The sequence below is a fragment of the Gymnodraco acuticeps genome, unplaced genomic scaffold (assembly GCF_902827175.1).
Source record: "Gymnodraco acuticeps unplaced genomic scaffold, fGymAcu1.1, whole genome shotgun sequence".
Classification (NCBI taxonomy): Eukaryota; Metazoa; Chordata; class Actinopteri; order Perciformes; family Bathydraconidae; genus Gymnodraco; species Gymnodraco acuticeps.
Genome location: NW_022990238.1, coordinates 6,324,260 through 6,446,155, shown reverse-complemented (window position 1 = coordinate 6,446,155; position 121,896 = coordinate 6,324,260). Strand labels below are relative to the sequence as shown.

At 41.2% G+C, this 121,896-nt stretch overlaps 6 protein-coding genes and 4 non-coding genes across 12 annotated transcripts; 6 read left to right on the top strand and 4 right to left on the bottom strand.

Moving 5' to 3' along the window:
• Positions 1 to 2,865: 2,865 nt before the first annotated feature.
• rpl27 (ribosomal protein L27) lies at positions 2,866 to 6,422 on the bottom strand. The gene is made up of 5 exons (XM_034220304.1): positions 6,345 to 6,422; positions 5,727 to 5,809; positions 4,804 to 4,973; positions 3,837 to 3,947; positions 2,866 to 2,951 (listed from the first exon to the last, which is right to left on the bottom strand). The coding sequence occupies exons 2-5, from the start codon at positions 5,805 to 5,807 to the stop codon at positions 2,903 to 2,905; spliced, it is 411 nt and encodes a 136-aa protein (XP_034076195.1). The 5' UTR covers positions 5,808 to 5,809; positions 6,345 to 6,422; the 3' UTR covers positions 2,866 to 2,902.
• Positions 6,423 to 6,847: 425 nt separating this feature from the next.
• On the bottom strand, positions 6,848 to 13,170 carry rundc1 (RUN domain containing 1). 2 transcript variants are annotated; one of them, XM_034219467.1, is made up of 6 exons: positions 12,641 to 13,170; positions 11,749 to 11,757; positions 11,252 to 11,410; positions 10,464 to 10,662; positions 10,231 to 10,323; positions 6,848 to 9,642 (listed from the first exon to the last, which is right to left on the bottom strand). In XM_034219467.1, exons 1-6 carry the CDS (start codon positions 13,025 to 13,027, stop codon positions 8,780 to 8,782), a joined length of 1,710 nt encoding a protein of 569 aa, XP_034075358.1. In that variant the 5' UTR covers positions 13,028 to 13,170; the 3' UTR covers positions 6,848 to 8,779. The 2 variants fall into 2 exon arrangements, with proteins under 2 accessions (XP_034075358.1, XP_034075359.1); XM_034219468.1 differs by lacking the exon at positions 11,749 to 11,757.
• Positions 13,171 to 13,756: 586 nt separating this feature from the next.
• Positions 13,757 to 23,299, bottom strand: grna (granulin a). Its single transcript, XM_034219698.1, has 14 exons — positions 23,235 to 23,299; positions 22,656 to 22,796; positions 21,391 to 21,528; positions 21,170 to 21,298; positions 20,387 to 20,468; positions 19,673 to 19,779; positions 19,336 to 19,489; positions 18,946 to 19,065; positions 18,277 to 18,368; positions 17,960 to 18,196; positions 16,709 to 17,056; positions 15,866 to 16,102; positions 15,100 to 15,357; positions 13,757 to 14,536 (listed from the first exon to the last, which is right to left on the bottom strand). The coding sequence occupies exons 2-14, from the start codon at positions 22,794 to 22,796 to the stop codon at positions 14,393 to 14,395; spliced, it is 2,187 nt and encodes a 728-aa protein (XP_034075589.1). The 5' UTR covers positions 23,235 to 23,299; the 3' UTR covers positions 13,757 to 14,392.
• Positions 23,300 to 24,428: 1,129 nt separating this feature from the next.
• On the top strand, positions 24,429 to 35,028 carry slc25a39 (solute carrier family 25 member 39). The gene is made up of 12 exons (XM_034219700.1): positions 24,429 to 24,683; positions 26,087 to 26,192; positions 30,294 to 30,353; positions 30,519 to 30,569; positions 31,177 to 31,286; positions 31,364 to 31,431; positions 32,100 to 32,224; positions 32,307 to 32,480; positions 33,827 to 33,936; positions 34,140 to 34,221; positions 34,309 to 34,389; positions 34,610 to 35,028. The coding sequence occupies exons 2-12, from the start codon at positions 26,096 to 26,098 to the stop codon at positions 34,726 to 34,728; spliced, it is 1,077 nt and encodes a 358-aa protein (XP_034075591.1). The 5' UTR covers positions 24,429 to 24,683; positions 26,087 to 26,095; the 3' UTR covers positions 34,729 to 35,028.
• A 4,128-nt stretch (positions 35,029 to 39,156) lies between these two features.
• rpl3 (ribosomal protein L3) lies at positions 39,157 to 43,451 on the top strand. The gene is made up of 8 exons (XM_034219854.1): positions 39,157 to 39,303; positions 40,090 to 40,282; positions 40,641 to 40,809; positions 41,149 to 41,284; positions 41,733 to 42,182; positions 42,592 to 42,687; positions 42,872 to 42,991; positions 43,328 to 43,451. The coding sequence occupies exons 1-8, from the start codon at positions 39,301 to 39,303 to the stop codon at positions 43,370 to 43,372; spliced, it is 1,212 nt and encodes a 403-aa protein (XP_034075745.1). The 5' UTR covers positions 39,157 to 39,300; the 3' UTR covers positions 43,373 to 43,451.
• On the top strand, positions 39,601 to 39,731 carry LOC117548891. The gene has a single exon (XR_004569384.1). It is a non-coding gene; the product is annotated as a small nucleolar RNA SNORA54 (small nucleolar RNA).
• Positions 41,571 to 41,662, top strand: LOC117548894. Its single transcript, XR_004569387.1, has one exon. It is a non-coding gene; the product is annotated as a small nucleolar RNA U83B (small nucleolar RNA).
• LOC117548890 lies at positions 42,283 to 42,412 on the top strand. Its single transcript, XR_004569383.1, has one exon. It is a non-coding gene; the product is annotated as a small nucleolar RNA SNORA54 (small nucleolar RNA).
• LOC117548892 lies at positions 43,118 to 43,248 on the top strand. Its single transcript, XR_004569385.1, has one exon. It is a non-coding gene; the product is annotated as a small nucleolar RNA SNORA54 (small nucleolar RNA).
• Positions 43,452 to 58,290: 14,839 nt separating the features above from the next.
• On the bottom strand, positions 58,291 to 116,712 carry cacng2a (calcium channel, voltage-dependent, gamma subunit 2a). 2 transcript variants are annotated; one of them, XM_034220252.1, is made up of 5 exons: positions 114,708 to 114,815; positions 103,323 to 103,383; positions 78,018 to 78,101; positions 61,465 to 61,605; positions 58,291 to 60,283 (listed from the first exon to the last, which is right to left on the bottom strand). In XM_034220252.1, exons 2-5 carry the CDS (start codon positions 103,354 to 103,356, stop codon positions 59,748 to 59,750), a joined length of 795 nt encoding a protein of 264 aa, XP_034076143.1. In that variant the 5' UTR covers positions 103,357 to 103,383; positions 114,708 to 114,815; the 3' UTR covers positions 58,291 to 59,747. The 2 variants fall into 2 exon arrangements, with proteins under 2 accessions (XP_034076143.1, XP_034076142.1); XM_034220251.1 differs by lacking the exon at positions 103,323 to 103,383 and having other exon boundaries at positions 114,708 to 116,712.
• Positions 116,713 to 121,896: the final 5,184 nt, after the last annotated feature.

The window sequence follows — 121,896 nt, the reverse complement described above, 5'->3', positions numbered from 1 at the left end:
TTTTAAAATAGTAACCCATGTCCATATGTTTATTTTTGGGTAGTAGATTTAGAGGGCTATCACTATGGGCAGCAACGCTGTAAAAATTGACAAATAAATCCAGCAAAATGGCACAAAAAACTGGTAGTGGCCTGGCTGGGTGTATAATTCCCGGCCTGAGTTATTGTCCCAGTCCGGCCCTGCGTGTAGACCACATATTTTTTATCTTGATTAGCTTTTGTCATCTTTTATTGAAAATTCTGCATTTTTGTACTGCAAAGAAAATGTTCTTGACTAAATGCCATGTCATGTGATCAAGTGCCCCAAATCAATACAGCATTCATTGTACAGGCATTTGTCATTTTCCAATCATTCATAAATACTTCATTGAAAATGTAGCATTTTCCCTGATGAAATGTCGGTTTTTATTAAATAACTTCCAACTCATTTGAACAAGCTACCGCAAATCAATGCAGTTATGTGAAAAACATTAACCGTTTACAGTAAACGGAGGGAAATTAGACACTGTACTTCACATTGAGGAAGTAGCCTAGTATTCAAGCATTTTACCTATTTACTACAGTGCATAGTATTGTGAGGGAAACTTCTGAAGCAATTGAAAACAGGGAGAGACACGAGGAGAGCTGGAACTTTGATGGCAAACACTGACAGTTTATTTGGAGCTTCGGCCGGAGAATTCACAAGACATGCCATGATAATACTGGAAAAAATCTACTATACAAGACTAAATGACTTCATCACTAAACATAACATACTCTATGAACAACAATATGGTTTCAGAGCAAACAGAACCACATCATTTGCAGTTATAGAATTTATGGAACACATTACTAAGGCAATAGAAAAGAAAGAATATGCAATAGGGATATTTCTGGACCTTAAAAAAGCATTTGACACAGTTGACCATGAATTATTAATAAAAAAACTAGAGATATGGCATTAGAGGTGTTGCACTATCTGGCTATCCAGCTACCTACATAACAGGGAACAGTACGTTGAACTACAAAGCCTGGAAGCCATAAATCACAACTACTGCAGGTTACATGTGGGGTGCCTCAGGGCTCAGTCTTGGGGCCATTACTATTTATTCTGTATATTAACAATATATGTGAAGTATCAAAAACTATTAAAACCATTCTTTTTGCAGACGACACAAGTCTACTCTGCTGTGGGGACAATTTAGAACAGCTATTGGTCACAATGGAAAAGGAACTGAGCAGGATGAAGATCTGGTTTGACCAAAATAAATTATCATTGAACGCAAGCAAAACCAAACTCATAATATTTGGGAATCGATCGACCAATACAGAGAAGAAACTCACTATAAATGGCGTCCAATTAGAAAGAGTCGGAAATAAAATTCCATGGAGTAATCATAGACAATAAATTAAGTTGGAAACCACATAAGCTATATCAAAGCCAAAATATCCAAATCAATAGCAATTCTGAATAAAACCAAATACCTAATTAATCGAGCTTCCTTGTTTATGCTGTACTGCTCCTTCATACTTCCATACTTGATGTATTGTGTGGAAGTTTGGGGGAAGACATAAAACAAATACACATCCTATCTTCATCCTGCAAAAAAGAGCCATACAAGTTATACATAAAACTACATACAGAGAACCAACAAATAAATTATTTATCGAACTAAAAACACTAAAACTACAAGACCTGGTTAACTATAAAACTATTCAAATTATGTTCAAAGCCGCAAATCAACAATTAGCTCATAATATCCAGGGACTTTTCACACGGAGAGAAAGCATGCACATGTTGAGAGGAAACTGCATTTTTCAAAAAACCACCCGTGCCAAACTTCATTGCATCTCATCAAAAGGTGTTAGTCTGTGGAATAACTGTACTGATGCACTGAAATATTGTACAAGTCTATCTAAACTGAAAATATTATTTAGGAGCCAAATCATTAATGGTTATGGACAGGACCTGTAAAATCCCATTTGTTATTTCTTGCAATTGTAAAAGTAATTTCTTTGATTGTTTTGTAAAAACAAACATGTCGCTGATGATGACCTAATGTTTTATTTATAAGGAAAATGTATGCTAGAGGGGATAGGACCAGAAACGTTTTTTGTAAGCTTCTTCTTGCCCCTGTTGAACATGACAAGAGATTTTTTTTTTGTACTTTGTTGTGAGTGAGAAAAAATAAATAAAATATATATTATTGTTGTATGTTTTGTTTCTGACATGTTCAATACATTGACACAGGATGAGATGCCAAATCAATTCTGAAGCACTGTTCTGTAGTTCGAGGTTTTAACTAGTTCGGAGTGTAATAAACATTCATCAGCGAGACTAAACAAATATGGACCCTGAATCCAACTAGAGCCGCCGTCCATAGAAAAGAATGTTCCAGATAAAAGAAGGGCTCCTAGATGTCCCTGAACAATAAAGTCAGCTTGTGCTCGGTCATAAGCTGACAACAATGCGCCCAAGCTGCCCCCCCTTGGGAGAGATACCAGCAACACCCAAGGCCGTAGACCGATGCCATGGGCAAAGAGACAGTGAAAGGAGAAAATGATGAACTATGTCAAAGGTTGAATACCTAAGCAAATTATTTCTAAAAGAAAAGTACACCTGTAAGCTTCAAAAAGTTAAAGTACTTGTGTAGACTTATTGGGTATAGCCATTGAAGAATGTATCCCTTTAATGATGAAGCTGGTCATGCTGGTGCAAATCATATACCATGTATGGTAGCATATTATATAATATACAATTATTTATTCCAACCCATTTAGCATTAATATGAATCTACAAAGAAACTTATGTTGAATTAATGTAGTGCAGTACAAAATAAAAACTTCTTCCAACATGTATGTTACAGAAATAAAGAGACAGTCAAAATCAATTTTTAAACATTTATTTGTGAAAGCGAGTGAAGTTAGAATCGGAGCTTCTGGAAGAACCACTTGTTCTTGCCGGTCTTGTACCTGAAAAACAGAACAGAAACACGTTGGCACATTTTCTCTGGTAACACTTCACAGATCTGAGGGGTGAAACTGTTGATACATTTGCAAACTACACTTCAAGTTCAGGCAACAAATGTCTGTTTCTAAGAAACCACAGTGCAGCAACTGGATGGCTTTTTGGTTCAATTACTAATGAATGTATATCAGGATTTATTGCACTTCAATTATTAAGTCACAAAAGACATGTCTGTTTGAGTGATGGGATTTCTATCCCCACAGGATATAAGGTGTGGCATATCACTGACAGCATGTTTTTTGCTAAAAAAAAAAAAAAAAAAAAAAAAAAAAAAAAAAATCAGATTTCCTAATCTGACCATGTCCAAATCTTTGATATTTAAAGGTGGGGTATGTAATTTTGGAGAAACCAGCGCTAGAATTTGAAACTACGCCGAAAAAAATCTGCCTCTTCCTTACAGAGCCCCTCCTCCAACACACACGAACGCGCACATGACCAATGAGGGCACGAGATAAGTTTGTGCACAGATGGAAGGCTGACAGGCAGGTAGGCCATCCAGTTATTTTAGCCGGGCCGGCTCAGATGATAGGTTGTGCTTTTTTACAGTACTACGGCTTCCACATATTAAAACATTTTAATGTATTTATTGTAAAAGCATTTAATATATTCATTGCTATCGGGATGTTAAGAGCATTCCATGGAATAGAACAAAAAGTGTTTCTGAAATAATTTACATACCCCACCTTTAACAGATTACATTTGTCCAAGAAAAGGGATGGATTGATATTCAAAGAGGTTTGCTTAGAAAAGCCGGAGATCATTTTAACTAAACCAAATGTATACTGCAGACACAACTGAACATGTGGAATAGATGCATTTTGCAAACTCACCTCTCCTCAAACTTGACCTTGGCCTCCCGTCTGGCTTTGCGCTTGAGAGCAGGGTCCCTGAAGACATCCTTGTTAACAACAGTTTTGTCCAGAGGAATATCCACGGAGTATCTGAAGGAAACGGAAAACAATTGTTAGTTTTTTCAGATCCTCCACTTATCCAGGATTGTTTATCGAGCAGTTTATTTATGTGAAGCTTGTTGGTACTGAGCAGTGACACATGGTACTTCGTCACTGCTCAGATTGATAACACATGCAATGACTTAAGCCGACCCATATCTCTGAGCCTTTCAGTTTAAATCTAGTAAATAAAGAGAAATGAACGTTATGCAGCTTTCTATACAGTGTGAATTTAGACACATCTAACTTTTGTTAACATCAGATTGAGCTCTGAAATATCTTTAGCCATGTAAAGGATTGCTGCTGAATGACATGTATCCAAATTGTATTTATATACACAAGCACAATTCAAATGACTTCAAGTTCATGTTTTGCTTTTAATCTAACCTTCACAACATATGATCTTTCAAATATGACACAGCTCAACTGACCCCGAGCCATACCAGTGACTCAGTTTCTGAAAGTGTTTTTACTTCTACAGGAAGAACATTAAATGATAATGTAATCATGGTTCAACAGCTTAAGGTTTGTCTAGAACAGAACTGTATAAGCTATGGTCTAAAGTATCAAAGAGGCAAGCTATGTTTAATGAAATTAAGCGTGGAAGTTGTAGTTAGTACCTTTGATTTAATTATCAAAGGACAAAACAATATTACACATCTGCTATTCTTTTACTAGGGTGTAATGGCTGTAATAAGCTTTGAAGCGTATCAATTCATTCTGTAGAACATATTGCATCATCACCAACACTCCCACACTGGAGAATAAGCACTTCATCTATGCACATGCATGCAAGTAAATAAGTTAACAGAATATCCCATCACAGAAAATAAGCAAAGTCTCTTACCTGGTTGGCATGAGGTGGTTGTAGTTGAACACCTTAACGAAGGCCTTGATCTTGGACCTCTTGGCGATCTTCTTCTTGCCCATGGTGGTTGTCACCTTACGGGGATAGCGGTCGATGCCTGCGACCAGAGCGTGGCTGTAAGGACGGTCTGTTGTGCCATCATCAATGTTCTGCAGAGACAGTATAAAAAAGGGGCTGATGTTAGACAGAAAATGAATATAAAATATAAATTGACGTAACATGTTACTCAAATGTGAGGGTTCTGATACACGGCTTGTTACTAGTCAGTGACATTAAGTCCCTACATGCAAAGCCAGCCACCAACAACTCATTAATACTTTGTTCATTTATCAAACAGAACTCGCTTTTGGTCAACTACAACTTTAAAATGAGTTATTTGGTTGCAGAAAGAAACACCATGTGTATAGAAATAAGTTAGAAAATAATAGTCTTTCCTGACAAGCACTAAGCTTCTGGTGAACACTCCTGTACGTTTTCTATTGCCAAAAAAACATTGGGAGGATTTCAACTAAAATTGTGCAGCCCTAGCACATACAATGAATGCATTACTTTTGTTGTGGCCTGTACATACATGAATACAGCTAAAAATAAGAAGCTGCAGTGTAAACAAACATCCAACTACAATGTACAGAACATTTAAGAAAAGTTTAGAGCCCAATTATTAACAAAAACTCGTTTTAACAGTAAAATAATAGTTCATGAGTCGGGATGTGTTATAAGACTATTGCTCCTTTATATACACAAAAGAAAGCAAGCTGAAAAGGGGGTTCAAAGTATTGGAGATGGCCATAGGAAGCAGGTCAGAGATGAACTACTAAAGGCCTGCGTGTACATAACATTAAGAGAAAGCTGTTTTTGCACATAAAAAGCTGCAGACACCATCCAGCAGAGCCAGGTCTTACCTTGACGATGACAGCTTTGCGTCCGGCGTAGCGTCCAGCTAGGACCATCACCACCTTCCCAGGCTTCATGAACTTGCCCATTCCTACCACAAAAAGAATACATTGTCAAACCCATGAACCACAGCAGTTATTCAATAACAAAGAAAAACGTGTGTAAACATTGCCAACTCAAATGTTAAAGCTGGAGAGATTTCCAGTTTCCGGCTCGCTGTTCGCCTGATTAGCTGGCTAGGTTAGCATTAGCATCTAGCCATGTTTAACAACAATTAACAGTGATTCCAGAAACTTAAAAAAGGAACTTTTACAGACGGTAGTGGTACGATAACCGCTGCTTAAATCATGTCGATACAGCCCGATATACTACACAGTTTAATGATTCGAATAACGTGCTCCTTGAACAGGCTGCTCAGGTAAACTGCCATGTTGAAATGGATGCTACGGAGACGAAGCGTTGCACTAAAGAGGGATTTTTCTGCATTAGTCCATAAAAAATACACCGAAATAACAGACTCATGTTGGCTAAAGGAGTTATAGTCTTAAGTGTAGTACGATAAAAAACTATGCAATTGCCCAGATTTGAGCGATGTCTGTAGATTGTTTAAGGGACATTTCACTCACTGATGCTGTTCTACGGCCACCGCTAACAGGAAAGGAAGCGGAAAAGGAATTTCTGACCTTTGACGGTTTGGATCGACATACGTCACTTCCGGGAGTATTTTTGTTTTATTTATTTCTCTAAAAGGCAAATGCATGACTCTTGCTTATATTGCCGAATTTTCTTTTTTGGATTTTATACATACAATGTTTAAAATATTTTTTAAATATTCAGTAAAATATGTGTACTGTTATAGATCTAAAATACAAGGAGGAAGGATACAATATTTTAAATGCTTTAAAACCAATGGTGGGATGTCACTTAGTACATTTACTCAAGTACTTTTCTCGTGTTTAAATTACTTTTAATTTAGTCATTTACTTAAATTATTTAATACATCATTTTTATGTTTTACAAATCAATAGTATTCCCGAAGGCCTTCGTACTTCGCTACCTATGCTTTTTTATTCGATTTCTATCAAACTGGAAAGATAAAGACTCAAAAGAAGCACAATGTTTCATTTACTAAGTTTAATTTGTTTACAGCGGTAGGTATGCATATAAACATGATAAATGAACACCTTTCATATATCCTTATATATTTCGTGATTAAATAAAAACAACATAAATAAATGATTCAATGTGTCTAGTACGACATGATCTGATATGTTGTCTACTTCAGAGCTGTGTGTTAAAACATGCTATGCAATAAATAAATGTCTCTTCACATTAATCACAACGTAACACCTGAACGAAACACAACAAAAAATAAGGAAAATAGAAAGATAAATATAGCATTACATTCACTCCACATAGCTCAAACTGAACACAAAGTTTAAATTGACAAAGTAACATCAAATAAATTCTAAAAATGTGTCTTCAGGGGAACTCAAGTTACAAAGTGTACAGGTTTGTTTCTTGGGAAAGACAAAATAAAGTTATATTTTATCAACACGCATACTCAGACGTTTGACACTTACATGTTGTTCCCAGGATCACTTACGTTTCAATCCCATACACAGCAGGGCAACATACACACAAATGTAACTAAACGTCAGTTTAGTAGCATCTATGGTTTGTACATTCAGTAATTAAGGATATGATTTGTGCAACTCAGCTGTCTCAGGAAGAACAAATACATTTCTCTGCAAAATAGGAAACAAGACAAACCAATTACTTTCATTCAATTGTGTTATGTTGGGGACATAAGCCATTGCATCCTTCTTATCATACAATATCACTGTCATTCAATTTAAAATATATCTACACCTGGAATAAGAGAAAAGCAGCAGTTCATACAGGGTCTAACTCACCTGCAACACAAGTGCAATAAGTGACAACAGCTTCAGAGGTTTAAAATGTAGTCATTGATAGCTGCATGTTCCTTGACAATGTTACACAACACATTAACTTCAAGTTCCATGGAGATATCTTTTTCATTTGAGTTGACCTGAGTGCTTTAGGATCAACCCTCTGCTACACATGATTTACCAACAAAATAATAAATGCCCTCACAGAAGTCACTGTACTTTTCATTTACTTATGCTTTATTTTATAAAGTCACTTGTTTATGGAGCCTTAAATTACCTTTCTCCTCCTTGGATCAGATGTTTTTTCTTGTTATGTTAGCCACAGATTACTAACGTTGTCCAATGCTTTTCTTTAAAATGTTACGAATGTGTGCAATAAAAATGTACTGGAATTTGAAATATTTTAATAACCTTATTTTTAAGAATGAAATATTTCCTGGTGTTGACTTTGGCATTTTGTTTTCATGTTCTTTAAAAAAAGTATCTATTGATTGTTTTTGTCTGTTGATATAATCTTGCTCTTTGAAGCATTATTGGCTATTTGTTAGAAAGCTGCTATATCGATAAAGTTGAGTTGAGTTCACTTTGAACACAAGGACCACTTTACACCTAACAATCTCATGTTACTGTGTAGAAGCCACAGTATCGAGTTTTTGCTCATTCATTTTCTTCATCCTTACACATTAAAGTATTGATTCATTTATATACGTGTATATGTACGTATGCATGCATGTATGTATATATCCAACCTCTGTAGTTGCTGCAAAGTGAGGACAGTATCATGTACACACAGGGGAATGATGACAGTAACATGAGCACAGGTCGCAAAGGTCAGGAAGGCTTTTCTCTACACACGAGGAAATCTCAATCTCCGTTCTAAGGCATGTTTAGAGTACAAGTAGCTTTGCCATCATGACATGTTGGCATCTTTAACATGGTGGGAAATACTGATTATGTTTGGCTAAAGCAAACAGTCATCCATGCATGTACAGTACAGACACCACACACTTGCACTTTATTTAAGATGGGGAACTTCTTAACTAACCTTTAAAAAGGTTAAATGATTTTGGTACTGAAGTAAGAGAAGTGTAGTTTGGTTGATAAAATACTTGATATCTCAGACTACTATTTACGGATGCCTTTCCTACTCAGAAAGCATCCTTAATATTCTTCAGCTGCCGCACAGCCAGGTCCACTGGGAGGTTGAATTTGAGGTGGCTGATGCGGCCCAGGATGCGCAGGGCGCCTTCGAAGCCAGTCTGGGCCATGTAGCTCCAGGCCTGGTAGTGCGGGTGTATCAGAGTGCCAGACTTGCACAGCAGGTTGAGCCACGACACCAGGCGCTGCTCGTTCAGAGCCATGCACACCAGCGCTTTGAATTCTGTGTCTGGGCCCCGTTTGTAGCGCCCGTGCTCCTTCAGCACAGTGTGGACGGCCCACAGCAGAGATTGTTTAGGGGTGACGGTCACCGGGCCGCCCGCTACAGGCAGGCTGAAGGATTGTGAAAGCTGGCGGGCCGGCGTCTCCACAAAGGCCTTCCCATTTTTGGAGTGGTAGTATTTAACAAAGAGCTCCCATGGGTGCATGTTCTGTGTGGCTGTAGAGTAAGGCAGCAGGCAGGAGATGGGAGCCAGCACCAGGCTCATTGTCTGGGAGGGGGAGAAGAGGCCGTGAGCCAACAAGTCTTTCAGAGCGAACGCCAGCTCCTTCCTCACCGACGACGTCAGCTCGTCTCGGGGTCCCAGTGCCGAGTTGCTGGTGTAGTTAACAACATGTTCAATTGAGGGCTGTCTGCAGGAGCCCAGCACCCGCACCTTGTCCACAGCTGTCTCCAGACGCTGCAGGAGGGGCCCGTAGTCCTGCTGCGCCGACTCCTGAGGCCAAATGTTCTGAGGGACGTGGCCGGGCGCGCAGCCAAACTGGCTCGCAGCGAAGATCTGCAGAACGGCGAGGGCCTTCTGGATCAGCTGCAGGCCGGTCTCTCGCATCTTCTGGGCCTGCTCTGGATCCACTGCAGGGGGGGGGGGGCGAAATGCTGTATTAATACTGGACAGAAACACTGGTGCTTTCTGAACACCATCTTCAGTTAACTCAGTGGTGGAAAGTAGTCAGGTTCATTTACTCAAGTATTCTACTTGAGGACAATTTAAAAGAGGCTTTTCATTTCCTGACTTTTCTATACTCTTTTTACAGTTTGGAAATCAATACTGTACTTTTTACTACTTCACTACGCTTATTTGGTAACTGCGGTTACTAGTTAGAGATACAGATTGATAATACAAAATATAACTATAAATATGTATTATTCTAGGTTAAGACACACAGCAGTGTTTAATAAAGCTATGATTTACAATATGGCTACAATTGGCACCATATTTTCTGCAACATTAATATGATGAACACAATAAAGCATTCATATTTATAATTGATTTATAACACATATGTTATTTAGTGATGGGCATTTTGCATAATAATTACTTTTAAATTCAGTTCTTCAAGTATGTTTTGATGTGAGTACTCACATATCAGTCTGCTACTCGTTTTGTTACTACAATCATTAATGGCACCTGCCGTTAGACTTCGATATGAACTGACTAACCTCTCTTCATTCCTGGAGTTTTGTTGTTGGTGCCTGCTGCTCGTGGCTGCTGGCTGTGTGCACCATCTGGTAACAGAGGGTTCCCCACCTCGTCTTTTGGAAGGAAAAGCAAGGTCATTAAACCAATAATGAGAAAAAGTAAGACATGAAGACAAATGAGCAGGCCATGCAATGAAACAAGAAACCATTTTCCACTTGAATGACAGTTTGAGACTGCGTATGAGACTGCGTACCCTGGATGAAGTTGATGAACATCTCCAGGTCTCTGATCTGGGTTTTGAGCTGATCCACCAGCTGCTCTTTGACCCTGGCTGGGTTCACTATCTGAGCGATGGCCGAGTCCACTCTCTGTCTCAGCTCCTCAGGCGACAAGTTCCCGATGTCCTCGTTCAGGTTCACATCCAGCTTTTTGATCAACTCGTCAATGATGACCTGAAAAGACAGATTAAGTGAATTTATTGTCGGGTATTACCCAAGCTTAAAGTGGTAGATTTATAGTGTGTTGTTTTGTCTCCAGAAGTTGAATTGCAGACTTTTCATCACTCTCAGGTTAAAGTAATAAACTTGTTTAAAAGACAACGCTAGAAAAACTACCATCGTTCTCATCAGCCTAAGCTGTAGGCTACTTCGTACCTGGTGCCAATTATCAAACGTTAACAAGCTAACAATGTCAACTCTGATGTTGAACATGTTAAATATCAAACCAGCTGACAATCAGCATGTCGGAAAGTTAATCTGAAAGCAGGTTTTGAATGGCCCGAATGTATTTGGACAGGCTTGTCAAATATCACATGTAAGAAAAAATACAAAACCCTGAAGCATTTTAAACCTGATCCAAAACAGGTAGACACCATGTCATTATGTGTGATCATTTGGATGGTAGATTATATCTATGTTGTATCATTTTAAGTATGAGGATTAAAGGTTAGACAACTTCCAGCTGTTATGACACCTCAACACGTGATAGGATGAACCCAGTTTTAGCGTTGAATTGAGCATTGGTACATTTTCACAATCCCACCTTCTGTCTCTCCATGACGACGGACTGCGGCAGCGAGTCGTAGCTGCCCTCCTGATAGGCAAAGCGCTCCAGATCATCTAGCTGTGTCTTCAGTTGGAAAATGAGATCCTTCTGTTTTTCCCTCTGAGCCTCCAGGCGCTCCCTCTTCTCCCTCTCATTCTGACAGGTGAAACATACACAATGATTTTGATTTGTACACACAAAGAGAGGAGAGTGACCACTGTAACATAATGTACTAGATCTGGACCAATGTAGGATTTCTACTACTGATAACAAAATCAATATTTTGAGAAAGTTAAAGCTGTTTATGTTCCTTTTGTGTGTATTTTCTCCTTATTCTAAAGCCCTTTATGCTCCATTCTTGTATGAAAGGTGCCTTAAATATACATTCTATTATTATTAGCAGTTTAATATATACACAGCTGCGACTTTCAGTTCTTGCGTCACAACATTTACACAAAACAAACTCTCACAGAGACATCAGGTGTTATACTCACCAGATCCCCCTGCAGGTAAAGTAAGCAATAGGGGAGAAATTAAATAAAAAGACCTTTAGGGTGTGGATTGTGATGGAAAATAATTTCAAACCATTGTTAACTGAGACGTTACTTCAGTTGAGAGTGAGTGTAAAGAGGCATGGAGTATTACACAATAGCAGGCAAAAAGCAGTTTCTATTAAGATGGCTATGTAAACAGGAGCCTTTATTAAACAGATAGTGATCTGCTTGAGGCATTTTCATTTCGCCTGTGAGTCAACACAAAAGCGACATTTTCCACCCGAGATAAGGCATCAATGGGAACACAGCAGAGGTGGGAGCAGCAGCCTCTATTGTGACGCAACAAGCCCACTAATCAGTTTTACTCACAAACCTCACAACCACTGAGGTGAATCACTATATGTAATGAGACCAGGTTTAACACCACAGACTCACTGGGCATTTGCCTGAATATACATATAGCCTACCTGGGCATTTGCAAACTGGATGTTTTGTCTAACTCACAGTCTTTGACCATATCAAATGCACAAAATGTAACATAAGACAAAGAAAAGCACTACATTCTCACAGGAAAGAGGCTGGACGGAGGGACAATTATGCACTTAGCCTAAAAAAAAACACAGCAACTCATCAATTAGCTGTTTTTGTTGTACAATAGTTGTAACTATTGTTTCACAGTTAACAAATGGATTATTTGAACTATTCCAGTTCCTGTCAGAGACTCAGACACCTGTAGCATGGATGGTTCTAATATATTATTTATTTATTTGACATACATGTTTCTGACACGTCCTTTTCTGGCATGCATTCAAGAGTGTTTATAACGAATGTGTATCATCACGACAGTGTTTATATTATGTTGTGTGGTATCAAGTCATGAGCATTAACTCACCGAGTTCTCCAGCTGCTGGGCATCCGGCCCCCTGCAGCCCACCACATGAGGACAGCCCCTGAAGGCGAACTCCTCCAGCTCCACCAGCATCTTCTCCTTCTCGTCGCTCTGGGCGTGAACGATCTGCTTCAATCGGAACTGAACCTGGGCAAAGTGTGAGGTGAGGGCGAGGAGAGAGGAGTTCAGCAAGTCCTGCTCCCCTTCCAGCTTCTCCAGCCTGCCGGCCATTTCTCCCTCAGTGGCCGTGGACGAGCCTCTGTGCTTCGGCTGCCCAGCGCTCCACCTCTCATCCTCCGGGCTGGCCACCGCTCCGACCGGTGCCCAGCGCTCCCCTGCTCCGGCTAACACAGCCTCACTGTCCGAGGCTGACAGCTCCTCTGTCGACATGTTAGCTAAAGGACTTCAATACAGTTGTTTGTCAGCGTCTTTAGTTTTGTAACAGTCTGTTCCTGATGCTTTGTTTTCTTACGTTGCGCAGACAACAACAAGGATCACCACAGGAGAAACAGGTGTATCGCCATCTTGGGAAGGATGATTCATACGTCAAAACGGAGATACGCTGCGTCAAACTAACTAGGAAAACCGGAAGTCAAGCATTTCGGCTTCACAATAAAAGCATTGATGCTACTTAAAAGTCATCAAACTCTAATTTAAAACTTACTTACTTACTTAGATCCTGAATTTAATTATGTAGCGATAGCACAATTACAAAATTCATATTGGATGTTAATTTTATAATGTCCCGATGTGTGTGTACACACACACGCACACGTTCTTATTTAATTCATCACATTTTCTAATAACTTCATTCAAATAGTACTTTTCATTTTTTCACCTCAACACTTGTAACAGTTGAATTTCCCCTGTGATTATCAACAAAGTTTGTGTGGTATGGATATTTCTTATATAGTCTATATTTAATTGCTATAAATTCAAAACATGTTTAATCAGAGCCTACATGGTTTTACACTGCTCATAAAGGAAGGACCCATAATCCCAAATAATAAACCCACAATCACAGATAGCTGGATAATAAAAAAACTGTTGTTTAATTATTTGTCTTCTTCTTTTCCTCACCCTGTTTCCTTTGATATAAACATATATTTCACACACAGGAATGGTTTGATTCCTTTTTATTGTTGTAACATAACATGTTGTTTATTAGTTTTATGGTTTTATGCAGATCGAGCAGAACAGTGCATGTAACTTCTTAATTTTTTTGAAAGAAAGATCAACATAATGTAAACTCTTGAAGATAATATCTTATTACAGATTATGCCACACATATCTCTATAAAGTACTGACCAGATAACAGTACTGCATCAGATTAATTTATATATTTAGGTGGAATCACATTATAATCATACAATTATGTCAAATTATACCCAGAATGTTGGCTGATTACTGATAAAAGAAGTTGAGAGGCAGCTGAAACATAACATACAGAAACAGATGATTCACGGTGAATACAATCTCATAACCTGAGTGTTTTAATGGACAACGTGGAGTTTCAAGCAGCTTGGATTAACAAGGATCCATTTGACCTTTAAATTAGTTATTAAGATGCCAATGCCCTGATCTTCTTGCATGTAGTAGTTGTTGCAGCCTCAAGTGCAATTCAATTTCAATGTGTCACCTTCACCCTTTAACTACTTTCCTCTCAGAACAAAACAATTGTCATACAATCCCTTTACATTATTTCCCATGAGCGAATTGCAGGCAGAAACAAATGACAGTGCAGGAAGGATTTTTTCACACAATAAGAGCTCTCTTTTTGTTGGCGAGGAACACGTTCCAGTACTGCCAGTGGACCCTGGCATTCTGGATGCAGTCTCCAATGTCAGTGCAGGTGTAGCCCTGGGGACAGCAGTGCATCATGTCGCTGCAGCACACCGCCTGTGAAGAGGACAGAGGGAGGAAGGTAACACTGTTAAGTAAGAACATACTCTATTACAAGTAAATAACAGCTTCTCAAGCACGACTTAAGAAAAAGCACAGATGTACAAGCTCTCATTAAAATTGTACTATTTTCTTTGAATACATAGCATTTTAATGTTGTAGCTGGGGCTAATTTTGACTTCATAGTGTTGGCTAATGTCATCAATTGCAATCGATGATGTTATACATCAAGCCTACATATTTAATATTTTTGAGCATGAGAGTGTTGTCAGGCTTCTCATCTAACTCTCTGCAAGAAAGCAAATATTGCTGAAGTTATAAATATAGGTCTAAATGTGTATCTAGACATTGGTATTGTTATAGCTACTAAGAGTGAATTCACATGTCTGCATTTTTTGTTTCAGTGAGATTATTGTCACACTTTACTGACCAGTCCTTACACATAGAGTGTTTTGTTTGTTACTTATATGTAATAATATTGCTCATTGTATTTCTACATCTCTTCAGTTCAAGTAAAAAAAACAATTTGATCAATACAAAGTTATGACAGTGTATCATACATTAGGAGATGGACAGCAGCCCCATTCAGTTGGAGATGTCTTGCAGCAGGTCTCTCCGTCTGGACAGCTGGTAGTTTCATCACACTTGATGTCTCTTATGTTAGAGGGAAGGAGCAGGGGTTGATGCTTGAGCAGATGCACCGGTGTTAGAGGGACGATCTCCAGCTGCAGCATGATAAGCTTCTGACAGGAGTTAGAGCCAATGTTGCAGGTGTAACCCTGTGGGCAGCAGTGCTCCTTATCTGTGCAGCACACAGCCTGCGGACACATATGCACACGGTTCAAGAAAGTCACTTGCACTGCTTTACATAAGCAAACCCTGACAAAGATAATGCACTGGTAGGCCAGGTTGTTTTCCCTTTCTCATAAAAGAGAGGTTGAGACCTAATAGGAAGAGGTATGTAGGATATGTATGTATGTTTATCCATTTTCCCGATCCTCAAATACTGCCATATGTGAGGAGAAAATAAATGTGCCGAGTTGGCTGCAAAATAGATGTACTGTTAACATATACTTAGAGAAACAAGATATGTGTTAAATGTGTCTGAGTTATTACCCCTCAAGAAATTATACAGCTGTCCATATTCTTTATTGTTGTCAAATGACTACATTTGACTTGATGAATGAATATTACGCTGCTGCTAATCATTCGTCAATGGTACTTTTCTCTACTGCTTTCGGCAATATAGGTGTTCTGATATGTCATGCAAATAAAAGTTATTTGATTAGTGTCTCTTATACAGTTATCTCCACACCCAGCGCTCACATTTTGTAGCGGGCAGCAGCCCCACTCGCCCGTCTGCAGTCGGCAGCAGGTGGTGCGTTCAGGACACTGAGCCTGCCCCTCGCACTCCACAGAGCTGGGATGTGCCTCGATGCTGGTGGTGGCAGGAAGCTTGGTGTACCAGGGGATCTCCACTTCCCCTTTGAAGCATGTGGTCTTGCCCTCGTTACACTTGTAGTTTTCGGGACAGCAGTGGTTCCCATCAGAGCAGCACACAGCCTGTTGGGAGAAATGAGAGTGGTAGTGCTACTTTCACGTAACCATTCTGTTCTGAATGTATTTGCAATCTTTAAACAAAATAAGAAATTGTAGGTTACAGCCAGAGCTTGGGTCACTCTTATTTCATGGACTGAAAATCTATTTAAATTCATTAATAACATAATCAAGGTAACCCTTCATCTGTAACCCCCCTTGTTAAAACTACTTCTCTCATTGCAGTTATGAGATGATAAGATATGTTTATGAAGGTATTTTTTATTTTGTGGGCACACATTGTTGGACTCTCATGATAATGTATGAAAATATAGTAAAGCTAATCATTTCAAATGTGTCTGCTGTTGACTGCACACACTGATTATCAATAATGTTGTCATTATATCTGTTCACAACTGCATTGGTGTTATGTGTTAACATTTGTTTTACTCAAATGTTTATACCTTCTCCATGAATGCTAAACAGAGGGGAGGAGGAGGACTAAAGTAAAGTAGTTAATATTGAAAATAGTTATGAGTAGTAGTAGTCAGATTTATGATGGTATGTTTATGCTATAAGGTGTTAAATTCCTTGTTGTTGTCAGGCTGGGTGTTACTGGAGGTCCGTACCCACCTCTTTCAGCGGGCAGCAGCCCCACTTTCGATACTGGTCCATGAAGCAGCATGTGGTGGACCGAGGGCAGCTGGTGTGGGCGTCACACATAATGTCCTCTTCCTCGTCATGTTTCTCCATCTGTGCGGTAGTCACTTCCTCTTCGTCAGGCTCGGTTGTTTGCTCAGTGTCGGTTGCCTCACTTTCGGTTGTAGCCGTAGTGGCCACTGTAGTTGGTGCCTCTGTTCCAAACGCAGGTAACTTCCGCTTCATGGGCGTCGAGCCCAAGCTGCCGTCACATGTTTGACTCACCAGGTTACAGGTGGTGTCAGCAGGGCAGCAGTGCTCGTGGTCATCACAACAGACCGCCTTTTTAACAAAGTGACATTGTTGAATATAGGAATTAACACGAGGAAAAAATCACAAGTCGAAGTAAACACAAGTTCAAGTGCAGATAAAATCAGTGCGAAAAAACCCGAGCTTGGAGTGGTAGTTTAATAATTTAAGAAATATGTTTATTTTGCTGAGAATAAAGGGAGAATATGGATACCAATTAAATATCCGACTCTGTACCTATGTGTCCTCACACCTTAACAAATTGTTTGATATGACCAAAGCAGAGCCCCATCGAGACGTTTGTGGTCAATTGAAAATAATTAAAACAAAATAAATACTTCGTTGTTTGGTTTAGGAAAAAATATCATAGTTGGGGTTAAATAAGTATGTTTATTACATAACTTAAGTCACAAAGCCTATTCCCCTCGTACATTTAAAACGTTATGTTAATGGAAGTAAGCCAACATGGACTTTTGGTTTCACACAGAATATGAACAGCACAGCAGTGTCCTGCGTTTGTTTGACCCATCAATCCATCCCAAAAAGCTCCTTGGGTGGACCTTGTTGCTCTTTATCCTACATCGTCAGACTTTGTCCTTTGCACCCGTCATAATTACTATGTCCAATAGAGAGCAAACTCAAATGGGTTTGTAATTAGCTGCCCGCTGGTAGTAGCGTCAGATTTACAGAGATGTAAGTATGTAATTTCATATTTCCAAAAATGTTGAACTGTTGCTTTAACAAAAATAATGTGTGAAACTTTTCTTTGACTAATTTGAATCTTACGAAATTGTATTATTTAATTATTTAACATGAAAGTGAAAAACACTTTGCACATTCTGCCATATTTTCTGCCTGTCCTTAATACAGATGGTGGGTTGGTTAAAAATGTTTCTAAAAAATCATCAGTGTGTGCATGTTGCTCTGTGTGTTTACTTTAGGTAAAGGACAGCAGGCCCAGTCTCCTGTTTTGATCTTGCAGCAGGTGGTCTCATCAGGACAGCTCTTGAAGCTGTCACATGGAACATCCTGCACCTGTGCCCCCTGTCTGGGGATTGAGGGTATCTTCTCGAACCAGGGTTTGGAGAATGTGTCGTCGTCACAGGTCTGAGCAGCCAGGTTACATGTCTTACCTTTAGGGCAGCAGTGAGCGAAATCTTCACAACAAACAGCCTGACATGATCAGAAAGATGAAGAGTCATTCATGCATGTCATAGCCTTATTTCATTAAACTTAGGACTTAGAAAATGTACCTCTGGTAGAGGACAGCAAGACCATTGGCCCTCCTTGTTTTTACAGCAGGTGGTGTTATCCGGACATGCCGATGTAGAATCACAGTCATTTCCTGAAGAAAAAAATATTCTGCCATTAAACTGAGAACAAATACAGCATAATTGAACATTTTGACAAACAAAAAAAACTGGACAGCACAGTACATTATAGTGCCCTATCTTTACAGCCCACTTTTATAACCCCAATATTGCACCAAAAAAGGTACATTTGTATATTTACGGATTGGTGTTGTGACCTTTATCCAAACATATTATAGATAACTCATACCAATGTAAAACAGTCATTAGTAATGGGAAATATACTACATGCAGGATGAATGGTGCTGTACTTTCTTTCAGTTTTGATAAACCGTCTCACAGCAAAAATGTGTCCTGTTATAAGAAGAACTGGTAAAACAAGAATCAGTGCCAAGTCATGGGACTCACTGAAACGCCTACATTAAAGGGAAGGTAGCCAATAATAATAGTATTTAATCATAACATCTGCTGTAAGAAAGGTCAATTCTTAACTTTAACTACCAGAAACCATTTTGTGATGGATCAAAATCGATGCATCTGCTCTAATCATATGTATCTTCATTGTTTTTCTTTGCATGTTATTCATACTTTGATGCATTATAAACATCTTACCTGCAGCTGTCTGAGTGACAGGTGATACTTCCGTCTCTGTAGGAGAAACTGTATATACGGTGGTGAGTTCAGGGTCTTCTGATCCACCTTTAACAACTGTCTTTGCAGTGACTTCTTCACCTTTTGAAAGTGAAAACATACACATAAATTAAGCTGAATGAACACATAAACCTACTACTGATAACACGCCAATGACATGAATAGTACCACTGTAGCTTAAGGTTATCAAATACTTTCATTTAACTATGTGAGGGACAAAGAGACAAAACATTCTGCTTTGGTACTTTATCTTTACAGGGTGTAATCTTGTTAGGTCAATTGTGCAACCATTAAAAAAAATGATCAGAATGAGGAAGTAAATTTAACAGCAAGACAAAAAACTAATCTGACCTTTGTGGTTCTCCCAGTCTGCTCTGATCCTGGCAGGGAGTTTGGCCCACATAGGCGTCTCTTTTTTGGTAGATGAGGAAATACATTTGCCTTCCTCAACATCACATGTGTGCCCTTCAGGACAGCAGTGTATCTTATCGTCGCAGCACACAGCCTAATTACACAAAAAATGAAGTGTCACCTTAAAACCACACATGATAAGACATAATAAAGTCATGATTACCTGACATTCAATTCCATTATCTCCATTATATTATAGAGTAACATAAGCATTTCAAAGCTGTCCCCCTCTGCATGATTATGATGAAAAGTTCAGTTGGTTTGTACTGGTTTGTACCGTTGGCATTGGGCAGCACCCATACGTTCCATCTGTCTTTAGACAGCAGGTGGTTTCATCTGGACACTCTGACACGCCGTCACTGCACAACACTGTAGTCACTACCTCTGCAACAAAATAATGGGAGCATTTACAAATATTCAGTTTATTTCAAAGTAAACCCCTTATAAGATTATGGAATGTTTATTTGTACAGGATCTTTAAAGCACAAGCCAATTCAAATTTACATTTTGAAATAATTTACACAAGACATACATTGAAAATGAGAGAAACAACAGGTGCAACATGTGAAAAATAATTTTAAATGTAATTTCATAAAAGGCAGACCCAGAAAAGTTGTTGGCCATGATTTAAAAGAGATCCATAACTCGTTCACGAGTCCATAACTACCAAGACTCTAAACTTAGTTTGCTGTCTTAAATGGTAACGACTGTGGCTGAGCACTGACTTTTTATCGTTCTTCTTTGGCTACAAAAAACAAGTATTTTTGTTTACCTTGTCTAACAGTAAGACCTTTTGTCATATCCAATCAATTATTTGTTAAATGCACTTGTGGGGGTCCATATAACTATGGTAAGGTATTTTGCTGTTTTCAATAATCTCAACTAGTGATAGCAACTAAATTAAAAGAATAGGTCAAGGACAGGTGTAATTTTTGACATTCAGACTGTCTAATAATATGATGCGGAAGAGAATTTAGTGTACTGTAATGACCTTTCTTGATGCAGGAACGACAGTCAGCGCTGCACTGGTGGCCCTCAGGACAGCAGTGTTTCCCATCAGAGCAGGGGACTCCCTGTTAAATCACAATATTATTCACTTAATACATATCTATCATTCATAAATACTCACATGTTTTTTAAATGTAGGACAAGTATAATACAGTATCTTAATTATAATACTGCGAATAGGTGAAGTAGTTTGACATCTCAAAGTGCATTCACTGTTCTCTGCACTGCATTGCACACTGTTGCTTTACTGCGATCGAGTGAAACCTAACGATATATCGGAGGAAACTGCTGCCTGATCAGAACTTCCTGTTATCTTTAGTGTACAAGTTTTGTAAGTTCCTCTTGGTAAAAGTGAAGTAACTAAGATTATGGAAAACACAGTTTACATTACATATTAATTAAAAAAATATTACCGTAAGAGTTCTTTATCACTTTATCATAGTTTTGTTCTTAATTGTCCTGTTCTTCTTTTACAGGGTTTTATTTTTGTATTCACTACTTTGTGACCTAAATGACCTGTTAGCATTTCTTGTGAAAGAAAACTACAAATAACTACAAACATTATAATATTGTAATATAATATCAAAGGTTTGATGTAGGTTTTAAAAGGTTGATTCTTTTGTCAACAGAATTTTGAAAAAATGACTGGCCAAGATTTCATGAACTAGGTCAAGGGCTGTAGCCAAGGGACAAGGAATAACTCATTAACAGTTGGAGCGGGTCCAAATCATGGGGCAGATTCAGCTGTTGGACTAGGATAGATTACCTGAGCTAGGGGACAGCAGCCAAACCTGGTCAGAGCCCTCTGGCAGGAAAACTCAGGTGGGCATCGAGACTGATCAGGACAGATGTTGTCTTCCTCCTCCCCCATGAACGCCTTGATCATCCTGAAGGACTGCAGGGACAGGGAAGGAAAGAGGGCACTCAACTTTATGTAAAACTGTCACACAGTATTTCATCATAAAGCCACATATATGTGATTCTTACTTTGGAGATTCCGGGCTGATCAGCAGAAGCTCTTTCCACCCAGGGGATGGAGCCAGTAGTGTTCAAACAGCTGAACGTTTCCGCATGACAGAGAGTCCCCGAAGGACAGCAATGCATGTGGTCCGCACAGCACTCAGCCTACGAGGACAGTAGTAGTAGATACATTTTGACTACCAAAGTATCAGAACTGCTATCACGTAAGCTAAATGAGGGATGAGCTTTTATCTGGCCCATAAAGCGGTAACACGACACTTAGAATGAATAGTACCACTGTAGCTTTCATTATTCTTACTTAAGAGTACTAGACTATGGTTATAAAATATTCTAATTAACTATGTGTGGACAAAGGGCCATACATTCAGCTGAAGTACTTTATCTTTACAGAGGGTTATCTTGTTAAGTCAATTGTGCAGCCTTACAACAGGGAGCAATAACTTTAGCTGATTCAAATGGGTTTAAAGTTTTAGCTTGACAGGGTGCAAATCCTTCATGCTCTTTTTGGTATTATTTTTCTCTTAACTGCACATGTAAGCTATTTATTTCAAAGCCTGTTTTAAAAAATGTAGTGGGGGTAAATAAGGACACCTATACTCAAGTAATGTACTTACAGTATGTATAATTATGACTATACATGGGTATTTAAATATCCTGCTAATACATTACCATTCCGAGGCATAGAAAATACAAAATATAATGAACAACTAATTGCTGTGTATTGTTATAGGTTTGGATGTGCTTTATTAATCCCTTGTTTAAATGATCAAGCTATGGTTAAAAAAATGCGTCAATAACTTTATTTAACAATATATTTCTACACTATGATATTACTATTTTACAAAACACACAACACACTTAAACTTTATAATGCACACCTGCAGGTCTATTTTCACAAAAACATATTGTGCATCCAAACACTGTTTGAAAAACTATTAACATTTTAATTAAATTAAATGTATGCAAAATTATGTATTATTTTCACAATATATCATTATTATGCGTATTTTCTTCTGAATATCTTAGTGTAAGAATCAGTAAAGTGTCGGGTCAGACAGGTGCACAATATACCTACTTATTAAGTGTTTATGTTGTAACTTTGAAGGTTATTAGGAGATAATGAGGTTGTTAAATGGCCATCTAAAACCTTAACTCAGCAGTAGGATTACTACAAAAGCAAGTCAGTTACAGGTGGATTCATTTTGTTTAGATTTTTTGTATGATGAGGTTAATTTATGAAGAGAACATGAAGGTAGTTCAACCACGTCTACCTGATCAAACGGGCAGCATTCATAGCCGTTGACCGGGTCGTTGCAGCAGGTTTGACCGTCTTTACATCTGGCTCCATCTGGACACTCCTCAGCACCAACCAGAGCCAGCAGAGCGCAGCAGATCACACCCCAGCTCTGCATCTGCACGAAGGGACAGGCAAAAAGGAAAGTCAAGTATGTGCATGTCCAGAAATAACATGTTTACTTTCACTTCTGCCAAAGCTGCTGGTAGGCAAATAAAAAAACGCATAGATAAACATATTGACTTTTTTTGTAGTTAATTTCCATCTGCAGTCCTTAACTTGGCTGCCTGTCAAATCGTATTGTCTTTGCAAACATTTAAAGTAAGTAAAACATCGAAAACAAAAATGCAATTTAATCTGAGAGTTAGCTCTGTCTTCATTTACTTCCTGAAAGTGTTTAGTCCAGTCATTATTTTGCAATGATCATTTGCAACCAAAACATTCTAAAACTTTGAGTAGCCTTTAGTGCTGTGTGTGTGAATCGTTGTCATAGGTTTACAATTCACTCACATTTATCACGACAGTCGCTAAAAGGGGAAGTCTGTTTTGTTCTTACCTTGTAAAAGGTGTCTGTGACTGTCTGTGGTGAGAGGTCAGGTGTTTTACAAGAGTCCTCGCGACCTAATAACACAAATGCAAGGGTGTTTCGTCTTTTACACTCCCCGAGAGAGAGAGAGAGAGAGAGAGAGAGAGAGAGAGAGAGAGAGAGAGAGAGAGAGAGAGAGAGAGAGAGAGAGAGAGAGAGAGAGAGAGAGAGAGAGGTATGTGTGTTTGTGGATGGCAGAGCGACAATGAGGGAACGTGTGTGTATGAGAGATTACTTTCCCAGAATTCCTTGCAGCGGCTCGGGTGTAATCAGTTTTTTAAAAATACGATTACGGTTGATACGCTTTCTCTAAATGACATACAAATCCAGTGAAATTCATATTATATATTTAATATTTTAAAGATTTGTTGTGCAATATAAAGGCATCATTTTTTGATTGCATGTTACAAATAAACGACTGAGAGAATAGGTTCTGGCTCATAATTGCAAAAACGACCTTTGTTTTTTAAATGTGACAATTAAGACCAATTGTGTAAATGACAAAAGTGTACTTCTGTTGGTACTGAACTACTTTTAGAGACACACTTGGGTAATGACCATGCATCACTTATATGATGTGGTCTTATTTCCAAGGACCTTGGTCATAAATACTGTACTGTACCCTGTATAATCTTACCCGGTAGATAGAAATAAGAAGACAAATAATGATTCTATACAGATTATTGGTCAGTAGGTCATGCGTAGTCCAGCCTGGTATTACAGAGAAAGGTGCACTGCCTAATTTAAAAGTAACATAATTATACATGATCTCTACTGTAAGTCTCAGACGTGAATGTAGTTGCTCTGTACTGTAGGACATACATAACGTATAGTAATAAAAAAAAGTATAGTATTTACATAAAACAGTTCATCTATGGTCATTATGTCCAAAACTGTTATGCCCTGAATCCAATACTTCGCATCTTGTGCCCAAGTACTTACATGTAGTAGCCTATGGTACACACTGTAGGCCTACTGGTACACAGTCAATACAAGAACAAATCGTGAACTCCAGCCCCGAGTATTTATGCAGTATGTTGCACTTATGGTTGCACTCGGTATTAAGCGTTACCCAAACTTGTTTACATGCGGCAGCTGACTGTAGTGTGGTGACATGTCCAACAGGCGGCGGCAGAGCTACAGCACGGGAGGGGGCGGGGCGCGACGACCCGGACATGTTACCGCAGATCTCCACAACACGCGGATGGGTCTCTCTTCAGCACTACCGCGGAGTGAAGTTTTGTACAGATTATTGAAGAGTACATTTTGTACAGTGTCCCCGCAGCGACCTAAACCCGACTCCAAAACATGTTATCTGCAGTGGAGAACCCGAATAAGTTGCAGCACGACAGAGTAGCTTAAACGTTACCCTGAAATGGACGAAGAGCCCTCTATTTCACGCTGGGAGCTAAAGTAGAGGTGAGTAGCTTAATCTTACAACCCAACAACGTTGACTGGAAAGCTAGCTAGCCACTGTTAGCTAAATGTCTCTGACATTTCGACAGTTGGCTTATGGCGGATAAAAAAAGTACACATTAAAGGATTTCTCACAAACACGGTACACACAGCTAACACCCGGTCATTTAATTGATTGAGTTTCAGATTTCAATGAAAACCTAGTCATCAAATGTTGTTTCATTAACACGAGTGTCGTTAGCTAACATTATGACGAAGCAACGCTGTGAAGGTGAAACACTCCATGCCCCAAACACATTCAGTGTCTGCTGGTCGTAAAATGCACTTTATGGTTTCCGCTGCATATCAGCATAAACGTCTTTCTAAAAAAGCTCAGTAGTGTTGGATTTTAATTTAAAGCTGGTTTCTATTTAGTTAAGAAACTATAATTCCAATGTTGTCTAATATTGATTGACATCATATTATACCCAAAAATGTCCTTGATGGCAGTATTTTAGTTCATTTTTTTAACAATCAAATATATTTAGTGACATGTTCTTACTATGTTTTAAATGTAGTAGTACCTATTTTAAATGTTACCATTTCAGGTTTTGATTGTAAAAATAGTTTTCACTTTATGACACTTTTAGAGACATTTTTTGTTTAGTTCTCAGTGCCAAGTGACTGTCATATTTAAATGTAAATACATCAAGAACTACTACAGGTAAAGGAGGACACATGGCAACAACACACGCAGGAAACACTAAAGAAAGTGTCACTGTTTTCTGTAAAATATTATCTTAAACATTGTGGCTGCTTGTTATGGATTTGTTAACCCTGTTTATGATTTGAACAAAAAACACTTATTCAAATTAAGACATGACTTCCATTAAGACATTTACAAGTTGACTTTAACTTGTTTTGTTCCATTTCAGTATTAAATGTTAAATGTGTATCTATATGCTACAACCCACTCCCTCAAAAAGCGAGGTGAGGCTCTCACTGTCTGCTTGGTGCATGCATGGTGTAGATAAGCTATCATAATGTGTCAATGACCTCAATATAACAACTACGCCTAGTTATCTCACATTAACATATGTCTGACTCTATTACAGTGTAATATTATGCAATTTCTTTGAAGGAGGACATTTTGGTTAACTTTTTTGTTGAATAACCTTTTTTAATGTGACATGTGTTGCCAATACACTGACTTGTAGCATTTTAGGAGCCTTCCACATTGGTTAGGTTAGGTTTCTGAAGCTGCAGGACACAAACACTATTTATTTCGTTTTTGTACATAACAATGAGAAATAGACCCCTGGCTACAAGAGTTCCACATGGTTTAGAATAACAGCTCTGTGAAGGTTAGTTAGAGAACAAAGTGTTCCTACTGTGAGGGTTTATTTTGGTTCTCCTTGGTCTGACAGGTGGGCAGGATGGGGGAGCGGGCGGTCAGCGGCTCTGTGGCTGCCATCTCTCCGGTGCAGCAGATGCTGGCTTCTGGCACTGGAGCCCTCCTCACATCTATTTTTGGTGAGATAATGGAAACAAAAGCTAGGAAAAGCAGCTTATGTCTGTATGTTCATAAATGTAGTCTTTTACAATGCCTTTATTTTCGTCAGAGTCTTACACAAAGTTAAAGCTACAGTCAAATAGAAAAGTCCTTTAAAAGGGCTTAACAGTTGGCATAGTTGCTGATCAGTCAAAAAGAAGGAAAACAAATATTCTCATAATTGTTCAAACCTATTTTTTCATGCAATAATGGCAGAAGATGCTGTTTTCAGCTTTTCTAATGTAGGGATTTCATGTTTTATATCGTTCTAAACCTAATATCTTTGTGTTTTGGTCTGAACAATTGAATGTAATGACTTCATCTTCTGACATACCATTAATCTAGAAAACTCAAGAGTAATCAGTATGACAATTTAAAGGGGACCGATCATGCAAAATGCACTTTTATACATGAATATGTGTCCCCTGTGTTCCAGGGAACTCACCAAGTGTCAGAAAACACAACCCTCTCTATTTTCCTCCATACCCAAATCTCTAAAAAAGGGGCTGCAACGGATCTGATACAGACTGATCCAGATTTGAACACTGTCCTGACGTCAGGAAGGTGGCGCTACGGCTATTGGTCAATTCTCCACCTATCAGGGGAATGAGAGGTTGGGCCACGGCCGGCCATTGCCGCTCGAAAGCGCTGGAGACGCTGTAGTACATATGCCAGGCCTGTAAGTGGCGATGTAGTCTGCCACAAAAGCAGCGAAGAAGACTTCCCGCGCATGGTTGCCATGGTTGCCCTTCTGTTTATTCTCCGCTGTGGCTCTTTTTCTCCCTTCCCGAGGCAAGCGTTTGCTCCCGCTGCTGTAATTCAATGCAATCCCTCCCCGTCAAGGCAAGCACTGTAATTCTCTCCGGTTAGTCCACCAGCAGATGACAAACACCCACCTCTCTGCCTCTTCCAAGGAACGAGGGGACCGTGCGGCAGAGTTTCAGTTAGGTTTTCTTTCGCCGGTGAAGATGTCCGTTAAAGTGCCGGTCAAAGTTATTCTTTGTTATTTATTGAGCTTTAAAACTAATGAATAACGACTCTATATAATATAACACGGAGGACGGAGATCCCTCTTCTGACTTGATCAGAGCACGCTCCCCTCTCCTGCAGGGGGGCGTGCTCAGCTGCAGCTTACAGAATCAGCCCCCTGCAAAAACAGGGCTGGAGAACAGCAAATAGAGCGAAATGAGGCATGGCTAAAATGCATGGTCTGTTTGGTATTTTGAAAACAGAAATGTATAAATATACCTTATATAGGTATGGCCCTACAATATATCATTTAAATATAGCATGATAGGTATCCTTTAAGTAAATTGCAGCCATGTATTTTAAAGGTCCCATGTCATGCTTTTCTGGTTATTACCCGTCCCCTCGTGTGTTATGAAGGTTTTTCTGCATGTAAACGGTCTGCAGAGTCACAAACCCTCAAAGTACACCCTGTAGTGAGTAAAACTCTAACACAGAAAATACCTGTTTGTGCTGCTCCAGAACGCCTCGTTGGAGCTCCATTTTTTTCTTCCGGGAACCAAGTGATGTAACGACGATCCAAATGGACCAATCCGAGGAGCTCCTCACACACACAGCCAGCCAGCCTTATTTTTCTCAGCTGCAGCTTCGCGGATTTCTCAGCCTGGGACACGGCGAGGCCCGCCCCGGGCCCGGTCCGAGCACACAGACAGACCCACAGCCAGGCTGCGGGTGTGTGTGTGTGGGGGCGGGGGGAGCTCCAACAAGCCATTTAGGACTGAGAGTGAATACACACATACTATACAGAGATGTTGTATGAGAAACCAATGTGAGTTTGGAAAGTTGCACAATACAAATCTATTCTAGTAGACCTCAACAATGGAATTATGATCAGTAGAAATGGCCATGACATGGGACCTTTTAATTAGGGCCGGGACTCGATTAAAAATTAATTAATTAATCTAATTAATTAGAGGCTTTGTAATTAATTAATCGAAATTAATCGCATTTTTAATCACATATAAATATTTGACCTAAGAACAGTGAGAAGCAATTTTTTTCGCATGGATTTTAGTATACCATTAGGCGCATTCACACCGCAGTACTTTTCCCACAAAGGTTCATGAGAATTTAGTTCATGAGAACTCGTTGAACCTGGGGGTGGATTAGGCAAATGAAGCCGCTGACGTCACTTATTCTTCTTCTGCATCAGTAGAAGCTGCTGGGAGTCCCTGCAGCCTTCCGAGTAAATCGCCAGAACGCCGACACCTCCTCATCTCCACCGCTCCCATGTTTTATTTTGTGTTGCCATAAATTAGTCTCTCTGCGTTTCTGCGCTGGGCTAATGCTAATAATGCTAATGCGAGGATAATAAAATTCACAAAACTTTTTGGGAGTTTTACGGGGCGTGGTTTGCAATCCGCCCAGCCAATCAGAAATATAGCTCTTTTCTCACAAGAGAGCCGCACGAAAGTCCCTGCTCTCTAGCAGCTCTCTGCTCTCTAGCAGGGACTTTCGTGGGGGTAAAAAGGTTCTCATGAACTAATTTTAGTACCGGCTCTTTTTGGTGTGAACGCGATAAAAGAGGCTAACGTCCAGGCTAGCTTCCACGCTAGCTGCTATATGTTTTGCATTGAGGTGATACTTGAGGCTTGATGTGCTGCGGTGATATGCGAATTCCTTTTTGCATAATTTGCACACAACCGTGCTCTTATCGACGCTTCCATCCGTCCGTTTTTTAAAACAACATTTCCCACTGTTGTTCACTGTGGTTTGTTGTTGTCTGAAGTCATGAACGTTAGTTGGTGCTCCAGTATAATCGGTACGCCTGAAACTCATCCAGTGAGAAACGTCCCGCCGTGCAAAAATAAGTGCGATTAAAATGCGTTAATTTTTGTGTAATTAATTAATCTTAATTAACGCGTTAAAGTCCCGGCCCTACTTTTAATATTCACTCCCTTCATGAAGTTTATAATATTCAATTTTAGTTTAAACTGTATGAGTGAGGTGTTCATTTAACTGTGTGGCCATTTTGAAGGCTGGATAATAGGGGTGTAACGGTTCACAGAAGTCACGGTTCGGTTCGTACCTCGGTTTGGGGGTCACGGTTCGGTACAACAAGAAAAAGCAAAAAAAAAGTCCCAAATGCATAATTCCAGGTTTGTTGTTATTTATGTTTGAACAGTAGTGCAAGTTTCAGTTTAAAAAAAAAAAAGAACTATTTTTTGAATAATTAACTGTATTAAACAGTTAAAAACCAACCTTACACAGTACACTCAGATGGCCATATTATCTATAATGGCTGATGTCAAACTAAAAGGTTTCATCAAGCTGTAAAGCTAAAAAGAATGTCTTGAAAATATGACATCATAAATAATAAGAAAGTGTTTCAAGAGCGCAAAGTCGTTGAAAAACATATGCCAAAAGCTTCCGTTATTTATTTGGTCTCACAGCGGGGATCAGCTGTTGAACTGCTGTTGTCTTTTGCCGGGCTCCGGTGATTGGCAAATCTGGGTGATGCCTTCTGATATGATTTAGCATGTTTGGCGTGTGTTACCATTAGCATACCGCACCGCTGTCGAACAACGCCGACACACCGTCCTCGTCCGATCCACCACTCGCACACTTAATCGTTATTGTAGTCCACAGGGAACCCGAAACGTTCCCACACAGCTGATTTAAAAGAAGCAGGTGGGTTCTAGCTCCTGTGTGTTAGCTGAAATCGCCATACTAACTTTTCTTCTTCTTGTATTTTGTTCGTTTTGTTGTTTTGTTTCTTCTTGTTCTTCATTTGTTGTTTAAGGGCGGCTGGCAAACAGCTTTTAGGCGCAATACCGCCCCCTGGATTATATATAGTGTAGTGGATACTGCCCTGAATGACACTTTTTTCCCACTCGTAAAAAAAAATGCGTATTCGTCGTGTGACTGCGTGTGCCGAACCGTGACGTCCGAACCGTGATGGTACGGGACGAATACGGATACCGTTACACCCCTACTGGATAACCTCATGGAGGGAGAATTCACTGCAGGACTTCGACTGCATTGGTTTTAGCTCAGTGAAAACTGAGTGCGTCGCTGTGTATAATAATTCAATCTGTCAATGTATTTGCTTATAGTCACACCGCTGGACGTTGTGAAGATCAGGCTGCAGGCTCAGCAAACACCATTCCACCAAGGTAGGACAAGGCACTTGTCTTCTTCTGTGGTTTTAGATCATAAACTAAGTTAATGAAAAACTGACTCTGCTGTTACCAGCTGTGTCTGAGTGCCCTGTGTATCTCAATGCTTTACTGACACCTGTCCTTTTTGTCTTCTGTCCTGCTTTTTGCTTTGATTCGTAGCTTTAGCCCGTCAATCTTCTTCATGGGGGGGCATCATTCGCACATCCAAGTGTAAGTAGCTGACCCGCCATCGCTGCATGCTATATCTTAAAAAATACTAAGAAAACCCCTTAGGCCCAGTCCAGCTTTCTGTGTTGGCACATGCTCAGCTAACAAGCGACTCTTGCCAATGAAAACAAAGCTGTTTTGCAAAGAGATTCACATGTTAGTCAGCTTTGGTTCACTTCTCTACATTATGGTAGCGTTTAGAATCATGAAACAACACTGAAAAGCTTCCAACAACAATTTACAAGAAATTCAACCTGACCTGTGAAGTAGATTTCTTTAACTCCTGCTAACTAATGATCCTGCCGTAGTAAATATTAATTGGGTTTCCTAATTTTCAGAGTTTCTCAAATGTTACGTCAATATTTAGGCAATGACAATAATAGTATATTCTGAGCAACTCTGTGCTCATTGGCATTTCATGTGTTTTTGTATCACTCTTCGCTTTAATTCACCACATCTAATCACACTTCATATGCATAAAGTTCTAATGGTTTTTAATTAAAGCAGTTCTCTGATGATTGCTGTGAAAGCTGTTGCCAAGCAGTTATTGTAGGCTTTGCTTATATTTCTTTTGAACTCCTTTGCCCCCTGTGGGTTTTCTGTCTCTCAGGGAAATGCTTCATGTATTGTAACGGGCTGATGGATCACGTCTATGTGTGTCAGACTGGAACCAGTTGCACCAGCTGGTACAAAACACCAACACATTTCAGTGGGACGCTTGTGAGTATTAGTGCATCAGCAGGTTTTGCCACTATATTGTTGCAAAAAACAAATCCACATGTTTGTTTATTCCATAGGATGCCTTTGTGAAAATAACTCGGCACGAAGGTTTCAGATCTTTGTGGAGTGGACTGCCACCAACACTGTGAGTTTCTAATCTTTAATTTAATTAAAAAAACACCATTAGTTAAGAATAAATGTGTTGAAAAGTACATTCTTGTTTCGGGGTAAATGATACTGATATAAGTGGCCAATAGCATTTGTTCCTTCCTATTGAGTTTTTTGTGTTTTTTTTCTATGGGTGCCATATTTACAAGGACAAAATGTTTACTATATACATTTTGTATTTTCCAAATGGAAAAGCATTTAAACATATTAAAATGCTTAGAATATGAAGTCTTGAACACAGGATTATCATCACGAGTATGCACTGGCAAGTACAGCCAAATAAAAAAACACATAATGGCCTTAATCGAGCATAGTCCATCCATGTGAATGAATCTCCAATGAAGTACATTTGACTGTAGACAAACAGTAGTGCAAGAAGTATGAATAACTTCTAATTAAAGACTAAAACAATAATAAAAAATACTGTAAAAGTCCCATATTTACATGTATTTTGCATTTTACTGTTGGGTAGTTCAATCTACAGCAACGCATCTTATTCTATAAGGTCATCATGTGCTTGTAGCGCTACTGTCCTACGAAAACACTGTATCAATGGACTGTTCAGGAGCTCTTTTTAATATTTTCTATTGTTATGGCATTTAATGTACAGTGCAGTCCTTCATTCATGTTCATGTTTCTGTGCAGGGTGATGGCTGTCCCTGCCACGGTCATCTACTTCACCTGCTACGACCAGCTGCGGGACTTCCTGAGATACAGCCTGGGTTTCCAGGGCAGCCACATCCCTCTTGTTGCTGGGGGTCTGGCCAGATGTATGTCCACTAAATCACACAGATATCCTGACTGTAGTATGTTATGTGTATCTTTGACTCCCAGTGTGTGTGTGTGTTGCAGTGGGGGCTGTGACGGTGATCAGCCCTCTGGAGCTGGTCAGGACCAAGATGCAGTCCCGCCAGCTGTCCTACAGCGAGCTGCGGGTGTGTATCCGCTCGGCTGTGGCTCAGGGCGGGCTGCTGTCCCTGTGGAAGGGCTGGGGACCCACCGTGCTCAGAGACGTACCCTTCTCTGGTGAGAGCAGCAACACACAACGCAATATACTTTAATAATACTCTCGACAATCTTTTATATTCCTACCTGTTGACTTCAAACATGGTTGTTACAATATTGCTTCATGAAAAGTATTTTCATCAATAGAAACTCAAACCTCTCCTGCAGCATATTTCACTCCTCTGCTGTTATTTGATATCTTGAGTATTTTTCAGTCGACCTTTAATCAAATCGTGTTTAAACACTCTGTTATTCTATTTAACTATTTGTATTCTTGAAAATCAGCTGGAGTTTGAACCAAAAACTACAGTTTAAAACACCAGCAGAGGCAGAGAAAGTGAAGCATTAACTTGAGCTGCTGGAGTGCTTTGAGAAGTTTGTGAGTGTTCTTCTGCCATTAAAACTACACACTTTATCTACCACCTTCTAGACTTACAGGGACTGAGTGTTTTATACTCAATATTTTTCTTCTGAACATACAGTATGGGATGGGAAAAGACACATCTTCGCCACTCTTTATACTTCTTCTCCCTACCACCTATGCTTAAAGTTCCGACATCCTGCGTTCATTTATTATGTCTGTCAGATCATTTTTAACACTAGAACCGCCAGGGGTCGCTGTATACCTAAAACCGCCAATGGGTCAAATGTACCTGCTATTAGAATGCATTGATTTTCAAGGTATAATGTTATTTTATTCATCATACTAGAACACAGGGTTAACAGTGAGTTTTGATCGCACAGTGATGAAACTTATACCAATAGAATCTGTGGATTCTCAGCTTTCATATGATATCTAGTGTGCAGATAGCATGAAGTATCTCTATCTCTCTCTCTATCTATCGATCTATAACTAACTAATTATCTATAACTATCTATCTCTCTATCTATAAGGAACCGCAGTAAACAACAGGCGTTGCTATAGCAACACGTCATGTTTATGTTTTTGCGCGAAATCAATAGCGCGAAAATCACTGCATTTTCTAAAAGGTAAATATTACCCGCTGGCGCTAATGGGTATTAATGGCCATTTTTTTCAATCTGACTTCATATTGACAATTTTTAACAACAGAGGGTGCTACATAACACACTTGCCTTGCCTTGCAGCTGTTCTAGTGTTAAAGACATATTCATGTTCAGTTTAAATTTCACACACAAATTAGCCTCACGGTAGTTTACAATCACTTTAGCACAAAACACCTTTGACCCTCAAATCAGATTAGAAATAATCCCAAAACAAATCTTTTCTTTTTTATGTGCACAAAATGGAAAAAACAACATCCTAGTTATTTTTGAGGTGGTGAGATGTCTGTGGGTTAAAGCAAGAAATCAGCGTACAAACCGCCCCCGTTTGTGTGTATTTACAGCTTTGTACTGGTTTAACTATGAGCTGATGAAGGCTCGGCTGTGTGAACAGTCCCGGATGAATCAGGCCAACTTCTCCATCAGCTTCACTGCAGGAGCCGTCTCTGGAGCTGTGAGTACTCGCCTTTATTAGTAAGACACACCTGACCTCTGTTGCAACAAGTAAACTGAAGATGTGAGAGAAGAAGTTTCAGGTCCAGCTGTGAGCAGCGAATGCATCAGGTCCAGCTGTGAGCAGCGAATGCATCCTCAGGGATATATAAAGAGAATCAGGCCATTGTTTTCCTGTCCATTATATGACTGTTTCCTGTCTAGATCGCTGCGATCCTGACGCTGCCTTTTGACGTGGTGAAGACACGGAGACAGATCCAGCTGGGAGAAATAGACGCTCTGGGAGGTCTGTACTTTTATCTTCAATGATTTCAAATCAAATTGATTTATTTGTGTGTGTAGCATGTTCTAAACAGGACTTTTCCATTCTTAGTTGCCTCAAAGAGAACAACGTCCACATGGCACATAATGAAGTCAATATGGGCTGAGATGGGCTACAGGGGCCTTTTTGCAGGTACACACTTATGCTTTATAGGACTGTAATATAACTAAGAACATGTATTCAAGTACTTTACCTAAATACAATTTCAAGGTACTTGTACTTTGTTTTTTTCTTTATGTTTCTTCTGATTTTTCCTTTGACTTTACTATTGGTACTTTTAATCAAGTGAAATGTCAAAGCACTTCTTTCACCCCTGTATGACGTGTTGAGTAAGACTTGATCTTTTCTCCAGGTTTCATGCCCAGGGTGATCAAGGTGGCCCCGGCCTGTGCCGTCATGATAAGCTCCTATGAGTTTGGGAAGACTTTCTTCCAAAAAATGAACCTGGATCGAGAGCGACTGGGATCCTGAAGGCTCCGTGTGCTGCTGGGTGATTGTTCACAGCTCGACGTGGAGACGGTTCCATAAAGACAGTCGGGACAAAGTCTCTGACGGACCTGGATTTGGTTTTGTTCGAACATAAATGAAGAGGATTCACCCACAAATCAAGGATGTCTCTCTCTCTCTGGAAATGTGAAAAGACTTTACTAAAACTTGACACACACTTCACATCCATGAACACAATAATAATCTTGAACAACAAGCCTAAAGACTCTTGTATCACGACCTTTATGCATGTAGATTACTTGAGTAAACTTTTTTTTAAAAGTGTTTCTTTAAATAAGAGAATGGTTGATTTTCTCTTTCTCTGTGCACACTAGGGCTGCACGATTTTGGGAAAAAATCTAATATATTGCGATTCGAATTGCGATATTTATTTTTTAGCGACCCAACGGAAGTTTATTGTAAAATGCGGCCATAACTCTGGCTAGGAAGGTCGTATCAACGTACTCCCGTCTCTAGCACCCCCGCAGCCCGAGCTACGAGTGAAAGAACTAAACTTACATGAAACTTCCGTTGGGTTGCTTTAAAGTCAAGCTTCAGTTTAAGATTCACCCTGTAATAGAAACATGTGATGGAGCATTACTAACTAAAAAAAAACGCAGGCTTTGCCATTTGATAATCGCATCATTTCAAATCGCGATTTCGATTTAAAATCGATTAATCGTTCAGCCCTAGTGCACACAATTATTCTGCAGGGAATTGGGGTTAGATGTGAATGCTTTGTGGGACAATACAAACCCTCTTAAGCAGGGGTCCCCAAACTTTTTCCTGTGAGGGCCACATAACTTTTCCCTTCTCTGATGGGGGCCGGGTCAGTTTGTAACAGAAACAGTGTGACGATCGCATGGGTGTCTAAACGTAAACATTTATTGTTTTCTAGAAAGCCACACATAACCAAATATTAATAACCCTTTCTGGGATCTTCACAGAAAAAAAGTCAGGAAATAAATAATAACACTATTAATGAAATAAATAACACTATTTATGAAATAAATAATAACCAAATAACCCTCTCTGGGTCAGTGGCGTTTTCTCCCAGAGGCCAAGGGAAGCCAGGCTTCTCCTGTTTTTTCGGATTGTAGTTATAATTTAAATAAATAAATAAAAACACTTTGTTTTGTTTCGATAATTCTCCTTTGCTGTGTGTTGCTGCCGGCCGTCTCTCCCCCATTCTCATTGAGTACTTTAAAAAGAGTGAAACAGCGCCCCTCTAGATGTTATGGTGAAACAGTAGATTGCACTCTGTTGCGAGAGGAGGCCAGCCGAATCTGGCTTCCTTTGGTGAAAAAAAATGGAGGGATTGACCAATCAGATGAGGCCCACGTGATGCCCCTGCCAACCTGTGATTGGTCAGGGCCATGCCAAGGGAAGCCAGCCGCCTCTTGCTTCCCTTCAGTGGCGGCTGGCGATTTGATTGGACACTGCTATCCAATCAAATCACATCAACATCAGTTTTAATACTGTAACTGTCATCACCGCCGTTAGAAATTATCAAGCAAATGAAGCATTATGGAGGGTGGAGATTTGGCGTACTTAATCAAACATAACTTTACTAAACTTCCGCTACAGCAGCAACTACAAATTAAATCAGATGACAGGCCAATGCCCGCACTCGAGCTGTGTGTACACAGAGGAAAAAGGGAGAGAATCGGACGTTCAATGAGGACAATTATGTCCGCACGGAGTGGCTAACTGGAAGCGCTAAACTTCAGCGTCTATTTTGCTGGCCATGTCTTCTTTTTGACAAGGATTCGTGCTCCCTGAACAATCCTTGGGCAACTTCAGGATTCATCGACCTTGCCAACCTGCCACGGGCAATTGAGAGGCACGGTAAATCCAAAAATCACATAGATTGTGTGATTGTCTGCATACATTAATAAGTACAATGCTTAAATTAATAAGGAGAGAGTTTCAGCTGGAGAGTGCGTGCGGACCTGTCGGTTAGATAACAGGCGTGTGCAAGTCCTGCATCTGTGTGATACAAATGTGTGTCAAATGATACCGGGCGCTGTAATCACTCATCTGGTTACGTTATTACGTTTATTTTTATTTTAAACAAACAAAGTCTTGGCTTTCAGAATATGAAACTTTTATTTCCAATTTATTTATTTCTCACTCGCAATCTGCTCTTCCGCAAAAAATGTATGCCTTAACCTGAAATGTGTCTCCTCTGGGTTTTTTAATGAATTAAATGGAAATAAATGTTGAGACGGCTTGCATTTTATGCATTCTGTGATTTTCTCCTGTTGGAGAAATACTGTTGTCTCCCCTTTATGTGTTGTTTTTAATGCACTGCTATCATGTGTGAGTCTGGACTGTGTACGACCTTGCAGCTGCCTCTTTATGATAGGAGGAGGCAGGGCATTTCAGGTTGTTGATCTTTATGAGGAGACAGGCACATACTTGTTGTCTCCTACATATCTACATCTGAAGGAAGTCCAGAAGTTGCAGATGACCCGACTTTCCGACACCCGCGGCTGATATTAGTGCCACCTCGATTTACGACTTTGTTGTTATCTATCCGTGTTTTGGACTATATAAGCCTGATGTTTTTTGCTCCTCCGGTGAGCAACATACTCCATGTGTGTGAGTTAACCCATATCCTTTGTATGTGATTTAACTACTCCTTCTTGCAAGAATAAATTAGAATCTGATTATTGATTCTCAACCTGGTGTTGAGTGATATTTTCCTAACATCTCCCCAATAAGTTTGTGAATGACCATGACTATTAAGAACAATATATGTACATTAGTAATGATTATGAAACCGATAAAGGTTATAAACTCTAACATATACAGAATAATATAACAATGCATAAAATCAAACACAATATTGTGCAGTTTCTCAATCACTTTTCATACACAAAAAGTATAAAAACAAATACAGACCCCTCCTCCCAAGCCCTACAGACAGCGACCCATTTTTCACAACTTTGTAATTAATAAAGCCCTTAAGTTACAACAGAACTCAAAACACTTAATAACAAAATAAAAATAATGATTTTATTTTTAAACAAAAGACATTTCTCCTTTTGTAGGCTACATCTCTCAATAAATTGTTAATATTTAATATTTGTTTGACCATGTCAGTGAGATGATTTGTGAGGTCAAACAATGACATCTAGTGGCTGTTGAGTTTAAGACATCTTATATTTATATATATATTTAAATCTTCTCAAACTGTTTTTTTTTAAAGATGTATGGCTTTACTAATCTGTGGCGGTTAGAACTGTGAGGCTGTTATCCAGTCCGGATTGGATTGACTGTAATCACAATGCCGATTCATTTCTGTTACTATTTTGAGATGTTAGAATTGTTTATTTCTAATCTTTTAATTTCTAATTATGTCAATGCCTTGTTTTTTTATGCTGCTGCAATGAAAACATTCCCCAATTTGGGATCATAAAGTACATCTTATCTCTTATCTTAATTTAATGTTTTTAAGGTACGGTCTTTTTATGCATTCATATAAAATGAAATAATGTATTTAATTTGATGTGTATCCCCTAATTTGCTCTGTTATCTATTTATCAGTTTGATTCAAAGATGCTTTATAACCATAGTTTGTAACTATTTGGGTCTACAGGAAACATCCGACAGGGTTCTGTAATTATTTTTAATTTGTATCTTTTAACTTTTTAATTTGTTAATGCTATTTTATTTCTATTTCTGAAATATATTGGACTATTTATTTCTGTGTCTTAGTTTCTCTTATGTACATTGCCTTGTGTTTTATTATGCTACTGCAACGCAAACATTTCCCAAATTGGGATCATTAAAGTACCTACAGTCTATCTATCTATGCAATAAGAATGAAACAGTTGAACACGTCTTTTTGGCACGCAGGAAAAATACGCAACAAAGAAAGGAAATGATGAGAAGGCTAAGGATAATGGGAAGAGTTGAAGACAACATAGGACAGGGGTGTCAAACTCAATTTCATCCCGGGCCACATCAGCATTATGGTTGCACTCAAAGGGCCGGTTGTAATTTTAATTATATAAATATACATATGTAAATATATAATATATATGAAATAATGTATTCTATTACATTGTTGGCCCTGCATTGGATTATTATCAGTTCTGGTAATATCTTCCTAGATAACTACGTCTGAAAGCAGAAATCTAGGGCAAATAATTGAAAGTAAATATTCAACAATTACACCAATTGTATTGTATATTATGTTCTTTGCAAGCTCTTGCGGGCCACATAAAATTAGGTCGCGGGCCAGATTTGGCACCCGGGCCTTGAGTTTGACACCCCTGACATAGGATATTTGGAATGTGGAGAAAGCATCAAGGGGAAGGAAATCATATTTGCTTTCCTAAGTACGTCCGGTCTGATAGAAAGAATCTAGGAACAGTAGAATCCAGAAGGAGGCAGTAATGTAACAGGGTGCACTGCAAACTGCCGTAAAAGACCAAGGAAGAAGACTTGGGGTCAGACGGTAATCTCGCCGATTCCCGCGATATTGTTTCTGTATAAATAGAAGCGTCATCCCTTACGTAGATCTCTTTCAATCGGACTGGACACAAGATGGTGAGTTTACCTTCCTGCGCTCTGTTTAGGAATCTGTTACACATCTTAAGCATCCGTTGTTTTAATTAAGTTTAGGAACATTGGATGACTTGTATGGAACATGTATACCAATAGAAAGGATATATTTGTTTTCATTGTTTTAGTATTCAGTATTTACACTTGGCTACACCGGCTGCTTTCAAAATGGCAGTCAATGAAGGCCGCTACTTTATTTATACTTGAGTAATTCCCTTTTTAAACGACATATTCTACAATAATCCTAACGGATGTCAAATCTGGTTTCAATGGATCTTTTCTCCGCACTGTTCGTAATCTGGCTCTTCTTCAGTATGAGTATGTGGTTCCATTCCAGTGCTATAGTGACCCCATTGAGGCAGGGGCGCAGTGGCTGTCTGTGCTTGCTCCCTGTTCACTCTCTGGAGACATCTGGCTCTGAGCCCACACGTTGTATTTATTAAGTTTAAGAACATTGGTTTTCTTTTACGAAAAATACCAATAGCATGTATATATTGGTGTTAACTCTTTCCGCGTCTTCCTTTTGGTGTCCGACAAGCGTGCACATGTTAAGCTAGCCATGCTAACAGCATGGTTAACTTTAATTACATTGACCTGTATTCTAACGCAGATTTGAAACTTGTCCACTATTATATTAGAACGCATATCTACTTACTTACGTTATTCCAAATACGACCATGCTGTATTTCAGACCCTCTATGTTTAATGTTGAGCTAGGCCGCACTTAGCTCTGCGGATGAACCAGCTAACTTTACTCTATCCTCCCTCAAGTCTCACCGTAAATTTTCGGCTCCCCGCCACGGGTCCCTGGGCTTCTTGCCCCGCAAGAGGAGTCGTCGTCATCGTGGTAAGGCGAAGAGCTTCCCCAAGGATGACCCCACCAAGCCCGTGCACCTGACGGCCTTCCTGGGCTACAAGGCCGGCATGACCCACATCGTCCGCGAGGTCGACCGACCTGGCTCAAGTGAGTGGACTCTGAGTTTAATTTTAAATGAATTTGCAACTAACTATTATAGATCAATTGTTTGGTTCTGAAAAACTATTGAGATGTCTGTCAGTCCAAAGACTCAGCTGTGATGTAGAAATGGATATTTCCTAATGGAATTGGAGAAAAGCTTTTCTGCCCATTGCATAAAATACTCAATACTCTTCTGTGATCTCAATACTGCCTGTGATGATCCCCTCGACGGGCGGACATAATGGGTTTTATACCCCTTGATGAATGTCGAGCACTGAGCGCAGTCTATACCATATCATAAATACTACAGCTGTCATAAGTCTAGGAAAGTTCTTCATATCTAAACTATTGTTTTCTATTGCAGAGGTGAACAAGAAGGAAGTGGTTGAGGCTGTGACCATTCTTGAGACCCCTCCCATGATTGTGGTTGGAGTTGTTGGTTACGTCAGCACACCCCGTGGCCTGCGTTCCTTCAAGACTATCTTCGCTGAGCACGTCAGTGAAGAGTGCAAGCGCCGATTCTACAGGAACTGGTGAGTTGCTACAATACATTTAAATGACTCATTGAAGCAGTTAGTTGCCCAGTGAAAAATGATAGACTCACTCAGTGAAAACACAGGTCTAACATTACGGTGCCTCCTGTGGCAGCTCCGCTCAGGTGCCATGTGCCCTGATGAGCTCCGGGCTCCTCTGGCCAGTGGAAAGTGCTTCTTAGAAACTGTGCCATGAGCTGAAATCCTTATTAGCTGAGAATGCACCCCTTTCCACATGGATTGGGATGGCAAGCAGCTATGCACTGTGTTCTTCCGCTGGCCCTCTTGGGTTATGAAGAACCTGTGCCAACCTCTCTGTCTCCTCCTGTGGGGTCTCAGGTACAAGTCCAAGAAGAAGGCCTTCACCAAATACTGCAAGAAATGGCAGGATGATGATGGCAAGAAGCAGCTGGAGAAGGACTTTGGTTCCATGAAGAAGTACTGCCAGGTTATCCGCATCATTGCGCACACACAGGTTAGTAAAGCTCATGATTACAATGAGGTGTTCATTTTCCTGCTTGTTGGCCTGTCACCATAAATGCATTTTTTTGGACAATGTATTGTCCCAGAAATGACTGGATTACACGTCATTATCATTTTAAGACCTATTTTTTGCCACTAATTCAATGGCATAATAAAACAATTTTAAAGACTTTACTTTCTCAAGAATTCTGGTATAATGTAAATCCCCCAATATTGGGCTAAACGAAAGGTCGATATTGCACGATAAATCCAAGTAATTGTGACAGGCCTACCTGCTTGTCTGTCAGTGATGAGACCACGGATGATTGCACCAGGCATGGTGCCCGATAAACATGAGGATACCTTCCAGCTGCCTTCCTTCTGAGACTACAAAGCTGTTTCACTTGACATGGAATTATGATTTCCACAGTTCTGAAATGCATTTTATTTCTTCTGTTTAGATGCGCCTGCTGCCCATTGCGCAGAAGAAGTCTCATCTGATGGAGGTGCAGCTGAACGGAGGCAGCATCTCTGACAAGGTGGACTGGGCCCGTGAGAAGCTGGAACAGGCCGTGCCTGTTAACAACGTCTTCACCCAGGACGAGATGATCGATGTTATTGGCATCACCAAGGGTCACGGATACAAGGGTGTCACCAGCCGTTGGGGCACAAAGAAGCTTCCTCGCAAGACCCATCGTGGTCTGCGTAAGGTTGCCTGTATTGGTGCCTGGCATCCTTCCCGTGTTGCCTTCTCTGTGGCCCGTGCTGGTCAGAAGGGTTACCACCACCGAACAGAGATCAACAAGAAGATCTACAAGATTGGCCAGGGCTTCCACACCAAGGATGGCAAGCTGGTGAAGAACAATGCTTCCACAGAGTACGATCTGTCAAACAAGAGCATCAACCCTCTGGTAAGTGACAGTCATGGAAATGAAGTCATTCCCTTTTTAAAAAGACCTATTCTACAATAATCCTAACGGATGTCAAATCTGGTTTCAATGGATCTTTTCTCCGCACTGTTCGTAATCTGGCTCTTCTTCAGTATGAGCTGTGGTTCCATTCCAGTGCTATAGTGACCCCATTGAGGCAGGGGAGCATTGGCTGTCTGTGCTTGCTCCCTGTTCACTCTCTGGAGACATCTGGCTCAAAAAAAAAAAATGTATACCAATAGCATGTATATATTTGTGTTAAAGGTTTCCGCGTCTTCCTTTTGGTGTCCGACAAGCGTGCACATGTTAAGCTAGCCATGCTAACAGCGCGGTTAACTTTAATTACATTGACCAGTTAGAAGATGTGACTCACTTTACTTCTTTTTTTTAGGGTGGATTTGTCCACTATGGAGATGTGACCAATGACTTCATCATGGTTAAAGGCTGTGTTGTGGGAGTCAAGAAGAGGGTGCTGACTCTGCGCAAGGTAAGGACAACTTGCAATGCTTCATATGAAACATGTTTGACTGTTCCAGACTAATGTTGGGTGCCCCTGGTATAATTTAACTTGCTGAGGTGGGAGTCAATTATTCTAAAGAATATCTTAAAATAAAATCACTGACTTAGTTCCCAACACAAATGTTAAACTCGGTTTCTTTTTGTATTCCCAGTCTCTGCTTGTGCAGACCAACCGTCGTGCCATGGAGAAGATCGACCTGAAGTTCATCGACACCACTTCCAAGTTTGGCCACGGCCGCTTCCAGACCATGGAGGAGAAGAAGGCGTTCATGGTAAGAGTTTGTACTGAAAGCTGTACAAAAGCATACCTCTGCATCACATTTATTTTCTTAGTCTCTAAGATCTGTATACTTATTTGTATGCACATTTTGCCAGAATACCATGCAAGTTTATTTTCTCCGCACTGTTCGTAATCTGGCTCTTCTTCAGTATGAGTATGTGGTTCCATTCCAGTGCTATAGTGACCCCATTGAGGCAGGGGAGCAGTGGCTGTCTGTGCTTGCTCCCTGTTCACTCTCTGGAGACATCTGGCTGCTCTGAGCCCACACATGTGCATCATTCTAAAGTATAGCCAAACAATTGATAGTCTCTTTCTTGTTATCTCACAGGGACCACTCAAGAAGGACCGTATCACCAAGGAAGAGACTGCTTGAAGTCCTCTACCGTCTGTGCTGCTTTGACTGTCGCAATCATTCCTGTACTGCAGCTATTTAATAAAAAAACAAACTCAAAGATTGTTTCATATCCTTCTTGTAAAACATTATACTGACAAAGTTGTGGACATAACTTATTGCAAAAACATATTGAAAATGTGTACGTATAACTGCATTAGGAGTTGTGCAGAGGTGAGGAAATCTGGTCAGCGTGTGATGCTCTAGCTTGCTCTTCAGTTGGAAGTGGCAAGGGATTTTGTCAAGGTAGTGAAGTATATGAACCTGGCAAGAAGAAAATATGATGCTCTTAACCCTTGTTATGTTCACATTTCGCACCCTTTGGTAATGTTCGGGTCAAATTGACCCGGGACATATTTCAGGGTTTTAAAAAAAATACAGAACTAAATTCAACATGCACAATTCCATATATATATAGTCTTGAACTCATTCCCCAACAATATGAATGAAATATATGATTAGTTTTTGAAAATACTCTTTGCTAGATCAACTTTAACAATGGAAGTGTCCATCGTTTTTTGTGATAAAAATTTAATTTATGTTAAAAATATACTGTAATAAAAACTAGGTTTACATTTTGCTCATGCTTTTCTAGGACAAATGTAAATGAAAATTGTTTTCATTAATGTTTATTTTTAATCTGTCATATAATCAAAGCCCTGAAGGAATTAAAGCAATTGGAACACAAGAACCACACATCCAAGTATTTGGCTGTGAAATAGAGAGAATGAAACATCCATATAAATGACATAGAACAGATATAAACACTAAGCAAATGAAAACAATTAACAGTCACTATTCATAAAATACAGTATATCCGAAAAACATTGAAGTGACGCTGCAGAACATGTGAGTCAATGGGCAAGTCCGTTGACTCACACATGATGTGCAGAACTTCTTCGTGTGTGTGTATAGCACAGATGTACTTGTTGCAGTTGCTGAATGTAGTCTGTGTCTTTGAGGGTCCACAGACCGCACAGCTGGCTGTGGGGGTCTTCCAGATGCTGACTGTGGGGGTCTTCTTGCGGCTGACTGTGGGGGTCTTCCAGCAGCTGGTTCTGAGTCAAGTTCATCTTCCAATTTGCTGTCAAATTCTGAGTTTACCTCCACATTATCCTCATCTTCAGAAATGTCTTCCTGTCCCACTTCACCGTGTTCCTCTAATGCATTCCACTCACTCTCATCCATTATTAGCTCCAAGGCTCTGAGCAGAATATGTTTTGGCCATTTTGCTGGTAGATAATTGTAGTTCTGCACTACACTGTTACTACACTGAGGTTATGTCTCTGTTTAGTCCCTCCTCCAGCGTGCAGGTGCGAGGGGGGACAGTGCGAGAAAATGTAAAATGTGTATACATTTCTGGAAGATCTAAAATGTTTATAATGTAGGATAGTTTTGTGTACACACTACAAAGGGAAAAGAGGAACAAACAGCTTCTCTATGCATACGATTGTGTGTGTGTGTCTTTAGTTTGTGTGTTTCTGTGTGTGTGTGTGTGTGTGTGTGTCTTTAGTTTGTGTGTTTCTGTGTGTTTTTCTCTGTCTGTCCTGGTATTGTATCCGGGTCAGATTGACCCGAACCTCTTATGAAGGACATAAATGCGGGTGGGCATTTTTTCATAAGTGGAAAAAAACCAAAACAATTCCACATGTCCTTCACAATAAATAAGCCCCGGCCATTGAGTTTCAGGTTGAACGAAAATATCCTTGTATTTTTTTGTATTCATTGAAAATGGAAATCGGGTCAATTTGACCCGAACACCACACAAGGGTTAAAGAAAATGGCTCCTCAATTTAGATTTGGATCAGTAATGCTTTTATTAGTTGTAGCCTATTTTCCTGCAGATACTTTATAAAACGAATCAAATGGTTTTGCTTAACATTTTTTTAGAACCGTTAAATTCATATTGGCCAAAATAATACCCCACCATCACGAGGGCCTCTCCTCATTTAGGGGTTTATTCTAAATCCGTGACTATTTAAGGTCATGTTTTGTTTGTAACCTCTGATTTTGAAAGACATTGAAACTGTAAAATTACAATATTTCTGGACTGGTTGAACTTCAGTGAAAATATGACCTCAAATGTGTACTCTACTACGACAGCAAGACACTGGGTGTTTCTCAATGACGAGGACGCTTCCTTTGTAGCACATGTACCTCCGAGTCGGATGCTTCAGAAGCGAGGCAAGAATCCTTCCTAGCCTCGGAAAACGAAGAATGGTGGAACAGGCTAACGGGTGTGCATCATATGCGAGGCCCCGCTTTAAATGGAGCGCGATTTCCGGCAAAGATTTTAAGACCGGAGTCTACACATGTGCAGCCTCGAAATTTCCCGCTACAAAGTACGCCGGCCTCGGTAGAATTCCAAGTATACTGGACATTGGAACAGTCTTTGGCGGCACTCGATGACGTATGCTTGAAATAGTGGCTCTTGAGCAGCCTTCCTCGACATTGAGAAACACCCACTGTTTAGCTAACCGTGTATGTTTTAACTGGCTATATGTCCTTGAGCTTGCATTTGGCTGACATCAGAACTCTAGCAGTCACAGTACGGCAATTAAGCCCCAACATCATCCATTCTGACTCATCACTGCCAAAACTAAAAGCTCCACTTCAGCAGGTAATGAGGAAGACCCTGAGAGGTCTCCACAGGCCATTTAGACATCCTGCAAAGCGCCTCTCTGAGACGTCTCTGCATAATATTCAGCACTCTTTGCAGAAATGTGGATTTCCTAGGGATTTTCAAGGTCCCTCCTACTTTCCATTAACCTGCAGTCAAGGGAGTTGAAGGACAATTGTTCTCAGTTGAGCAACATTTCAAGAGATAATTCCTCTACCAAAGCAGAAAGTATCCTTTACTTGTGACAAACGAAGTCCTGAATAGAGATATGCACATGTAGCAGCAGCAGCAGCAGCAGCAGCAGGGTGAAGCCTGTGTCCCTGTGGCCAGAGGACAGCCATGGAGAGAGCCCTGCTTACATCACTGGCTCCAGAGCTGTGACCTCTGCCCCGCTGCAGAGCTGCAGTTCAAAGCTCCCACACAGCCCTGCTTTACATAATGCCCCCTCTGCTAAATGTGACCGTTAAAAGTGCAGAATTATGTCATTAATTGCTCCCGCCGCCCCATTCAGGTGGCTTTTGGTGTCCCAGCAGGCGCTCTCTTTATGGCCCTGTACATCTGCTCAAACAGCATCTCTGTGCACTTTTCATAAACGCCTGTCTGCACCATTCCCCGCTATTAGTTCAGTCCTCCATCATCTCAAATGAGCTCTCCTCAGAGCCAGGGCCCAATGAAGCAGGGGGTACAGGGGCACAGACTTTAAGAAGTGGGGGGGACATTTTACTCCACAAAAAGACACTGTTATTTATTATTTCGAACTGTTATAACAAATGCTAAACAATGAGCTTTTTATATGGAATAATACCAACCAATATCTGCTATTTGTGTCCTTTGAGTTCAAGACACAACGACTGAAACACAAATTGCTTTAGTGACACAGCTGCTTTCTTATTGTCGTCATTTTGTGTCCTTTGGGGTATTGCAAAATGTTTTGGTTGTGATTTTAAATCTCAAAACCGCTACAGTATCTGTCAGGCAGAAACTTGGGACAAGTAATTTGACTGAAACCTTAAAACTGAACTAACTGACTGCTCGGGTTAACTTTGATTTAAACATTTGTAGAATACTAAGAGCTTTATTGAGTAGGTGTAACTGTATTAAGGGTTAAACTCATAACTTTATAACTTAGGGTTTAATGTAATTGTAAAACCATTGGGCCACTGAAAAGACACAATATCAACTCAGGAGGGAGCCAGTCTTTCCTTTTGAGGGCCACCAGCTGCAGAGAGTTAACTAATTAAAGGGGCGTGTATGGAGTCAGATTTGGGTCAATATTCTAGCGCGTAAAACAAGCTACTCACGAGCGGGAAATGTGCTTTTACACGCGCATAAAATGACCCTCGCACGCAGATTAAAAGAGAGACAGCCCTCTTGCTTGCTCGCGGGAGTATCAGCCTCGCGGAGTCTATCTACGCGCGCGTGAAAAGTTTCTGGCACTTTGGGGCGGAGCCACTGGACTTTGATTGACAGCTGCCAGGAAACCCGGAGTTGCCAGGTTTGATAAATGCCTGAACTACCAAGAGCCGAGGAGTGACGGCAGCAAAATCAGTTGGACGAGATTGAATGGTAAAGTTGTCCATACAAAACTATTATATTCGTAAAGTGTACAGCTAATATATATATATATATATATATATATATATATATATATATATATATATATATTTATATAAATACATTTTATATAAAACAATATATTTTTGAGTGGGCTGTATCTGTCGAAAATTGCTAGCTACTGTCTGCTGTATACTCTTAGAAGGGATGTGTCAAAAATGACACAACATGTGTTGAATTTCAACACACCTACAGAGTGTGCTCAGGGACAACACGTGTTGTGTTTATTTATGTGGAAATCATTTTTACACACAAAATGTGTTACATGCCCCTAACACACAATGTGCACATTTTACACATTGTGTGTCATAAATGTGTAACCAAGATGAACACACTCATTTGTTATTTCTGCACATTTTGTGTTATATTTCTTTAACCAGAATTAACATTTGATTGTGTTATATCTGCACATTGTGTGTCAATGACGATTACTGGAAGTACCAGGTGGTGGATATGGTTTTTATTAAAAAAATCGAATGCAAGAATACATTCATTGGACATTTATTTACAAGGATTTCATTAGCACAATATGTCATTAAGAAAATAATTGTTAACATTTAAAAATATTAATATTTGTCTAATTCATCAAATGTTGACAGAATAGATCATTCATAAAATCACACCTAAAAAAACCTTATACCTTGGTTAAAACAAACTTAATCTTCAGCAAAATATTGTTGTAAATGACTTTCAGCTGAGGGAATATAGTGATGAGATTCTTCGCAAGGACCACCTTTTCAGTGTTGGATGGATAATTAAGGATAAAAATGAATGACAAGTGAGCTATTTATTTTTTATTTTTCAAAAAGAATACAACAGTTCTAGCATACAAATATTACAAATATAAAGCAATTGGTTATAAAGAATGTCCTTTTGTATCAAGCAAATAAAAAAACAATTTTTAAAACCAATTATATTTATATATATATATATGCAATTTTCGACAGATACAGCCCAAAAATATATTGTTTGATATAAAATTCATTTATATATATATATATATATATATATATATGCAATTTTCGACAGATACAGCCCACTCAAAAATATATTGTTTTATATAAAATTAATTTATATATATATATATGCAATTTTCGGCAGATACAGCCCACTCAAAAACATATTGTTTTATATAACATTTATTAATTAATATATATATATTAGCTGTACACTTTACGAATATAATAGTTTTTTATGAACAACTTTACCATTCAATCTCGTCCAACTGATTTTGCTGCCGTCACTCCTCGGCTCTTGGTAGTTCAGGCATTTATCAAACCTGGCAACTTCGGGTTTCCTGGCAGCTGTCAATCAAAGTCCAGTGGCTCCGCCCCAAAGTGCCAGAAACCTTTCACGCGCGCGTAGATAGCCTCCGCGAGGCTGATACTCCCGCGAGCAAGCAAGAGGGCTGTCTCGCGAGCGAGCGAGCGCAGAGCCGCTCGCGGGGGTTTAATCTGCGCGCGAGGGTCATTTTATGCGCGTGTAAAAGCACATTTCCCGCTCGTGAGTAGCTTGTTTTACGCGCTAGAATATTGACCCAAATCTGACTCCATAGGCGTGGCCCCACAGCTGTGAGAACTCAGCAATCAGGTGTCCATTTTTAGGTAGCACTTTTCCTGGAGCGTCAGACAGACGAAGACTGACAAAGACAATTGAGTCCTGCTGGAGTCAAAGACTGACAAAGACAATAGAGTCCTGCTGGAGTCACGAGGGTGGCAAAGAGGAGGCAAATCCTACTTTGATTGAACTAAGTATCGCTGGTGTTTTATAATATTTGGTTGTTTAGCCCCTCATGCTATAATCATGTGTATTTTCTCCATTCCTGTTCATGTGTCTTCTCGCAATTATCACTGGCCCCGTGTATCTCGTAATCGATATAACCGGCCTGCTCTCGTCTATCCCACATGCTCCACTGACATCCAACATCTAGTTTCAGGCGGCCTGTGGAACTGCCAGTCAGCTGTTCCTAAGGCTGACTTCATTTCTGTCTACGCTTCCCTGCAGTCTCTGGATTTCCTTGCTCTCACTGAGACGTGGATTACTCCATCCAACACATCCACCCCAGCAGCTCTCTCCACAGCATATTCCTTCTCCCATACACCCAGACCCACAGGCAGAGGAGGTGGCACTGGTCTCCTGCTCTCTCCCAAATGGAGCTTTTCCCTCTTCAAGCTACCTAACTTCACTCCTTCCACCTTTGAATTCCATGCCGTCACAGTAACCCATCCTATACAATTAACCATTGTTGTTCTCTACCGTCCACCAGGCGCCTTGGGGGACTTCTTAGAGGAATTAGATAATCTCCTCTCACACATCCCTGAAACTGGCCCTCCCGCTGTACTTCTCTGAGACTTCAACCTCCAGACAGGGAAGATAGACAAACTAACATCTCTGTTAACCGCCTTTGCTTTCTCACTGTCTCCATCCCCACCAACTCATAAAGCTGGCAATGTCCTTCATCTCATATTCTCAAGGAACTGCACTACTTCTAACCTCTCTGTAAACCCACTCCACACATCCGATCACTTCTTCATTTCATTCTTTCTACCCCTTTCCAAACATAACGAACTAATCTCTTCTCATCCTGCACCTGTCCGCCGTAACCTTTGTTCCCTCTCCCCCTCTACCTTTGCCTCATCGGTGCTCTCAGCCCTCCCTTCCTGTGACTCGTTCCAACTCCTACCTCCAAACTCTGCTGCAGAAACTCTCCTCTCTACTCTCTCATCCTCTCTGGACTCTCTCTGTCCTCTCACATCTCGGCAGGCTCGTCAGTCCCCTCCTGCTCCCTGGCTAAATGACGCACTGCGTGCTAATAGAACCGTCCTTCGGGCAGCAGAGCGGAAACGGTGGAAATCCAAACACCAAGACGACCTCCTAACCTATCAGGCTCTCCTCTCCTCTTTCTCTGCTTCGATCTCTCAGGCAAAAAGCACTTTCTTTCAAGATAAGATCCAATCTTCCTATTCCAATCCCAAAAAACTATTTTCCATCTTCTCCTCCCTCCTGGACCCCCCCCCCAAAGCCCCTTCCCCCTCCTCCCTTCTGTCAAGCGACTTTGTTAACCACTTTGAAAAAAAGGTTGATGATATTCGCTCTTCTTTTTCTGACTCACCTTTACTCACCACTGGGTCACCAGACCCTCCTTTCACCCACACACTGACCTCCTTTTCCCCTCTCTCTCCAAGTGAGGTTCTTACCCTCATTACCTCTGCCCGCCCTACCACCTGTCCTCTGGACCCTATCCCTTCAAACCTCCTTCAGACTATCGCTCCTGATATTCTACCGTTTCTCTCCCATTTCATCAACACTTCTCTAAATTCTGGTCACTTTCCAAACAGTCTCAAGGAGGCAAGAGTAAACCCTCTCCTAAAGAAACCCACTCTCAACCTGTCTGATGTTATAAACTACAGGCCTGTCTCTCTCCTCCCGTTCCTGTCTAAAACACTTGAACGCGCTGTCTTTAAACAACTCTCCTGTTATCTCCATCAGAACAACCTTCTGGATCCGCACCAGTCTGGTTTCAAGGCAGGTCACTCCACAGAAACTGCCCTCCTTGCTGTCACTGAGGAACTGCACACTGCTAAAGCAGCCTCCCTCTCCTCTGTCATCATCCTTTTGGACCTGTCTGCTGCATTCAAAACGGTAAATCATCAGATCCTCCTTCGCACTCTCCAAGAACTTGGAGTTTCAGGCTCTGCACTTTCCCTCATCACCTCATACCTCAAAGACCGCACCTACAGGGTTGCTTGGAGAGGGTCGGAGTCCAACCCTTGTCAATTAACTACAGGGGTCCCTCAGGGCTCTGTTCTTGGTCCCCTCCTCTTCTCCATGTACACAAACTCGCTCGGATCAGTCATTAACCCGCATGGTTTTTCATACCTCTATTGTTTCCCCGACTCAGACTGCAAGGAATCTGGGTGTGATCCTAGATAAGAACCTGTCCTTTACTGCAAACATTGCTGCTACAACCCGCTGCTACAGATACACGCTTTACAACATCAGGAAGATACGTCCCCAGCTGACCCAGAAAGCGACGCAGGTTCTGGTCCAGGCTCTCGTCATCTCACGCCTAGACTACTGCAACTCCCTCCTGGCTGGTCTACCTGCATGTGCCATCCGACCTCTGCAGCTCATCCAGAATGCAGCGGCTCGTCTGGTCTTCAACCTTCCTAAATTCTCCCACACCACGCCGATCCTCCGCTCCCTCCACTGGCTTCCGGTAACTGCTAGAATCCACTTCAAGACAATGGTACTTGCGTACCATGCTGCGAATGGATCTGGCCCTTCCTACATCCAGGACATGGTTAAACCGTACACCCCAGCACGTGCACTCCGCTCTGCATCAACCAAACGGCTCGCTGCACCCTCGCTGCGAAGGGGACCCAAGTTCCCATCAGCAAAAACACGTGGGTTTGCTGTCCTGGCTCCAAAATGGTGGAATGAGCTCCCCATTGAAATCAGGACAGCAGAACGCTTACACACCTTCCGGCGCAGACTGAAAACTCATCTCTTTCGACTCCACTTCGAGCGATAGAACTATTAACAAAGCACTTATATACTAATAAAGGACTGGCTTACCTAAAGCACTTGAAATGTTTTAGCTCTATGAAACCTGATGTACTTATATGATTCTGTTTTCTTCAAGTTTGTATTTTGTTGGTCGAACGCACTTATTGTAAGTCGCTTTGGATAAAAGCGTCAGCTAAATGCAATGTAATGTAATCTTACCGTGGTAGAATTGTATCTCTTCGTCTTCATTTTCTGTAAATTTGAAGTCTTTGGGGTCATATTGCACCATTTGTGGTCATTGCGCTTCACTTTGTTGTCATTTTGCATCTTCTTTTTGTTTTGCTACATTTTGTAGTTAACTTGCAGCATTTTGTGCTAGTTTTGTGTCTCTTTTGACTTTTCAACATGAAATGGTTAGTCACTTCCTATAGAGGTTTGGTTCAAGTAGGACATTCAGTAATTCATTCATGAGACTACAAAGCCAACTATCACCAGGGACCATTGAAGCCAGTATATTATGTCTCTTTATTTTATTTATTTGTGTGTGTGTGTGTGTGTGTGTGTGAGTGTGTGTGTGTGTGTGTGTGTGTGTGTGTGTGAATATGCAGTGGAACCTGAGGTCCAGTCCTGGGGTAGCAGCTGTTGCTAGTGGGACAGCAGCCAGGAAACCAGGGTGCATGCTGGGACAGCAGAGGAGGGCCAAGCACTTGATTTATGTGAGTGTGTGAGAGCATGTGCAGTTGCTTGTACGTGTAAATAGGTGTGTGTGTTAGTGTGTGTCCTGGCATGGTTGTCAGCCGGCTGGCACAGAGTCAGCGGTGGGCCGTCCTGCAGAGTGAGGGAATGGGCTGGGTGGTGCTGCAGCGTGGCGTCTGACAGGAGGACAGACTGTCGGAGGGGACGACCACACACACAGCGTCATTATTACACACGATGGAGGCCACAGCCTTCGCTACTGCTGGTCTAATGGGTGAATATCTCACTGCTGGTGTACTGTTAGGATCAGCTATTCTGCCTGGACTAAGTGGAATACAGCTGTAGTGGTGGATTATGGAATACAACATATTTAATATGCTATCATTTTAGCACACACAGACACATGTAAGAGCATTTTAATGTAGTTCTTCAATATGGAGCCAATTTGAGATGTTCTTTACTACTGGGTAGATAAGTAATATAGCACTGCATCATTTCATATACATATCACCGCATATCAAATGAACAGACATTCATAAAATAAAACACTATTTTAGGTGAAATCAAATGCACCACACGCTGCTGCAGGTGGAGGAGCTGGAGATGCTCCAAAAATAAATATATTTATGTTACGTGGATAAATGGCTTTAACATAACTACCCAAGTAGACGTTCAAAAGCATATTCGACATTCCCTGCTTTGTACACTAGCACTGAGAAGGAGTCTAGTCACAAGTCATGATTTAAACATGTAAAATCCCAAAACAAAGTCAATCACTTACATTTGTTCTCCTGCCAAGCATCATTTAAACTATTTCTGAATCAAATAATTCCATCCATTAAGAATGTAACATAGGATCATGCTTTATGCAGTAGTCCTCTGTGCCTGCGTAAAGGACAGAGGATCGGAGCGTTCCTCTGGGCCTGGCAGACTGCAGCTCCTGCACCCCTGCACTGTGGCATCAGTATTCCAGGCCCGTCCGTGGACACAGCGTTCCCTGAGCTGACGGAGGCCGCCCTGCACTCTGTCTTCCATCACTCCACCAGAGGGCAGAGCACGACGCTCCATTTGCTTCACGCATCCCAGAGCACTTTGTGTGCTGTAGCCTACTTCGGTTCCTCCTCTTTATCTTCCCTTCTCTCTTTTTTGTTGAAATGCCCTCTATTCAGAGCTGGATTTAAAAGCTTCAGATGATTTGTAAAATAGCAGTGACATAGCTCAGACTCTTTGGTCCATATATTTTTTATTCAGGAAATGGTTAAGCTTCGTACTGCTTGTATCAGCAGAGGGGGGTGATGTGAATGTGTCATGTCAGACTATGTTTGCTCCAATGATTTTTTCTTTTTCAGTTGGTTGACCGTGCTTATAGCTCTCTGTTGCCATTCAACTCTGCATGACCCAAAAATAACCCGGGGTTAGCGCAGTCAGCAACTGTTCTCTGGTCAGCACAAACAACAGACAAACACACACAGACACAAACACACACACACTCTTATACATTCCAGATTCAGTGTTTGCACGCACAGAAAAAAGATAAACATTCCTCTGACCAAAGATCCACACACACAAACACATATTTCAGGTTGCATTTTGTTTCCATTTCAGCTTTGACAGTGCATCTCTTCAGCCTTCTTCTCAGTTAACTTAAAGTTTGCTGTAGCTTTCGGAGGGCCCACACTCTGACTCTGTCGCAGAACGTTGTCCAGAGAGAGGTAATTTGCTGATTCGATATGAGGTTATTTAAACTTGCAGCCTGACAGAAACGTAAAGCCAAGCACAGGAACAAAGTTCACAGCCAAAAGAGGAGACAGGGTGTTCCTCATGCCTCGACTTCTCCCTCAGATACCTTCCCTGGAGTGACCCCACCCCAACATCTACCGCTGGGCTCAGAGGAGTGAGTTAAGGTAAGCAGGAGAACAGGCGGTCCTGGGGCTGAAAGTTAGTTTCTTCTGAATTACTGACATTGTTAATCCTATTGACAAAGTTAAAGTTTGAAGAGATTCAAGGACGCTTATTAGGCACTACATTTACAGTGATTCAAGTCAAGTATACATATACTCACCCACTGAGGTGTTAATAAAAGTTAATGATGCTTGCCAAAAAGTGGCCGTTCAACTTTTTTTCAAAACACTTCAAATGCTAAGGGTTATCATGGCCCAGTAGCTTAGGAAGGACACTAACATGTCAACAAAAACACACAATATAATGCCATATGAGAGGTTTTCCGCTATCCTCTCTCTTTCCTCTCGTCCTATATTCAATACATGTCACTGTGTGCCCTTGAGCAAAAAGGGCATGGGTATCTGGCATTACGGGCCCCTCCCCGACTGGGGGGGGGGAAGCTGTCATTAGTTCCGAGAATATCATTAGTATTAGCGCTGGAGTGCCGCCTGACCCTCTCTGACATCACTACAGTGTCCAACTCTGTCAGACTGCCAAGAAATAAATATATAAAACGGCTTTGACTCTTCAAGGGCATGTCTCACTTCCTCTGGACTCTAGCTCCCCTCTGTGATGGGCCAGAGGAAGAAGAGGAGGAGGAGGAGGAGGAGGAGGAGGAGGAGGAGGAGGAGGAGGGATAGTTTCTTCATCCCACACCTGCACAGTGAATCAACCAGTCAGGTGCTGCTGGATAGACCATAAACCACATTAATGACACTTGCACCTTTCAGTCCAGTGTTGTTTCATATTTTAAGATATATTGTGTTGTTAGTTTTGCTTTTAACCATTTCACCAGCTGAAACTACATCTTATTGAAATTAGGAAAATTAGCACTCCAACTTCATGACGCATCATGTTTATGCATTTTAAACTTTTGTGTGTGTGTGTGTCATTGATCTGGCCATTGTCTTTCGCAGCATTCACAAACTGAAGCACCACTTACACATGGTGAACAATAAACTACTCAGTTAGGTTTGGTAAGTTTAGAAATGTAGATGTTATATGCTGTTTGGTGATACCAGGCCTGTGGGTTTACAACTGTATCCCAGAATTTTTTTTGTTTTACACGAACCAATGCCCGAGACCACTTGAATCTTGAATATGGAACGAGGGCAGAACTTGTCTCCCAATCTGTGGGAGAATTTATGTTTTTTTACACAGCCGTTTACCTGCTGTTTCGCAGATCCAACCTACAGCTAAATATGTGCAAAACATTACAAGAGAGAAGACAGAGAGACAAGTGGGGAGGATATGCCTAAGAGGAGGCGAGGCAAGGTAGAAAAAGCCATGAATTATTCATTGCTGAAACATATTAAAAATGAGATTCAGACACCTGCACAGAGGCAGGTGCTTCTTTATGAGAAAGCCAGTATCTCTAAGCCTCCTCCCCGACACACACACACTTTCTCTTTAGTGTAATCCGGGCTTGTAGAATGACTTCTGCTTATGAATTCTGAATAAAAATGACTATACATAAAAAAGCCCTATTCATTTAAACTGCTTCGTTGACATATTTTCCCTCTCAAATGTATGGAGAGCGGCTTGTGTCAGTGAACTCAGATAATGGCAAATCAGGATCTCAGCACTTTTTCTAGAAACTTTTTCTTATTTGACAAATCTGCTGGCCTAACATGGAACATCATATATATATTATCAAACAGATCTGTATACATGCTTTGAATCCCTTTATTTTGCTAAGAAGGACCTCTTTTTGCACTCAACACATTTATAAAACACACCACAGTCCTCAAGTAGAGAAGAAACCCCTTTTGTCGCACTAATACATTGGCTTTGTATATCTGCATATGTGAGCACTGTGTCACACATCACACACTCAGCGCAGTATGTTACCCTGAAAGCCTGGCTTTTAGGGCAACAGTGTGGAAAGGTGTTGGATGTTCTCTCTACAGGGAAATTGCCGGTAGAATAAACCTGGTGTTGTTATTGCAAACCTGTGTTTCTTTCTCACGATTGTCCTAGAAAGACTTCACGACTGTCTGTGTTTTACACAATGTCTTCTCCGAGGCTTCTTACCACGAAGAGAGAACACAAACAAGCTCACTGGTGTTTACAAGAGCTTTGCAGCCAGCATCAAGTAAGACTCCACTAGAACATTATATTCAATTTGAGCCTTTACATACGACTTATGTATTAGCATTACATGGAAAAGGTACATGTCTTATTAAACATACTTAAAGGCAATGTTGTAGGCATAATTCTTTTTTGGGGTATTTCTAGCCTCCAAGGAAAGAACTTTTTGAAAAATGGCAGAATATATTAAACTCAGCCGTATAACTGGCAGGAAGTTGAGGTTAAAATGTTTTCTGACTCTATTATCCCACTTGCAGGCACAAACTCATCTCCACTTTAGGAGTTTCATCGGGTAAGTAGTGATATTTTCGGTGTGTGACCCCCAGTGGTCGATTACAGCGTGTTATCACCATTTTACAACAACAGGCAGAGGCTGTGGTTTTATGTCTGACAGCTCAGCTTTTATTTGTATGGCTGTATAAAGGCTGATGCCAATATATTTTAGAAAGAAGTTGTCAAGTGCCAATATTATGTGTCGATATTCAGTGTGTGGAAATATTGGCCATTTTCGAGCCCAAAACTGTTTCTTTACGCGTTTCTTCGTTTCTGTCTTTTTAGGATTGGTTATCAAATAGAAGCACAAGAGCACACACACAGACACACAAGATGGCTGTGAGGACTCTACTCATATGATGCTTACCCATGGAGGGAAGTCACCAAGTACATTTACTCAAGTACTGTACTATTTCGAGGTACTTAGTTGAGTATTTCTATTTCTGCTACTCCATAACATTTTGTAAGCAAATACTGTAATTTTTGCTCAACATTTACTTGATAACTTTAGTTTCTAGGTACTATGTGTATTACAATTCTAACTAAAGTGATAAACACATCAGTGCATCATTAATTATACAGTCATATTGTGATATTCTAAGAGGGGGCATACATTTTTACCTTACTGGGGTTGACATTGTTGCTATGTATGAAGCATTCTTTCTAAAAAGATTTGTTTGGTTGACTAATACATAAAAAAATGGATGCACTCCAATTGACAATAGGCATATAATGGGAAAGTAAATGAATAGCACCTTATCCTCATTATCACCAAACTTTTAACTTTTAACAGTCCTATATGCAAAGTATGCAACAATCTTTTTTTTTAAGACTCTAGGATTTGCTTGTTTCATGTAAGACACTGGGTTTGCTCATTTTTTTTAATGGACTCTAAAAATCCTTGAAATCAAACAATCTGGAACTGAAAAGTGTTTGTCAATCACATCCACACTGAGGTCACAACTTATGATGTAAGTCACAAGCATAATTCATTTGAAGGGGCTCATTTTGAGGACTACTGGTTTACTCATACTGCCGTTCTGTAAAAAGGAAACAAAATTGTAGATCTGATGATGGGACAGACATAAATGTTAGTACTTAAAAACAAGAACGTAATATATGTTAAAGTGGGTTAGAGACACGCAGTGAAACATGGTGATTTGTTCCCCCTAGGGTTCGTATTTTATTCATCAGAACTTGATGCATCCAAGTATAGGATCATTCGGTTTTGGCACCTTTAAAGAATCATTTTAAATTGAACAACACATTAAAAATCAAAATAAACAAAGAAATGACTAAGGCTGTGTGAGTTTTAAAAATAAAATACATACATACATATATTTATATATTTATAAATCAATCAACCAAACCATTTAAAAAAGCAGTTTTGTTCAATGTAGATTGTTTGTTTTGTCTCACAAAAGCAATAAGATAAAATGAACTAAATGAATAAAAAATAAGAAAAACACACATGAAAACATTAATACTTTAAATTTTAGCGTCTTTGCTTTTTTTCCCCTTATAATAATTCACTTTTAAAACTTAAGTTTCTCAAGAGCAGATTTGCTGTAATTTTATAGCATGCATTTAATTTCTGAAAATTGTCACTTAGCTTTTCTTGTACTATTTTATATTTAACTTGTTTTTATTTTTGTGTTTGGCGTCCTCTTCTTTTCCTTCCCTCTGCTCCTTCCTTTTTTTTGTTGAAGTCGTGTTTGGAGTCTTTGTGAACTTTGACCCCTTTGGTTGGCTCTTTCTGTTAAGGGGTTCAAGTCTCCCATTACGACCCCCCAAAAAAAGAAAGTGAACAGGGACTGAGAAAAAGACGAGAAGGTTCTATTAAAAGAATAGATATTATTCTACTGTTGACTGTCTGTACCTGCCTCTGGTGGCATCAGTCGCCGTGTACTGCTGCTACCTGAAGCCCCTCCTCTTGTTCTCAACCTTCAAATGAACAGATACTAAAAGAGTCATTTCTCATCTTACCAACAGCACTTGGTTAAGTTAACTTGTTTTTTTTTTGTTTTTTGCTTCTGTAAAGAAGCAGAACTCTTGAAGAACTCTTGATTATTAACGTAATAATTTATTTATAAAAGTAATACATATATATATAGTACCTTTGTTAGAGATTACAGATTGGGCTAATTCTTACTGAATCCCAAACTGTAACAATTCACAGTTTTAATGCAAAAAATGAACAAATGAGTCAATAAATAAAGGAGGTGTATATCTGAGCGGTTGGCTTGCTGAGGGGGAGCTTGACATGTTGACAACATGTGGGGCAAAAGTGTCAAACCAAACGGCAATGAAATCATGAAATCTTTATCTCATAAATGCCCTCCCGCCCTCCCTTTCAGTGCCCAAAAACCTCATAAACAAACCCTGTGCAAAAAATGACAGATCTCACACTCTGACCCATTCTCACTGTTCTGCCATTCAATCCAGGGACACAGCAGATTGTTGAAGCTCTCTCAACAATGGTAATGGAAAAGTCATGCAGCTGAACAAAAAGAACAAATGTCTATAAACATGGAAATCCATCTTCTCCTGGGGCGGACTGCACCCACAGGGGTTCCCGTGTCTCCCGCTCTCCGCTGGCCTGTGTCGACTCCCTCATACCGGTGTGGTGCGGCGGTTCGCTGTGTTGGTCTGGCTCGAGTCTTTCAGGTCCTTCTGGATGGAGTTGTGGACTTGCAGGAAGGTGTGGTCCCTCTCAGAGTTGTAGGTGGCGGTGGGCGTGCCGGAGGACTTGAGGGTGTCCCGGGGAAGCGTGTACATGGAGATCTCTGTGGATGGCAGCGCGCTGAAGCCCTTGAGGCCCACAGGCGAGGTGTCACGGGAGTGTGAGGGGTCTGTGGAGCGGGAGGAGGAGCGCGAGCGACGCCTGTAGCGGTAGCGGTAGCTTGGGATTCGCGTTATGGCCGAGCCTTGGAGGTAGTCGGCTGCACGCGCCCCTATTCGGAGCTGTCGATGCCGGTCGATGAACATGTGCACGGCCAAAACGCCCACCATCTCAGCCATGATGAAGGAGAGGGCACCGAAGTAGAAGGACCAGCCGTAAGAGTAGCTGTTCTTCTTCGAGTCGCTTTTTGAAGGGTCCCCCGCGTTGGCTGATATGTACACAATGATCCCGATGATGTTGCTCAGGCCTGTAGGGTTGGGAGGTAGAAGAAGAAATAAGGAGAAAACACAATGAAAACATGACACAAAGTATCAGTCAGAATGAGCTCATAGTTATTATTAGTGCATGCTTAACTTATTACGCAGTATCATACCAAATATGTTCTGATTCATGCACTGTACACAGTGTACTAATCCTGTCCAACTCCCCATCCAACATGACAGATCTGAGTCTCCTAATCTTTGCCCTTACAGCGAGAAACAAGGCGACTTCAATTTTTGATGCAGACCATTGGAGACAGACATAATCCACCACATCATGCATCCACATATATATTTACTCTGACTTGTTAGTTAAGTCACACATGGAGAAATGTATGACATGGTAATTCTGGGGGGATGAAATGTAGGGAAAGTGTGTCAGGGACACAATATTTTTAGAAATGAGTCCCAATGGATGGCTTTTAGCCCAGCAACAGGATCAAGAGAAAAGAAAGGAGGACAAGAGAAGGAAGAATAGAAGAAGTTACTTGTAGCTGCATTTCAAGAGGCAACGAACGTGGCCTTTTGGATTGATGTGATGGTATATTGTTGTTTCTGGAGAAGTAAGTAACGACACCTTCTCATTGCTTAGGTTTTGCACAAAGTCTGTGAACAGCTCACCTGGCTCTTAAGGTAACAAAAACTCCCTAACAACACCTCAAAACGTGTTTGTGTTTAACAAAGAATGTATAATGTGTTGTGTGCTTAGGAGGTGTTCGGCAGATTTTGTTACCTTTGGACAGTGCTTGCTTTTCCCCCTGTTTCCAGTCTGCGGTCTTAGCTAAGTTAAACGATAGCTGGCTGTAAAATTAGGCTACCATTTTTTTAATAAAAAGACTGTTTTAGATATTTTGTGTTGATTTTGAAAGCTGCTTTTCGTTGAATAATGAAAGTATGTTATTGTGAAGCCGCTGCAGATAAAGGTAAGTAAAAGTAGAAATATAACAGTGTAGAAATTCTCTGTTAGCTGTCAGATGAAAATACCGTAAAACACATTATTTCTCTCTGAATTGTAGTGGATTAGAATATATAAAGTAGCATAAAATGCCAACCATGATGTAAAGTAACTCTTAAATATTGTATCTATCACCAGGTCGTATTAAAAGACACAATTTGCTTGCAGACCAAATGATTCTCTTCTGTTTTCACTTGTGTGCACTTCACTCACCTGCAGACACAAAGAAGATTCCTGCGCTCAGGATGATGTTATGGCGCGCCTTGTAGAACTCACTGGCAGCTATACACAGGCCTCCCATGAAGAGCAGGATGACACTGAGGATGGGGAAGATGCTGGAGGCTCGCACCGCACCTGTATAAATCAGCGGAGGATGGTAAAATAAAAAGGGGGGAAGGAGAGCGAGAAGGGAGAATGGGATGTGATTTTGGTGTTGAGGAGAACAGCCAAGGGTAGAACAAAGGAAGAGGGGAAAATGGCAGCGGAGGGTGCAGGGATAAAAGAGAAGATGAGTGAAAAGAAACCAAGAGAGGAAAAGCACATTAGAACCCATTTCAGCATCTGCTCCTCATGTGTGAGCACATCCTAATCAACACCCCATCAGGCCTGTGAAAGACTCCATCAACACTGTCTAGTGAATGTGTATCCCCACAGTGAGCCTGTTACCCAACCTTATGTAATAACACCGCTTCCCTCTCCCTCTCTCTCTCTGTCTCTGCACACTTGTCCGCAGCCCACAGAGCTAACTGGCTGCTTTATGTAGCATCATGTGAATGGCAACAAAAGTGCTCTGGGGCTCTGGCATGTATATGAGCCAGGCCGCAGTGCAGAGGGATAAAGCCTGCGTCCTTGAAGTTAAACAGCGTCCTTGCAGCTAATTATCAAGAAGCAAATACTTCTAGGGATATGATGTTGCTTTTCGAGGTCAAACCAGGGTCGAAAATGAGCTGTGCCCTCATGTGTCAGGTACAATGAGAGTCATAGTGGAGTTTGAGAAAGCAGCCGGTTGTTGGGGGGAAAAATGAGGAAGCCTTTCATACTCCACCCCCCTCCTCCCCCTTGCCTGTTTAAAATGCACATTTAAACTTTCATCAGGCTGGTTAAATTTTCACCACTTCACCTCATCTCCCCACATGAATGCCGCCTCAGCACTATAGCTTCTTCCCAAAGTGCTGACTCCGGGCTGGGTGGCTCTGCACTGAACTCGGCCGCCTGCATCTCCACAGGGACCCGCCGGCTCTCCTGGCGGCCCATCTGCCCGCCTGTACCTGCTGCCACTCAATCCCCCCCCCCACCCTTATTTCTAACAGAGATCCACTTATCCTCTACCCCCACCCAACACCCCAAGGCTTTGTTCCTCGGCCCGACTCAGAATGATATCCACCCTTATCCTACAGGTGGGCGATCAACAGATCAATCACCGCTCACCCTCCATTGGGCTCTCAACAGTCACCAACAACCAACAGTAACAGCTTTTGTAAGGTTCACTAATGAAACAATAGGATAACTGAACCACTGCACTGATTGGCATAATATAAAACTCTCCTGCTTGAGTGTGAAGTACATTCTTGGCTTCTTACATGAAACTAAAAACGGTTTCAGAGGAATCTATGGGATACATTTAGCTTGGAAGTTGCATAGTATGCTTTGTGAACTGTATATTCAGGTGCATGTATGAATATTGCACCCATTCCAAGTGCATACTATAAACAGGTTTTTTGTGCATGTTGCTAAATGGTCTTAAAGGTCCCCTATTATGCAAAATGCACTTTTTGATGTCTTTTATAGATAAATATATCACCCCGGTGTGTCAAGAGAATCACAAAGTGTCTGAAAATATAACCCTCTCTCTGTTCCTCCTTACCCACATCTCTAAAAACGAATCAGCCCTTTAGTAACATGGCTATGAGGCATGGCTACAATGGGTGATCTGTTTAATATTTTGAGCAAAACACTTCAGAGACATGTTTTGTATAGATATGGCCCTATAATATATTGTTCAAATATAGCATAATAGGTGAGCTTTAAGTACGCTGACATCATCTGTTTGTCTGGAGTAGATAATTCAACAAGTACTGACCAGACTGCCATGTAATTTCATACGGTTACTTGTGTTTCCCCCAAGGCAGAATACTAATGATTATAGTGACCCTGTGACCTTTCTGCTTGTAACATCACCAGGGCAAAACCTTTCACTTGTGTACACAAAAATCTATATCTCGTGGGGACATTGGTTTCAATTCCAGCAGGCCCATTTGTAATTCCTAAAACCTTAGATACAGAATATTTAATTCAACATGCAGCATGGGATAACATTTAGTGTACACTTGTGGTTGAGGAACTAATGGTTCTCCATACTTGTGTGATTTATTTGAGTAATACAATTAAAATGACATGTAATATGGCTAAAGGAAAAACTCAAGAAATATTGTAGTAATTAATATACAAACAACCTGTTCTATCTTCATATATGTGTGTTTTTATGTATGAAACCTTTAAACTTGACTCATAAGAGCAGCGTTTTTGACCTTACACCTTAATGCCTCTGCTGCCTGTCACACCTTCGTTTATCATGTCATCATTCAACATCATGATGTGCTTATCGCTATCTTCAACCTTAATTGAAACAGCCCCTCATCTGAGCTCATATCTTTGTGATGAAGAATACTTTTTAATGCGGTTACTTACCATCCTTCATATTTCTAACATCTATCTTGCCGTGTTTTGTCACTGAGCATGTCTCAGTTATTATTTTTCTCTTACTTTTAATCTCTCACTTAATTCGCACTCATTAAAAGCACAAGATGATTTAAAGAGAAAGTGTCGTCTTGCCCTCCCACCGTTTGTTTCTCCCTACACCCTCCCTCTTGCGACCAGAGGGGATTGTGGGGTTTAGGGTTCCCGGTGAGGTGAGATGATTAAATATTAAGTTGTCCTGAGAGTTGACCCTGCTCCTGTGTCCCGCTCTTAATGCATCACTCTTCCTAAATTCCCCCTCCATCCTGGTAACCCTGAAGATATTGACACGGCCGTTCCCAGCCCATTACCTGCGGAGAGGGCACCGGCGCTCTTTTTTCATCCATCAGCTTCATTTGTAGAGACAAAGACAAAAGAGGGATGGAGGGCCAGACCAAATGTATCGATTGTTGACAGAGGGGGTGTTAAACAGTGCCAGATCTCAAGGTGACACTAAAGTTTAAGAAACCCCAGAGGCTCCGTTGTGGGCAAATTTAGAGAGAAAATGGTTAAAACTGTTAACTTTATAACTTAAGCGCATCATCTACATCCTGTATCATTTCACCTCTATTTAGACCGGATTACAGTGAGGTCAGTTTTCCTTTTTTATTTTGACAAAGCAGCGGACAGTCAATTATTATATTCAATGTTGTATTCAAAGCTGTCTGTTTTAATTCCCACTTCTCTGGTACTATACATTTTTCGTATGAACATTCATGTTTTAGCAGAACATTGAAAAAGTGCAGTGACCTTCACCGTGACCTCTGAACATTCACTGCGCCTATGCCCTGGATCGGGCAGCCGTGTGTCCAAGCAGCTTGTTGCTGGGCTGCCGGGAATTGTTGGAGGAAGACGGGACAATAACTATGCCCCGAGGCAGTGAGGCTGCTTCTATCCAAGAGGCCACCTATTTCAAATCAACACATTCAGGATGTTTCACATCTTTACTGAGCCCCTGTCAGAGATTTGGATCCTGCCTGGAGGGATATTTAGGCACAGCAGGAGCCCGGAGGGAGGCAGGCAGAGAGACTGACGGTCTGACAGATAGACAGGGACGTGTCTCTGGACAGGTGAGTGCAGGAACAAGTCCATTACGTCACATGCACAATGTTGATATATCAAGCTGGTGTGTGCCTTTTATTATGTTCTAAAACTGAATAACATCAACTGTGATAAAAAGGTCATATCTGGACCACATTTCTTTGTCAGACAATGGCTTTTATTCAGCAGTAAACAAGTACTCTTTACCAAAAAAGTACGACTTTACCGACTTATTGTGCAAAGATAGCCATTCGCGATATATTGAAGGGGCAACTTTAGTGATATTTGTTACACATTGACAGTGGATATATCCTACAGGAGGGCTGCTGAGTGGCGATGATGTCAGTCAGGGTGACATTATAAAGTACGTTAGGGCTGCAGGGAGGGCTTTTGTTCTGGGAAAGAGCAGTGGTGATGCTCCTGTGTGGTAAAAAGCTGTCAATCTCCAGCTGCTGGAAAACAACGAACCCATCCAAATGAAAGCTTTGACCTCGGTGCTAATAGCTAATGACAGCAGCGACCTCCGTAGCGTCTTGTGTTTCTCAAGCCCTCGCCTCGGCCCACATGAAAGGATGCTCGAGGGAGCTCTGTGATTAGCTGCGAGGTCACCGTTTTGATTTGGGCCGAGGTCACAATAACAGAGTGGCGCATCTTCTGTTTCTCCCCCCCCATGACACCCACATTCATGTGACACCCACTTTGGCTGAACACCAGGTCTACACTCTGACGGTTACTTAAACTCTCAATTTTATCGTGTTTTCTGGTAATTATTTGGCCATTATGACAACTCAGCTTCCCTTGTTTCCAGTTCCTTTTTATGTATCCATGGCAGTAACGTCGGGTTACGTATGGTAACCCTTGTTATATTAGCACAGGCGGAGCCCTCTACTGGACTCTATGGGTACTACCTTACCCTGCGAGCATTCTCCCACTGAGACTTCTATAGACGTAGCCGGCCTTGGACGGGCCTACCTGAATGCGCGCGCATCACACCGTATAAAAGGAGGCCTCACCTCCTGACTATCATCCTACACCTCTCTTCAGCGAGCGGAATAGGACAGACAGTGCCCTGGGTAGAGGGCTCCGCCTGTGCTAATATAACAAGGGTTACCATACGTAACCCAACGTTATATCTCTCACAGGCTCCGCCCTCTACTGGACTCTATGGGTACAGTGGGTGGAGCCGCAATGTATACGCGCACTGTCGTCCAACAACAATATTCCACCCTACTGCCCCTGACCGGCTTTTATGGTCAGCAGCTGCTGCCCCACATTCTCCTTTAACCCGGTTGTAATCGAGGAGAAATCTGGGCTGTGGCTGACAGAGCACACCCTGCTGCGCTTACCTCGCAGAAAGTGTGCTCAAAAAACAGTGCCGGGGGACCCCCCCCCCCGCCCATAGACGGATGGGGAGAGCCCCCTCGGCCCCGAATGGGCTTACTACACGCCTGCCTCCCTGAATCCCTAAGGATAACAGGGAGAGCGTCAGAGCCCACGTCCCACACTCAAACACTGACCCCGCGCAGAGTGTGTGGACTAAAGTGTGGAGGGCTACCCCCCTCCTGCCTCTCGACAGGAGGAGAGTAGTCCTCCAGCCCTGTAAGGGCCCGGTGCGCCCCCCCCCGCCCCTCCCGGGACCCTCAGAAGGCCCGAGAACAGCTAAGGCGCATTACGTCCGGGGAGGGGGTCAGATGCCAACTGACCCACAACCCCCCTCCCCCCTACCAGTCCTGTGTTGCCCCCGCAAGCACAGACGAGGAGAAAGAGCCCGACATGTCCAAGAGATAAAACCTTATGAAGGGGCCTGGTGTCGACCAAGACGCCGCTGTGCATATATCCTCCACACTCACACCGTTGAATAAGGCTGTTGACGCAGCCACAGCCCGTGTGGAGTGTGCACGAACCCCCGTGGGGCAGGCTCTCCCTGCCTGTCCGTAGGCATGTGCAATGCACTCGCAGAGCCAGCCTGCCAGGCGTTTCTTGGACAGAGCTTTCCCGATCACCCCGCCCCCGAAGCACACGAATAGCTGTTCGGTGCGTCTAAGGGCAGCCGTGCACTCCACATAACATGCTAGCGCACGCACCGGGCAGAGGAGGTGCAGTTTAGCCTCCCTGGTCCCACCATGGGGGGGAAGACTAAAACCCCCTAACTGAATAGCCCTTGACCTGAACACACTCCTTACCCCCTAATCCCACCAGGAGCGTCTGCGCTGCGTTGCGCTGCGGCTGCGGCGTTTTTAGCGATCGCGACCACTCTAGTCAATGGGTGCTATTCCACCAGACACGCTGCGCCGCGCTGCGCCGCGGCTCGAAGCGTCCCAGAAGCTCCTCGCCGCTAAAATATAGGATGAATCCTATTTTTGACGCGGCGCAGCGCGGCGCAGGCAGGAAGTGGAATGTTCATCCAACAACTGCGAGGCTGCACACACGACGCTCCGCTTCCGCAACGTTTTGAAGCGCGCCTGGTGGGTTAGGACGCAGGAGGAGGTCGCAGCGCGGCGCAGCCGCAGCGCAGACGCTTCCAGTGGGATCAGGGGGTTAGGCTCTTGGGCACAAAGGAGGGGTTCGGTCTGAGTGTCGCGCCGCTCTGGTCACCCCGAATCTGTAAACAGCTCGGGTGCACCGACAGAGCAGTTAACTCGGACACTCTTTTGGCTGACGTTAAGGCAAGAAGCAAAGCTGTTTTCCACGACAATGCTTTCAGAGAGGAGAGCTCCAGAGGCTCAAACGGCCCCGAGGCCAGAGCCTCGAGCACTAGGGGCAGGTCCCACTGTGGGGTGGAGGTGTGCACTACTGGGCGCAGCCTCCTGACCCCCTGTAAAAACCGCAACACCAGTGGTTGACTAAAGGCTGACCTGCCGCCAAATCCCTCATGGCAGGACGAGATGGCTGCTGCATACACTTTCACTGTTGAATGCGCAAGCCCTCTGTCCACCAGTAACTGTAAGAAGGATAAAATAGAGCCTAACTCACAAGATAGGGGCTCTATTCTCCGTTCCTCACACCATCGCTGGAATCCTAGCCACTTTGGCCTGTAACAGGCTGTGGTGGATCCAGCTCTAGCTGCCTGGATAGACTGAACTCCGTGAAAACACTTCCGCCGCTGAAGAGAAAAGGATGATAGTCAGGAGGTGAGGCCTCCTTTTATACGGTGTGATGCGCGCGCATTCAGGTAGGCCCGCCCAAGGCCGGCTACGTCTATAGAAGTCTCAGTGGGAGAATGCTCGCAGGGTAAGGTAGTACCCATAGAGTCCAGTAGAGGGCGGAGCCTGTGAGAGATATAACCACTTCTTCCCCTTGACCTTCACAGCCCACCAGCTCACCTGTTCCCACTTTCCTCATCAGCTCAAGTCCACTTACTTGCCAGATTGTCAAAGTTACTTAGTTGCCGCTTGACTTTGCTCTCGAGCTGGTTTTAAATCTTGATCTTCCTGGAGTTTGAATTTAGGGTTAATCTTGACCTTTGTAATACTGGAAAATGATATGTTGAGTTTAACCATTATCAATATAGTTGCTAGTTTACTTTACTTTCCAGCACTGCTGGATTGGAAAGCTTGACAGGCAGTCACTTAATGAGTTTTGCAAATACAGAGATTATTCTGACTTTACACAGATTTTTTACATTTATATTTATAGTACAAATGATAGGAAATTGCACCAAAGCTTTACACAAATAAGACAAACACAGATAAGTTAAAGAAAAAACAAAGCTTTACTTAAACTCAGTTCTGATGTATTTATGCGGTTTCCTTCATTATGATTGACACTTTTCTATTTACCAGTACTATCAATGGTTTTCCTTTCAGTAACTGAAAGGAGAACTGGCACACAAGTTTACTTTCTCCCAGATGGAGGAAATCTCATCTTCTTTTATTGAACAATGATTATTGTCAGTATTTGGTTTCCCTTATCCTTATACACATGAGGCGAGGAGTTACGAAGAAAGTAAGAGAGGAAGGGAGGATGAAAGTCAAAATCTAAATAATTTTTTTTTTAAGTCTCTAATAATAGAATCAAAAATCTTTATATTTTCAGGGACAAAACATTTGCATGTTACAAATCATGTGACATCTTAAACCTATGTTAGAGATTCGTTTTCACTTAATATTTTACGTTTGTTTCTCTGCTGATCACAAAAATAAGAATTATGATCTTAACCTACAATTCAAAACGTTAACCATTTGTTTAAAAAAGGTGTGGTTTACCGCATCTGACACAGTATAATATAAGTTATAACACCTGGCAATGTCCATTTATTGGCCTGATAATATAAGAACTGATAATACGCTCATTCCCTTTCTTGTGAATGAGCGTATTATCTGAACATTGAGCGACACATGCTGCATTTTGCCTTCACCCCATGTCTGCCCAGATGGTGCTCCTCCCAGCCTGTCGGGGTCTGCACCAGGACCGCAGCAGCTATAGTAATGTGTTGTGGAGGCCCCGCCAGGCAGCATGCGTGCCAGCCTGCTCCCAGAGACCCAGGGTGTGAGCGGATACTGTGTGTGCTGTATTGATTGGCACGGCTGCAGCTCAGGCTGGTGTCCGAGCGCTGGCACTCTTCAGCGCTGGCTGACAAACTACTTAATGAAACTCAACACCCATAGAGGCCCCATGGCTGGGTTTTTACACCAGCTAGTCCTCCTCACTGTCACGAATGCAACCTGAGTAATAAATAGTCAATATTTAAAATATTACGTGTTATGCACTGCAACTGAGACACCAAGAAAAAAATCACACAAGAGGCGAAAGAGTCAATCCATCAAAGGTGAAATAATTACTCGAGTAAAGGTAGCAATACTACAGTTTCAACTAAAAGTCATGCTTTCAAAACATTACTTCAGTACAAGTACCAAAAGGTAAGTACCGTATTATATTTTTTATCGTATATTTCTGGGTAGCTTAATCCATACAAATACATTGGATGTATGTGATAATTTTTGCTAAATCGAGAAAACAAATAGTTTTTTGGTGCACGACTTCTCTCAAGTTCTGTATACCTTTGCGCTCTGTTATAATTATGGAAAACACAAGGTCACATTTAAACCTATTTGTGATGAACTGCATCTTTTGCCTCAACTTTGCAAACGTTAACAAAGTGACACCACCACACACGTCTACTGTACATGTGAATAAACATGCACAAAGGCATCTCTCTCCACCCTCCTTCCTTCTTTCTTTATCTCTTTTTTCTTTCTTTCTCCCTCTCTTTCTTTCTCTCTGTCGTCCTCACTTTCTCTCCCTCTTCCTTTCATTGACAGGGTTGAGAGGAAATTAGCATTCGCTCTTAATCAGCCTCCCCCAGTCCAGAATGTGCTGATGTGCAGGACAGGGTCATGCTAATCAGGTGCCTCAGCTCCCAGGCACATTGATTTAATACTACAAACGCTTATTAATCCCCTCCACACCTCCGCTTTCTCTTCCTCAATACTGAGCCCTTGCATCGTCCTGACCAAGAGGCTTGTAGCCCCTCAACCCCAACCCCCCCCCCCCCCCCCCCCCCCCTCCGTCAAAACTTTCCTCCAATCAACCTTGGCATCAAACATCCAGGAAAAGTCTCTGGGTGAGGCTGCGGAGTGCATTAAAATGTGTGAAACAACGTGCATAAACAGAGGAAATTAGCTTTGGTGGCTAAAATTCAGAATTTGCAAGAATGCTTACGAAGTGTTCAGCCTGCATCTAAAAGCTTATGTGTCCTGACAACACAGCTCGCAGGCAGAATGCAGTTTGGCTTTGAATTGATTAGAGAATGTATGCACGTCTTACTGGCTGGCACTTATTAACAGTAACAAGAGTGAGAGCTGAGATGTTCATATTTGATGTTTTTAAGACCCTCTGGGAATTCATTAATGAGTTTATTTGTGTCCCATTGTTTGTATTCACAATCTTTTATGTTGCCTTAATTGTTTCATTAAGGCAGTTTCTATGCTGTTCATGCAGTTCCCATAACTTCCAATTGATGTCCACTATTTGTTTTTGAATATTCATTAAAACATCCTACAAGTTACAGAGAACAGGAGCCCCAAATATTAACAAAGATTTATAACGTGAAAATTGATGCCGTATTGTGATAATATTGGCATTGTTGCACTTAAAAATAAGCCCAAAGCATCACAGAATGTAAAGGCCTTAAAATAGTGTAGAGTCAGAGCAGAGAAATACTAACAAAGAGAAGGAATTTCATATTAAATGCTCTAAACCAAAGAGCATACCCACTTGATTTGTCTCACTTGTTTTTTTTATATATTCATGCTGCAAGAAGCCTTCAAACAAACACAAATCAAAGACTAAAGAGAAACAACATTCAAACCTGCCCATCACAAATGATAAATCTCTCGGTTTTGCTTTCTGTATTGATCATGGGAGACCGGTAAAGATGTAAAATCAACACACACTTCAGTTAAAACAACAGACTGAAAATGTTGAGATTTACAAATACTGGAATGTTACTACTGTAACTCAGTACGTAATTACAATGTTTCCCAAATACTTCAACTAGACTACATCCAAGAGGGGAATATTGTACTTTACACTCCATTTCATTTGTCTGACAGCTTTATATATTTTCAATACATTATTCCTACCCTTGCTATTTTGAATATAAATGGTTTTGATAGATTAAGGAATTGTTGGTCCTTTATGTGTTGAGATATTATATTCTTAAACTGTATTGACTATTTCACATCAGGTTGAAACCAGAATGTCACAATGTTTTTTGCACGTTGATACTTTAAGTTCCTCTTGCTATTAATACTTGAATACCTTTACTAAAGTACGTTTTTGAACTCAGGAACCTGACTTGTAGTTGAGTATTTCACTGTGTGATATTAGTACTTTTACTAAAAGGATCTGAATATGTTCTCCACCCCTGGATGTTGAGGATCCCTGCACACGGCTACACCGTTGGATTCCAGTCATCCTCCCGCTGAGCAGTGCTCTGTCATATCAACATAACATCACACACAGACGGGTCAGTGGAACACAGTTAAAGAGCTCCCTCACACTGAAATCACATAACATGACAGGCCTGCTCAGACAATAACATTTCCCTCCACAGAACACATTTCAATTACTGTAATTACCCTCCACTCCACTGTTGATGTCCCCACAGATCACGCCTGATTGTCTGTGTGACAGCAAGAGCTTAGCATGACCGATATCAACGCCACAATAAGCGGTCTGAGCACAGGTTTGATCATTAGAACCACCAATATCAGCGGCCGCGTCACGTTTACGATTAAGTAATCAATCACTTTTACAATCAAATGTTCATTTATATTGCCCAATATCACAAACAAAAAATATGCCTCCAGGGGGCTTTACAATCTGTACAGCATAAGACCCTCTCTATCCTTAGTCCCATGCAGATAATAAGAAAAAAGATCTAAAGTTATTGGAGAAACAAATTAAGGAACCCTAGAGAAACCATTATTCACAATTATTCTGACCATATGTGTATCCTTGAGGTATAACAAACATGTTGATGCTTTTCCTTCACCAAAACACTTTTTTTTTTGTAATATTTAATTAATTTCCGTGTCTGCAATAGCAAACCGTCTTCTTCTTTACTGGCTCTGTTAGCTTAATATATTACATTGGTCGCCCTGGTACGGCAAGCAGCTAAACATCAGAAAAATAGCTTGTAAAGGATGCAGCATACTTGTTCAATAAAAAAACAAAAAATGGGAACCGTCTCATAAGAACATTGCTCTAGTGCTGCCATCGCGCAAAAACTCTACAGGGAACGTTGAGGTATGATCCTCATAAAGCAGCACAATCACCCACAAAGGCATACCAACAACTTGAGCTTGAATAGCAATAAAAGTATTAAAATCAGCTTCTACATTTCACACAAATTCAAGAGTAATCCAGGTCAGTCATCTAGAAATATGCTCAAAGTACAATTACAAAATATTTTGTGGTATAGAGCGGTTGTTTATTTCTTTACATTAAAGCAACTTGAGGTACTCATGCTTTTGATTGAATGTGGATGGGCTTTTTTTTTACCGGCTTTCAACATTACCACTGTTCTTACAAAATATATATTAAAATGTTTTACAATAATTGTGTGAATATTTTAAACAGGACAAAAGCATTACATGTTTCTCTTTCTCTCACAGCTTTGGGAATTTGCAGGCTGTTAGAACTGCTGAATAAATGTGTGCATGTAAAGCGGATCTGAGAGGGTGCAGCCGTCTTTTGATGATGCCCCAGTGACAGCCCAACATTGTATATTCTGATCTCGCTTTAATATGAGGACACACTCTCTCACCTCTGCCTTTTACAAGCTGTGGCGTCTCTATATTCCGCGTTAATAAGATATAAAGTTAGAGTGCTAGCACTCACTCGGTCAACCAGGACAAAAATGATTGGCTTTTAATTTATTGGCCCGTGTCTGTGTGACGTGTGTTTTATGTATCAGTCGATGGATTCCTTATTTGTTGCCTTGGATACCGCTCGAGGAACTGGATGTTCAATGACACTGCGACCGACTGGGACACCTGCCGTTGGGAACACAGGGGCACGAGCTGGATGTTAACTTCCTCGCCTGATATTATTACATTATCCATCTGACAAGCCCATCTCAGGTCATGTGATCACATTAAAGGGATGGTTCAAATTAGTTTGTAGTGAGGTTGTATGAGATACTCATCCATACACTGTGTTTAACCTTCTGTAGAAGATGGCCAGCACATCACCAGTAAGAAGAAAGAGAAAGGAATGTCAGCACCAAATCAAAGCTAAGTACTGCTATGGACGGGGGCAGTAGCCACATGTATTCTTGCCACCGAAAACATGTAATTTCAGTTTATTTGTCTGGTATATTTGGAATATTTCATCTCTTTATTTTACTGCCAGACATCCCCCTTTGAAGTCGTTATCTGGCTTTTTATCTGCTATCACCAAAATCGCTACTAGCAGATCTATCAGAGTCTTCCTTGGAATTAATTGTTTTAATTTACCCAGCAGAATACGGTAGTTGCATCCTGCAACAGAGAACTGTTTGCTAGTTTGTGTTATTGTTTAAAATCACACAATAGTGCATGACAAACTAAAAAAGGAACCGATTGAGGCAGCAGTAGAACAGCAACACCCATGTTCTGTGTTCTGTATTTGTCAATGGTGGCTGGTGGCTTTGAAGAGAGCATAGATAATTGCTTTGGCTATAATACACTTTCCTTCTGCCCCTGTTCACAGCAGTACAATGCTAAGTGCCGTAACTCCTGTCTGCTTCTCCAAACTGTGGACGTGACAACTGCTATCAACTGTATGTATGGTTATACACTGACTATGGGTAAGAAACTCAAACAACCCCACTTCCAAAAAATGATACTTTTAAAGCCCTCTGGTAAGCCACACATACTCAAGTATACAAACTGGTACTAGAGACCATGCAGTGGTGTCACTGCCACCCCCTGCGCTGCCCTACAATACAATAGCCCTGCGTGTCCTGCGCTAGACCCATTGATTTTATTGGGCGACATCAAAGCCAGTTCAGTCCAGCGTCCAGTCTGCCGCGAGGCCTCGGGGTGACACAGGCTGTGACAGGCCTGCCCTTTTGTCAGCAATGTCAGCCAGTACTCTCTGATGAACGCATGCAAACACCAGAGGCAGAGATGAATGCAGGCTCAGGGGCAAAAACACCCAGTAAGGTTTATAACATAGCTAATTCAGGGGGTAAAAATGGCCCCGATACTGCATCGTTATAACGTGCATATTTAAGGATATTAGTATTGACATTGGACACGCTGAAGGGTCAGGGGATTATTTTCAAAGGCCTGGGTCAACAACAACAAAACTGTGGTTTGTGATGTGACACCAGGCAAATACGCAGCCTGAAGCAGCAGAACATTTTGCGGACAGATGCAAGAAACCCCATACCAGCCTAAATAAATACAGGTTGCATCGAATAACTCAGCAGTGAAACTATGGAAGAAAGCTGCACACAATTTTTTTGTTTACACAATTTACTGATAAATGATTGTCATGTATATGGACACTTGATTAATCACATCAGTCATATTTCAGTACATTTGTGAAAAAATGCCAAATATCATCTGTTTCCTGCTTATTTTTATTTAGATGTATTATTTTCTCAAGTTATTGTTTGGTCTATGAAATCTACAAAAAAGGCCACCGCATTTACATACAAACATTTTTGGAAGATAATAAACTAGCAAAACTGTTGACTCCAATGCCTCCATGGTAGATCAGACACATCAAACTCGTCTTACTCCCCTCACATGATTTCCTTCTCTGTATTACAGTGAATTGATGTCTTTCCGTTCAGCATTAGTAGCTTGCATAACAGGGCGTTTTCTTTCCTTCTTTCTTCTCTCTCAGCTGCTTAGCACCCAGTAGAGCAGTGGATGATGGGAGCTCCGACACGGCATGATCTAAAAACCCACTGGCGCTTTAGTGTGCCTCAGCTGGCTTATATAACCCCATGTGGATGTGCAAACTGCCTTGCTATTGGGAGAGCTCATGGAACACACACACACACACACACACACACACACACACACACACACACACACACACACACACACACACACACACACACACACACACACACACACACACACACACACACACACACACACACACACACACACACACACACACACACACACACACACACACACACACACACACACACACACACACACACACACACACACACACACACACACACAGAAGCTACTGATATGTGGTGGATGCGTGTGTGTGTTAGCATAAGGACAGCAGATCAGAGTGTGTGTTTGATGAAGCAAGGGGGGCATGTTTAACAGAATATTTGTGTGATTTCCACTCGGCACCAAATATGTCCCTCCCCCTCTCTACACTGTATTATGACATCACCAGTGTGTCCCCTCGATTTTTTTGACCGGCGAGTTCCCCATTGACGTCACTTCCGCTGGGCCCTTCACCTGAAATGACATAATTTCTGTTGCATAACTATCCCCCTGCTCTCCCAATTCTGCATGTGAAAGCAGAGGCAGCTTTTTTCTGTCCTTGGCCACCCAGAGGCGCCGTGAAACTTCTCATTATGGAAATACCAGGTGTGTGTCCACAAAAGGGAAATTGGCAGATATAAAAATACATCCAGAACCAACCAAGATGTCCTGTGTGACATCTTTATGCACCCTTTTTGAAAATGCTCTGAATCGCCAAGTCTCTCTTTCAATCCAGAGAGAGGACAACAGGAACTAAATGACTCCTGTCATGTAATATTCCGGGTGTGAGGGTGAAGAGAGGCAGAGTGTGAGAGACAGCGATCGAGAGAGGCCTGACCTATATAAGAAGGAGGCTGAAATATTTATGGATGTGAGTGTCCTAATTGGCAAGCCACTGGGAGCACTGCGGCCTTCTCCTCCAATCACAGCCTGTGAAGAGGTTAACACTCACACACACACACGCATGCAAACGAGCGTCTGTGGTCCCAGGCCCGAGTGAGGCCTCTGCCCCACGACCTTGTCATCCCCAGCTGAGAGACACCTCTTTATAAAGACAGATCTGCCTTAGCCAGTGCTCTGGCATTGTTAGAATCATTACCAGAGCTGTTATCATAACCGTCCTCTCTGGCACATATGGATGGGAACAACCGCTCAGAGCGCTAAGTCAAACACAGCCTAATTGGCTGGGCTTAATCTCCAGCACTGTCACGCACTGCTCTGCTCTCTGAGAGGCCTCAATTACTGTCCCTGCTGATGGAGACGAGGAGACGGACACTTTTTGACTTCTAGTTTAAAACCACTGCAGGCTAGAGCAGGGTGGGGGAGGAACAGAGAAGGAGGATGAGGAGGAAGGGGTGTCCCACATCAGGGGTCAGCAAGGAGTTGGCAACTAATGTGGCAAATAATCACATTTAATAAAGAAATCCATTTACTTCACCAATTGTATACATCAAGTTGAGATTTTAGGTGTTGGCAAGTTCTAAAAAAAAGTATAAAGCCTTTAGTGACGGCATACTTGCTCTTCCCTAGGGTAATCTTTGCAAAATGACAGGGGGCAAAGAGCCAGTTAATAAACAAACATACATAATTTTTACTCAATTAATGTTAACCCATTAAACAACTTATTATACTGGGACTTTGAGTGATGACTGGAATACGCTATTTAGAAGAAATATTACAATCTTAAATGTGTCCATGAAAACGTAGAAATATTGATATGATCCACCAACAAATGTGGACTAATGCTCTCCAAAAAGTTTCGCTATCAAAGCTGATTGCCAAAACATATGTCCTCACAACAAAGAGGACAGCAAAACTGAAGAATTTCAGTAATTATCCAAAAAAAAGTTGAGTTGCTCAAGTAAAAGTAGATTTATTTCAAATACATAAATCTCAATTTTAAGTATTTGTACCTGATTATTATCTGTATTACTGAAAGTTACACATTGCTGGAACAGAGCTATAACCATAGAAACGTGTCGTTCCTACACTGTGTCTAAATGTCTCGATCACATTAACTGGCCAATCAGAAGAGAGTAATGAGCAAACGATAGTGAACAGTACATCACAAGCTCAGAGTCATTGTCGTGATTTTTAGGATTAGCAGGCAAATGAGCTCGACAAGCATCTCTGTCTTGCTTGCACAAAGGGAAAGAGAGCAGAAATCAATGGGCTGTGTTTACAGGGTACACAGCCGACTGTAACACTGCACGTTATGTTACACACAGCCAAGCAGTAAAAACAGACGAACTGCTTGGCAGGACTCAGCCTGGCCGGCTCGTGCTAAGAGAAAGCAGAGACAGCCATGACACACGGGCCAAAGGCAGTTCTACTAGCACTGTGCTGCAGTCTGAGACAGAGCAAAAGAAAGTGGGGCAGATTTAAAAAAATATTCAAAATATCTTGCATTGGGGTGAAAAGCCTAGAGTGATTTATTGTAATGTTTAAACACTTGAACAGAAAAATACTGTCAATCTAATTTGTGAACAGGGTTTCTGCGTGTGAAAATAGGGAATACTCAAAAATACTCACGTAAGAAGTACTCAGATGTGTCCGCTTGGTAATCTGTTTCCTCAGGAAAGTGGTCTATCTGTTTACACATCCCTTTTAAGTTTCCTGTGGAGAGAAACAGAAACACAGTTCAGTTGAGTTCATACAAGAAGACATGAACTAGACAAACAGCCAAGATGCAAAACCTTTTAGTATCTCACAAAACATTTTTCCAAAGCACAATTCCTCCGATGTGATGAACATTTGAAAAACTCGAAATATTGATCTAGTATCTCAAAATACATCATTTCTCAAAATAATGACATCATCATGCTATTTTGAGATACTATGTTGTGTGTTTAAGATGCTAAGTCATTATTTTGAGAAAGTTTATTATAATAATGACTTATAGGATGTGTTTTAGTCTTATTTTTGTCTCTACTGGGCTTCCATACTTTTGTTTTTCTTTAATTGTCATCAAAGATAGTGTCAAAACTGTTTTCATAGAGGACTCTTTTTGTCTGGTCATGGCTCTCATAGTGACTCTTCAGAAAGCAGACCTGAGCTCCCGGCAGCAGGTGGCGGCTTGTAAACAAGGGCAGCGCAGCTGGTGAGACCTGGAGCCGCTCCAACTGCTGTGCACGGAAACCTCGTCTCTTAATGCTTGTTCATTTGGCTGACACCTCGCCGTCCGGCTACTTTGTCCATCCAGGAAGCTGCATGCCGACTTTCCTTTCTCTCCCAATTCCCCCTGTCTGCCCTCTACTATTTTCAGCCTCTCAGTATAGTTTTGGCATTGATGAGGTCAATCAAGGTGGCATGGCGGGGGAGGCGCCCATAAGGCGTCCATTACGGCGACCTGCTGCTGCTTTGAGAAGGCAGATGCCTGGGCGTTTGATTGGGCCAGATTAGCGTTTCATTAACTTCTTCATCTCCTCTCCCTCCAGTGTCCCTCTAATTAGGTGAACAGGTGTTGGTTACCATGGTGCCAGGTGTTGACGAGGAGGTTTTGGCAGTGAGGCATGATGGGCACAGCAGGGTGCGGTTATTACTTTGTGAACGGCCCACAAACAGCGGAAAGAGGGGGGACCCCCTGGTGTTGACCACTCAGACATTAGAGAGAGTGTCACCTGGAAAAAAGGGCCATCAAAGCGGCCTCGATCTGCTCTCACACCTGCGTACAGTTTTTGTGTCGCAGCTACCTGCGGTTATGCAGCCGCCGCCATCTGTTCAGAGACTCGTACGTGGACAGATGTTTGTTTTGATTGTCTCAATGTCATTTTGACAGTTTCCATCCAAATAGGGCAAACATATTTAATGGAAAAGTGCATTTTAGTTGCATGTATGAATTTCACAGAGTTACAATCTCCTTATCTGGTGAACACTCGAGGATATTCAAATAGGGGTTAAAAGGATTTGGAACAGATTTCAAAGGGTGGGAAACCAGTCAACGATTTTTCTATATCTTGATCGTAAGAACGCAAACATCAGAAGATTCAGTCAAGTTGCAGGAAATTTTTTTAGGGACTTGGGATCTCATAAAAACTCATAAAAAGACTTATTGACGTATTGCACAAGACATTAAACAAGCACTCCTGATGTTGCCATAATTCCACAAGCGTATCCAGTTGTTCTACTTTCATCATGGCTTGGGAATAAGTACGCTTCCCAACCATTTGATGTTGCCGGTTTCTTGTCAAATTTCCATCGCTGTAACTTTGTTTCTTAACCCCTCAGACTGCATGACCATTTGGGTCACACTTGTCGATCAGAGGGCTAATTTGACCTTAAAATATGACTAAATGTCTTCTCATATCAGGCCAGCATTACCACTCCATAAAGATCTACTGTAGAAGTTGTAGAAGTCGAGGTCAAAGCCAAATTCAAAAACGGCAGGTTGTGCCTGTGCTGGTAGGAAGGAGGTAGGATACATAGAGGTAGGGCAGGGAACAGAAAGCTTTTGAAGGACAGAGAGGGTATGGTGTGGAAGGGGGAATACATCAAGTTTGAGTGTCACAGTTCAGGCCTCAGTAATTGCTGAGCCATGAAAAAGCCCTCCAGAGTTTAACGGACCTGCATAGTTTTGAACTCAGATATATGATGTAAAGCTCCTCTTTCAGCAGCGGACTGGAGATTAGAGAATTGGGCCCGTTCCAATCAGCTGGAAGGTTGATCTCTGTTAACTAACGCGGTAGCATAAAGCTCAAAGTAATCCTCAGAAGCTTTAGTGGAGATGCTCGGCAGCTAGCTGTAGCACGCCGGCTTTCAGATTTGAGCTGTTGCATACTGTAGGTGTAACCCCGCCACCTCCTGCAACTACTCCCCCAGGCTGCTGCTGGAAATAACAATATGTTCAACATGCCCGCTTAAATAAGCTCTGAATAAGTTGTATTTCCAGGAGGGGAGAACTCTTGTGTGCCGCCTTTCAGAGCATATTTCACTGAAAGATGACTTGTGTTTACATACGACTACGTTGCACTCTGCCAGTGGAGCTGTCTGAGCAAACTAGCAGCAGCAGTAGCAACCCACAGAGCACCATGTGTGTGTCTTAACAACGTTATCAAGTGGGTGTAAGATTTGGTTTGCAGCTGGCCGTCCCATCCGCAGATTTGTAATAGCAGCTGTGGAGAGTGGCCTATTGGGGGAACCACTTCAATTAGCGTGCTGAAAGATTGATGTGACACTTAACCGCTCCAAACGGTCCTTTTCTTGTAAGACATGTAAACTCAGCAGGCTGGTAAATGTTTTATAATGGCATTTTCATTTCAGAGACCTCCCCACGTGAGCGCGAGCGCAGGGCCGAGGCGTGGAGAGAGCTGTCTGGCCATTACGAGCTTCGGCAGGGGGACGGCTGCTGAATGGAAAGGTGTTGCCGGAGGCTCAGGTGTGTAGTGGGTCAAAACACTTATCACATAAAGAGAAACACCTGTATTCACTGAGCAACACTTTCAGCACTGGATTACTAAGAAGGCATCAGGTGTCTAAAATCCCAAGCAAACTGTGACTTGCTTTTTTTCAGTTTCAAATGTACCTGAATTAAACTGGATAAAAGGGCAAGGTAGCAACATTCAAAAGTGATTTAAAGATCCCAAATGATTTATAAGGGTCTCTCAATATGTCCAAGGATTAGGGCTGCTCAATTAATCGTATTTTAATCGCGATTACGATTATGGCTTGCAACGATTACAAAAACAACGTAATCGAAATAAAACTATTATTTTTTTATTATTATTATTTTTTCAGTTGAATTATACTTAAAGTTCAGGGTAATCAACTGTTAAAAACATACTGTTCACATTTTTTTTCTCCAATAAATGGATGTTTTCAAAGTCAATGAATAATCGCATTTAATAATCGCAATTACAATTATTGACCCAAATAATCGAGATTACAGTATGATTTTTGCCATAATCGAGCAGCCCTACCAAGGATGTTAAGACATTTCCCTAAAAAGCGCAAACATCATGCCTCATGGCAGTGCCAGAGAAAAAGTCACACTTCCCCAAAAGTCAGTAGGATTCATCCTCTAAGGATCATCTGTACAAAAAGTTAATAACAATTTGTCAGATAGTAGTTTAGAAATACCAAATATTTCACATTTCACAAGGGGTGGAGAGAACAACCAACCATTGTATGACGCTTCATTTGAAAAGGTGATGAAAGCATACTGTTCATACATTTTGGAATAAAAACTGGCCTTTTATCTTGGCCTGAGAGGAAAAAGTAAATTGCAGCTAAGTAGGAAGGTAATACTGTGAGTTTTGAATATTAATATGCAAGAAGGCAAAGCTTTTTGTGAATTTTTCAGCATTTAATAATGAACTAACAAGGTGGAAACACGTTTTCCCTGACTTTGAGGGCGGTGAGTCAAGCCTATTTGTGTAGCCTTTAATCACTGTTAGAGTCTCGAAGGGCTTCAGATAATTAAGCCAAACACAACAAATGAAAAATGAAACCCCTCCAAACTCGACACCCTCGTTGAGATCAAGGTTTAAGGATTTTGCTGAAACCCAGATGGTAAGTGTTGCATGCTCAGCCTGACTGATGTGGTAATCATTTATAGAGCCGCCATTAAAGGTGGAGGTTGTCTGAGATCTCCTGCTGAGATCACCAAGCCCCCTTGGACCCTCGTGTTGGATCAGACCATGTGTATGAGCCTGTGTTCAAGAGGAGGGTGTGTGCCTTTCAAGATTTACTCAATCAGCCCCGTCATCGCTGGCCACTGTGCCCCCCACATGAGCTATGTGCTAACCCCGTGCCCCCTGCGTCCCCTCACGTCCTCTGCAGCCATAAAGCACTTCATTACCATCAAGCCTGGAGAGACAGAGAAGCACTCAAGAGTGGAGTGCAGTATATAGAAGGGGGTTGTTGTGGAGAAAAGAAGAAGGGGAGGGTGGTGGGTGGATATAGATTTATAGAGGCTTCGGATCCACTTCTGAGGGACCCGGGGTTTATCCGGTCAGCTTCAAGCCCATTTTCACAAACACACAAGGTACCACGAGGTAAGGTTTCTCCTGGCTCCATGACGTGGCTGCTGTTTTGCTCTTATTCATGCTTTAAAAAAAAGAACCTTTCCTTTCTCTGGGCTGAGGGTCATGAATAGGTGCAGGGCTTTGGAGCCGCTCCAGCTGAGGCAGAGCCCGGCACAACATGGAAGCATTCCAGTATTTAGGTATTGGCTGGTTTGTTATGCAGGTGAGAAGGTTTTTCTTATGGTAGTGATACTAAAGCACAGTCTTTGGCTCCTGGTTATCAGACAGGAAGAAGGAACATAAACCCTCTTGTTCTCTTTTCCAAGATGGAAATATCTGGCCTGGGTAAGGGTATGATCAATGTTTTTGTGATTTTGTTACCTAAACCTTTCTGCGACATGATACTAGCTGACGTTCGTGTTATAAGGTGCAAACCTTCTAGTCAAGATACACCAAAGGCCACTTAACCTGCAATATATGTTGAGAATGAGATCCCAATAATGTGAGAATGCTTTTTAATCAGCAGAATTATAGTAACAGATGGTTGCTGTCCCTGGTCCTGACACTCAAAGGTATATCGCCTCATTAAGCAGACCCGTCCAATGTGTTTACCTGTATTAAATGATGTGCAAATGACACCAGGGTGGTACAAGATAACCACACTCACCTAAACACACATTTGGAAACTTCTGTAACTCTCTAAAACTGCCAATCATGTCCACCTAACACAGCTGTTGGAGTGTGTTGGTAAGTGCAGTGTTTTTTGTGTGTACAACCAATTCTAACAGAACACCTTTAAGAAAAGATTGCTGAAAATGTGTGGTGTTATCTCCATGTTAAAACAATTATCATGTCTCCCCCCTCTCTCTATGACAGTCAGGTTGTGTGTTTAGAATGATGATCCCCTGTCAGTAAGACACTAGTTCTAGTTTCAGCTCGCCTTGATTATCACTCTCCATTAGGCTACAGTAAATAAATAAATGCAAATGCAGCATAAAGTCTCCTATTCAATATTGAGACAAGGCAAAGCTTTCCGAATTACAAAGTTAATTTAAAGAATGTAAACATTGTTACTGGAAATAAAGTTATGTCAATTTTAAATGTGCATGGCCATCCATCACCCAAACCTTTAACCCAAAGGAAACTGAACTACGACCTTGGATGAAAATACTTTAAATAACAAAAAAAGAAGGCTGGACCAGAATTCAAAAGGAGTAGCCATGGATTTAAATATACAACACATAATAACCAAATCAAATACAAGCATGGATTACTGACAGATTTTTAGAAATAATCTAAATCTGGCGTAAACCTTTCCACATATGCTGCTATTGCACTTGTGCGGACACTGTCACAGTCCCTTGTCTCCACATTATATTCACATTGGCTCTCATCACACTGCCCATAATCTTCAGGTAGGAGAAGTATCGGAGCCGGACGGATCCTTCCTGGACGCCCGAGGAGAGAGACCTCCCGGTCGGCCTGCCCACGCACAAATCCCTCAAAACAGCGAATCAAACATGATCACAGCTGCCACAGCGATGCAGACAGAGACAAAGGTTTGATGAGACACAAACACGGAGGAGGTGCATGATGGGAGGGGGAGGGTGCAGGGGGGTCAGGTGGACTCTTGACTGAGTAGGAGGTGCCGTTTAAAAAGAGTTAGAGAGAGAGAGATGTAAGCCCACTTCTGATTTGTCAGTGGGCGGCATTCTCAAAAACTTTCCAGGCAGCCACCGAGTGCGTCAGCATCCAGAAATCCCCCCTCCCCCCTGCTCCCCTCCCCCACATCCTCCTCCTCCATCCTCAGTCCCTACGGCAGCCGTTGCCATGTGGACATCAGAACCGTTCTCTTTGGTTGCCATGGATATAGCTATCTGGGATAGGAGAGGATCTCATGAGGTGTCTCTAACCCCTGGACACACAGCGGCTTCAGTGACACAGCAGGCAGCGTTAGTCAGCTGCTGTTACAGTACCAGACAGCACTGCTGGTATGTAACTACACTCACTCAAGGACTGTACATGGACCTTGGTAAAACAATTGTTTTTATTATTTATCTCCTGCTACTATATATTTTTACGTCACCACATTTCAGCGGTGAATATTATACAATTCCCTTATTTAATTGAATTTGTTACTTTTCGATAGTTTAATTGTTACAAAGATAATTGATAATGCTCCCATGAATAAATATCGAAATAATAACCACCAGTGACGTTTTAAGTATCAAGCTCAAGTACGTTCTCTACTTTTTTTCATCTTTTTACATGTTCTTAAAGGTGGGGTAGGTAAGTTTCAGAAACCGTCTCGAGTGCACTAAAATTTGAAAGTACACAGCCGAAAAGAATCCGCCCCTTCCTTCAGACTTCCTTACAGAGCACCTCCTCCAACACACATGAACGCGCACATGACGTCAGCAGACTGGTGGAAGTGGCCGCCTGTTGCTGGCGAGTCATTGAAGTACTGCTGCAATGCACGCCCAATGACGGCACGCCCAATGAGGGCACGAGATACATTTGTGCGTGCACGAGATGGAAGGCTGACGACCCGTCCGTAATAACAGACAGGGCGGCAATCCAATTGGTTGTACTTTTTACAGTACTACGGCTTCCACAGATGACATTTTATGGATTTTTTAATGGATTTTTTGTCAAAGCACTTAAGATATTCATTGCTATCGGGATGTTAAGAGCATTCCATGGAATATAACAAAAAGTGTATCTCGAGCCGGTTTCTGAAACTTACCTACCCCACCTTTAAGTCCAGCACCTTGTTTTTATCGTTTAGCGTGTGTGTGTGCATTTGTAAATACAAAATCAGAGTTTCACTATGAAACTGTCCTGTAGCCTATATATAGTATAGCCCAGTGGTTCTCAAATGGGGGTACGCAGACCCCTAGGGGTACGTTGGAGTACTGCAGGGGGTACGTGAGATTTATTTAATGTTAATGAAAAAAACAAACATAATTAATGTATTTGAACAAACTACTAATAGTAGATTAACTACTTTATTCAAAGGTTTACAGTCATTCTGGATAATAAAATGGGAAAAATAAACAGGGTGCTCTCTTTTCCTCTCCCTCTCCTGAAAGCCCGTCAGTCTCGTGCAGCTCGCTGAACCTGTAATAAGTGACCCAACAGTAAAGAATAAATATATTTATAACTAGTTTAGCTTGTTCCAGAGTAGATAAACTAGCTAAGTGTGTTAGGTCTAACTCTTAGTGATATGATCTCTGATCTCTCTCTCGCGTCCGGTTAGACTTCACTCGCGTTTATGTCCAAATCTATCAGATCTAGCTAGTTTTAGTTAATTATATGACTGCCTGCTTATCGATGGACCTAAACAATAAGCGTTGCTTGGCAACGGCGTGTGGCCGCAAAGTATAGCGCAGCATTATGCATAGGCTTATGTTTATATGAGGGGTCAAAATCCCATGCTCATAAAATACTCATATACTTTTTTCTCTTCATTCCCCACGGTCCAAAATAAATAAACAAATAAATATACCAATTTTAGGAAAAGTAACAAAGTTTAAGCAGTGTGGGTTTTATATTAACAGAGTTACACATATTTCAAAACGCGAAGTGTAATAACTGCAGTTTGCCTCCCTGTCACCGAGAATGACAAAGATCCTCAGCACAAGCCCATGTTTCTCACTAAATTGTAAGTACAACTTATTAAAAAGATCAGTTCAATGCAAGTAATGTCGTCTTAGTGTTTACATGATGTTAAAATTGGTTTGTAAACATTTGAAATGTAGCATTTAAGTGTTTCTCAGTTACAAGGTTGTTGTGTTAATAAATCAGACACTGATGGTGCAAATTGTTTTTGCGCTGATCAGGGGGTACTTGGCTGAATTTTTTTTTTCAAAGGGGGTACATTATTGAAAAAAGTTTGAGAACCACTGGTATAGCCTATACAAAATATCAACTAATAAATTACAATGTTTTATGATGTAAGTAGTCCTTTAACTGCACTTGTACAGGCTGCAACATGGGGATCCTTACACATTAATACATCATTAAATATAATTAAATCATTAATGTTAATATGTATTATTGTGAGAAATGCCATTCTGCATAATGAGTACTTTTTTGTGGTTCACATGTATCTTTATGCTAATACTTTTACCTAGCTACTTTTTCGAAGGCAGGGGTTTCATTTGTATCAGAATATTCAATAACGACATTATTACTGTCACTTAAGTCAAAGATCTGCGTACATCTTCCACCCCTGCATCTAGCGATAGCTCCACACAGCAACCTGTCAGGTGTGCCCTCGTCCTTTCAGGTCAAACACATAAACGGGATTACAGCACGGAGCAGCCAATGGAAAGAGATATATTGCATGCACGGGTCATTTAACTGCACACATGAACACAAATGGCCTCCTCCGGTCTGCTGTTGCAGCACTCCCATGTGCATGCATGTATAGGTATGTGTGTATGAATCCCCAGTGGATGAAAAGGTAATGGGTTCACGCGTGTTACTCGCTGACATCTTCTCCCCCCTAATGAACAGCCGCCCCAGCAGCAGTGACAAGAGCCCTAATCGCCTTATTCATCTTCATAATCACACCTTATTCATTCTTATAATCACTATATTCATCTTGGTAATGACCCCGCTAAGGCAGGGGAGGCCTACGCCCCCACACACACACACACACACACACACACACACACCACACACACACACACACACACACACACACACACACACACACACACACACACACACACACACACACACACACACACACACACACACACACACACACACACACACACACACACACACACACACACACACACACACACACACACACACACACACACACACACACACACACACACACACACACACACACACACACACACACACACACACACACAGCATCTCTGAACTCTGGCTCTGAAAACATGTCAGTGCTGCATGATAAAAGTTGTGTGAAGACTTAAAGACACGGTCAAATGACAGTTAGAACATATTTAGCGTGACATATCTAAAAGTGTAACATAATGCAGACAGGGTATCATTTCAGAGAAGCATCCAATCAAATTGCTCAGCGATTTGAAAATAGACTACACTCCACAGCCCTCTATGAAGGCCTGTTTGCTTCCACCTGCTAGAACAGGAAGTAGAGGAGGCACAAATTAGGACATTTTAGTCAGTTAGACTGCAATAATTCCCTTTTAAAAAGTAAATGCGGCAAACTGACATTTCTTTCACTAGAACTATTAACTTCCTGTATATTTTAAAAGAGGGAATGCATCTGGTTAAGTGGATTGACATCTGCTGCTTGTGATGACCATTTGCCTGCTTTTTACAAATTATCTGACCAGTTTTAAAACACAACGTTCAATATGAAGAACAAAGGGAGCTCGAATACCATTGGAGACTTTCTTTTATACTTTCTTAAATATAATCTTCTCATACAGCTAAACTGCAATTATGATTAGGGAATTCCGGTTAGTCGTCCGTTATGGTCATTTTTAGCTTATTACATGTCAGAAACCAAAAAATGCTCACTTTTTTAAATGTATGGCAAGTACAATAACTTGCCTTGAAATCTTTGAAAAGTACTTTTCTATAACATTAAATATTTATAACTAAATAAACAACCATGAAAACACCTTTATGTATTATTTATAAAGAGTTTAACATTGAAACTCTTATTTCATTGTGTCTTTATCGCTGCAAAGGAAAATACAATATTAGCAGCTTTGCAAATAAAGAAGCCTCTTGCGGCTGTGAAGAAGTTGGCAGGTATAAGCGAGCAGCTGCAGCTGTAGGTTATGTGGGAGGCAGACTAATGGAGGCAGCGAGGTGCCGTCAGGTTTCGGCTCGTTGGAGGATGACTGACAGATGTTAGACAGTCATTTGACCTCCCGCGGCTCGGCTCTGAGCACTTTCCAAACAAAGCCGTTTCTTTTTGCCCTGAACGCTGGGATGTCCGCACCACATGTCTGTGGGTCTGTTTACTCCTGAGATGATGTGCTGATGGAGAATACATAGAAAAGGAGGAGGAGATAACCTGTTATCGGCCACCAAAGGAGCAGCGAACCTGTTGGGAGTCCAGAAAGCTCTCCTTCATACTCGTTTCACCCCACTGCTTTCTCGACTCCTCTCTCCGAATCATTCCTTATTTATAGCCTCTTGCTTTTATACTGTTTCAGGGATTTTCCACTAAAGGAACTTCAGTGTTTCAGTGAAATACAGTGTTTCCACTGTATTTCCCTCCACTTTCAGAGCGAGCTACTGAACCTTAACTGCTCAGGAGGTGGAACTAAATTATGTACCAGTATCAGGTACTCAACCACAGTCCATTTGAAACATAGCATTTAATAACGCAGGAAATGTTTGGATTAGCATTACAATGACATTGCTTTTAATAAACGATATCTTTATTCCTAGTATCCAGCCTGCATGTTATGCTGCATTGATATTTATTTAAAAGACTCTCCTCCCGGAAGGATGAAGACAGCATCAGCCAAAACAAAACATTTGTTTAATGTGTTACATTTTTAAATGATTAAGCTTTTGAGACGGGAGCAGAGGATGAAATCAGGAAGTGTTTAAAAAAGAGCCACAAGCTCTGCACAGGAAGGGTGGATATGTCCATAAACCCTAGACTTAAAAGAATACCTGTCCAGTATTGAACCCTATCTTTTTTGCTTCTGTTCTTTACAGGCCTTCTCTCTGCTATGATATACCGACACAAGATGTGCAGCATCACCCTCAGCTGCTGTCAGAGGGAGTGGGAGGGATCTCGCCTGCTTGTGGTCCGTCTGAGTGTCTTAGTTGAGAGGTGTGGACACACTCGGACATGAGAGGTCACGGTGCGGGGTAGGAACAGTGATGATGGGGCAGGATGAGGTTTCACAGATCCAGGAACAGGGAACCAGTGAGTCACTGGTGTCACAGCAGCGTGCGTCACAGCCTTCTGGTCGTCTGGGGTGAGAGCTGTCCGCTTCTCAGAAGAGTCCCTGAGAAGCAGCACCCACGGAGAGAGGCATTCCCAGAACGGAGGCCAAGTAAACACCTCATGCTTATTACAGCTACTGCAAAAGCAACACCTCACCTACGCCCATCACAATCATGTAATCAGCAGCGCAGGAGGAAACTGGTTTGCTTCTAGTTGTGATCCAGCACTAGAAACATGAACAACCTTATTTAAAACAGCTGTGTGGCATCCACTAGCCAAACCTGGAGTATGGCTTTGTCCAAAATCAACTGAGAAACCATATTTGGAAGCAGCACGAACACATGCACGGTCAATTTAAGTGGCGCAAGATGGGTGCAGTTCTGAAAGCAAAGTAAAGTGAGTTATAAAGGAATTGACTCATATGATAGACAACTCGAGGAAAAAGTTTAACTTCTCCATGATAAAATGTTTGTTAACACTAACACTGACCAATAACATTCAAGGTTGCTTCCCAGAATACAAAGTTATGATGCAAAAGCAGAGTTTGAACTAGTTCACACTGACTCATCCACGGGGTGGTGTCAACCAAAATAATAAATGATAATGTGACCACAGAGAGATGTCAATTAAACAACTCATCATTTGTACTGCTTTGTCTGCTTTTCAAGTCTATTCTACATCAGTCAGTCGAACCCATCTCTGCTAAAAAAGAGAATTGTGTGAAAGCCTTGTGACATCTTTACGTGTCAACAAACATGGAGGTGCTTTTGTGTCTCCTGTTTTGCTGCTGTTTCTTCTAAACCAAAGTGGAATCCTAATCCTGTCGGTGGACATGTCCTTTGGAAGATTTGACCACATTTCTTTTACCACTTTCCGCCCATATTCTCAAAGTGTAAAGGGGCCTTTAGGGTCCAGAGAAAGACAGAGTGCAGTCAGTAACAATGTGGGCTCTGTTGGCCAAGGTGAGGAAAAACACAAGTAATGCTTTGTAAAGTCTCTGGCTGTGCCGGAGAAAGGGCTGTAAGACAGAGCTGAACCGACCATCAGGTGGACTCGCTGTGCGCTGTAGGATCTAAAGCGTACTCTCAGCAGGACTGAGCTGAGTCCTGCCTGCAGCACAGCACCACACTCCACCTAATCCCTCAGACCTTAATTATTGGACCGGCATGAACTTAAAGCTTCATCCAGTGAAATCCACAGTAACCTGCTGCCATTCTGGGATATACCATTTACAAATGGTAGATCATGATTCTTACATTTTTCAATTGTTTCAATGTTTGACAAATGATGTTCAGTGTAGTTAAATGTGAAAATGCTAAATTCTACTTTGCTAATTAGTTCATTTTATTTTATACACACAAAACATTAATTGAGGTGAATGCCATGAAAATAGGCCTGCACGATTTGAATTAATTTGGCAGTTTTCTACGTCCAACCATTTTCCTAAATGTCCATTTAAACCTCCCAAAGCCCAATCTTTGAACGTTAAATTATCTCCAATTTAGGATAATTACAGATCTACGCTAATTCAGCTCAAACTAAACACCTCAACTTTCACCTTCAAACTACACTTACACATTTTCGGTGTACTCTAATAACGTGACATATTCTGTATTTCTGAGTTGTGTATTCTACTCTCAAACTCAGATTTCAAATTCAGCCTTAGCCAAAAACAAATGATATCTGGAGATGAGGTTGTTACTGTGAGGTGGAACAGCAAGAGAACATGAGGACAATGACTACAGAAGATGTTATAAATAAATAAATGTTTACATGCATCCTTGGTTCAGGATGTAGCATGCGAGTAAAAGTCTCTCAGAAGGTTGTCAGTATATTCCAGGTTCAGGTCTACATCAGCTCTCTGGACACACCCTCTATCCTCCTCACCAACAACACATCAATCTAGGTCTGTTTTCTAACTTCTTCATTTGTATCACTTAAGGACAGTTGAAGCTAATAACATAGCTGTTATCAAATGTTGTGTTGCATATCGAAGGTTATATACTGTATGTGTTTTTCATCCGAGCAGGAGAACAGAGCATCCTTCAAACTCTCTCACCTCCGGTTTATTTCCACAACCTGGAAAACATCAGACTCATTTCTGCTCAGTTTAATAAACTGGCAGCAGCACTGAGCTGGATTGTTCGCCTCTCTGCGCTGGTGATGATGAAGTTGTAGCTGAACCTCATTCGCAGTGATGAAATCCTAAATGATTTGACCCCCACTCGCGGCCTTTCCTAAGATTTACAACACACAGCCTGGATGTGAGCTCATGATATCAGCGCAAAATCTGCACAGTGAGCAGGGCGAGACGGTTCCCTGGTGTCATAAATTCCCTCTTAAAACAGCTTCACATTGATCTTATGAACGTGCAGCGCTCTTATTTAAATCAACTAGATTCCCAAACGCCGTTAATAACAGTGGGAACACTTGAGGACAGATCTAAAGGAGGAAGGGGGGGTGGACTTTTACAGGCGACTATAAAAGATCACAAATCAAAGGCTGTCGATGCAGCTGTTTCACTAGATTATAACGATAACAGTGAGGAGAGATGATGGAGAGAGTTGCAAGAATACAACAGCATGAAGAGGAAGATGAACTATTTACTGTGAGTTATCGATATGTGATCATTTTCCTGTAGCTAAGTGTTTCGTCTGTGTTATGTATCTGAAACAGTGCTAGATTCCACAGATATAATGACTTGTTGCAAGCTCATTTGGATTAAGTTGTCGTTTTTTTTAAACGTATTTAAACTAAATTGCATTCCATTATATCCCGATGATTACCAAAGGCCCGCGTCTTGAAGTTCAGGCCCCCTGTCAAAGTGTCCTTGAGCTCGACACTGAACCATCAACCCGTTTACTCTGTGTAAATCACTAAATAAAGTGCAAATTAAAATGTAATGGAAATGGAAATGAAGAGAGGAAAATATACTAGAAGTCAAAGAGGGCAAACTATCAAAGACAATAGGGCACGATTAGTACTACGGTCAAATAGTATGTCTTCGTAGCTGATGGCATCTTAAACACAACACATAAGAGAGTTATTTTTACATGAAATGACCAAACAAATGTATACTCAAAGAAGGAGGAGTAGCTCGATGTTGTAATAACATCACAGTACTTAACAAATTCACTTCACATTCCAACACTGCATACAGATGATTGAAAATGGGATTGCTTCTAATTTGGATGTGTTTAACTTTTCTAACCTTGAGAAGGAGGCAAGATGGAGTCTTTATTCAACATTTACTCTAGATTTATCCAGCATAATATGTATATATTATCCCCTATTATACTATTTTTCAAAAATATATCATGTCTCAGATATATACAAAACATGTCTTTGAAGTGTTTGGCTCGAAATACCAAACAGATCATTGTAGCATCCCATAATCCCCTCTGTTTCAGCCCTGTTTCAGAAGTGCTGATTCTATGTCTTTCACTTTAAATGCAAATAAACTGCTAGGTTGGTTTTCTTATGTTTAAACATTTCTAAAGTTAATTTAGTTCCATAACATGATATACAATGCTTATCGATTCTTCCTACAAAAAGTTTCAAATGGTTAAGATCATGGTGAAAGCAATAACTTGAAAAAGTATAGGCTTATTTTCCCTTAATGCTTACTTTCGAAATGGGTAAAATAGATTAGTAATCCGGTTATATTATCAGTTACTGTAAAGAGCTGTTTTAAATGTGAATGCCTTATTAGCATGTTCTGTAATCTCTAACTAAATAATGATCAGGCCTGTAGTGCGGGCTGACTCACTCTTGTACCTGATCACCCTTCCAGCCAGTTAAATGCACTATAGTGCAACACACACACACACACACACACACACACACACACACACACACACACACACACACACACACACACACACACACACACACACACACACACACACACACACACACACACACACACACACACACACACACACACACACACACACACACACACACACACACACACACACACACACACACACACACACCACACACACACACACACACACACACACACACACACACACACACACACACACACACACTTACCTATTCCACCTCACACTGGCATGAAAAGAACCCCATGCAAACACTCTTTATCCGTACACTATTTATAAAGACAATCCCTCTCTTTTCCTGTATTCAATGTGATGTGCTAAATCATAAAGTAACATTTTCAATACAGGACTTTTACTTGTGGTGAAGTAGTTTTCCAGTGTGGTATTAATACTTTTACTCAAACTACCCAATACCCTCTTCACTACTGGTTACAAACCCATAGAATTTTTTTACTAGTTTATTACTTTAGAAGCAGAGTAGTAGTTGGACTTCGAAAGTGCATGAAGGGTAGAAGAGGTCTATAGAGGTCATACGTTCTTCACAGTTACTTACTTTAACACGATGGACAGGAGATAAATAGTTGAGGCGTCAAGCAAGGTGTCAGAGAATCTGCCTCAGTTCTTGTAATGGTGCCCCTTCATTGCTATTCTCTACCTGTCCAGCAGATGTCCTCAGACTTTCCCTCCAATTCCAGTCACATGACTCCCAAATCCAGCCACTCCTTCATACCCAGCAGTACCCCACCTGACTTGACCCTGCCTCCTTTGCTAATATGCTCTTCATTTCCCTCTTTAGCCTGTAGCAAGCAACTTTTCCCAAGTTTGTTACCAGAATGGCAATGTTGCTTTTTGCCCCTTTTACCAAGGCTACTGTACCTACTCTTCTGACCACACCACTCTGACTGACCTCTTTGGATAAGTTTGTCTCTTTAGACTGCCTGCCTGGCTTTGACACTTGCTTGCTTGCTCTGGATTTAAGTAAGTTCATTTGTATCTATACCTGTTTGCCTGTCTGTCGTGCTTTTGCTGTTACTTCTCTTTTGTTAGAGAACATTGCTTGTTGGACTTGATCTACTGTGTGTTCTTGTATAAGACTTTAAGTTAAGACGGTCAGCCATTTTCCAAAAGGGCGTGTCTATTCCTTAAATCCGATTGGCTACCCCATTCACTGTGAACTATGATTGGCTATCTGAGCAGTGAGAGGAGGGACCTTAAGCTTATTTGAATTGTGTTGGTAATACTGTGATGGTAGTTTTGAATGTAGCCTTTATTTGATGGTGTCACTTGTGTTGTGATTGGAAGTTGTATTTATTGTATGTATATATTATAAATCACATTTTAAACACATGCATGAAACTGTGAGATACTAGTAGTAAGCAATATACGTAGCTATGAGTAGGAGAGTATGTTTTTTATTAAGTTATGTTTAAAGTTATGGTAACCTTGCAGAAACTGCAGCTGATCACCCCTTGCGTGTGAAATGCAGTTTAACTGTGCAGTTTGATGTGACATGTTCACATCCCCAAGCTTTAATTTATTTCCACCTGGTTTTTCCTGGTGGAAATAACTGTAATCATACTGTACACAACAGTGATAAAGTAGAATATTGTTGTACTCCGGAACATAATGCTCTGTCAACAGAGGAGTATCACTTTATATCTACAGACATCCAGAGCCAAGTCATTTCACCTGATATTTCATTGCTGTTGATATTCTCCCTATACACAGCGTTGGAGTTGGATAACAAGGTCTAGCTGCTTTTAAAATAATTAAAATGAACATACAGCAGCAGAAAGTTCCTCTTGTGTTTAAAAGAGATGACAAAGGCAAGATATTTATCAATCCATCCATCCAGTCTGCACATTAGAGCCATAATCATATTCCCTGAGAGGGGGAGTGAGTGATACTTTTTACTGTGTTGGCTACATTTACAGTGATTATGATTCACTCTTATGTTCATATGTCAGTCTTCTTTGCAGTGAAAACAGGATGTTTTGTGTTCCATTTCTCGCTAACAACACATGGAATGATAAGTCATCATCATAATCCGCAAAAAGGCTCAGTTACATCACATCGTAGAGGAAATACAAACTCCTTGAGAGATGCAGAGATAAATCCTAACAGTGTGATCAACGGTCTTATGCAAGATTTTCTTAAGTTCAAGAATGAGCTCTCTGTCCTTTTATGGGCTCAGGGGTGGAGGAAGAACACAAATCTGTTAGTCACAACAAGTTCAGACACAGTAGGAAGGATTTCAGTGCCAGTGTTCAACACAGTGAGTGCTTCCTTGTTCATATCATTATTTACTGCAGTGTTAAAGCTTCGTGCGACTGCGGCTCCTGGTGAACAAGCATCACTTCACTGACTGATCTGAAGTTGGTTCCTCTTGCACTGTGAAAACACAACTTTACTTAAGTAAGTAGTAATACCACAAGGAAATGTCCTGCGGGACTACATATTAAAAAACAAAACTCATTATTTAGGAATGACACCTGGAGAGCACCTCCACCATGGCCAATGGTGCATTCAGGTGCTACTCAGACAATTTTTGTTTGTGGTGATGGCAATTTGAATATTTCCAGTTGGGAACCTATCATCCAATCATACAAGACATTTTTTTATTTACGTGTCAATTTTTTTATGTATGAGTGAACTAAATGCTTGCTTCTATTTTTACTTAAAGGGGACCTATCATGCAAAATGCACTTTTTGATGTCTTTTATACATAAATATGTGTCCCCGGTGTGTCAGGGAACTCACGCAGCGTCAGAAAATAAAACCATCTCTCTTTTCCTTCGTACCCAAATCTTTTAAAAACGGGTGTACAACGAGCGGATACAGATTTGCTGCCGATCTGATGTCAAATCGGCGGCGGACCCACAGAAAGTTGCTATCAGAAACAATGCCTGACGTGTTTTGGACGTAATCTTGTCTTGTTTACATTAGCAAGCCTCGCTAACACTCAGAGCTAACCTGTACTGGAGAGCACATGTGTTTAAAAAGCAGGAAATAAAAAAAAGAACTCACCTTGTGGTAAATCCGCAAAAGAGAAAAAGCATTTGAGCGCCATACTGTTTCAGAAATAATTCTTGATGTGGTTTAGAACAGGATGGCGTTTTATCACAGCAGAATTTAACTTTATCTCTGGTAGAATTCTGATCAGGCATTAGCTCCGCCTCCTCTTTTTTTTTTTCAAGCTAAGGACCCAAAATCCACGTTTGTCTAACAGGGCTGCAAAAGAGGGGTATGAGCAGTATGAGGCATGGCTACAATGGGTGAACTGTTTGGTATTTTAAGGAAAAAACTTCACAGACATGTTTTGTATAGGTATGGCCCTACAATATATTTTTCCAATATAGCATGATAGGTCCACTTTAAGTAAAGCATTTGATAACTTCTTTCACCACTATATAAATGCTCCAAATTCCAGAGATGAAGGTCAGCTAGTGGTTATGACAAAAAGTAAACAATAATTTAGTCATCTTCCAAATACTTTGTTCCTGCGTTGCCTCTAGTATGAAGCCCAACACTAAATTATGACGTGACTCTTCTCCTCAGATTAATTTTCTTACCTGGAGCTCATAAGAAAGCCCGCTAGGTTTTCCTTGTGTCTGTGTTCTCTTTGCTTTAGCCTGGTCCCTGATATCCCTCTCCTCCTCCCAGCATATGATATTAATCTTAACACCCTCACTCTCCTCTCTTTTGTACAATGCCCTCATTTCCTCCTTTAGTTTTTTCTCTTCTGAAAAGCGGATGATAAAATATTACTCCCACCATCACTGTACCTATGTGAGAGAGGAAGAGGAGGCCTTTCCTCAGGCAAAGTAATTGTTGTTTGAGTGGGGAGAGAACTGGCAGATAGGGACCATACTCCCTTTTTTAATGTAAGATAACATCTAGTTAGGGTATATTTCAGCCCACTTTTTGTATACTTTAAACTTGATGGCGCTTTTTTTGTAACATTTTAAACCACTGCCAAATTACCAATCCTTTCCTCATGAAACTGCTAGCACGGGTAAAACCAAAATACCCTCAAATAACAACCTCTGAATATAATACAAGTAAACCAGCAGGTTCTCAGTCTGATTTCTCCCCCCCCCCCCCCCACACAGCCCACTCGTCATGTTCCTAAATTGTTCATTTAAATAACTTTTAACCTGTATGTTTATTAAGATGATCAATTATATAAAGGTGGATTTGTTTTTTATAGAACTGAACTTGCCATTGCTAAATAATTATACTGTTCATCCACTATAGTTGACTGTATTAACAATGTATCTAGTGAATTTCATCATTCATTATGCGACCCGGACAGGATAAGAAAATGAAGTCCACACGAGAAGGCAGGATGGTAATCCTAAAAACAATAGTTCAGTATGGTCTATGAAGTTCTTCTATGAATGTAAACGGGTAATTCCGAAGGGACGGGAGTTATTGTTCTGCGGTTGGAATGACACAGGAGGGTTAGTCCTCTCCTGTCTCACCAGCTATTACACATTATTTTTAGATAACTACTGCGACTGCCTATCAATTACTTTTTTAGGCACTTTGACTGGTTTAATGGTTTATTGTTATTTGAACTACTCTATGACCCTTTCTGAATGCTCTGGCAATTTGCAAAATCATGGTCAACAAAGCATACATTTTTTAACAAAGCAATCGGTATGACCTGATATAAAACGCCTAACTTGTATGTGAGACTCCAGTGTTTCCCACAGAATTTGATTCTATTTGTGGGGGCACCGCACCGCACCCCCCCCGGCAAGAAAAGCCAAAGGCCCCTTAACCAATTCGGGTTATCAAATAAGATAATACATGCGAGTTCATGGCTACTGTAGACAACGTTCTTGTTGCTCTGTGTTGCGTTGTTAATGAGTGAAACACACCGGAGTTGAGGATCTGTGGGGTTTGTTCTCCCAAAAATATAATTTACAATTTAGGCATTTAGCAGACGCCTTATTCCACAGCGATTTACAATGACCAATTACAGGGACATTCTCCCTGGAGTAACCAAGGGCTAAGTGCCTTACTCAAGGGCACACTAGTAGTGGTGTTCCAGGCAGGATTTGAACTCGCAACCTTCCGATCATCAGCCCACCTCACTATCCATAGACCACCAAAAAACGAATTTAAAAAAAAAAGAATAATAATTATTTTTATTTTTTTTATGAGATCCATTTGTGGCGGACGATATTTAATTGTGGCGGCCCGCCACAAATAAATCAATGTATGGGAAACACTGGAGACATGTATCTGCTCAACACTTCATACGTTTCCATTAAATAATGATTTTAAACACCGGTTTCACTCAGTTTTAAATAATTCCATCAGCGTCCTCTTGTTTCTGAAAACTGCAAACCTCAGCAACACTTGGGCAGTTTAGTAGATAAGGTTATTGAGGAGAGATAACAAAGTCTTAGCACAAAGACAAATGCACCGATAGGCAAAAATGCCAAAACTCCAATGCAATTTCCAATAAAGGTGAAGTGAGGTAAATGCAGTTAGTGATGAATATGACGGCAGGAGTTCGGGGCTCCTGGGGGTAAAAAAAGCCTGTGAGAGTGACTAATGCTGGTTTACTGTAAACACAATATCTCATGCCCACATTACAAATCTTGTGCCGTCTCAGATACTATTGGATGTCTCTCAAGTGGAAACATTACTCGGTTTACAAACTCACATGATTCCTAGGGCTTTGGGCAGGCTGATCAATACTTGTGATTGTGAACCGCTCTCTCTCCGAGCCAAAGAGTCTGATGTCATCAAAACGTGCCACCTGGGGCTGCTACATCAACGGCAAGAGGCACACTGACTTTATCCGAAAGATATTTGAGCTTTTCCCCCAAAGCCAAGCACCATTTTAAAAGCAGAGTTAGGAATCAGAAAATGCAGGCTCACACAGTCAAAGTCACCTTTCCCAACTCTGCCAATTACTGTAGGTTCTGTGAGGTGCACTACAGTAAGTCAGCTGGTATCACACATCAGCAGGAGGGACAGATTCCTGCACAGTGAACCAGCTGCTTTATGCCCAGGATTACAAATTGAGTTGTGTAAGGCAGTATAATAAATCTGAACACTAAAATACAGAGTTATTCACTTTTCGTTTATGCAGTCTGAACCCTCATTTTAAAATATACCAAATGCTGTGTCGTAGAAAAGGAAAACCTCAAAGAATAGTGACTGCTGAGCATCCACAACACTCCGCACATTGTCATTGAAAAGACAGGCTCACAAAAATCATTTCTGATGTCTTTTCAAATTGGTTGCTTAGGCAGACCACTGGACAAATGCTCTCTACCAGGACCAATCCATTGTGAGTCATCAAAATCCTCCATGTGTCCTTGCTTAACCTACACATTGTCACCATATTGTTTTAAACCTGCAGGATAAATTGCTGTGAACATACTGATAAGTCAGTAAATAGTCTTAGTGAAGTCATACCGGATAGTTTAGGAGGAGTTTTTGGCACTACAATCAAATACATATGACTGACGGCAGGTCATGATGTACTTTTGACTACGTTTATGTTGTCTAAAGATCTCATGAAGAAATAATTATGAGAATAATTAGTCATGATGGTTAATTGTCCATTTCCTACTGGCCAACATGTTGCTACCCTCAAATTAGCTTCCCTATAATGTACTGTATTACTTGGTCAACACACTACATATAGTAAAGCTCTATTTGCATGGTAGTAGTATAAGGAGACCCTCTAGTTGTGTAATACTTGAAGAAATCTGAATCTAACCCTAGCCCTAACCCTTAACCCTGTGCAAATCTGCCATATCTGTAATTCGTACAAATAACCAATCATTCTTCTCCAAACACAGAGGTTGCAATATTAACCTCATGCTATAGAATAATACAATATAATTACAAATTAAAAACATATTTTGGTGCTTTTCAGGTTGCCTTTCCCGTTACACAGTATGAAGACTCATTCACACAGTCACTTACTGAGAGGCCATTGTGAGTGCAAATTCAAATAGGCCTATATCATATTTATAATATTAAATATACAAATTATATAGTACAGTGTTTTTTTTATATACCATAAACGGATGTTAAGCAGAGCCTTGACATAACATCCGGCAATAATGTCAGTAAATTCAAGAAACGTTTATTTATGTTACATTAAGTAAAGTTAAATAAACTTTCACAATGGAAATTCGTCTGCAGGTAAATGCCCCCATAACTCCAGTTCACAGCTTTAGTTGTAACATTAGTTTCATAGCTATGGCAGCATTTCTCTCACTTTTTATAATAGGGGTTGGTGTGCACACTGTCCCAAAATCCCCAAATGTTTAATGTCCTGAGAAATCCCTCTTAATACCTTTCTGTTGCTCTCTAAACAACGTGCTCTCTGCCCCCCCCCCCCCTCACTTCCCCACCTCCTCCTTCGGACTGCCCAAGGCAGAATGATTAATTTGTGGCTATTGATTTCTCTTCCTGAGCTGAAAGTATGTGAGGGAGAGAGAAAGAGAGAGGGAGGGAGAGGGTGAGGTAGCGTGAGAGAGGGTCAGAGAAGCAAAGGGGTGAGGAGGGAGAGACTTGAATAGGGGAGGCGGTGGGGGGGATACATCCAGTATTCAGTGTAGTGCTTCTCTGCAGTTCTTTTTTTCTAATCTTTAATGTAGAAAAAAAAAAGCCAATGGATGCAGTCTGGATGCGTCAAACCGCCTCCCCTTAGTCTCTCTCTCTCTCTCTCTCTCTCTCTCTCTCTCTCTCTCTCTCTCTCTCTCTCTCTCTCCTCTCTCTCTCTCTCTCTCTCTCTCCTCTCTCTCCCCCCTCTCTCTTTCGGTGGCGATTGGCAATTCTCTGAGTGTCCACATGTCATCTCTTGCCCTGCTGCAGCGGCGAGCAGCGCGGCATGCTGGGAGAAGGAAAGAAGGGGGAGTTTAAGGGGAAGGCAGCAAAGGGAGGGCACGCAAGATGGCTAGATGGATGGAGGCATGCATTCATCCATTTCCCTGTTTCATTACATATGTAAATGCTGCTGGGTATGTTTGTGTGTCTGTGCTACCCCCCTAACACCCATATACTCCCCCCTCCCTTCCTCTCATATTAGACAAGTGTCCTCTTGAACACAGTTTTCTTCCCCGCCAATTCTTCCCTGCCTTTTTTCATTCCTCCTCCCATCCTTTCCTGTGCCTTTCTCCTCAGTTAAATCCCATGTAGCTTCTGTGGAAATGTAATATCATGGCCCCTGAAAAAAGAAGGGGGGTCCGGTTAGAGGAGATGAGAAGCCGTGTGATCCTCACTTAATTCTATTGGGTAATCATTTTAATTAAGCCTGTATGTGGTTAGTGGTGACAAGAGCATCTCTCTGCGTATTGCCCATTTCTGACGGTTGGAGAAGTATGACCTACATTTGCTGTTCGAGTATCACATTTTAAGAGCTTCTCTGACTTCATATAGTTAATTAAGAGAAATTAAGTATGTACAGCGATCAGCAAATGTCCATTTTGTCTAGTGACCTTTCAAGGGCACATATACTGTATGTACAGCATTGGTGATAGTTGATTTAAAGGAATGTATGCAGTATGACGGGTTAATCAAAAGGCGTAAACAAAGACAATCTTCTAGATGAAGAGTCAATAAGCAAGGTCACTGTTTTAGTCGACTAACTGCAACAATGACTTTATTCTACTTACAAGACAAAAACCAAATATTATTTTATTATGGACTATTGTGCAAAATTCAAGCTCAAACATACTGTGCAATGTTGGGATTTAGGGTTCTTCTTCACTCAAAAAACCAGCTCAGAATAGGAAGAACAGGAAAACGGGGGTTCAAGCACCGCTCAGAGATGCTCCTTTTACAAGTCTTGTTTTATTGTAATTGATATAGTCTAAACGAGCTACTTTAGTGGGAATTATGGAATATATTTTGGAGTAACTGGCAGAATCGGTGCAAACAGTTTGTCAACACTTTTGAAGTTTGAGTGGGAAATAGTGTCGCTAGGAGGCTGACATGTCTGTTATTTCCAAATTGGTTCCTTGTAGTTAGTATGATCTTAATATTTGACTTGCATCAATCGTCTGCACAAAAACAGAAGGATGCACACATGTTGCTTTGTGTTGGCTGGATTTATACTACTCATACTAATGCTGTAACAACTTTATGAGCAGGTGTTTTATGAGAGTTGTGTTTCTGTGAGTAAGCCAGCATGATCAACACTATCATGACATTATTGTTATTAGACAAAACATGTCACACATGACCAAGACATATCACTCCTTATTTTGAGCGTCACTCAAACTGTATCTGCAGCACTTCAATTTAAAGAAATGGCTTAAGGGTGTCCCAAAAAGGACAAATCCATTTTTGTATTCTCTGATTTGAATTTATACTGTTATTCATCAGGGCAATAATATTGACTGTTTGTATAATAAAAAAATAGCACTGAAGCATTTTAGAGGCTGGTTTCGAGAACAATCTTTACAATAAACTATAAGGAGGTGTTATGAATGATATATGTTGGTCTTAAAAGAAAATTATGTGATTTTTTTCAAATTTCTCGTAATTATACAGACTGTTTTGCTAATTCTTTCTGTCTTATTGTCTTAACTCAAACTGGCATGGCGTCATGAAGGGCAAAGATGATTAGATGTTGTCCAGTAATCAATGCAGACATGTGTATTGGGAGCGGAAGCCATGTAGTTTGTCATATTCTGTTTTATTTCATTTCACAGCCTTTAATACAAGTTGTGTTCTGACTTCTGTGACCAAGCTGCCCTCCGGAGCGGGCAGTATGAAGAGCACTGTGGGTAAATACAAGATGCATTTTCACAACTCGTTCATGCAGTCATCCTAAAGACCGACACAGCATGACATATTAAAGAGACACACACACAACACACACACACACACACACACACACACACACACACACACACACACACACACACACACACACACACACACACACACACACACACACACGCCAATTACAGACACACAACTGTGAGTCAGAGCCTATGTGTCACACTGCTGAGAGGAAAGAGAAAAAAGCATGCATGTGTGGTTCAGATCTGCAGTCATTTCCAGGTGAAAATGTCTTCATACATGTGTGTTGGTGTGTATGTGTGTGTGTTCTCACCCAGAGCTGCCTGTGTGCATGCTGCTATGATCATGAGAGACTCCCTGTCCTGGAAAGCGATCTGAGAGAGCAAAGGGAAGCCACGCTGCTGCTCATTAAAAATTCATCCAGTTCCTTACTGCTCTTCGAAAACACAGGCACACACACACACGCACACACACACACGCACGCACACACACACACACGTGCACACACACATAGAGGACAGAAGAGAGGGGGAGGAGAGAGGCAGCATGCTCGCCTGGAAATTACATCATCCTCCTCAGTGGATTTAGCAACACCTTATCCTCGCCTACATCAGGATGTAGCGATGATAACAGCGGCGACTTCATTTTGACAAATTCCCTGATTCGCTCTGATCCGCAGATTAGCGTGGCGTTGTTTCTTTTATCCCGGCAAAATATCAGCAGCATAGTCAGCAGTTTGCCGAATGCTTTGTCTAAGAGTCACAGTACGCACCTTCACAGACATGAATAATCGAGTGTCAGCCTTTCCCAGACACCAGGTTTACATCATTTCCAGTAGGAAGCCTATTAAATCATCATGCTTCAGGTTAAGCACCCAGCTCACTCTGTCAAGCTGCTCCAGCAAGACATGTGAGTGATAGAACAAACAGTGTCCAAATCAATTCAAGTTAGGCCCCTTTAAAACAATTGTTAAATATAAATGGTTGTGAAGTTCAGTTGTTTAAATCTACCCAAGGTTCACCGAAATAAAATAAACTTTACCATTTCAAAGAAGTCGTCATGTGACAACCTTTCATCTCTTTCTCACTCTCTTGTGCTTTTCAGCAGTCTCAATTGACAGATACAGTCTCATTACAACTGTTTGTTTTCCCAACAGCACCATTTGCTGTGACAGTGGGGTCTGCCAGCCCTGTTGACTGCAGTAAATACTCACTCTGGAGTGCAGTAAACATGACCATCTGAGCAGCGTCACACTGACAGGCAGCTCTGATGTCCTCAAGAGAGGACAGGCAGTCACAAAGGCCTTTCAACATGGACGCCAAAGGACGTGCCATAGCGCTGAAGACAACAAACCTGGTTAATTTTTTTCAAATGTCTTATTTGACCAAAATCAGTCCGGAAATTTAAATATGGAAGTGAAAGGAAAATGTATAAACACATGTGTAGTGCAAAACGGTAATGGCTAAGGATGCTGAGTCTGTCTTCCACGTCCGTCCTGAAATATCTCCACAACTATGGATGCCATTCCATTTTTTCACCCCCTGATGTTCCTCAGAGGATGAAATATAAACCATAAGTTGATCTTCTGACTTTTTACTTCAGGTCAAGATTTTAATTTGTCCAATACTTTGGTTTCTGAACAAAATCATAAAAAACAAGTTATTTTTGTATTTGATAGAAAGCTAAGGGAAGAGGCCACAGGTGAGAGGAGCAAATCAACACCTGTTACAGTCTCAGACTCCTAAACTGTAACTCAATCAGAACATCTCTGTCTGAAATTACAATGCTGTCTAGTTTCTTTGCATTGTTGCATAGAAAACAAATCAAACATCTGATCTGTAAATGCACCATAAAGCCTTGAGTATACACTTTAAATGCAGACACACCTGCTAAGCCATCTGGACTGGATCACCTTCATCCTCTCAGACCAGCTGTTTCACTTCACTGCAGAAGTACATCAAGCATCTGTTTACTTCCTCCTTGCCCTCTATATTTGCCCTTTGCTCTCTTCTCAATCTGTCATGCTCAGACGCTTCCCTTCTGCCGTTACCTTGAGCCTCCTCCTCCGTCCTGCACCCGGCCCCTCGTAGTAACCCCCAGCTTCGCTATAGGAGCCATCAGCAGCTCTCCCACTGGGTGCTAAAAGGGCTTTGCATATAGTGGGAACATCTCTGTCGCTTCTCTTCAGCTCTGTTCATTGTTACCATTCAGCTACTGCATCACAGAAGCTATTCTATCTGATGTATATACAATCAACAATGTGAGAATAATAATTAATCACAGCAAAGGTCACATTTCATGCCAAAACAAATTATACTTCTGCTGTATGCCATGAGGTTTTGACTTGGGATGACAGAAACTGTTATTTTCTGCTGATTAAAGCACTGATTATTTTCTCAATTAATCAACGTCTTAACTACATGGTTTTGTCTCACCAGAAGATTAAAAAGAAGAGACAATAAATTAGAGTTAAAGTACTCCTTAGCCTTGATATATCTTTCAAACAATCATTAGTGTTATTATTATTATTATTATCATCGTTATTAGCATTAGGGCCATTATCAGCAGGTGGTGGTACATTCAGATGGTTTAAAGCCACCAAACAGACTCCTAACTCTTCTCCTGTTCCTTCATCCAACTCTGAGATGATGCAGTGTGTTTAGGCTGCGTTCTGACACAAAGCAAATACGGTGTAATAAATTGAAAATGAACTGCGCCATGGACACTACCAATTAATCAAAAGGCAGATTGTTGTACTTTCTCCATGCCATGGCAGGAATAAAAGAAGAACGTGACTCGCACCTTCCTTTTAAAATGAATGGATTGTATCTGCAGTTAATTATCATTTAATACAGGGTGTCTTCGGGATGTTTCTACAGCTTAAGGATACAGCCGGTGGAGTGGAACGGAGAGGAGCTCTGCTGCGATGGAATCAGAGATTGGCCTGCTGGTAATTACACTTTCATTGTAAGAGGATCAATTCCATGTAATCAAAGTGCAATCTCACTGAAAATCGAGTGGTTATTCAAGCCACTTTAATATGGAAACTTTACATTTTCAAGGGAACAACATTAGTTTGATCAACAGCAGCGGAGAGTCTGCTTGTGGAGTATGAAAACCCAGAGTGGATACACTAGCTTTTGCTGTTGACTTCTGACCTGAGCATTGCAGTGGCTTATAAAGCTTGGTCAGTTTACATGTCGGTTTGTCATTGGTTGTTTACATCGTCAACTAATGTGAAAAATATTTTCAATTAGGCTTTTTGTTTATAAAATCTTAGACACTAAAAAAACGTATTATAATTCCCCATGGCCCAAGGTTGTCTCGTCAAATGTGTTGTTGGTTCTCCCATTTAAATTGAATATAATAAAAACCTGTATGTTTGCACTTCTCAAATCCACAACAATGAGAATTTATTTTGTTTGTTTAGGTATTGGATTGTTAAAACCCCTAACATCCTTTTCATTACGTACTATGGTTGATGGAAATGTACCTATTCAAACCCAAAATATGTAACAAAATAAATGAAAGCAACATTTTCTTTTTTTTGTTCCAAACCGTCACATTTCTGCCATAGTTGGTCAGAAATTGGAGTTGTTTGATGCTGTTGACAAGCTGTTTTCATCTGCAAACATCGCTTGCTTACAGAGAGCAGACTTCCAAGCCAACAAGTGTGAGTGAGTTTAGGTGTGATACTTAAGCTTCTGTGCCAAAAAATATCCTGTTTTTAAATGTTAATAAGTGGAGTTACAGGAGTTTGACAACATTGGAAATGCTTGTGCACACAGGCAGTGAACTGTCAGTTGTATCATGGTCTGGTGAGCTGTGGTGCCACACAGTGTGCTTACACAAAGACTAGCCCAGGGTGTGTTTGGGATTGATTTGTTCTCTGGTCATGAAGGATAAAGATAGACCCCACCCAACAGGACCAACAGCAGCTAAAAATAACATTTGTAAATCAAGGCTATAGCCACACACACACACACACACACACACACACACACACACACACACACACACACACACACACACACACACACACCACACACACACACACACACACACCACACACACAACACACACACACACAACACACACACAACACACACACACGCAGTGCTGTTGGCTGTAATGAAAATGATGTGTCAGAGGTCAGAGGGGATAATTATTATGTAGTAAGTGAAACGCTGCTCCTCTTTGACGCATGTCCCCACTTTTAATGCTTTTATTTTTTCCTAATTTATAGCTGAGGCTCTTACTCTAGACTGTGAGGGGTAAGGGGGAGGGTCTCCATGCTCAGCGGGTGACAGTGTTTATGGGAGAGTGCGACCAAAGTTTACAGCCACTCTCCCATCGACCAGAGCCATCTGAGCCATTAATCATACACTAAACCAATTACCATGCCATCACATCTGCGTCTACTGTCCATCTCATCTCAGACTCGCTCAGGACAGCTGAATGCCGCTCCACCAAGACATGATTATTAATTTAAAGGGGACGGGATCATAATGATGTATCGATGTGTTTACTTTAAACCTCTATTGACTTCAAGTTTGATATAATTCCATAATGGTTTTGTTAATGTTCAACAATCCAGCTCCTTCTGGCTCTGTCAGGTTATGGTAGTGTGCTTTTAACTGCTTTTGGTCCCCTGCAAACAATACTGTTCCAAATGTAATGATGTAAATAATGAGACATCACCCACAGTATATCATTAAACACTTACTGTGAATATATCAACATACAATACTGTTGGCCCAGAAGGTAGATGGTCATCCTCCAATCGAAAGATCGGTAGTTCGATCCCCAGCCTGTGCAGTCAACATCTTGATGTGTCCTTGGGCAAGATACTTAACCCCAAATGGTGCAGTCCATTTATCATTATAGACAGATTATTTTTTCAACGAAAGTTTGGTTTCCTGTGGTGAAACAGCACCGTTATCAAACCTAAACAGACCTGAGGCTGCACTTACAACACAATCAATGAACTCTACACTGATACCCAGGTACCAGCGTTTGTTGATGCATGTCCGTGTAACTGGAGAATTATAACAAATGTTAACCCGGACAGTAATACAACTGAAGGCCAGAGCCCTGAACTGTTCTCCAACCATCTTTAGGCTCAGCCTCATCCGGTATTGTCTGGCCTGTAATTTGGCGTTAGTGGGCAATAGAGAGGGCGACATTGAGACCAATATAACACTTGTGTTTGGTAGTGACTGTCTGCAGTCTCAGCGGAGGGCAAAATGAATCCCATCCATCGCCCGCTGCAGGGCAGGGTGACAGTGCAGAGCAATGGAGCTCAGTCACTTTAGCTGCTATCAGCTGAGGGGGGAGTAGTGATAGCATCCTGACGGAGGCTCGGTTTCTACTCCAACAAGTGGCGGCGAGGCCCCTTACTTTAGTTTTTCATTAAGGTTGTTTTTAACATTTAAAGCTTTTATTAAAGTTTTTGTATGAAGCTTTAAATGTCAATCATCTTATTTTATGACGTCATCAATATAAAAAAGATTTCAATCCTCAAACAAATTCCTCAATTTGTATGAAGTGATTCATGGGATTAAAGGAGTTAGAACAATCCTCACAGTCACCACTGGAATCTAATTCTAATATTAGTGAAGCTTTATCTTTATCTATCTCGAATAGACGTGCAAAAAGCTGCATATAATTTGAATGTTGATTTAGAATTTGAATGCCACCGTTATAAAGGAAGCTTTAAATTATTCAGTACAGCCTTACTGTCCATCCACTCTGAACTTGTGACTAACTGTAAGCCGGCCCATGCAGCTGGATGCACAGTGGATCGTGTGTCATAATACGGTGTAATGCCACTTTAGGGGCTGGGACATTAGCCTGGGTGGGCATACTCCAGCGTTGTAATCCTTATCTGATTGGACTACGAGACTAATCCAGCTCTTCTCTTCCGCGCTGCTCTGCTATCTGCTTTTATCTCAGGCCTGCCTCTCATCCTGCTCTACACAATACACAAACATCATGTAAAAGTACACAAAAGCACACACACAACAAACTCCCACATGTGTTTTCACATGCATGAATGTACACTACATTGATACTCCCACAAGCTTATACATAAAATCAAGAGGCGGTATGTGTGAACTGTGATCTGTGGTGATTGGCAGCAGCAGTGGGAGGCCATACTGAAATGTGGTATCCATTTTAGGTTTAAAAAAAGGAAAGCACATTTTTCTATAATCGTTGTTGGGAGAAGAACAGTTTGGATTGTGTAAAGGAATAACTCGCCGTGGCTCCAACATTCAATACATTCATGAGATCATAATTCTCTACTAGATTTTGGAGTACTGAATCACTCAAATGTCTGAACAGTCTCATCTAATTGTCTGAACATCAGTTTAGCTGATTGAAAATGCTCTAAGTTGATAAAAATGCAAATGCATTTGTTTCTTTCGACTGATATCGTGTGCTTAAAGTGAACGGCTTCACATAGCTGTTAGCATAGCTGTGTGATGTTGTTTAAGCATGAATACCATTTATATATTCTATAATAGGACATCTTTATGCTTTTCTTTGTCTTATGTGATGGTAAACTTTGGACTGTTTTGAGACGTAAGGATTTTGGCTGTAGGAGACCATTTTCAGATATTTTAAAGATTAAAAGATTATTTAGGTGAATAATAATACATATAAGTAAACAGCAGATGGATAAGGAACTTAATCAGAGCTTGCAATCCTATATTATTAGAAAATAGGTATCATGATCACAGTGGACAAGAAGTACGTTACATTTCACATATTGTAGTTGAGGTGATTTTGCGAGGGAAGAGGAACAAACACATTGAATGATGAACCTTAAGAGACTTTATATAACAGGTAATAAAAGGCAAACATCACACCATGGTGGCCCTCCTTCATCACAGGGTCCACCATTCCTCCCCAAACACCTCCTTGCCTCTCACTGTCTCCTCCACAGTGGAGCCTGAGGGCGTCGCTGTAATGAAGACGAATGCCTCAGATTAGCAGCAAACGCAGAGCGCTACACCTGGCTAAGAGAACAAGGGGGCACAGTGGCTGTTCTTACAGACATCCCAGAGAGGACGAGTGAGCGGTGACTCCAGGGCCCAAGTCATACACAACACACATTTTTACGGCTAAATCTCTCTATGAACCACAATCACTGAACTTTAAATACTGTCAGACTGAATTGCACACACTTGGTCAACAACATCAACAGCTGAGGCACATTCCATTAAAATAGTAACAACTGCGGGCTAGCTACAATGTGGACCCAAACAAGTTTACAAAACTGATACTGATAACAAAATGTGGACGTAAACCAACGTAGAACAAATAAAAGTAGACCTCCAATTAGGGCTGTGCGATTATTGCATAAATCATAATTACGATTATTTTGGTCAATAATTGATATCATGATTATTAAATACGATTATTCCATTTATTGAACTTTAAAACAAATACAAATAACAATTTGAACAGTATCTTTTTAACTGTTGATTACCCTGAACGTATAATTCAACTGAAAAACCAATACAAAAATAAATAAAATAAATGATACATTTAAATAAATAATATCAAAATAATAAATACCAATAAACAAGATCAACAAATATTTTGGAGCGCACTTCCACAAGCTAATAAACATATATAAATAAATTAGATCAAATATGTTGCCGTGCACTGTCACAACCTAGCAAAGTAAAATAATTGTTTTTTTCGATTATGTTGTTTTCGTAATTGAGGCAGGCCAAAATCGTAATTGCGATTAAAATACGATTAATTGCACAGCCCTACCTCTAACTGACATTCAAAGTTGTCACACATAAATATAATATATTAGGACACTACATTATTGGTTTCAAACTTCAGGACATTGAAAACAAATGTAGGTGACCTTGAGCTGCAAATACTGATTCTTCCTCCAAATGTCCAACGCTGTGTATGTGCTCTTTTGGGTGAAATAAAAGGGTAAAACAGCAGAGTAACATTAACAAAACACCTGCTAAAAGGAGAAACTGTTACATAAATGTTTCTTCACTGGTCTCTCTCTGGCCAGAGATCATTAGTGACTGAGTCTAGCAAATTCACATATTTTCTGCTTCTGATCCAAGAATGACCAGGATCAGTCCAGATACTATTTCTCGCAGGATTGACTCAGTGCATTACACACAAACATATTTAGCTTCTGAATCCCAACCTTAAGCTGTTGCAATAGAAACACAATCTTTTCTTTTTCCAGGAGTGAGATTATTGTGTTTTCTGACAAGCAGTGAGCAAAGCAGAGGTCGAGGTGTTGAAGCACCCAGTGTGGGTATTCCCATTTTGCTTGTTCACAGGTTCTCCTCTCCAGTAGCTGGTTATACAAACACAAACCATCGCCCACCTGTGTCCACTCTGTGAGCAGGATGTGTGGGCTTGCGCTGCCAAACACACAGTCTGTGTTTTGTGTTGCAACTTTAGCTATCAGTTGCTGCCTGATCCCCAGTAATGCATGGTTTAAGAAGAGCTGGGGGAAAGATGAATACTAGTCATCTTGGCACTTTGAATTAATTGAGCCGAGCTGCAAACCGGAGCCTTATTAACATCTGAAATGTTAAACTTCACTCCTTCTGATAGTCTTGATTTGCAGGCTTCTTATCTCTCTGCAGCTGCATCTGCTCTGTAGTTTTCTATTTTCCAATTTTTACAAACTACCTACAATTAAAAGTTCTCACTTTGTAAGACCCAATTTCCTGAGAAGGAAGTGATTTGAATTAGAATTTAAATGAATCTGACCTTGTTAAGTAAATGCCCTTGCCCCCTTTATTTCCACTCCCTTGCCTCTTCTGGGCCGGGGATCGTTCATGAATCGAGAATGAATAATCTGGATTTATTTCCTGCCATTTTGATCTCTGATTCAAAGGGAGAGGCTCATTGTGCCGATACAAAAGCAACATACACACACACACAACGTGCCAAAAGTGCGGTGGTTTGATCTCGACTTGACTCTATGCAGTTTGGTTTGCCAATTAAATAATGGCCTGGCAGGGATAAAGGCCAGTCAGTGTCACAATTACACTCCAGCTGTGATTAATCCCATGTGCATTAATGTAGGCACAGTAAGAACAGTAGAGCAGCGTTATCTCTTTTATATATCCACACAAGAAACACTTGTGAGACCTCAGAAACACACTCACTCTTTCTGGTAAAACAACAAAAAAACTTGTCAGGAACAGCAGAGGTGTAAACGCTGTGATCAGGAATTCAGGTGAATACAAATGAAATACCCGATACCAATAACATTTGTTTCTCATTTAAGCAATTGGTAAATGATGATAATATATTTGATCCAAAGCATGTTACAGTGAGCTTCTCACTCATCCATCAACACACATATGGTGGCAAGCCTCTATGCAACGACACACATAAGAGGGTTGGGAGGGAATCAAAACAGTAAATTGTGGGTCAAACTGATAAACAACAAGCTAAAGCTCACCACGAAGCTCCATAAAGCCAAAGTAAGTCTTTGCAAAGTGTAATTTTATAAATTATGATGGTAAAAATATTGATTTAACTAGACTTCAAACTAGTTATCAATCTTTGAACAGAATGTGTAAAAGAGTCTTCCTTCTTATCAGAGGAGCCAGAGGAGCATGAAGGCTTTTGAGGATCTTACAGCTAAGAAGATGAGCAGATTTGTAACGCTCTGAGCCTTTACAAGGTTACAGTGCCACACTCCCCAGTCAGCACCCAAATGCCTCCACTGGGATAAGGAGCACGCCGCCTCTGTCTTACGGGGCAGGTGTGGGAGGTCGTATGAAAACCTGCTCTCAGGACGTGTTTGACATCTCAGGTCAAAGGTCAAACGACAAGCAGCGTTGAGCACAGCCACCATTGAGGCTGTCCGGCAGGTCTCTGCTACCATGAATTTACTTCTGGGGCATCATCATGTAAAAAAACACCCTGCACAAACGGCTCTGTCACATCCTCTTTAACTGGACAGAACCCCTGCAGCGTCCCTTAATTAAGGTTAGACCAGTGTATTGGTTTGTCCATATATCAGGCTGATATATGATGAAGCTTCCTCCCTAACTACAGCTCCTGAATATGTCATTATTTAAAATCTAGTGTCGGACTAGAGGAACTGTTTCCTGGTGTGGGAGGCTTTTATGCAACAGCTTCAGGCTGCAACCACAAACCTGCTTCACCTGCCTGCAGGAGCTGAACACGCTCCCAGAGCTATATTAGTCGGGATTTAAGTGTTTTAGTTTTGATGGTCGATATCCAAGTTTTTTTTTTTTGTCTTGTGCACCCCTTACAAGAAGCACAGCATGTGTCTCAGCATGTTTCACTTCAACATAAAGTAGATTTGTATGTATAACTCTTCAGTACTTTGCTGGAAAAAAGAGAAACATGTAGAGAGAAGACATTTTGAAAACATTTTGGCAGGAGATTTATGATTTATTTTCTTTCCAATAGGTAAAATAATGTAGCCACTACTCGGAATGATCTAGCAACCCTTTGAGATGCCTTATGAAAACATAAAACTGCTTCACCCTGCCTACAGGAGCTGAACACCTTTAATATATTGTGTTATATAGCCACCTTTTTCTGTCCTTTGAGCGCTAAAAATGTGCTTGTCCAAGTTTCGCTTCCCTTGAATTTTTTTTGACGAAGCAATGTTTATCTGGAACAACCTTGCGACAGGTTGTAGGTAAGTATAATTTCAACCAAAAAAGTAATGTTTGTGTGTGTTCAAAAAGCACAGAACTTTGCTAATTTCTGTCTTATTAACCTTTTGACCCCTCCAATCCTAAAACAGAAACCTTGGAACCTATTTCTTGGGATTTTGGGAGTATCACCAGTTTTGTACTGTGCTGGGAAACATAGATGTTGGAGTCCTTAAAGGTCCCATGTCATGGCCATTTCTACTGATCATAATTCCATTGTTGAGGTCTACTAAAATAGATTGATATTGTGCAATTTTCTAAACTCACATTGGTTTCTCATACAGCATCTCTGTATAGTATAGTATCTCTGTCCTAAATGGCTTGTTGGAGCTCCTGCCCCCCCTCCCTGTGAGCTGCGAGACAGCGAGACACAACGAAACCCAGCCCGAAACCAGCACGAGCACACACGCACACCCGTAGCCTGGCTTGGAGTTTGTGTGTGTGCTCACACACAGACTCACAGCCTCGCCACGTTCCGCCGTCTCAGGCGGAGAAATTGGCGGAGCTGCAGCTAAGAAAAGATTGAGTGTGTGTGTGTGAGAAAGTCTGCGGATTGGTCCACGGACTTAACATAACGGCTCCGCGGACGTAACGTAACGGCTCAGCGAATTGTTCCGTTACGTTACATCACTATACCCAAATACGTCACTGTACCCAGGAAGAAAAAGAGAAATCTCCAACGAGGCGTTCTGGGGCAGCATAGACAGGTATTTTCTGTGTTTTACTCACTACAGGGTGTACTTTGAGGGTTTCTGACTCTGCAGACCGTTTACATGCATAAAAAGCTACATAACACACAAGGGGACGGGTAATAACCAGAAAAGCATGTCATGGGACCTTTAAACTCCAAGAGGCATTAGAGGAACAGGCACAGAAGAGCTTTACATCCTGCAATAAAAAAGTGTGTTGTGATTTGTCAGAGACAGCTTCAAAACCACACGTGGAACCATGTTGGGAAGGTTTTTTAGGAAGCAGCAAAGAGTCTTTCCTCTTACCTTCCAAGCAGCACGTCCTCCATAGACCCGAGTGGGTCATCACCTCCTCGTTCTTCTTGCTGGTCTCGTTCTCGCTCATGGACTTGGGCCTGCAGACGCCGCGGGAGTACAGCCAGTAGTCCGTGCCGACCGCGATGGTCATGAGGCTGAAGGCCGCGAAGGCTCCCACCGTGGTCAGCAGCATCTGGACTCCGCGGTCGAACAGACCCATGTTTCCGCATTCCATGAAAGGGGGACCCCCTTTCCTCTTGATGTACAGGAAGTAAATATTTGAAAATTTGCGGGACCAAACCAAACCGAAAAAACGGGATATACTCGAGCGGAAGGAGAGGGAAGAAGGAGGAGGAGGATGCGGTAGGAACCTTATGGTTGCGTTTGGGTGAGGACCAAAACAAGAGAAAAACGGAGGATGGAGGTTTAGGGGGGTGAAGAGGATGAGGCAGTGATGTCTCTCCTCTCTATTTGTTCTTACTTTTACACCTTATATTAGATTTAAAAAGTAGGTATGCAGAGGATGACAGCACCTCAGCAGGCCTACAGCTGCAGATGTATGGAGAATAAGACTGAGCTTTAAAGGATTAATTATCTCCTAAAGCTTATAGTGGCCCAGCCTAAAAATGGAAGTGAGACAAACCAAACTGAGGTTTATTCTCTGCAGGCCTGCACAAGAAAAAAAAGAAAATCCTGTTTCTGTACTTGAAAAGGTTACAGCTGAGCACCGAGCTGAATTAACATGAGCTCGAATAGAGTACAGAGATGGTTGGAGGGGGTTAGAGTAATGGCAGACTTTCAGTACAACAGTTCAATATGTCTGTTACAGTGAGTTACAGTCAGAGGTTATAACATTTAAGAATTAAGAAGTACAACTAAATCCAAAGCTACCTTAACAATTAGTAATAATATTATTATTCTAATGTGTTTTGTTCGTCAAAAAGGGGGTAAATCAACGAGATAATAAAGTGGGGAGGGAAACGAAGGACGGCAGGGAAATCTATCATATTATTGGAAACAAAAGAGAGCAAACAAATGGGCAGATTCAAGTCCTGTCGAGGGGAAATAAAAGCGATTCCCAGGGTGTTTTATAACGACCTATTGTGGGGTTCAAAGAAAATATCACGCTGACTTCTTACAACCCTTCACACGGTGGAATGAGCAAATCAAGGCTCAACAAATTAATTAATTAATTAATTAGCAGGCTTTTTAAAAAAACACACACAAAAACCCCCACCTAGAAACCGATAAAAACCTAAAAATAAATAACCGCGTAGATTTGATCTTTTTCCTAAAATTTTGATCCCCAGTTTCCATATGTAGCCCTATAGCTCTGGGAAGGTTTCCGCCGAAAATGGGGGTCTGCGGTCAGAGGAGGTTCGGTCGTCGACGATCCGGAGAGAGCGGGGAGCATCCAGCAAGGCAAGCCGACCATCACTCGACATAGAGCCGGCAGAGGGAGGACGAGGAGTCGGTGTGGGCGCCGCTGCAGCTGAGGATGCTTCTTCCGTGTTTAGAGGAGGATACTGCCGCCGCCGCCGCTGCTGCTGCCGCCGCCTGAGTATCCAAATTCACCGTGGCAGTATCACACCCAGGACGGTCCCGTTTGTATAGCCCTTGCGCCATGTAATAGGAAGAAAAATAAATACGGATGAATGTTCCGATCCCCCCTGTGTTCCCCTCCTCCTCTTCCTCTTCTTCTTCTTCTGTCTCTCCTCTCAGATGCAGCTTTGGCCGCTTGCAGGAAGAAGCAGAGGAGAAAAAAAGAAGATATTACACAATCAGGAGAGCGAGTTGCACAGATCCACAGACAGAGCTGGTGCTGTCACGATGTCAGCGGCGCTATGCATTCAATACATTCAGGTTACAGCCTCTCTCCCCTCCTTTTTGTAGGATGATGAGTAATGTCAGTGTGGAGAAGATGCTCTTAATTCTGCAGGCTAGTTTTTCCTCCTTCTTCGTGTTTAAAGGGCCCACAGTGTGTGTATGTGTGTGTGCTGCAGCAATGGAGGCTCGTTGCTGGAAAGATATTAAAGATTTTTTAAATTCCGTTTCTGTGAGTGGAGGGGGCGGAAGGAGGGGGTGTGTAGCGATGGTGGACTCTCTCTATCTCGTTGGATGGGTAGATGGAGCATTACTGAACTGCATTTGTGAATTCAGGCTGAGATTTAATGCATTTATGGCTTATTATTGCCCGAGCCAATTGTTGCAGCACTGTCTTTTACGCATGTCTTTCCAGAGGTAAATTAGCTAAATAAGCCAACTTGGTGCTTCACTTATCTCTTTATTTTCTTTGTTGTTACAATCTTATCAATAATAACTGCGATTTTATGTCTGCAGCTTAAAGCTTTAAAAGCAAATGGTGTCAGCAATGATTAGATGATTCTCCATGGATGATAACGAGGATGAAGCTGCAGTCTGATTTGGTCATGTTGAGAGTTGAAATTCTAAACTCAACGTTTTTTTTTAAATGACCGACTTCTGTATAATTAGTGTGCTGTATTAGCACATAATTGTGTGTGTGTGTGTGTGTGTGTGTGTGTGTGTGTGTGTGTGTGTGTGTGTGTGTGTGTGTGTGTGTGTGTGTGTGTGTGTGGAGAACAGCTCCCTCCAGCTCTGGTCTCCCTTTGTGGAGTTTATCGCCCCCTGGTGTTCAAATATATTCATCACAACTAATTAAATAAAATAAAAAAACATGTACTAAGGGGGTATTTGGGTCTTCGGGGCCCTTTATTCCCAGGTGCCTGGGTTCTCTGACACTTTAAGCACTAAGAGACTTCGGCCACGCACTGTGCACAACTTGAGGCTTGGAAGTCATTTTGCAGTAAAAGTGTCCCCTGTGATTTATTTATTTTATTGTAGGACATTTTTGTGGTGCATTATTATTTTCTGTTGTTGCTGCTCAAGGTAGAGCAAGTTTTAACTACTCTATACAGTTGAATGGTGTTGCCTACAAGTTTGTATTATCATTTGTCCATTTATCAAATATATATTTTTAATGAAATATTGGATGAAAACTAATTCAAATGAATCAGGGAGGAGTTAAGAGGGAAATCACCGCTCAACTCATGGACTGCTGACCATAGATATACTGACGTGACAATGTGCTCTAAAAGGGGTGACATGACAAATACATTGTGGGATCAATGTATCTTGAGAAATTATTGAGCTTTTCATTTATGTTTTCCAGTCTGAAAGGTGACCAGTAACCCAGTGTGGAATACATTCAGTGGAGTTACTGAACATGTTTGGGTGCCTCCTTTCTAATAACTTGAAACAGAAATCTCCAAAATAACTTGAAACATTTTACTTTTGAGCTGAAACAAAATAACACCATTTCCTCTACCATACACTTTTGTGAACAGGTACTGCAGAGATAAGACATTGGCTGCTGCTATATGTTCAAAAATACTTATGCAGTTTTTTCATTAATGTCTTATTCTTGAGAAATATTAAATAATTTAAAGCATTGCAGATTTGCCTTTTGATGTCAGAGCTTGCCATCTTTCACATTACGTTTCATCATGAGCAGGTTACGCTTTGTTTTTATAGGTCAAGACCCATAACTCTGATGATGTGGATGAAAAATGTTGTTCAGCTGGTCATGTAACCAGCAACGTCAGAGATGAAGAGAGCCTGTGCAGGTTGGACGTCTCCTTGTGAAAAAAAGTCCTCATCATGTTTCTCTCAGGCCTCTGGGCCACATGTCAGAAACTCAGAGGACCTGGTCAGAGACACGTTTGGACAGGATGATTTCTGCTGCTCTTAGTTCAGCATTTATCATCTCCAACCTGCTGAATAGCTGCATGTTGAAGCATGTATGGGAAATTAAATGTTTGATGCAGAGAGTATTGGACATTGGAAAAAAGGAAGATTCCTCTTGCCAAGTGCAGCCCAGGCAAAAAAACTCTAATTAAATTCCCGTACAGGAAGAAGTATTCATGTTCTAAAGTAGCACTACAATACTCCTTTACACATACGGTCTATCAGTATTGGGGTTAAGTTCTGTAAGAACTATTTATTTAAAAAGAAAAATCTAATTGTAGCGGCCAAAATCCTATAGAACTAAAACAGCCGCTGAGGCACTAGTTAACGGATCTTACGCAGGGCAATGATCATCCAAGAACCTCCATTTGTGCATTTTATTCCAGTAACAAAGTACAATAAACAGGTTTCCTATATCTCTTTTCCTTAAGCTTTTCCTATAGCTTTCCTTTGTGTGGCTTGAAAGACCCTGGTAAAAAAACATTTGCCTACTAGTTCTCTGGCTCCCACCACCACCTGTCTCCAATATATACAATTACACCAGGTGCTCTAATCACAGTGCCCAAACATGCCTTCAAAATAAAAGCATAGAAACTACTTTAACTTACGACACTAACTAAGAATACATTTACAATAAACACTATAAACAGCAAGAAAATAAATGTTAAACTATTAAATAATATAAAGATATATAGCTCCAACACTAATCTTAAAATTGTAATTTGCAAAATAAATATAGCAATCAAATAATAATAAGTGAGTGACGTGAGAATTATATTTATCATAAAGTAGAAATGTGAAAAAGTAGAAGGATCGTAAAGATGTACCGATGAAAACATTTAGTGGTCTCCTGTTAAACTCCTGTCTTGCTTTTCTCACACATTTATACAGTACATCCTCACCCTGAACCATGTGCTGAACAAGAGGGGCTAAACTTCCAAACATGTGTTTATAGCAGCCACATTATGGAACCAGTGTTACTTCCAGTAAACGCTCGTTGAAGCAGAATCTCTCTTGCGGATCCCAACACTTTTTCCCTGTAGAGACCTTGAGCTCTGACTAAAGACCTCTCTGATTCTCCCTCTCTGCCAGGATTTGGGACACCCTTCGCTTTCATTTAACAATTATCTCTGACAGGCGAGGAGGGTGCACAAATCAGGTCCCAGGCCTGCACACACACGGTCCCACGTGGACTCTTTATGCTAATCTGACATTAACTCAGCAAGCTGCAAATCCAGCCCTAATCGGGGCCTTGTTAGAGCGGCCCTCGAGCATTGGCCCAGGGAGTGCTTTCAGTAAATTGTCCTCTGGAGAAAAAGAAGGGAGAGGGAGGGAAAGAAAACAGGGGCTCTATCAAAGGTGGTCGCACTTTGAACGTTTCTATCCGCAGTAATTGAGCCTGATTAGAGGGAGTCTCTGGGTGAGGATGCACCCATGGGCCCTCTGGTCTACAGGGTTAAACATTAGCTCCCTCTGGAAGGGCAAATTAGATGCAAAGTGAGTCAGTGAGATGATGTTTTTTTTTACAAAGGATGATAAATGCATTTTTTGGTTATGGGCTGGCAACCTGTTATTTTGGTTATGTTTGAATCCTAGCATTTCCATGCTTTCTTACAGTTTCTTCTGCTGTATCAAATGGTAGAAATGACCTGGCCTCAGGTCCCAGGGGGCACATGCAAATGTCTATGGTTGACCCTTAAATATGATCAAGTTACAGCTTATTTACTGACTTAGCACTGACAGAAAATGTTTCATGATAAATTGAGGTATTGTTAAATTGTACCTTGTTATCTGGTACCCCACCACCCACGGTTAGTGTGAACACACATGTTGCTAATGTAAAAGTGAAAGCACATTTAAAATGCCTCACCAAAAGTCAGGGTCTCAAAAAGAAAGGCCAGAATAGAGAAAGAACAAGAACAATGAAAGGAGCTTAGAGGCAATGGCCACAGCTCTGATTTAATTTGACATGGTAAAAAGAGGAATATTGATAGGAAATTATTAGTTTTACTTTAATCAATTGAGCTTTTACCTCTTCTCTCACTCCTCTCTCCAAGGCAAGGGGGCGCTGTTACTGCCAGAATGATAAGGCAGGCCGTTTATTTGTGATTGGGCTTCAACCACAGCTGTGTCTTAGATATGACCATAAAACATATTTTATTCAGACAATAAAATGACAATTTACCCTGCCAGGGACAGGACTTGCAGTGTATTGTAGGATAGTGTTGATTATGGTCTAGTCAGGGACAGGGGAAGAGAATCTCTGAGTTGGTTTGGGCAGAGTCTCGGTCTGTACTGTGTCTCAACAAATGTCTGTGTCAATTCTCCAGCCACATCTTCAAATAAATCTTCAGTGTCTGACATCAATTGAAGCTCTCCAGTGTACTCCTTGTGCTCCAAGAATTTCATCACAAGTACAACTCACATTCTTACTTCAAATAATTGAATAACTTAAAATCTGAATTTTGTGCTTAAAAATCATAACAACTATGCAAACACAGCATGGCCTGGATGTTGGAAATAGATGTTAGGAACTCCATCTCTGTCACTACTAGGCTAATGGCTAAGACTTTGTTGTAAATTCCCTGTGTTGGTATAACTCTTACAGGGGGATAAGGTGTGTTGGGTGGTGGCGGTGCTGGAGTGGATGGATATTAGACGCACAATCTAGACATTTTTGTCCCACTGTCCATAATTCTTATCGTGTGGCCTGCTGCTGTGTGTACTGCAGATGTTGTTCTGCTGTCTTGCATGTGAGGACACTGCCATGTCAGCAGTGTTTCCACTCTGATCCCTGAGTGTCTGCACTGAGCTGAGAGCAGCTGAGTGAGCGTTTTGACATGGCCTGTCACACACACACACACACACACACACACACACACACACACACACACACACACACACACACACACACACACACACCACACACACACACACACACACACACACACACACACACACACACACACATGTTATTCATCCAGCTCTATGCTCATGGCAGGACTCTAACAATTCCCTATTGACCCCCTCATTTTCAAACTCACCCATGTATCCATGTTGCTTCCTCCCATTAAGCCTAGTTTGTGCTTAAAGAACTTGATTAGACAAGATATTTCAAAATGTACGGTAGTTCTTTATTATAACCCCCCACTGTAAAATTCTATAGGACATCCCCCTATTCCTAACCTCTTATCCTCTTAATCCTTGTGATGTGTTGATATTAGCAGAAAGAGAATTGAAGATATTGAAGAAAACAAATGTTCTTTACCTAACATTGGAAGGTCCTCAAAAATTAACCATCTGAAAATAATTTGACCTATGATCATGCTTAATTGCCATACTTTTAGAAGATTTTGAAATAACCATATACACTTGCCTGTATGAGTTTCCTTAATTGTGTTCACGTACTTATATGCAACTTCTCATTTGTGCG

Bases quoted from the DNA above. Each gene is read 5' to 3' on its own strand.
- rpl27 (XM_034220304.1), bottom strand. From the start codon at position 5,807: ATGGGCAAGTTCATGAAGCCTGGGAAGGTGGTGATGGTCCTAGCTGGA. The intron at 4,974-5,726 runs GTAAGACCTGGC...CTGTCTCTGCAG, and splicing joins GCAAAGCTGTCATCGTCAAG to AACATTGATGATGGCACAAC. The intron at 2,952-3,836 runs GTGAGTTTGCAA...TCTGTTTTTCAG, and splicing joins AAGGTCAAGTTTGAGGAGAG to GTACAAGACCGGCAAGAACA.
- rpl3 (XM_034219854.1), top strand. The intron at 40,283-40,640 runs GTGAGTGGACTC...TTTCTATTGCAG, and splicing joins GGTCGACCGACCTGGCTCAA to AGGTGAACAAGAAGGAAGTG. The intron at 41,285-41,732 runs GTTAGTAAAGCT...TCTTCTGTTTAG, and splicing joins GCATCATTGCGCACACACAG to ATGCGCCTGCTGCCCATTGC.
- slc25a39 (XM_034219700.1), top strand. From the start codon at position 26,096: ATGGGGGAGCGGGCGGTCAGCGGCTCTGTGGCTGCCATCTCTCCGGTG. The intron at 26,193-30,293 runs GTGAGATAATGG...ATTTGCTTATAG, and splicing joins CCTCCTCACATCTATTTTTG to TCACACCGCTGGACGTTGTG. The intron at 32,225-32,306 runs GTATGTCCACTA...TGTGTGTTGCAG, and splicing joins TGCTGGGGGTCTGGCCAGAT to TGGGGGCTGTGACGGTGATC.
- cacng2a (XM_034220251.1), bottom strand. From the start codon at position 114,933: ATGGAATGCGGAAACATGGGTCTGTTCGACCGCGGAGTCCAGATGCTG. The intron at 78,102-114,707 runs GTAAGAGGAAAG...TTCTCTCCACAG, and splicing joins GAGGACGTGCTGCTTGGAAG to GAAACTTAAAAGGGATGTGT. The intron at 60,284-61,464 runs GTGAGTGAAGTG...CCAACCCTACAG, and splicing joins AATCTTCTTTGTGTCTGCAG to GCCTGAGCAACATCATCGGG.
- grna (XM_034219698.1), bottom strand. From the start codon at position 22,796: ATGCAGAGCTGGGGTGTGATCTGCTGCGCTCTGCTGGCTCTGGTTGGT. The intron at 21,529-22,655 runs GTAGACGTGGTT...CTGTCCTCGTAG, and splicing joins AATGCTGCCCGTTTGATCAG to GCTGAGTGCTGTGCGGACCA. The intron at 20,469-21,169 runs GTAATCTATCCT...GTGATTTAACAG, and splicing joins GCTGCTGTCCCCTAGCTCAG to GGAGTCCCCTGCTCTGATGG.
- rundc1 (XM_034219467.1), bottom strand. From the start codon at position 13,027: ATGTCGACAGAGGAGCTGTCAGCCTCGGACAGTGAGGCTGTGTTAGCC. The intron at 10,663-11,251 runs GTGGGATTGTGA...CTGTCTTTTCAG, and splicing joins TCGTCATGGAGAGACAGAAG to GTCATCATTGACGAGTTGAT. The intron at 10,324-10,463 runs GTACGCAGTCTC...TCCTTCCAAAAG, and splicing joins GTTCATCAACTTCATCCAGG to ACGAGGTGGGGAACCCTCTG.